General features: G+C 44.2%; 7 protein-coding genes across 16 annotated transcripts in view; 5 read left to right on the forward strand and 2 right to left on the reverse strand.

The window, feature by feature from the left end:
* The first annotated feature begins 1,277 nt into the window (after window positions 1–1,277).
* Window positions 1,278–59,644, forward strand: LOC105693990 (LIM domain only protein 7). 3 transcript variants are annotated; one of them, XM_012414276.3, is made up of 17 exons: window positions 1,278–1,882; window positions 44,382–44,592; window positions 45,732–45,920; window positions 46,130–46,417; window positions 46,953–48,293; window positions 48,565–49,506; window positions 54,669–54,938; window positions 55,230–55,457; window positions 55,552–55,913; window positions 55,997–56,357; window positions 56,442–56,507; window positions 56,615–56,931; window positions 57,178–57,418; window positions 57,526–57,728; window positions 57,895–58,079; window positions 58,189–58,353; window positions 58,601–59,644. In XM_012414276.3, the coding sequence occupies exons 2-17, from the start codon at window positions 44,545–44,547 to the stop codon at window positions 58,621–58,623; spliced, it is 5,229 nt and encodes a 1,742-aa protein (XP_012269699.2). In that variant the 5' UTR covers window positions 1,278–1,882; window positions 44,382–44,544; the 3' UTR covers window positions 58,624–59,644. The 3 variants fall into 3 exon arrangements, with proteins under 3 accessions (XP_012269699.2, XP_012269702.2, XP_012269700.2); XM_012414277.3 differs by lacking the exon at window positions 1,278–1,882 and adding an exon at window positions 43,093–43,359; XM_012414279.3 differs by lacking the exon at window positions 48,565–49,506 and having other exon boundaries at window positions 1,279–1,882.
* On the forward strand, window positions 41,805–42,684 carry LOC125501451. Its single transcript, XM_048657454.1, has 2 exons — window positions 41,805–42,448; window positions 42,524–42,684. Exons 1-2 carry the CDS (start codon window positions 42,119–42,121, stop codon window positions 42,566–42,568), a joined length of 375 nt encoding a protein of 124 aa, XP_048513411.1. The 5' UTR covers window positions 41,805–42,118; the 3' UTR covers window positions 42,569–42,684.
* A 75-nt stretch (window positions 59,645–59,719) lies between the features above and the next one.
* On the reverse strand, window positions 59,720–61,351 carry LOC105693983. Its single transcript, XM_012414270.3, has 2 exons — window positions 61,008–61,351; window positions 59,720–60,928 (listed from the first exon to the last, which is right to left on the reverse strand). The coding sequence occupies exons 1-2, from the start codon at window positions 61,036–61,038 to the stop codon at window positions 60,006–60,008; spliced, it is 954 nt and encodes a 317-aa protein (XP_012269693.2). The 5' UTR covers window positions 61,039–61,351; the 3' UTR covers window positions 59,720–60,005.
* A 4,083-nt stretch (window positions 61,352–65,434) lies between these two features.
* LOC105693984 (photoreceptor-specific nuclear receptor-like) lies at window positions 65,435–80,304 on the reverse strand. Of its 4 annotated transcripts, none has more exons than XM_048657449.1 (8): window positions 79,401–80,304; window positions 78,851–79,052; window positions 75,346–75,724; window positions 72,489–72,592; window positions 70,644–70,797; window positions 67,250–67,383; window positions 66,653–67,150; window positions 65,435–66,551 (listed from the first exon to the last, which is right to left on the reverse strand). In XM_048657449.1, exons 2-8 carry the CDS (start codon window positions 78,972–78,974, stop codon window positions 66,313–66,315), a joined length of 1,632 nt encoding a protein of 543 aa, XP_048513406.1. In that variant the 5' UTR covers window positions 78,975–79,052; window positions 79,401–80,304; the 3' UTR covers window positions 65,435–66,312. The 4 variants fall into 4 exon arrangements, with proteins under 4 accessions (XP_048513406.1, XP_048513407.1, XP_048513408.1 ...); XM_048657450.1 differs by having other exon boundaries at window positions 67,250–67,365; window positions 79,401–80,284; XM_048657451.1 differs by having other exon boundaries at window positions 70,644–70,758; window positions 79,401–80,280.
* Window positions 67,390–70,634, forward strand: LOC125501450 (centrosomal protein of 78 kDa). Its single transcript, XM_048657448.1, has one exon. The coding sequence runs from the start codon at window positions 67,912–67,914 to the stop codon at window positions 69,934–69,936; it is 2,025 nt and encodes a 674-aa protein (XP_048513405.1). The 5' UTR covers window positions 67,390–67,911; the 3' UTR covers window positions 69,937–70,634.
* A 10,176-nt stretch (window positions 80,305–90,480) lies between the features above and the next one.
* On the forward strand, window positions 90,481–97,657 carry LOC105693985 (glutamate receptor ionotropic, kainate 2-like). Of its 2 annotated transcripts, none has more exons than XM_048656632.1 (16): window positions 90,481–90,632; window positions 92,371–92,488; window positions 92,553–92,711; window positions 92,788–92,972; window positions 93,076–93,233; window positions 93,333–93,474; window positions 93,578–93,880; window positions 94,051–94,269; window positions 94,381–94,587; window positions 94,749–94,833; window positions 94,902–95,178; window positions 95,250–95,451; window positions 95,545–95,770; window positions 96,256–96,371; window positions 97,047–97,199; window positions 97,322–97,657. In XM_048656632.1, exons 2-16 carry the CDS (start codon window positions 92,416–92,418, stop codon window positions 97,508–97,510), a joined length of 2,694 nt encoding a protein of 897 aa, XP_048512589.1. In that variant the 5' UTR covers window positions 90,481–90,632; window positions 92,371–92,415; the 3' UTR covers window positions 97,511–97,657. The 2 variants fall into 2 exon arrangements, with proteins under 2 accessions (XP_048512589.1, XP_048512590.1); XM_048656633.1 differs by having other exon boundaries at window positions 90,486–90,627.
* Window positions 97,658–143,325: 45,668 nt separating this feature from the next.
* The window catches only part of LOC105693986, a 4,902-nt gene continuing 4,048 nt past the window's right edge, over window positions 143,326–144,179 (forward strand). The window contains exon 1 of one of the 4 annotated variants that reach the window (XM_048657631.1): window positions 143,326–143,443. Coding sequence is in view for 2 of the 4 variants with exons in the window: in XM_048657632.1 (XP_048513589.1) it covers window positions 143,368–143,443 (76 nt within the window). In the remaining 2 variants the exon portion in view is untranslated. Of the gene's footprint in view, window positions 143,679–144,179 lie in introns of all 4 variants that reach the window. The other 3 variants (XM_048657632.1, XM_048657633.1, XM_012414273.3) reach the window with 3 other exon arrangements.

A 144,179-nucleotide genomic window follows, 5' to 3' on the forward strand; every position in this document is an offset into this window, starting at 1 on the left:
TTAAACGCCCGCCGCCGACTGTGTGAAGAGTTGGAGAAACAAAAATTGTGAAAAATAATCCCGACTGAATAAATGAAAAAAATCTCGTCTCTCCTCCGCCCTTCTAGAAAACTCGGGGAAAGATAAAAAATTCCATGCCTCTCGAGAAGTCGAGGTACAAACTTAACGTATGATAATACAAATATAGACATAGCGTATAATTACATACACGGATACGGTCCTCTGGTCTGTATCAGTGAGTGATAACGATGTTTGGTACCTCGTGATAATAGAAACGAAAAAAAGAAGAAACTTTTTTCGTAAATATTTTCATAAATAAATCTTCCAGAAAAGCGGCGAGCTTTCGGGCGAGAAAAATATTCACAACGATCAAGCCAACGGCGAGCTATCCGGCGCAGCGAGTGACAATTTTAGCGTTGTCTCTCACCCTTTTCTTAATTTTTTTTCTCTCGATTTTTCTCAAACTTTTTACCAATTTTATTTTAACTTCCACGGCAGCGTCGTCCCTTCCGTGTTTTCTTTATTGAGGAAATAGACGCCCGTCGCGCCAGCGTATTTCTCCATGAGATCTGGACCGAGCTTTTGATCTTCGGACTGCAACCGGAGAATTATATTGTTTGAATTGAATCGTTCGCAGTGCTCGTGAATCACCGAACCCACCGCGAAGGGTTTCCGCGGACGAGCTTGAGTGCGACGGTGGTATTCAAACTTTGAAAACTTTTTGCGGAAGCTTTTGAACTTGCGCGACGTTTCGATCAATCTTGGTTTTTTTTTTTTTTTTTATGGTTTCGAGGATCGGGACGACCACATCAATCGGTCTACCGTTCTCGAAAGTGTCCAGCTCCGAAAAAATCACTTAGCGGAGTTAATTGAAATATGGATCCGAAATCTCGCCGTTCCGACTCTAGTGTTTCATCCACGTCGTGGAACGAAGAGTTTCCTCGTCTTCGTCGGGCGGAGTGAAAAAAAAATCGATTCGTACGTTTCATGGAAGTATGAAACGTACGGAGGAGGACAGAGGAACGGAGAGGCGCGTCGGAGTCCGATGTGTGAGTAATCGAGTACATAGGTATTCGCGATATAACGCAAATATAGTACTCGCACGACGACGACCACATGGACAAACACTCGCGTTCGCGGTATCGGTGGAAGTGTGGATGCGATCGTTATCGTAGTGTTGGTGGGGCAGGACACGGCCTCGACCCGAGGCAGCTCATGTAGCCACAACGGAGCTGAAGTAAGGGAAACGGGCGTCCGTCTCCATTGGATTCTGCCCCCGGCTTCAGTCCCTCACCGAAAGCCGGCTCCGCCGTTCGTGCGCGTTTCGCCTCGGTACAACACGAAACTTAAATTTTGAAAGTAGATATTATTCCAGACGGGAAATCAATTGTGTAAAACGATTAACGTCCTCCAAACTGTTTGCCAAACGTTTCACTTCGTATCACCCATCGTATCCCCGAAGATTCGAACACCTGGCCAAGCCGTACGAAAATTTTCTTTCTCAATTCCTTCATTTATTTTTTTCACCAACTTCGATCGTACGCGTTCGTATCGTGGTCATCGACGTTTCTACCGATGGCGAAACATGGTGTAATCAATTGTTTAGGTATACTGTTCGATAAAACGCGATGAGTGACAAGTGCATGATTTGAAAGGGAAAAGAGAAATTTCGAATCGAAGATATCGACTGGGAATATCTCTGAATTATATACCTGCTTTTATGATATATGTGGGTATACTCGTTCGCTATATTGTACACCAAGGGGTGGGACAAGCGCTCGGCGAGTATCGAAATTCCATCTATAATCGGGGAGCGTAAATATTCGTTTGGATTCTTTGGATTACCGCGCGGAAACCACGAGGGAATATCGTCTGAATAAAGGTAGGAATCGACCGCACACGAATTGTCTAGACTAGATAAAATGGCGGTGTGTGTGTATTCGTAATCTAATATCTGAAAATATCGCCGCGCCATAAGGATCTTTCCGATCCGCTGCGGTGCTCCGAAAAACGCAACGCGGCGGACGCTGAGGCCTCGATTTCAGGCCTCGCGGTTCTCGATCTGAAAAATATCTATCACAACGTACGATGATTTTTCAAAGTTTCCAAACTTCGATCGACAAAAAAGCAAACGACAGAGCCAATCCGGTTACGATTGGAAGGTAATCGATACAGTACACGGTTTTATGGAGATCTTATCTAATTGGAATACTGCTGTGTTTCGAACCGTTCGGTTCGACCGTATCGTAATTGACTGTGAAGGACTCGGATCGTTTGAGAGCCAATCGATCACAAGAGAGCTTATTGCCTCTGTGTAAAAAGAAGAAAATTTCTACCGTTCTTTCCTTCACCCTTGAGGTCGACGTGTCTCGGGTCGTTCCGAATGAAAATATCCGTACATTCCTTCGCGACGCTAATCGCGCGACCGATGCGGCACTTTCTTATGTACACGAATTGTCCACGAATGATAAAATTCACCTGACCATATCTCGTCCGATCGTCGGAAATCATTCGTCGGTCGGATGAGAAGGTCAATCCCGAATACGACCGGTAGCGATCTCTTCGTCATCGAACAAACCCGTCCGATCGGTAAAATTTCCGCTGCACCTATTTCAACCAAAACGGATGAAATCACGAACGAACGTCCGTTTCCTCTCTTTTTTTCGTAACCACGGCCATTTAACGGAGTCGATGATTCAATACCCTGGGGTTAAAAATAAATTCCGAAACCCACGCTTAGAGATCGTCGTTGTGGGTACTTTTTAAATACCCACTCGCGTCTTCGGACCTTCAAAAAAAAAAACGTCGACGCCCCCCGTCGATGACACGGCGTAGCCGTAGGAACTACTCCAAGGTCTGAGTCGAATCCGATAAGATTGAAGGCTATCGAACATCTGGAAGCCGAAGCTAATCAAGTTTCAACCTTCGGCTACCGGCTCCTGGAAGAAAAACGTGAATAAAATCAAAAAAAAAAACACAGAGAAATTCCCTTCTCTCGAACGAACCGATACCGTATCACGCCCGATGAAATTCGAGCCACCGAACCAGCCTATGGAATTTCGAAAGCTGAATTTTCACAACTCTGTGGAAGGGAAAGAAAAATCCTCGACGCTCGCAAAAAGGAACGTACGACATTCGCACCCTCGTCCTTCGACTGTCAAAACTACTGTTCACCTGCCTACCTACCTACCTACCTACCTTCTACCCGACCTACCTGCTTTCTCACTAATTGTTTGCTCACGCTAATCTGTTTACCGAATGTTATGTGGATACAGTTTTTGGCGGACAACAACGGGTCTGTTGGACTGTCGGCCAGTAATTTCCTCGTTAATAATGGTCGTAATCGTTTGCTCAACGATTTTTTCGACTTTTACACCACCCCGCGGGCGGTGTTGGGGAATCGGACTTTACGATTAGTCGTTCGAAAGCTAAAATTTGCCTCCCTTGCGCCCGACGCCTCCGTTAGTCTCGGGGCGATTAATCCTGACGCAAGTTTTTGTTCCACGATGTTCCGAGTGTGGGTAAATTTAGTAAGTGCACTCACAAGCCGTTTCTCGTCTGCAATCGCAAACTCTGTTTTGAAACAATTTCGGTTCGGAGTGTGACTCAGAAACACGTTTGGCAGCGTCACCAACTGACTCGCTGACTAAACTGAAAATAGATTAAACCAAAGAGTACGTGGATATCGCGGTATATATCTTTGTACGAACGGAGTTGAAATTCTCGACAATTTAAACGCTGCTGCGAGCTCCGAGATATCGCCGGAAATGGATCTGCGATCCCCCCCGCTCTGCTGTACGCAGAGTATTACAATATCGCCCTGTACTCTCCTTCCATAAATTTTCATAGCGCATAGATTTCCGCGGGCACATGTCCTTTTATAAATTTCTCGCATATGTTACGTATCTTCCCGAGGTATTCCGGTTTCAGGTGGTTTTTTCCGTAGTCACGAAATCGCCGTATTGTTACGAGATGCCAAATACAAAGGACGGTAATATTTCTCCAGGTGCGGGCGTTGGATTTCGCGAGGGGTTCATTTCCGGTCTCCGCGTATCCACCCGCGCGCGCGCGGCTACATTGTTCTCTTATAATAATCCTACACAGTTTTGCATCTTTTCATGAGCTCGTTGAAAAAAAAAAAAAAAAACCCGGTAAACTGATACACTTTTGTCCTCTGCGCTTTTGTGCGAGAGCGCGCGTGTATCGCGTCGCACCTAGGAATCCTCGTCTCGTCGAGTCGCCGTTTTTCGACTACCGCGGTGATACCGATTTTCGGAATCTCCATTGCGTCCCCGTGTGGCGTCGACGATCGTCGAGGAACCGCCATTCTCCGGTTCACGTCGTAGTTGGCCGAGGTTCGAAAAAGGTACCGGGACCGCACCGCCGTGGCTCACGGAGGCGAACCAAGTGCCGGGGTAGGGTATGTACCGTTGTCGAGTGCGTGTCCGTGCGTAACCGGTCGGCAGAACGATCGTCGAGGTAACAGCAAAAGCAGCGGAGTCAGAAACCGGCAGCGACGTTCACTCGGGGAGCCGCTGCTGACCATGCAGAAGTTGTAGCCGGAGTGCCGTTAGGGCGTCCCCGAGTCCCTGGGGGACCTGGAACCACGCGAAATCGTCTCTTTCTTTCGCTGCTTCTCCTCCTCCTCCTCCTCCTCCTCCTTATTCATCCTTTTCGTTTTTCACCTCTTCTTTTTCACTCGACATCTGATTCTCCTCGATCGCTTCCGTGCGCGAAGCGCGCGCGCGCGCTCCGAACGAACGATCGAAAAGACGCGACGAAAACCTAGGGTACCTGGGAAAAAGTTACGGGAAGAGAAAAATCGGTGGAAAATTTCGTCTCTCGCCGCGTTCGCTCCACTCTCGACGGATTAATCGTCGCGGACCACGTGCGAGTGTGATGCAACTCGCTCGCGGGTCAAGCGAATCAGCGGGTTGATTCTTTTTCAGCGTGGTCGGACGTCGAAGAACGAAGAAAATACGAATGAGGAATTAAAAATTTCACCGCACTCCAACTCTGAATGGGATATAAAAACGGCGTTTCGAAGTTAATTTAACGTGGGTATACGGCGTGAATTATGATAATATTACGCGTTGTAAGTTCGCATTGCGGTAGCTGCGTTAACATTGTTTTAAAATCTTAGCCACTTATCTGCAAATTGCCCTTTCGCGCCTGGGTAGAAACTTGGCATGGTTTCAAAGTGTTGCTTTGACGACGCTTCTTTAACGGAAGATATGCACCCCATATATATATATATATATATATATATATATCTATACACACTTACTCCGTATAACCGGCGATCTTATTGTCAGAGTGAAAGTAAGGCGAGCACCGTATCGTCGTGATCGTACACGTATTTCTCTCACGGTGAATTTCTGTACTTCAATGAATATAAAAAATCCGTGGCAAACGGTCGTTGCCGAGTCCTTACGTACCTGTACATAACTACACGGTTATATTTCCTACGCCACGTGTTACACGTTTGACAGTTAACTCGTGTACACGTACGTTACATCGGATTTCATTTTATTTTATCCGGTAGCTCCGGAGCTTCTCTGCTCGGGAAGTAAATCTCTGTACATATATATAATATATATCGGGAATATTTGATACCCTCGCGCGCGGGGTGAAAGTGACACTGGTTCGAAATCACCATCATCATCGTCGTCGTCGTCGTCGTCGTCGTCGTCATTCGATCGATGTAAATTTAGAAAGCAATTCAGTATGCACGATTCTGCTCTATTTTATCTCGGTAACCGATCAACCACCAACGATCTCTACAATGAAACTTTACGTTAATTAAACAAAACTAATTACGCCGCTGCACTCAGGCATGTAATTGTCGCGTATAGCTGCAGCTGTTAGACTATTTATTTTAGACCATGATTCCATTTTATCCATTTTCTTTTCTATTCGTTTATTTTCCTCGATCGATTTACGCTACGATCGTCGTACGATACTTTGAGGTAATTTATTGTAACGGTTTTATTTACAAGGCGCAATAAAATTTATATTCCGGCCGATGGTACAAAGCGTAGTAAACGATTAAAGAACATCGTTACACTCCGCAACGCTCCCAGGTAATTGGGAGATCGGTAGGAAAAAGAAATGTGCCGCTACAAAAGCGTGGTAATTTTTCAAAGATTTCCGGAAGGATGCCTGATCCTCGGTGTCGGGGAAATAAAAATCCGACGTAGCACGGCAGGCTGTAAATCACCGAAAAAGAGTGAATACGTTCGAAACGGAAGTGAGTCATTGCCTTACGTAAAACTTACAGCAAAAGAAACGTTCTTTCTTTCCACATCTTCTTTTTTTTTTTTTTGCTTTTTTTCCCTGAAACTCAGCAGGAAGAAAATTTTCTCCCACTTTTCCATCTGCACAATTCTGATCTTACCGATTACGCGGTTAAGTGGACAGGAATTTCCTCCTCGATTTCATTGCGATCGGGGTAGAATTCGATAAAATTATAACTGAAATTAGGCAATGATTACAGGTGACGATGTGGAAAAAAGTTAATGAAAATTATACCGGTTATTATATAATTAGAAATTAATGATGTGGCACTTCTGCGTGTATTCGAATCCATTCAATTCCGTGATCGTACGGCCATGTGCTCTACGCTAGATAAAACACGAATAAAAAAAAAAAACAAGCGTCTACGTGTGTTGTATAAAATATTATTACGTTGCGGAATTTGATTTTTCAAGTGTTATTTCTCTACGCTTTGCCTCGGGTCCGAGTTATAAGAGAGTTTTGTCTGCGGCGTGGGCGAGGCTCGAGTTGTTGGTTAGTATGTTTAAATCGAGTCACGTTGCGTCACGACTCACGACTCACAACTCACGACTCACGACTCTCAAGACTCAAGACTCAAGGAGAGTCGAGACTTGATTAGGATTGAGAGTAATAATGGGCGCGTTCCACCGACCGGAGTTTCTTTACTTTCATAGTAAATCTCGCGTATCCCCCCGCTCGAAATACCCACGAGTACCCTTGCGTCGAGCGAACTCCGCCGTCGACGAGTGGGTTTTCCGCCGTCGACGTGTAATATTCCGCAAAACCGGCGACTCTCGCCCCGTCTTACTCGCAAAATTTTCGCTGACTTTTCCCTTTCACGTTTTACAATAACCTACCTCAACCCCGTAACCAACCAGACGTGGGGTGAGAACCAGACAGACGACAGCGGCGATCAATAATATCTACCGCTGCACAACCCCGTTGCGCTCGCGAACCCCTACAGGGGATGAAAACTCGACAGCCGTATCTCTTCTTCGAAGCGTAAACCGATCACGTCTCGTGCCTCGAATAATGAATTTCAGGTTTCGCTGGAACGTCGTCGGAAATTTGTTTTCGAAAATAAAATCGGATACGACGCAGAGAACGTAATGCGAAATAATTACAGTGGTCGCATCGCCGTACACCGAACATAGGAGTGAATTGTGTGACGCGGACAAATTACCGTCTGTATGCTAATCGTTTGACTCTCTGAGCTGGCCAGTCCATTTTCGGTCGTAGCTCCGCTAGATTACGCGCATACCTGGTGTACACACACCTACCCGTACGAATGTATCCCCGAGTTACTCGTTATTCGCCGCGAGTTCTATCTTTTTTTCTTTCCATTTTTTTTTTTTGTTTTTTTTTTTTTACCCCTCTTCGGAGAGTGATTCAAATTAATTTTGCTCGTTCAAAAAAATTTCTACCTCGTCGCTCGATTTCATATACACTTTATTCGACGGTTTGACGGAACAGCGTCGAAATTTCACAGTCTTTACGCGACGTTCGGATTGATCGGTGAAATATTTCAACACCAGACGTTACGTGGGTCATGCGGCTAGACGTGGCTGCAGGTAGCTTGATGAGGTTATTTACCGAGCAATATTTAACGCTATATTCTACGAGGGTATCCAACCGCACCTGAGTCGAGCCTTCGGCATATACTAGGAGCAATTGTTTGAATACAAATGTCGGATGGATCGGATCGGTGTGCGTTCGGTCCGCACCTAACTTTTCTCAGACAGAGGCACACCGACTTCACCATCCCTGTGCTCCCCCAGAACTACGTCGTTCGTTTTTCCGGCATATATTAAAAAAAATATACACATCCGTATGAATGCACACACCCTATTCGAATACGGGTTCGTTTCGGACCTTTTCTCTTCCCTGTTTTGTTTTTTTTATTACCGGAAATGCGGTGTCCCCACAACCCTCTGCGGTGGCAACAACGGTGTTCGCGACAATACGGACACACGATTGTGACCAGATGTGGATCTACGAAAATATTAATACGTGTGATTAATTTTTTACTCCTTTATTTTTTTGTCGGCACGATCGCACGTGCAATCAACCGAAATTTGGTTTGTATTCGCTCGTGGCCTCGGTTAATTGAATCGGTGACGTGATTGATGTAGAGAGTCGTTCGAGTTCGATTTCTATTATAGACACATGGGAGCCTCCTCCCTCTCGATTTATTCAACTTTGTAGATCACCAAATTTGGAAAATCTAGGCTAAGCGCGTCTACTTAAAAATATATCATTCCATATACGAATTTTCGTACGACGCGTAACGTGCGGTTGGTCAGCTTAAAATTCATATGTGGTATATTCTATGGACGCACATGCACCTGGTTTCTGACCATATTACAGCCGGAACGTCCTTCAGTTTTTTCACATCTTTTTTTTCATCAACTTTTTTTTTTCGCTTTCTTCGTAATTCAATCTCCGATCCACTTCTGCTCTACTACATGCTCCTCCGTCGTGAAGATCAGGTATGTCGTAATCTCGGTGTACGTTCTACCTGACCAGGTAGAAAAAATTCGGACAAAAGTGAGATCGATCGATCAAGTTTGCGTCGTTTTTACGTAAAATAATTTCGTAGGTTCGCCAGGAAATTTTCCTACGTATAATACATAGAAATGCGAAATGCAAATCGAGTGGTACGTGGGTGTAGTATGGTGTGAAGCGTGGGCGAAGAATAATATACGTTCAAAACTTGAGGACTGTAAAAAAAGTGGACTTTGTTTTTCGTTGTTTTAATTTTTACGCCCCTCTTTCGATCGTCCGTAAGTATTAAGAAGGCGATAAAATGTTGGAACCTCGTGTTCGAATTAGCAGCACGGCGCGTTGATCCCCCCGCAGCGTTGTGCGGGTAATTTTCTTTTTGTTCCATTTTTCACAAAGTGTTTGTTTTTTTTTTTTTTTTCTCAACGTGTTCATAGACGCATACACGGTCATTCGGAGAGACGACCTCGCACTTATGTAGTCCCGGATATAAATTACCAGACTTTCATTTCCTCCTTCTCTTATTTTATTGTATTATAAGCTCCTCGTCGACTCTCGTTGCACATGATTCCGTATTATATTTTACAATATCGCGAACTGGAATTCTCTCAACGTTTGTAATGTGGAATGAATTGTTATAATTCGTTCCGCAATGCGACGAATAAATAATTACGCCAACAGCGACAATCCGATTAACGTTGTATATACGTATCCTCGGTAATTAGCATATCTATTAAGGAACTAAATTGCCACGACAGCCGATCCGATAATTGTTCGTCGCTAAAAAGTGATTAACGTACGTCGTCGTTGTTCTTAATCGAGTTAATTATTTACATACATTTATTATTGCTAGCGTTTTGTTTGTTTTTTTTTTTTTTTCTCCAACTTACGCTAATCATCTCTAGCAGCTCACTTGCCTAATTATACCTAACAGTAGATTTATTTTTTTCGCACACCATCGTGATCTAGGTTGTGCAGTTTTCACGGAGGAGTAATAGGTGTTAAAACACTATTTTACGCAATTTATGTACTTTCGAAACTATTAAAAATAAGCGCGGTTGTGCGGCAAAAGTAAACGCGGGAGTAAAAAACTGTACTGAAACGCAATAAAATGGCAAACTATACATCCTCCACGCAATTTTACTCGAGAAAAGTTGCTCGCTCGGCCCATGCAGCATCGGGCAGCCTGCAATTTTATCTCCATTAGCGCGAACGAATGTATCATTCGTGATACTGACCGGAAGGTTTAGAAAAGTGATTAAATTTTTAAGTGAATATGATTTTTTTAATCCCTCGTTGGATGCTTTCTTTTCTTCCTCCTTCGATGCATCATTTTTTGCGTCCACCGCAGCGAAATTCTAGCTGCGGGACGAGGATGCGGTACGAGGGGTTTTCCAGGTATACTATAGGAGTGTGAGAAAAACGCTCGGCTATTATTCAGCGCAAGCTCGTTTATCGGCCGGCGGTGGAGCATCGCGTACATCGAAGGGTTGAACGATTGATTACACAGAGCGGTAGATATCATTAGCATAATTACAGGTAGGACCGATCGAAGCGTATCCGTCGAGTCGACTTCGAGTCCGACTTTGGACTTGGAACTCTCGGGGTCCGCGAGCGAGTGATCGAGATCGAAGAGATCGGCATGCGATCGCGAAACGGAGATGAACTTCTTCCACGTTGCTTTTATTGTACAATCACGTCGTCTGCTAATTTGCACGATCCACTTATCTCGTACACTATCATATATAAATACCTCGAGCAACGCGCGCTGTTGCACGCGAATAAGACGTTTGCATACCTTATATAACCGCGTACTCCTTTTGTATCAATTTTTTTGTACTCTAGCTACGGGGAGAAGAAAAAGAAAAAAAAAAAAAAGGGAAGAACAAAAACTCGCCACGTTAATTCCGTTATTACCATATGAACCGATTTAATGAATTTTTCAACGAACACCTATACCGCATCCGCGGTGAACAGTACGGAATTTTCGAGCCGCAAGAAATTTCAGAACAAAAAACGTGAATTGAATTATATTATTACAATAATAGTTTAAAGACCGGATGAACGACGATCGAGAAGCGGCCCGCGCTGCGTCGCGCTAGTAGATTCTAAATTACGTCACTTCCGGCGGCTTTCTTTCGGGGCTCACGTTAATCATACTTACTACCTATGCGCGGAGGATCTTTTAAATTGCTCGCGACTCGCCCGATTTTATAACTGTAAATTCGAACGATTGCGCGCGAGTACTCGAGGCACCAAAAAAAAAAAAATACCTCGGTGTACAGAAGCTGGCGAGATATACGTACGTCCAACGTATCATCTCGTACGTTGCACATGACTATACCACCGCGGATGTTCGATGCGAGAATCCTAGAGAGAAAAAAAAAAGAAAAAAAAGGAATAGAAAAAAAAAGGAATAGAAAACAGAAGCTACATTAAGACGGCGCAAGAATCATCGGAATCGTACAGCGAATTATAAAGTATATAATGTTTAAGCGTCGAAGAAGTTATCTTCTCCGCATGATTTCTCGTTATACGAAAGTCCGTGATTTTTTATTTCCTACGTAAGATGGGCGTGCGCCGCGATATATCACATCAGATACATAGGAAATATTAGCGAAGAAATTCCAGGCGAACGTGAGAGTTTATCAATTTGCAATCTCGTCGCCGCGAGTTATCTTCCATTTGTATCGCACGCGATACGGGGGAATCGGTTTTCAAAACGAGCTCGAATCGTCTCGCTATTAGTTTTTTCGCACAAGCGTAAAACCCACGGAAATGTGAATCACCCTCGTCGGCGGCAGGTGCGGCGACTCCATCCCCGTTGAGAGGGTTATCGGTACACGTGAGAGTTACACCCTGATATGCGGTGTCGCCTCTCGAGAAATGCGACTCGACGCGACTCTTGCGTAACTCACGTCCGACGTACGGTGGCGATGTTCGCTACGTGGTGGACAACGAACAATTAACTAATTAAAGTAACGCACAGATGTAGAAATATCACTCGCTGAACACGTAGGCAAACTGCTGAACCGCCGATGTTGCGCCGTTTCGTGGTGCAGCAATTACGTGCAACGGATGGGATCTGCCGCGGAAAACTATGTATGCCTACGTAATAATCGTGTATGGATATAGGTGGAGATTGTACGTGTGCACATATTTGCACAAGATCGTTATGACTCTGAAGGAGAAGAAAAAAAAAAAGAAACACACACAATGCAGCGGTGTACGTTGGTACGTACATACCCATGTATCGGAATACATACAGCCAACCATGTAACCATTATACTAATTGCTCAAGCTATACCTGTATCGTCGGTATTATAATTATTAATATTGTTGTTATTACGCTTGGAAAAACACCAACGCGGCCATTGTACGTATTGTTCTTTATTGTGTTTTACATCTTCCGATGTTAAGATTTCCCAACCCGCGGCAGCGTTTCGATCATTATTAGTCACGTAATTTTCGATGCGCTTCCAACAGCAGGTGTGGAGTATCGTTGCACATTCTACCCTAGTCGTTACACTCACACCGCTCGTCGATCGTTGTTTGCTTTATTTATCGATAAATATTTTTCCATTTATTTAAATATCGTAAAAGCGATTACGTAACAGCGGTGGAAAAATAATAATCGTCGCGAGGATGTACGTAAGGTTTCGTTTAACCGTTAATTGAGCGATCTTCGCATACCTGAGTAGAGCTGTGTGTCGCATACTTGTTGGAATTTCTTTTTTTTTTCCCCCCCGCCATTTTTGCCGCACATTCGTGGCTACCGTTATCATCATTTTTTCGTACGCTTGCTCGAACCACACATCGATCGAGTGTTAGCGAAGCGGTGCATAATTTTATTTCACATTTTTCGAATAGAAAAATCGTCAGCGAAGATCGTCCGAAAAAGCACAAGTTGACGTCGGGTTCGTTCGGTCGGGTGGTCGGGGGCAGGTATAAAAGAAACCTCTGAAGTACGCTGGCGTCTCTAACGACACGCTAGGTTTCGTGTTACGATTTGACCCTAAATACCCGACCTTTGCGTTCAATTGTCAGCCCCTGGTACACGCGGGGGAAGTTTTCTCGAACCACCGATTTGACGAGAATCGATCGCGCGGTCGGGGGAAGAAAATTTATTACGGTGGACCGCGAGCGAGAACGTGAAAAAGCCAGAGCTCTCTCTATACGGTCTGACCTCGTCGAGGTCGACCGAGTCGTGGCCAGCTGTACGACGATTGTTACGCTTATCTCGCCAAACGAAATGTCGTGGTATCGAGAGGTCGTTCTAAAAGGGTACTTCCATCCAGTACGAAATGATCAGGTCCTATTATTACCGCGTACGACTACCGCCGCGAGCCTGCGCCCAGTCCCTGACCTTTTTATTGTAACGTTGTGGCTATTGTCAGCGTTACACAACGCGAGATATTATTATAGCTACGTACGTACGTACCGTAATAACGTATAACCCGGTGAAAAATTTTACCAGAGCGAACCGTTCGCTCTTTGTAATGTATACCGTAGAGTGAAAAAAAAAAAAAAAGTCTCACCGAGACACGTAAAACTTTAGGGACTTTTTAAAAACTTTGTACCGTTACATGATCCATCGGCGCTAATTGAGGTAACCGTATAATTCAAAAGTTATAATGATTTTTATTATTGCTGGACATCGACGCTGTTGTATTAATTGAAATTATCGAATTTACATGCGAGTATCCGCGGCAGTGGAGAATAAAATTTGAAAAAACGCGATCCGTACGTACGGACAATTATTATTCTCGCTTGTTATATTACAGAGACGTCGGATGACAATAAGTACGGTAAAAATTCTAAACCAAGGACACGGTAGACGTCGATCGATCGGCTGCAGCGGAGCTGAGAGGGAATTTTTTCGAAAGGATAAATAGTCGTCGGTAGTGTAGTTGCATTTGAAGAACGTAATATACCGGTGGCGTGTAAATATAGAGTACGTTGTATACCCATACGCGCGTAAATACGTATGTAAATCTCCGGGAGAAATAAAACCGATCATTATTTATACATCCATATCTGTATCGGTATCCTATATCTATGTATATCGCCTCGCTCCAGATACTCGATCCGTCTTACCTGGACGTGTGACGAATCTCTCGTATATCCGATACAAACGGTAACGTTACACACGTGTCTACGCGATACCTGTACTCTCGTCTCCGATTATGCTACGCGTGTAATAAATAAAACACGTCGCATTGGGGTGCTGAAAATATTAAGGGGTAAATCGATCTGCGGAATATCCTCCGCGAGTCTGTTCTCCCGATTCGTTTATTCGTTCACTCATTTTATTTTACATTCCTCATTTTTCTGTCCATGTAGTCGGCGTTTCTCGCTTGAAATTGCCAACAAGCTTCGCGAGTTATTTCGTTCCGAGGTACACCTATCCTCGCTCAATACGTGCGTCGATCTCTTCGACGAGATCCGCAGGATGCAGCGGAGGTTAACATCTGTTCTTGCTCCTATAAAATGGATAACGATCTTCCCCTCCCTCTTTACAATCTTCAAAGTTTCTAATGAAAGAGAACGAAAAATAAAGAACCGGACAGATGTGACGTTGAGTTTTGTAGATTTTGTCGGAAATTATACTCGGTGGGTTTGTATAAGAGAAGAGAGAAAAAGGAAAAAAAAAAAATAATGAATGAATAGTAAAAGAAGTAGAATAGTCCAGAAGCACGTGGGTAATATAAAATAAGTGAAATCCAAGATTCGTAATCTTTTATTCCTCAAACAAACTAGAAAAACATCATTTTTTCCCTACGAGGTCAGAGCTAGATTCTCACGGTATTATATGAACCGCCCAGATAGCGGCAAAAAAATTGAATGAAGGGGTACCCGAAAAAGGAAGAAGAACTTTGTGCTGTCGGGCCTATCATTTAAATCGGTCCTCTTTTCTCTGCGAGATGTTAAATTATACCGCGCGCTCTCCTACACGAAATTCAACGGGGTATACTCGCGTTATTTCCATACCAAAAACGAAGAGATCAAAGAAATAGAAAGAGAAAAAAAAAAAAAATGGCCGTCCAAACTCACGTACACGTATTGTCGTCGATTGGACGGAAAAAAAAACAGAACAGAAAAAATCGATCATCCAACGGGGTAGCGATTTTGTCAGGTACCGCGAGTATTCGCTGGTTGGGTTGTAATATATTTTTGAAAGTGAAAAGTTTCTCCTCGATTTTTTTTCCCGCAACTATAATAGGATTCCCAGGTTGTCTCCGATCGGATTCGCGGCGCGAGTACATCGTAAGCTCGTACTCTTGAATCCGAAGTCGCGACGGAAGATCGAAGATCGCGGTATACCCGTCGTTCTCGTTGGCCTGATTTTCTCCGGCGATTCCTTTTCCCCTTCCGATTTGCACCGGCGGCGATACGTGTTGCGGTGGATCAAAAGTATCGATCTCTACGTCGCGGATCGATTCGATCGGACGGGCTAACCGACCGGCGCGAGGGGATCGTATGGATCAACGCCTAAATCGGTGCGATGCACTTTAAGATCTATATTTATCGCGAAGGTAGATTGACCGACGAGATATGCGATCGATTGACTCGTGCCAACTGCCAACCGCCAACTTTACACACCCCGTTCTATTTCTCTTTTTCTATTTCACCTGAGTTCGACCGGCCTCTCGCCTCCACCGAGGCGTTCGCCCCGCAGACCACCCCCCCACCCCCCCTAAAACTGGACCCTCTTTCGCTCTCTGTTCTCCGAAATTTCGTAAACTCGGAGGATCGTCGCGTAGCGCCGATTTTCTAATTCCTCCTCGACGTTTCACCTGACGCAGCGATACGCAAACGAGGCGTAAAATTCACGCTGTACGCCTACCTCGTAACATTTTCCGTTTGAAATATGTCCAGAAGTTCGGCTAATTAGCGCTTCTATATCACCGCTGCGCGAATTCTCCACCTTTAAACCGTCAGCCATCAGCCAGGAATTATATCCATGGGATGTCTACAAGGCAGCGGGACTAAACGAGCGGTACGTCAATGTCTTCTTTGTCCCCGTATTCTCCCGGTTTTATCCGTATGCGCCTAGGTATTGGGGTGTACTCGTTGTATATGTATATACGTATATTTATATACCTACTTCGGCTTATAACCACCGCACGGATTGCAAATGCCGCGTGCACGCGCATAAGTTTATTTCTAACGTCCCGGACAGTGACGAAACGGGAGCGGCTTAGTTCCTTTGGCTTGAATTACGTATAGCTCGGAAAACGGGCATCGCCCGATCTAAATACCTGACTTATAATACCGCGCTTCCGAATATTTATCGTCGAATGACGTACGAGTCGCATTCGAGTTTCAATACTGCGATCCATTTTGTCAAAAACGCAGCTGTCGCACGCGGCAGCCGCGGAACCCGGAAACGCAACGCTGCGAGGTGCGCTCTTCTTCGTTGTTCGCTGATTTCCTCCGCCGATTCATTCGACGATTTTTCTTAACGCCGTATCCGGATCGATTCGATCCACCGCAGTCTGTGCCACTGCCGAGCTATCTTTTTTCTATCACACTTTTTTTCCAGGTGAATAAAAATTTTTTTTACTCCGCTTACAAACGTACCGGATAAATACCCGTTTGATCCACATCGTTCCCGAGGATTTTCTAACGAATTTAAACCAACAAAAGTCTGTATAAAAATTTAAGAAAGCCAAAAAAACCTCTGACCTATTTTATCCTTTACGTGCGTGACCAACCGCGCTGTACACGACGTTAGAGAATTATAAGGATATCAAACGTTGGAGTACGTTAAACTTTGAACCCGATACGACCTATTTAATATCGAAACGATATTTTTCCATCGCGTTATGCGATGAAAAATCGAAACGGATCGAGGAAAAGCGAAAGAAACGAACAGAATGTTCGAAAAATCTCGATATAACATGGATCGGCGTTGTGTAACGTCGCGTTGTAACGCCGGCAATCTATAGCTGGCTGGATACATGGACTGCGATCGCCGATCGATTGTCTTCCGGGAGAGCCACGCCTTGCATAGGTAGTTTGTTCCTGTAAAGCACTAAAGTCATTATCGATATACGTGCCGAGTGCGGAAATTCATTTCCTTTCAAATACGCCCTAACGGACATTAAAATTTACGGCGAAAATCGATTCAACTCTCCTCATCTACCCGACGAGATCTGATGGGAGATTTTTCATTCCATCGCCGTCAAAAATCTGAATCAGATTCGTCTTCGATAATTAATTGCCAGTCTTCATTCCACTTCGGTAATTGGATCAAATCTTTTGTCTTCGGAGGTAAAATCTTGCTCACGTTCCAGTTTCTCTGCGGTGTTCGTATGTAAAATGAGACTACGCAGGTAGGTATAATATTCTAAATTGATCGCGCGGTGTTATAATAATGGAGATGGCGCACAAGGTGAGAACGGTCGGTGAAAAATAATTAATTAATTAATTAAATGATAGGATGAGTTTATTTATTATAATTGTGCCGCGCGAGATTCTGATGGCACGTAGTCGTAATTATGATTACCTTGCAAATATACGTTTCTAATAAGATTCGGAAGTGGACGATTGCAGTCCCGAGTCAATTAGTAGTATCTGCTTACATGAAAATAGGGTTTTTTTTTTCGCTCTCCGCGTACCGAACGAGAGTGCGTCGTTGGAGTCACGTATCTAACGTGCGCGTACGAATATCTCTCGTGATTTCTCGTAAAAGGTGGAAATTTAAAAAGGTAGCGGTTCATCTGACCCAGCCTGGCTGTCCGGATAGCCTGATTTTCTACGTGCCGTACTATATATCCTTATACACCGTCACGCGATCAGCCAATTAGATAAAATCAAGCTATCGACGTCGAAATGTCCGACTGTAAATGCCGTTTATGCTGCAGCTTTATATGCAACGCTTCGGGTATATCTCTACTCGAGAACCTCGTAGTCTCGATGGTTCCACTTGGAATTCATTCATTTTACGGACGGTGTGTTTATCTCTGAATAGGTTCCTCGAAAATTTGTTGATCGCGAGACCCGAGCTCGCCAACCAACTTTCAACGACCTTGAAACGGTTCTTCGGTGTTGTCAACACATAGCCCGAGTCAACGCGATCGGACGGCCGCGTTTGCCTCGTCTAAATTTTGGTCCGCCAGACGAGGAAAATCGGGATGAACTTGACTCCGGTTCGAAGGTTCGATAAAGTTGCTGATTTTTGTTATCGGAAAACCAGTCGTGTCATTTCTCTAGGACTTGGACGGAAATTTTTCGTGGCTATCCGTGTAATCGCGTCATCGGTGAAACTTGTTGCGAATTTTATTATACACCGGTAATTAAATTACAATACTCGTTCGTTATGAAATTATATCGTAATAATTCATTCGCGAATTATGAATAATATCCTGTTCGCGGGTTTATCATGCAAATTCGGAACATCAATTTTTAGATGTAATTAATTTGAGCGGCGGCAGGTTGAACCGGCTAATTACGCGCGAGCAAATAAATGTATTTACATGAAAACTAGTCGGACTTTTGCGCATGTGTGCATGCAATTTACTCGGCGATGCGGTTAAACGAGATCCGAGGTCTGGCGAAGTCGAGAAAAGATAGGAGACAGTTTTCATACTTTCTCTTAAAGTTTCCGACGCGACGCCGCTGCTGCAGTTGGGTAGCGGACGGCGTTTTCGAACTCGCTTCTTCCCGTCGTACCTGCAGCTCGCTCGCAGCCTCGTAATAAATTACAATAATAAAGGTGCGATGGCAGAAGTGGATAAAATATATTCATCGATGCGTGAACGGGAAACGGGGTCAGGATTTGAAGCGATCGCGCGCCGCGTAGAGAACTTCAAATTTTCGTCCTTGACTCGTTATTCAAAAATTCCACATAACTACTTGATACGAAATATTTATCGCCACGATTTTATAAGCGTGTGCGTATATGAATATGAATAAACGAAAGTAGAATTAACTTCAAATCTCGCGGAGCGATAAATTTTCCGAAAATTTTCTAACCAGATTTATGGTGTACCGTATTAATATGATATTTCCAAGTGTGCGCGGTAGCCAGGGAATTTTTGGTATTTTAAGACCCGGCGTTCTACCGGCGTGGCTATATACGAGGTGTTATACGGCTACCTACACAGGTTATAAAATGATCTGTAATTCAGAGCGGCTTAGTCCTACGAGTCTAGCTTCTGGCATCTATACTGAAACTAGTAAAAGAGCCCGCGAGACGATTTGTCCCCGCCTTTGGGTACCGTTCGAAAATAAACCTTCTAATCCAAAAATAATATCCCGCAAACGTAATCAACGTACCGCAACGAAAACCCGCCTCAATTCTACGGACGATGCTGACGGGGTGAAACTGTATACATATAGGATAATACCAAAGAAGTGCACACGGAACACGGTTTCTCTCTGTTGCATTGCGTATGAATATAATGACAATAATAACGTCGTTCTCAACGATAATCTAGTTGTATACCGGCTAGTTCTCTCGAATCCATGAGGTGGAATTTTCTTGGTAAATAATTATGTATTTTCACGAGATTTCATATGAGAGGAAAAAAGGAAAATGCATCGAGAGGAGGACGCCTACCTCCTCTCGATGCAATGCGGCCGCTCCTAGGCCGATACATCGATCGAAGCCCATATATTCGATACGTGAAAGCGTTCGATGTATAGATCGGCCGTATCTTGAACCAATCAAGGTTCCATATCCCTCCATATGTATAAAATAGTAGCGAGTAAAATCGCGTGTCGAGAGATAAGGATTAAACGTCTGCAAAATGCAGTAATCTCATGACGCGCAACTTATCGCGAAGGAAATCATCGAGCGGATATAATAAATGTATTTTAGGCAGCTACATATTTTTTGCGATCCACGATACAAATGAAGAACACGAAATGTAACTCTCACCCGTCGTGTTTGGAAAAATTACGATTGAAAAGCGACAGGACATGGCGATAACTCCATCGATTTTATAGATGGATCAATTTAACTTGCGAATTCGGATTCCTGAGATTAAAATACATGAGAATCCCATAGGAAACCCTGAATGAAAAAATGTCGATTTTTCACCCTAAAATTCAACAAAATTCAAGATATATCTCTTCGGGTTTTCTCAGTCTTAGGGCAAGAAATCGAAATATTTTTCGTCGCTGTATTCCGATGTATTTCCTAACAGAATAAACGCCAGCAGGATCATCCTTCCTTGCTCGGATGAGAAAGAGAACGTAACAAATAGAATAGTTCGTCGATGTACGCAGAACGCAGAGATATCTGCCGTAGCCTTCTGCTCAATATTTTTTCGTTGTTCACCGGATTCGTAGAATGTAATTCCTATCCTTTGAACCGTTATTATCTCATACATCCGACTGGATAATACGTGCACGCGTGATGATCGTCGTCGCAGGACCGAAGGATCGCGTGACACCGAACGATCGAACAAAAGAAGTTTTGCGCATTGACCCCCGAGCTATGTAAGATCACGCGTACCTCACGAACTCTTTTGAATCGAGGAGTCTCGTAGAACGTAGCATTACACAATAGGAAACCATACCAGGCTCACTTAGAACTTACGGGGAAACACACGGGACGCGTCGTCAAAAATTAGGAATCTACGTGGAATTTCTTTCACCCATCAGGCGTTTCCAAAATTTCCCTCTAGACAATCCTTATCCATACCCTCGCGAAAACGAGATAATCGACGTTGTCCAGTTGTTTTCTCTCGTCTCTGACGTTTTCAATTATTATTCTTACCCTCCGTCCATTTTTGTCTTATTGCGTTCGCGATAGCATAGCAACAGTTGGATTCTCAGCAATTCGCATTTTACGATCATATAATGCCGCTGCAGCGATGTACAGGATACTAGTTTTAATTGCACTCGCGAACGAACAAACTAAGCTGTTAATCGCTCCCTCTGAAGAATACAAAAGAACAAACTGAACCATTTTATTTATATAAAATGCCGTAATCGGTTTGCGTCACGCACCTGTACTTAAAAAATTCTCGTCGACTCGTCCCGCGGTTGTAAGAATTACAGCACGTCCATTTTTTACTCTTTTCATCTTTCTTTTTCCACGGTCGTTCAATTCGATATTTTCCAATCGACTGATTCGAGAATTTTCACCTATCTCTGGCGTCTGTAACTCGGTTGAAAAATTTCGAACTTTCCTACGTTAATATATAATTCACACACTCCTTTTTCATTCGATGGTTATCCGTACAGTTGCGAAACGAATATTTTCCATTAATTTTCAACCGATGCGTTTGTACGCACTTTGAATAATATATCGGAAGAGAGAAGAGAAAAAAAAAATAGAAACTAGTGACGAATAGGGCTTGTAAATCATCATGTCTTCGATAGTTTAGAAATTGGAGAAACGAATGGAACTGCAGCCCGCTAATCCTCCGATTATTATCGCGTTAAACACGATACGAAACCTCGTGCACACCTTCGATTCTTTAACTTTGAACTATTGACGTGGCGATCGGTTATTAGCCCAGAATCTCGATGTACCTCAGCCGCGAAGAAAGCGACGCCGTTTGGATATAAATATACACACGGTCGGATCCCACGGGGAATTTTTCTATCCGCAGGTATTTCCCTCCGACGACACACTTACGGTGAAAAAAAAAATATTTTCACTATCTTCTCACTTTTCTCTACACAATTTTACCTCGTAATCGAATTCCCCACGCCCACTGCGGCTGCAAGAATGATCGCTTCTTTGATTAGATGACGCTAATCAAAAACGGGATCATGAATTGTCTTTTGCTGTAATTTTTCATATCCGTATTTTTCAAAGAATACCTTGTTAAATCGAAGGATATTCCGAATAAAGGACTATAAACTCTTTCTCGTCCGGGAACCACCTACCACGTTCCAAATCAACCGTAATAGATTCGAAGGATGTATCGGAACAACCGTTATAACGTCCAGTAATTGACTAATACGCGTCGCCTCGATATTGAAATTTATGAAATACGCGACTTCAAAGGAGTATTTAATTTATCTGTTGTGTTAAATTAAATATGTAGGACCGCGAAGTCGATCCGGTACGCGTAAATCAATGCCACACAGTAATAAAGTTTCGCGCTCCGATTTCTGCACGTAGTACGGTAGCGAAATGATAAATTTAATTGATTAATTTTCGCCCCGCGTGCACGTACCGCGTGCTTTCCTTCGTACTGCGTACGAATGCATACGTGAGTCGACGGAAAAATACAAATTTTCTAATTAATCTCCTATCCGGCATCTCAGATTCCGATGAACTATACATTTCCAATAGGCGGCTCCTTAGACTCGCGATCCGCAGCATCGGTAAAGAAGCCGCAGATGCAACGAGAACGTCGATCGTAAAACGCGTGAGATAGTCGTCTGTAATGTTATTTTTGTTAAACTGGTACGTGCACACCTTGCACCACAACAAGTGATCGAGCGGGAAGCGCGACGGAGAAACAAGCTGTATGATACAAGGAAGAGCCGATCACCTCCTGGATCGAGATTCGTGCGAGATTATCGGGCCTGAGATCGATAAGCGTTGGATCATTAAACGCGAAAGATTTAATCAAATCGATAACAGCACGCGCTGTATATTATTAAAATTGAATGTAATTACGCCATCGACTTCGGCTAGGAGCAGATGCGGTTCCGACCAGCTCAAATCGTCGATGACGGAGGTAAAGCTTTTCAAAAACGAAACCGAAGCTGAAATTCGACGGCGTACCGCAGGAGGATGATGACGTGTATTTCCAAATTAAATATTTCAGCCACTTTTATTAAGTGTGAATGAAATTTTTTTATTCCTTCCGTCATTTTTTTTCCAACGGCCTCAACACACGAACGTTTTACCGCGTGGTTACGAGGATATGGTTTCGTACACGCGGTACACTCTCGAGGTGATCGCGTCGGTTTTTAACGCTATTTTCTTTCTCGACACGTCTTTAACCCGCAACAAAAATTACCTATACGTACTATTACGAATCTCCGCTGGTTGCGTGCAAAGATCCTAATTTGCTTGGGATATATTAGAGTTTATTGACCCCTCGTAATGTTCGCGGGGTGGTCAACTAAACAAATTACATTTTAACACCGGTTATACGACTCGTACGCAAGGCACTGCCTGCGTAAGTTCATTTGAGAAGTAAGAAGAAGAAAAAAAAAATCACCAACGGTAGCTAAAAAATTAATGCCTCTTAGCTTCTTTTGTACTCGGTTAAAGTCACGGTGATATTCTTCGCCAGAGCAAATTATAACCCGCTAGCTGAACGGACGAAATGCCGTCTCATGGATTTTCGAATTAACGAACCTTTGGATCGGCGGAAAATGATCGAGCCACGCGAGTTGTTCGTTGAAAAAAAAAATTATCTATTCTCAGATTACCGAGCTGCAGCGCATGGTTTTGACGATATTTTTATTGACCGAAGAAATTTCCCACGGTTTTTATAACCCCTGCGAGTCCGTCCGTGAGGTACGGGTACCTGAAACTCGCGAGAGTACGGAGCTTCTAATTGAGGCCCGTGTGCGAGGACGTATTATTTATTAATTAAAAAATCATTACTCCAACTCGGCTGATTTCATGATCGGTTTTTTTTTCATATTTCTGTTACAGGTGAGCGCATACGAACGTCGTGATTCAACACGTGTACTTTCGAAACTAGGAGGCGAAAAGAAAAAAAAAAAAACAGAATATTCCGTAGAAAAGCAGCGAGCACCACGTAGTGGCGAGTAGCCGGAATCTTAGGGTAAAATTGAGACTGTGAGAGAAGAAAAAAAAAAAAAATTAGTACCCACGCAGAGGATGAGGATGATCCTCGACGTCCGTCGCAGGTATAGCGTCTCATCGAGAGGAGAGGAGCCCGCGAGATGTCTAACGTCCAGTATAACGACCTTGAACTCGTCCAAGACGGGGTCAAAAGTTAATAACTCTGCGATACGCATATAGAGGCGTGGAAAAATCTCAAGAGGCGAAGGTCTCTCGCGGATGCAGTATAAACGACCGGGAATCAAGTATTTATTTAACGTTTCTTTTTTTTTTCTTTTTTCTCACATCCGAAGTGTACAAGTTTTCGAAGTTTTGTTCGTTAATTTTATTTTGTTCTTTCGAATTTAAATCAACTCCATGTTCAAGGCTAGCCACCGGAGGCAAAGAACCCGTATTGAGATACGAAAAAAAATAAATGAAATTCCGTAGGTTTTTGGTACATATTCAACACGCAGTTGGACGAGTCCTTTTAAAAAGTCCGAAATTCCGTATCCTTGAAGCCCGAAAATATCATTAAGCAATAATTCTTATGGGTGCGAAAAACGCATTAAAGAGAACCACTCTGCATCTAAAAGTTTGTTGTTTTTTTTCTTTTTCTCTCTTTTTCCTCCGATTCTTTGAGTCAAAGAGAGAGACGATTTATCCCCAAGTTGCGTATAATATATTATTATTACAGCCGTTAAAGCGCGGCTCAATTTCGTCCACTTTGTTCAGCATGGAAATATTTATTTATACATTCATTTCTTAGCGGATCGAAATAAAAGAGAGGAATACCTGCTACGTGTAGGAGAGTACCGATTTCGATCAGCGTATTTTATCATTATTACAACGTTATAAATTACGCGTGAATTCGACTCTTTTTGGGACTCGCTTCTGCTCGTATGATCATCCACCTCACTTATGAATCACCGAACACCTCGTACGCTCGCCGGGAATTCTTTTACACTGGAAATTCTTTTTATAACTCACCCACGGATGTCTCCGCGTATTTCCGAACCTCTTCGGCCTTCCTAGTGTCTTCGGGTACGCGCGCACCGCACGTTCGTCTAGAAAGCCATTCTTATCCTCAAAAAAAAGGAAACCGAAAAATAGCTGAATAAATTTTGGAAAAAAAGAGAAGAATACATTTTCATAATTTATCTCACGTCCAAAATAAATCAACCGGTCGGTCGGAACCTCGCGGCACATATCTCGATGGAGAAAAATCCGGCTTCACACGACGCGCGTTTGGTAGCTCCGCCGCTAATGAATTATCGATAATTTCGTCATGTTCACCGATTACCGGTTTTTTTTTTTCCCCCATTCGCGCAGCGGGTCCGCAGGGTATGCCTTGTTACTCGCTTTTTCCTTCTGATCTCCTTTTTTTTCCCTGTTTCGCTTCAATATCGCAAACACTGATGCACGAGTGATGCGGTGATTCGTCTGGAGATCTAATAAGGCTTCGCTGTAGGTCCTCTGCAAGGCTTCGAATCACTTCAACGCGCCACCGGTGTATTTCCGTCATCTTACTGTGACGTACGGTAGACGAATATCCACACGTTATCTTCTTTTTTTTTTTTTTTCAAGAATATTTCTTCGTCGGACCGGATTAATTTTCAACGTTCGGAGAGCGCGTTGGGTATTCGACTCGCGATTAGAATTGTAAAAAGCGTGGAGCGTCTACCTGCAGTATAAAGTGGCAACAATTAGACTCGTAGCAAAGTAGCAACTGTTAATTGAAGGGTCTCTTTGAACGACGGCATGAAAGTGCGGTGAAAAACCACCATTTTCTAGGTAGTTAGATGCGGTAATGATTCCCGGGGATCCAGAGAACGTGTGTCCGTACGAAGCGCTCTTCCTCCGAATCGTAATTGTCCTTGGGATCGGCGCATCTGCGCACAGGTAAAATTGTTCAGGAAATGTCCCTCCGAACTGCAATTATCGCAGAGCTCATGGCCGCTTGTCTTCAATTTTTTTCTCTCCAATTTTATTCACCTTTCTCCATCCCGATTCGACCGAAGGAAGTATGTGACCATCCGATGTACTGCGTGATTTTGAAAGCAAAAAAAGACAACGAAAAAAAAGAACAGGTGAAATTTCGAATTCTACCGCGAAGTCGAGTGGAAAGTAATTCGACAAATTTTCGTAATTGAGTAATAATTTATTCATCAGTTGATTGATTTTTGCTATTTTATTTTCGCGCCATCTGAATGAGTTCGACTTGTTCTCCTACGGCGTAAATTGAATGCGCGTGTGTTTCACGAATGTACGTGGTACGTTTGCAGCAGAAGCCGAGGCCGATGCTCACAAGTACCTACCTAACTCGGCATCTGTGGAAACTGAGGAGGATAATAATACGCGGAAACCGATGATTTATACGTGAGAAAGATGTGATCTTGTAGCGTGGCACTTGACGTAATAACGGCTAATGGTCAATCCGTGAGAATCCAGTATGGGCGATCTACGATCTACGATCTACAATCGAGGGGAATATCGTGAAACTATATCTATACCTCACGCCAACCTGCACTGTAACGCCCGCCGTGTTGCGCAGCAGGCGCGCGGTGAGGGAAAAATGATTTATCGATCATCGCCGATACGAGGCGTACATCTACACGGACGCGGTACACCCGTCGCTCCCTGTTAGAGTATAAGCGGACGAAGAAGGCGATAAATAGGATTTCAATTCAATCGAGTTTTTCGCCACGAGTCTGCCCGGCATTTCGAACGAACATTTTTATGCGCTCTACGCGAAAGAAAAAAAAGAGAGAGAGAGAAAAAAAAAAATTGCACTAGAATCAACCGTCGAGTTTTCCCGTCTGGACGGATCGACGTATTTCGAAAATTTTTCCCGACCTCCTTCCTCGACGTACACGCTGCCAATAATCCTATGAATGGACTTACAAGGTTTTGAAAGTAACCTGACACAACAGCCTGAGCTGCAGCGTACGCAGCTCTACGTACAGCCGTACGCGCAAGTGTAATTGGCTGATGTTCGCTATTATAGTGCAATAATCTAGTAACTGAATTATTTCCAGTACAGGCGTAGAGACTACTTCTCGCTGAATATGTGCCGAATGCATCGCATTTCATAATTATTCGGCCGCTGCAAAGATAATGACGACGACGACGACGACGACGACGACGACGACGACGACGATGATGATGACGAATGATCGTGTACGAAACGCCTCCGATATCGCGGTAGCGTACAGCGTAGAAATGTGAGAAATTAACTGTACATACCCAACGTATTACACCTGCGATGTTACGCCGACTATTACTACGTACAAATATGTAAGGTCGTACTACACGGATGGGGGGTATGTGTGCCATTGGAAGCGCGATTGTGCACACCTTTATAGTAATATAGAAAGCGTTGCTCGTCGCGTAGCGGCGCTGTGCGCCTATAATTCGGTGTCAAGCGGAAAAAAGAAGGGCTGCTGAAATAATGGAATCGTCAGAAGAGTCCGCGAAAAGTTCCAATTTTTCTCTTTCACAGTTACGACGTTTTATTTGGCAAAGAAAACCCCCCGAGGATAAATGCACGAATGTGGGAGCCGTGCAACGACCGGTCGAAGGGTCGCTGCAGCAACGACCCGCGCTATAGTTCCACGGTATGTGGCAATGCGGTGCAGAAACCGATCACCGATTTCCTCCTCGCTCTCTCCAAACATCCTTGACATCGCTTGACGTCGACGGAAATAGAAAACCTGGACTATTCCGGTCGCTCGCAGCCGTACTATCCGCGCTACGGTATTGCGCTACCCATACCGCACTCCGAGCATCGGGAGAAACTTTTTTTTCATAATCCTATTTTTGTTAAAAAGACAAAAAAGTCGATGCGTTGTGTGCGGGATAATTTTTTGAAACGCTGTAAAAGCTGCGACGTCGCGAAAGGTCGGTTTGCATCCGACCGCCGCTTCATCCCCATAAATTACCCATTGAAGTTCAGGCCCTTGTTGCACCGTGAGCCGGCTTGGGCCAGGCTGTAAAAGCTCCGCGGTTGATGATGCTATAGGTTAATCAAATCTAGCGAAGTCCGATCCTTTCCCTGCGTGCCTATCGGTCCCACATTCATGTACGAGGGCTTCTTTGCAAATGCAATACAGATTCGTACGTACCGGGTGAGATTTAAATCCACTTTGTTCGCCCGACGCGGCTCCGCGAAACGAGGGAGTAAACGCGTCGCGGTACACGTGCGGTATCGTACGAATTACGCAACGGTCACTTTCCTTTTCCGCATTCTATGACTCCGGCAATTTACAACAACGTCGCGGAATCGTTGTCTCGCGTATGACGTACGAATTCAATAATTACCGTCGATCGGTTTCGATGTAAAAAAACATTCGCGGAGGAAATAAAGCGATCCGTGTTGGTAAAAAATTGCGGGATGATCGATGGAATCTTGACTCGGTAAAATTGTATAGATTTTCAGATAACCGTGTACACCGGCGTATGGGATCTCTGCGGGTGATCGATGCTAATTATTGGTTTTAATCGTTATAGATCCGCGATGGATAGCGCCGATTATCAGCGTATGGCCAAAGTCGAAGCCGACGTTGCTCAAAATATCGTCCCGATATTTTCTCAAAACCGTTAGAAGAATTTATTTCCTCTCTCTGTTTCGATATTCCGTTGGCGATCTCTTCCGACATCGCGTTTCTTCGCGTACACACGGTACACGAGATCCTACGCTCGTTATTTAACTCACGTAGCTGGTATATAAACGTAAATATATATAAATGAGTATAAATTGATTGGAGGTAATATGATTTTATACGCGGCGAGCCGAGGCGGTATAGGGCTATATTTAATAATAATGACAGTGTGCGCTATCACGGGCGTTCACCGCACCGTGAAAGACCATTCAAAGGAATCGCGGGGCTGCTGCAGCCGTAGAAACGGATCACGTTAAGATCGTGGCGTATCCAAACGACCGCCGCGTGTAGCTGCCGTTCCTGTCGTTGCGGTTCTGCGAAATTAAAACGTTCCATAAGTCGGATAGATCATCGCGGCATCCGGTTTGTTACTTCGCTACATATAATATCGCGTCTATATTCACCGTACGTTACGTGCAAACCTAGCCGTACAACAGCTATATCTCATTACAGTGCGTTGCAATTGTGCATTGTACGCGGTCGCGAGAAGTGGAGTGAAAAAAAAAAAAAAAACAATCAAAAAAAAACCATCGAAAGATGCATCTGGATCTAACGATTAATTTGCAGTTCGTTGCACATTTTATCAATTGCACAGTCGCCGCCGAATCGTTTCCCGCATCTGGTTTTCTCCTCGGCTTCCTAAGCGAATGATGTCTTGATTTTTTAACGACCCGATGCAGCGAAAAAAAAAAAAAAAAACAAACAGACAAAAATTATCGACATTCATCGATTTCTTATTAGTTCTTATCCGCGAGAGCGCATAGAGCAACGGGAGAGTTCGACGCCCGAAGAGGACACGTATCCTGCGCCGCGAATGCACGGCTCCGCGGCGCTGGGTCGAAAAATAGTTTCTTGCCGCGTGTACCGAGACGTCGTGCAAACTGCAGCAAGGACGACGACGTGAGGCTGCAGTTGGTCGACGTACACATATAATATGCGAACGTGTATAAGAAACTACTCTCCAGAAATACTTTCGTTATCAAAGATAGGAATATATGCTCTCGGGTGTATCGATATAGGTACGGGTACGGGTACGGGGGGGCAGCTTGGAGGTGTGTGTGCGCGGTAGCGTGGAGAAAACTTGTCGGGTGATGTATGGGGAAGAATTAAGAAGAAGAAGAAGAAGAAGAAGAAGAAGAAGAAGAAGAAGAGGTAGAAGTCGAATGCGAGAGAAATATAGGAGTAGAAGTTCTTCTCGTCTATTCCTCCCCCAGCTTCCTTCCATTATCCTCGCCACTATACTCGGCGTGCCAAAGCCATAGCCACAGCCGTAGCCTTTGCAGTATATATGTTATTTATCCCGGCGAGGGCTTTGAGGCTGCACGTTGCACGAAGCTAATACATAAATGCAGCAAAGTTGTATCGCCTCGGGGTAAGTGACCCCAAACAATGCCGAACGGTTGAGTCAACGTCAACATCAACATCAACATCCAGCGTATATCGACGTCGGCTTCGGCATCGCCGTCGCCGTCGGAATACCGCGAGATGAGGTCCTGCCGTTTTTTCAATCGCGTCCCTCCGGATCCCCCGCTATGCAGATCCTCAGGGATAATCGTCGGTATCTCGCCAAGGGGAAAAACGAGGAGTGCGGAAAAATGAGCAACAAAATAAATAAGGTGAATGGAGGAGGAAAGAATGGAACCTTTGGTATTTCGTTGCAAGCTCCGGCGTCGGTAGGGGTCTTACCGCTTAACTGCCGTTTATAGGACGAGGTCGTTTCTCGGGGTATCGCTGAACCGCGAGCGCGCGGTAAAATAGTTATAGGTTCGCCGGAGTTTTCGGAGCGTGAAACCGTGAGGAGACGACGTACGCGGCAGAAAATAGTTTGAGCTTTTTTATTCGTCCGGTCGGGGTGTGAGAAGATCATCACCTCATTTTCGCCGACACCCGATCACGATCGATTCCAGAGTAGGTGTACGCGTACCTCCGAAATCTTCTGCGAACGCGATATTATAACGTTAACTCGGGATGGCGGTGAACCGATGGGGTCTCGCTATTAAAACGTGACTATTTGCCGAACCCCTGGTTACGACGATAATTTATATCGCTACAAAACCCGTGCGAGTGGGTCGTCAAAGTCGAGTGTTCCCCGTACGTTGTACGAGCGTAAATTCATTTCATTATAATTACTCGTTGTCGGTGTAGAAATAAATTTTATTACACGTCTTCCCGATCGCGGACGGTATTCCGAATAGGTCCTACTCCTCAACCTATTCGTAAAGCGTTAGCCTGCGTCGCCGATTTTTTAACGGGCTCTGACGAACAAAAAAAATTATATCACCATTTCATGTATATCGGAGGAATGACATCTCGTCCCGCGATTCGTTTATCGATCGAAAATTACTCAAACAACCTTTGGACACCGAATCTACGGGGAATGTCGCCGCCGGTTCACGTGCAACGTTTCGACTCGCCCTCCTCCCATTTTTCTTTCTTGAGTTTTTTTCTTTTTTGTTCTTCTCAGTCGGACGGTGTTAATTCAACTTTGTTAACGCTCCGCTAAGAACAACGAAGTATTAACAAACGTTATTCCGTTAACCGGCAAAGCGAAAGACAATATAATGAACAAAGGATTTCCTTATTCAAGTATTCCAAAAAAAAAGAAAATAAAAAATGTCTCCGCGCGAACGCCTCGTGTACCCTGTCTGTCTGATAAATTTCCAGAGAATTTGTGCGCCGAATTTCGAGTCTTGAACCGAACAAAGTCGATACAGACCGGGATCCACGACCCGCGAAAATATTTCGCTAATTCAAATTTATACGATACAATAGAATTACGCGGAACAATAACGATAATAACGATGATAATTTCTCGGTTTCGTAACACGTACTCCGTGAGAATAATTCGTTCTTCCCGGGGGGGGAGGTGCCTGCAGTTCGCTTTATTTCATTTTATTTCTACAAATGTATATAAGTGTACGCGGTACATAATGTTTTCTTACGCGTGTTCCGCCACACGTGTGTGTACGTACATGTGAACACATATGTGATGCAAGTGTAACGTGTACCGAGTGTAATTCTTTCGAATTACGATGCCGTAATAAACTCTCTAGAAATTCTCCCATGATGCGGTTTTTCATTCAAATGTTATTTCGTACAATCCATTTGGAAATTGTCGCGCCAATTCGGATGTAAAAAATTCCGACCTGATCAAAATCTTACGTCTTTTACCCCGAAGTTGCTACCTTTTTTCCTCGCGTCGATCTGACACGGATAATCCTCTCGCGGCATCGAATCATTTCCAACGGACGGAACAGCGGCGGAAAATAAAGTATCTTATGGTATATACATAAGCCTACGTATCTCTTTCCGTCATCCTGTCTCTGGCGTTTTCACTCTTGGAAACAGAGCATAACTATTTTACCTGTGTTGTTACACGGAGGTTGTTACGCGTTACAGTGTCGGTGTGCGTTTCGATCTGTTTCACTCCGCTTCTTTACCTTTATAATTTCGACCGCCACCTGCTACCGGAGAGATCAGTTCGGGAATTGTACAAGAAAAATTCATTTCCCTGATATAATCGATTTTTACGAATCACCGTTGTGTGTGTGTGTCACAGAACACGGTTCGTTCGCGGTTTCGTAATCTCGGTGGAAAGAAAAAAAAAAAACAAGGAGAGAAAAATCCAGCAACGAATCGTGTAATACCCGAGGCATGTAATAGCGCCTGTCATACCCTATACGGCGGTCTTTAACGCGACGCTTCATCATCGAACGTACTTTCCCTCCCGGATTTTTACGATTCATTAGTAGATTCTAAAAAAAAAATTTCTTTTCGGGGATAAAAATCGTCGTCACCGTCGAGAGTCACCGTCGTCCCACTCGCTTAATTTACTGAATTTTATAAGCGGGTAAAATAAAAACTCGGTTCAACGGCGGAAAGGATCTGAAAAAATCTGAACACGTCAAGCGTGTCGATCATTTTCGTTCGTTGTGTGTTACGGTTAAATGTACGCGTGTAGACCCGTACGAGAACGTACGTACAAACGGGATTTAATTGTGAGCTGCCACTTTATAAATCATGTACGTACGATTTTTCAACGTTAGAAATTATAAAATATGTGTAATACGCGTACGCTTGTAAATAATAATTGCATAATCGCCGATATGCGAGAGCGGTGCTCTTGTTGCACGCCCTGCAGACGGACGTTCTCTTCGAGATTGCGTTGCCTTTTTTTTTCCAACGCTTTTTCACCATTTTTTTCGCTTTAATTCATTATGCAATTATTCTCCTAGCCGCTGTCCGGCCTTGGCGCACGATGTTGTTGCAATTCCTTTTTTCTTTTTTTTTTTTTCGCTCTTGCTCCTTGGATCGTACAGGACTGTACACGTGACTATTTATAGTAACTCTACGTGACACTGAAAGAAATGATCGATCGATCCTCGGTTTTCATTCTTTGAATTATTTTATTTTTTTTCACACGGCACCGTAAAAGTCAATCTTATCGTACGTCGGTGAGTTCGAGTAATTTTTATTCTCCTTATTCGACGCTGCAATACGATCGAGTTGAACAGGAAATATTAATTTAAATCACTACGTTCGCAAACACGCGAATTGACGTCCGACCGTCAGACACGGCGACATTTTCGATACAGATATCTGAATAATTCATTCCGATTATGAACGCGGCGGATTCGGAGGAGGAAAAAAATTCTGACAATTTCAATTCGGTACGTCAACCTTTTTGTTTCGTTTTTTTTTTTCGTCCTTTTTCCCGTACTACAGATCAATCGATCGATTCGAAGAATGAATTATAAATCGCAGAGTTATCGGTGAGTTTTTTTTTTTTTCTCTCTCTCGGTTAATGCGAGCCAAGAAGAAAGAAGAATTTCAAAGTTTCTGGTTGCCGGTTAATCGCGAGATGAGGGATTTTCTTTTGAAGGCGTCGAGACGTGAGTCGCACGTGTGTTCAAGGTCCGGTATAGATAAAACCGGGATGCAGAATGAAAAACATTAACAGTTTACCGCTGCTACGGTGTAAGTGCGCCATGTGGTATCCACGTGTTTACGTATTTAGGAACTGCAGCATTTCTACCGAAGCGGCATGTGTTTGCGCGGGACCGAAATACACCGCCCAAAAGTCAGATGAGTCGAAACTGTGCGGCGACGATATTTTCGGACTGCCGCGTACGATTATCTCAGCGACTTTCCCGAGCCTTTGCCCGTCCCGAGCGAGTGTAGCCCCGTGTAAATGTCTCGCGATTATATTCTACCCGTTTTTTAAATTTTCAACGACCGTATCCCCACCCGCTCCGCACAATGTCAGGGTTAACGACGCTGAAAATCATCGCCGCGCAATTTTTTTTGCAAACTGGGCACATCACGTTCGGAATCGGTCTGCGTATGCGAAAGATAAATACGTAACGCGTCTAGCGCCGGACTATATGACATGTTCGGGTTGGAAGGAATTTTCATTTTTCCTCTCAACTCGAGGCCGTATGATTTACGTCTCACCCTACACGGATTTACACGGCAGCCTTACTCGGAGATAAATGAGGCGTACATAGCCGTGGTGTGGCACCCCGTCGCGAAAGCTCCGTTCGCACAAAACTATCGAACATATTATGCGTTGTATCAAGTGAGCCTATACCTGTATTTGTACCTACATAGAATAGAAAAAACAAAAGGACTCCGTTGGATGCACCGCAGGCCAGAACTATCACGCGGCGAATGTATAAGTTGAAGGCTTCCTCTATTTTTTTCTGTCTTTTTTGTTTTTTCTGTTTTTTTTTTTGATCAACCGTGAAACCCATAGATTCGATTATAGCATTACCACGCGATACCGGAGGACTGCCGCTTTCCTTCTTTCCTTTTTTCGATTTTTCTTGTCGGTCAGGGTCCGAGAATCTCGTCTTTATCCGAAGAGTCGTCGATACCGGGTATGCGATAATCGAGGGTACACGCGAAATGTGGAATGAACCGATGTACGTAATAATTCACGCGTTACACGTGTAACAGAAAATCGTCCCGCGATATCCTTTGCGGTTCTACCGAATCGTACGACGACCATAAATTACTCTTATGTATTTTATAAACTATAAACACGCCATTACCATCAGGGAGGGGGGGGGGGAATATGTTTTAAACATTCGTTCGCTGCGAAGCGGGAATTACACGTACCCGTGTCATTATAATTATAGATTTCAGTAGTCTCGAAAAATAAAGAAATTGTTTACTCCGAGTGTGGCGTCGCGGAATGCAAGCTCGGTCGCATCCCCCCCCCCCCCCCCAATTTTTCGGAAAATAACCCGCATTTCGATAAACGGTATTTCGTTAATTGCATGCGATTCCGATGGTTGAAGTCCAAATTAGCGCGCGGTACATTATCATAATGAGTTCGTTGACATTTTTAATTATCGATCGAAAGACATTGCGGTTCGAATCACAGATGAATTGAGATCGGAGTTTCGTAAAAAAGGTAGAAAAAAGTCGCGTCGTTATCTCGGTTCACTCGTGAATCTGAATTTAAAAAAGAGCGAACCTTGTGGAATCGGCCTCGCGTGCGGTACGCCTATTTTATACCCGCGAACGGATAACGTGTAGAATCAACCGGCGAAGCTTCGAAACGTAGGCGAATAAAAGGTAGGGAAAAAACTTGGAAAATGAGGAGATACCGAGCGTAGTCGCATCTCATCCCCGCCGAGTGATCCTCGTACACCGTAAAGCGTCATGAGTGACTTCCTCGAAGCCGCTCTGTTGTACGCCCGAGTGATCCTGGCAGCGTCCCGGTTCGACACCGAGACGAGCTGGTTCTATAAGGTGAGTTGAAAATGAGATAGAAAGAAAAGAGAAAAATTGAAAAAGGACGAGGTACGAAAAAGAATCTCGAGATTGAGAAGTGGAAGTGGAAGTGGAAGACCGGAGCGAGGAGCCGATGCTGCTACCGATGCCGATGCCGATGCCGATGCCGATGCCGATGCCGATGCCGATGCTGCCGAGTCCGGCAGGGGACCAAAGTATGAGAGTAACAGCTCATCGTCTTCGAGGGCATCGCCCTGACCGCGACCTAGCCACCGCTTCACCACGAGTCTCCTTCGCTCCGCTGCAAGACACAAACAGCTACGAGTTGCTGCTGCTGCTTTTGCTGCTGCTGCTGCTGCTGCCGTACGACCGCTCGGACTCTTTAACTTCTTATTGTTAGACGCTGCGGCAGACACCTCGACTCCGACGGTTTTAATAACTTCGAAAGAGAAGAAATTGGAGAAAACCCGACCGAGCGTGAACTCGAACAATCGTAGGCACCGCGGGTTAACGGAATCCTTTTTAATCCTGATTTGATGAAAAGTTCGCTGCCGATTCTCCGTCGTACCCGCGACGAGAAATGCGATAGGCGACGCTCGTCGGAGAATTTATTCTCGATAAAGCTTCGCGACGTCGCAATCGATTTTACATCTCCTTTTATTCCGTACACCTCAGAGACCCGCAGATGGTCAAGGGGGGTATCGATTCATCGCCCTAAGATAGACTTCGCGCAGTTGCCTGGCTTCAACTCCCGATGCTCGCGCTTAGCCGTGGCATGTTTTTGTCTCTTGGCTACGTGATTCACGGGGTAGACTACGGATTCAACCTTCTACGCGTCTCTTCTTCTCAAGCAACTCTACTCTCCTCTACCTACCGAAGAAAAGATCAGCCAGAGATCCGGTGAAATATTTTTCCAAAATTTACATCGGAGGGAAGGATCGGCTTCGCGTCTCAGAAGCGTGATTAAAATATCAAAGTAAAACTTTCTTCGCCGAAGTGAGAAGCGTTGGAGATCCGGTGGACACCTGCTCTCGCGTTCCCTGTCTGCGACGCTTTCGTTTCTGAGGTTCTTTGTCCGAACGCAACGACGACTTGATTTTTCGTTCCGTATTGCTGATCACCGACTCTTCTGCGATTGCTACCGACGAAAGAAACGTGAAACGAGAAATAGACGAAGAAAGAGAAAGGCTTCGTTAGATGTTCGAATCGACGATCCGACCTGTTCCCAAAAAAAGTTCAACCCGACGAATCATATTTGTGCACTTTCAAAACTCGTCAAAAACCGACACAGATCATATTGTGAGCGTATGTGACACAATGGAAGTACACTTTTTATGTAAAAATCTTCCGCACGTGACCCACTTGGGAATTTTATCAAGGCAGATTCGTTTCGGTTTCAATAGGATCCGAGGAGAGAAAAGGGGATATTATACGGGGAATTTACATTTTTATTATTACCATTATTATTTTTTTATACGGTACATAAAACCTTCTAGTTTACGGGGGGAGTATTTTATATACGGAATGACAATGAGGTATACGTTGCTCCCGCGCATCGCAGCCGAAGTCAACGAGGGCAGCTACTTAATAAGATTTTTATTTTTACTACCGATCATGAGCGTTAAATCTGGGGGTCAAAGTTCTTAAATAAAAATTACTTCCATTCTTTCTTTTCCTTTCTTTTTTTTTTCTTTTTCTTCTTCTTCATTTATATCGCCGCGTTATACCGTACCCACAGCACGGGGGTATATACCCGTAATATAAACTCTTCTGCTCCGCTCGTAATTTTACGAAGGCATAACTTAACGTTCCATAAAACGTATACGCGGCGTGCCCGTTTTACGATCCTCTCGAACCATCACCTCACCTCTTTGGCATACCCAGTCGAATTTCAGAACGTTAAACTCTCCAAAAATGACGGACACGGACCGAGCCCTTCCGCTGCATTATCAGGGTCAAACTGTGCCGGGAGTTTTCTTCGTTTTTTTTCTTTTTTTCTCTTCTTTTAGTTACTTAAAAAAATGTACACACCGTTCTTTTTTCGATTTCATCCTCCCGCGCGCACGTATCGATCACCGGCGATCATAATTAAGAGGAGAGACGTGAACCGGTTTGAGGTATCGAAAGATGTTTGTTCCTTCTTACTTTTTTTCTCTCAATGTTCCGATCCCAATCTTCCGATATATTACGAGCCCGAAGGTTCGGCGATGGTGAACTTGAGATCAGATTCGTGACCCCGGTCCGAGTAATTTTTCTTCATCTCACTCGGTTAACTTGTACACATAGTTTATGTACGCTCGATTCTTTCCGTTCTTTCTCTCGCATGGGAGATTCAATCGCGTTACGTCACGCCCCTGAGGCGAGCTGATAATACCGCGAGCCGGTATACAATATGTAATAAATTGATTTGCGTGTCAAACGAATAATAGAAATAAAACGAAGCGCGGAGAGAGAAGTAGAAAAAACAAAACGTACGTACGCTCTCGTAGAAAAGAAACGAAAAAAATATTCTGAAAAAATTTGTGCGCGGGCGGGCGTTCGCCGATCGGCGGTCCATCGATTCCTCGTTACATATTTCGTTTGACTGTTCGATTCTTTTTTTTCCCTTCTTCTTTTTTGTCTGAAATTTTTCATGACCGGCGATCAATATCGTGCGAATGCCCTTGAGAGGTACGCGATTCAAAAGTTCAAGACCCCCGCCGGGGCGTTTCCATCTCCTTCGAATTCCCCTGCCCCGCAGCTCGCGCCCATTGCCAGAGTCAAAAGTTGGGAACCTGAGGAAATCATTCTACTACCTCGCGTACAATTATTTTACGCTCAAAAAACTTGGTTTTTTTTTTGCTCGCAGAATGATTCCGAAACGATCAACGCCTCGCACGAGATTAATGCCATGTGTCATGTACAGTCGTTCTTGTTTTCTTTATGTTGTTCTAAAAAGTTGACGAATTAGTGTCGATTTTTCGATTCGAAGAGTGAAAAATCATAGATATCTCGATGAGAAAAAATCGTAGCTCAATTTGACGAATGGATTCGTGTTCCTGAGGTCAAAATACGTGAGAGAGATGATTCTGGCTTTCAGATTTGGATTCCTCAGCTGATTATACGTGAGATTATTCTTGAGGAACCAAGAAAAAAAATTGATTTTTGAGCCAAAAATAAATCATTGTTTTAATCGGGTTCAATATGCTTTTCTCGCGTATTTTGACCTCAGGAATCCGAATCTGGAAGAAAAATTGATCTATCTCTGAAATTGACCGAGTTATCACCAATTTTCAGCTTTTTGGGGTCAAAAATGAAAAATTGATTTTTTAGTCTATCTTGATGTAATTTGAGCTCAGGAATCCGAATCCGGAAGAGAAATTGATCTATCTGCAAAAATGGCCGAGTTATCCCCATTTTTTCGCATTTTTTGGCATAAATTTGAGGATATCTCGAAGGGAAAAAATCGTAGCTCAATTTGGACAACGGATTCGTGTTCCTGAGGTCAAAATACATACGAAAAGTGCCATACGATCAATTTTTGAAAATAAAAATTTTTGGCCAAAAATTGAAAAAATCGTAAGGGGTACCCCTTGGAAAAATCTCAAATTTTGGCCAAAATTTTTTATTTTTTAAAATTGATCGTATGGCACTTTTCTTATGTATTTTGACCTCAGAAACACGAATCCGTTGTCCAAATTCAGCTACGATTTTTTCCCTTCGAGATATCCTCAAATTTATGCCAAAAAATGCGAAAAAATGGGGATAACTCGGTCATTTTTGAAGATGGATCAATTTTTCTTCCAGATTCGGATTCCTGAGTTCAAATTACATGAAGATAGACTAGAAAATCAATTTTTTATTTTTGACCCCAAAAAGCTGAAAATTGGCGATAACTTGGTCAATTTCAGAGATAGATCAATTTTTCTTCCAGATTCGTGTTCCTGGGGTCAAAATACGTAAGAAAAGTGCCATATCATCAATTTTTTTAAATAAAAAATTTTGGTCAAAAATTGAAAATTTTCCAAGGGGTACCCCTTACGATTTTCTCGTAGAGATTCTTATTTCGAAATTGCCTATCGACACTGTCAGCGAGACCGAGTGGGGTGGACGTGGATTACCATCGACGAAGTTGCGGCTCCAGAACTTTGCCGAACATTATGATATTTACACCGAAACGAGGGTTCGCCGTGAACTCCTATTGGTCGATACACCGTACTTATCCTCGCAAACGGATAATATCCCGGCTAAAACGGATAATATCCCGAGCGGTTTGTTGTGAGACGTCACCTCTGCTCAGCCCTGAAGGTGACGCCTCACAACAAACCGCTACGCTGCTGGCTGCGCTGACTCCAGCTAAGCTCGGGTTTGCTGGTGAATCGAAAAATTCGTAGATTGACAAAAGAAAACTCTCAACATGCCTGTAAAATGGAATAATGTGAAAAATTTCAATGACGAACGGAATAAAATGCGGCGCTCGTACAATGCTATAGTGGTTTTATAAAACGGCAACGCAGAAGTGACAATATTTGCTGTGAATTTTAACAGTCGAACGGATGATGACGGATGACGAATTCATTTATTAAGTTTTTTCATTTACAGCTACCGGGATAATTACGGAAAGTTAGAGACGTGGATATTGTACATCTGAAGCTGCACTGTTGTAGCTTAAATTGCAGTTTCTCGCTGACGTTGAACGTGAAATTTTGCGCATAACTGTCGTTTTAGACTGCCTTTGAAGTATATTTACACCATTTTTATTTTTCCGTTTCTCTCCTCTTTTTCATCAGTGGCTACGGCGGCGGGCGAATGGTTTCCTTGAAATCGCTAACTGCTGCAAGCTCTCTAACTGTACAGAGAAAATCTAATTCTGAAAGCTAACGGTAGAGACATATCGAACCGCACTCGTCCCTCTGTTATTCCTCGCCGTTGCGACGAGTATTTCCTTTTTTATTTTCCTATCGTCCAAAATTTGAAGAAATGATTTTTTCTCTCTCGAACACCAACGACACCGATCTCGACTCCACCTCGAGGACCGATCGATCAATTTGAAGAATATTTTTTCTTCGCAGAGCCACGCGTTCGTGTAAATCTTCGTCCTTTTTTCGTCGTGTGGATCATTTAACGGTTAAGAAAACAATTGCGGAAATGCATATAGGTATGCGGTTACGGTATAATCGTCGAGCATATTTTCATCGTAATGGGGTTTGTGTAAAAGATTACCCAGAATTCTACGAGATCCGAAGAATCTTTGATCGGCGAGCATTCCAGAGATCGCTGCAGTTCTGGTTCTAAACTTCGCGTCATTTTACGATGATCGAGTGGTGGGTAGAAACCGCCTCGTGATTCGATCGAAGGAAAAAGCCGAAGCGATGAAATCTGTCGTTCCCAAATTTTTACACGACGCACGCTCAATTTCACCCCGATCCCCAAGCGTATTCGCGTCCAAAACTGGACACTTCACGTGAAACTATCGCATTCGAATAGTCGGTCGAATATCGCTTTGGGGCTACTCAGAGTGTAGGCCGCCCTGTAATTATAGTACCTGTACCCACTCCTTTCGTGAGGAATTAGATTTTCAAGAATATATAACTTCGGAGGTAAGAGGTCATCTCGTTCAACGTGCTATTCACGTCTAGGATCTCTCGAAGATTCAACGTCTTATATAACGTTACGTTAAATAATGCGGAGATTGTTATTTGAGCAAACAACGTGCCGAGTATTAGGAAATTTGGTGAAATAAAAAAGGAGATCGAGTCGCGGTAGCCCGCAAACCTCTCAATTTACTCTGTGTGTGAAGCTTAGCTTTTATTTTTTCGATTTATATGAACTTTTTCTTTCCATAAATTAAAGAAAAATCAGGCATTAACGTATAGACCGTTTCATAGGAACCGGTATACGAACGGTGGTTTGAAGAACCACCGGAGACTGCAGTTTGGATCGACCGCGGCAACTTCTATAATCAAGACTTGTTGTCTTTTCAACTACTTGTAACAAGCCTTAACTGTCAACCCACGTAATCTTCACAACCCCATGATATTACGAGAGACGAATAGCAGGCTGAATTTCACCACGAAGAATTTAAACTCCTGCAAAAAATTTTCAACTCGCGTACGGTAACTTGAATTACAATTCATTTTTTTTTTTTTTGCTCGTTCTCAGGATGGAGGGATGTTATCGTCTCTGGATTACAAGTTGAAGTTGATCGAAGAAATTTGTTTAAAATGATCAGGCGATGCGAAGTTTCGGCACGCGAATGGATTCGGTTTGGTCAGGTGCACGAGTAGGAGAATTAGCTCATGCACCGGCGGCAGCGCGAGTCAAAATCGTAAAATCATGGAGCTTGACAAATTTTTAAAACCTTGAGACGGCGATCATCATTTAAATAACGAAATTACTCGCTCCAGTTACCACCGCTGTACCATATTTACGAGCGGTAATTCACGTCGGACAGTTTCAACAGTTGAATGGGCACTGAAATTGGATTTCCGTTGTTTTCAAATCATGATCGAATTCAAAATTTCTAAAGAATAAAATTACACTTAATTCCGAACAGCCGGAGTTCGGTTAATGAAGAAACTTTGGTACGAATAGGTCCTCGTCTCTTGGAAAATTGAGAAAACATTTTCGTCATGACGAAATGTAGAGAAACATGACTAAAAGCCTGTTGAAAAATTGTGGTCAAAGTAAATATACCGTTGTGTTTGTGGTTATCCTGTTAAATTACAGTTCTACTATATATCCGTGTATATACGTATATACATATATACCTCTGTATTATATACTCGTCTATAATAATAAATACCTAGACGACGTAGAAAATTTTCTGCGGCCTAGACATTTATTCGTTCGTTTTATATAACAGTCGCTACTGAAACTCATCTCCGAACCGACTACGATACCAGAAATACACGAGCCATTCTCGGGCAAATCCATTACCAGGTTGTCTTAATTGTGTTTTCATTTTTCATCGAATTGTTCGACAGATCAATTAATATGAATAGCGACTTCAATTTCCGGTATCGAACCTCGGCCCTGTCCAGAGTTTATAAATAATTTATTGATTTTATTATTCGATTCGAGTCTCTCGAGCCGACGTATGTAGACGATACCCGTTCGTGTTTTTTTAACACTCGAACACCTCCTCCCGTACCATAATCAGCCGAAGAGGAGGAAATTTCTCTATACTGCAGCGTCTGCAGACGTCGTTCCCACGACACACTCCTCGCCTTTCCTCTTAATGACCACTACTACCGGCGCGTTTGTAACACTGAAATTCCCCTTCGTGTTCGACTCGATTCTCCTCTGCTTCGCTCTCGAGACGCCGCGTGCTCCAGCTTATCTTCCTGTCTCAGTTTTATACTCGAGGAGTCTAGGCGAGAAGGGCAATCGACAAAGTGGCGTTGGTCCTCCGCGCGAACGATTTCTTCCACTTCGCGATCAATTTCCACCTTCCTCCGATCCGAGTTTAACGACTGGAAATGTTCGAAGACGTCTTCTCATCTGTTATCCGCTTTTTTCCCTCCTCGAGTCCGACAGCGATCTGGTCGAAATGACGATCCAATCGCGGGGATGAAGGGAGTTTTATTTTTTGACGAAAATTTTCTCATTCACGCTCTTTTTTAATCTTTGAAAAATTCCTCAGGCTCTGCTCCGTTGTCCCCGTGAACCAGAGAGAAATCGGATGTGAACTGTTACGCTTTGAGGTAGCCGGTAATTTGTTTCTTTTTTTTTTTTTTTCTAGCTATTATATCAAGTGAACAATGCTTCTGCGTACAGGTATTTGCGGAACGTGATGGAACTCGAGGTTCGCAGAGGTATGAGTATGCGAGCGTACGTGCAGGCGACGATGAAAAAAAAGAATTTATATTTCTAATAAAAAATATACTGTGTGAAAATTTCACGAGATTAAATATATCTACATGCGCGAATGTCGGTATAGCTTGCGAGACGAGCGACGCCGAACAGTTATAATCTTGACAAGTCGGAGCAAAACCCGTGGACTGGTCTATCATACATAGTTATATATTTATTTAGATATATATATATTATTTTTTGAAAACGTATTTAACCTCCACTCCGATAAGAAATCATACGCTAAACGTTTATACGAGAGATACGAGGAATTGTCGAGTTGCTGGCTGCTGCCGCTGCTGCTCCGCTAGCCATAGAACTAGCACTGATAAGAATTAATCAAATATTGTGCCCTCCAGTCGAAGCAGCTGAGCTCAAGCCGTATACCAGCTAGCTTACCTGTTTTTATATATTCATTACACCAATTGCCGTGGCATTATATCAGTTTGTTAGTAATAAAAGTAGAAAGGATGAAAGAGTCATTGCCTTGACTTAATTTTTTTGATTCACTCTATTTTTATCTACAGCGACAGTGATGGTCGAACAGGTTGATTGCAATCGAGTCAGTTAAAATTTCTGAAGTGGAAAATAATTGATCGGCGAATAAAATTTTCTCATCGAAAAGTGGTGGGTGGAAATATTATTTGTGCATCGGCTGCTTGGATATTTTCCGATGGCTATTTTTTAACGTGAAAAAATGACGTCGTAGTTGCGACATCGAGGCGAGTTGTACGATGCGAACGGTTTGATCTTTGATCAGAACTAGTTTGTCGAATGATGATTATTGCTGTTTCGAGACGTTTCGAGTCTAGCGTTTTTAACGCTATGTAATAATATGTGTCAGAGCATTGTATGGCCGATAATTTGTTGGCGAACAATACTACCGGCGTAAGCGAGGTGGTAATTTTACCGACTCTTCACGCCGCAAACACCAGCCTACTTAGCCTTGGCGACGTTCTTTTTTCGTATCTTTTTGTATTTTACCTTTTACCAATCCCCGAAACGTGAACAAATAAACTCTGAAAGCAAAAATAGACAGAGCACCGGATGCTGGCGCAAATATCATGACCTGCAATAACATTTGTATTTGAATTATTAAAGCTTTAACGCTCGGAATTCTTTTCTCTTTCCATCGTTTCGTTTTTGATCTTTTTTTTTTTTCCCCTCGAACGGATCCACGAAAATATCGCGTGCCGGGGGTGGGAGAGAGGAGTACAATAATATCGCGAATCGGTCGTAAATGCATTTAATTTATAACAAGGCTATATAAATTTTAGTTTTCTTTCGTCAGCACTTTTCTGAAACGTCGACCGGATCATGCGGTGGATCAACTGCAAACCCGTCAATAATTTTCGAAGGAAAATGAATCCGAAAAATTAGATTAATCAATTTACAGGATCATCCCTGCTTTCATTCTCTAGTAAGGTCTCGGCTATCACCGCGATTGCAAATCACATCCGCTTTCGATTCGTCGCAATGTGTTTGTACGCCGTTAAGACCGTCGCCTCGCGGATTCGGGCTAATGTTAACCGCCCATTTGAATTTATGCCGATGTTCAAAAATAGCCGAAAGGTTTCCTCGATCAATCCGATAACGTCGTGTTTCTTTATTTTCAGTGAAATGATGGTTTTTTTCTTTTCGTTTTACAGACACCCAAAAAAAGGTAAAAGATGGACTCGTCGTCGGTGCAGGGAGCGCCACGTTGAAGAAGAAGGGGCTCTCAAAATCGTCGGTTTTCAAAATAATCCCGTGCGAAAAATCGACTAGGAGAGAGTTGGAAATTTCAGAAGGCGCGAAGAGGAAGTCGCAGTGATGCCTGCTTCGCAACCCGCTGCCTCGGAGCGGCGAACCGATAAAATGGTAACGATCATAATTTCGACTAACTCCGACTCGTTCCCCAAAACCGAACAGATGATCCGATGAAAATTAGACCAAATCCGAGCGTTGATCTAATTAGAACTAGGGGAGAGAAACCCCTCAAACTACGCGTGGCCACGAATTTCTTTCGCTTAATTCGAATGTCCAGTTCAGTGCGGTCTATACGTTCGACGATTTTTATTTTTTTACTTTTTATTTCGTCACTCTCGAGGTCACGAATTAACGTTATTCGGACTGTCCGCGATCGCTCACTCGCTCGATCGTATTCATTCAATTCACTCGGTCCGATCGTTATATTTGTGTGAAACAAAAAAATTACTGATGAAAAAATCAAATAGAACAGAGCCTATGATGCCTCCGCAAAGAGAAAAAATCGAACAAATATCCATGTATAAATCGCAGCGATTACAATAGTGCTCGTGGAAATAGCGTGACGTCGCAGATCGAGGCGTAGTTCCGTTTCCGGTTTACATATACGTGCGTTCACAGGTACGTGTTTTATTCAAACGTGTAACAACATATTTATCTAGTAGAAATATTCTTCATTCGCTCGATCCTATTTCTTTTTACAGTTCTAATTTTGCAAAAAATCGCGAATCTCCGTCGCGATGCAGCTGCGCGTCATTATCTCGTTTGATTTTTCTATCGTCAATCAGAATTGATAATGGTAATATTTTGACAATAAGATAAGAGAGAACCTTCAACGTTCTCGTCTCTGTGATACCGACGAAAGAGCCGCGAGTCCCAAGGGTGGAATAACGAATTCTGACGTGGGCGCGATGCCAGTGAAATTTTGATGAGTGAAACAACGAGATAACGATTTTCAGGAGTCGATCGAAAGTAAAGCAGCGCGAGTCGAACGATAATTATTGTAATGATAATTATTAGCGGCGCGTTAAATGTATAATGGATAAAAACAAGACGGAGCGTGAAATTTTATTTGGTTACGGTAAAAATAATATGAGAAACTTATAGGTGAGGCTGCAGCGGGCCTTGAAATTATTCGTGTTATAGCAACGGACTCGTAACATATTTTGTCCGGTTGAATAATATCTTTGAAAGTAATAGAAAAATGGACGTGTTACGAAACGGCTGAACCAATTGTCATTCAAATCTTTCAGACCACGTCGGAACCACCAAAGCTGAAAACAACCCTGAAAACACCTCCGAAGCAAGCCACGAATCCTCTTCAATTTGTCAAAGTCGGACCATGCGCTCTGTACAGAACGGCGCAGGAGCAACTCCAGAAAGTCGAGGAGGTGAAGAAAATAAAACAGGAAGTGCGCGAGGATCCCGAAGACTGGCAATCGGTAAGATCGTGTTCGAGAGAATTTCATGCGAATCATTTCGCTTGGTCATTTTTTTCTTCTTTTTTTTTTTGTCTTTCGTTCGACAAGTTTTCTGGAAAAGTAGTTCCGGTGGTTTTTTTCCGTGTACGTGAACCAAGTTACGGCTGGACCGTAAAAACCGACGCCCAGTCGAACGAACGAACCATAAATCGCTTCCGCGCTCGTTTCAGAACCTAGACAATTGGAAGAGTAGCCGGAGGAAGCGGCAGGAGCACATAATCGAACGCGTGGTTGAGGTGAAGAAACTCGAACTCGAAGAACACGACAGACAACGTCGCCGGAGTAAAACTTTTTCAGAGATGATGGAGGAAAGGGGAAGTAGAGGCAGAAAAATGAGCGTCGGCCTAGCAGTTTATCACGAAGAAGACGCGAACGACTTGAGTGACCTCGGCATCGGGACCAGCAGCGGAAAAAGTTCCGTCAGCGGCGACACTCACGACGACGCCCACAGCGTACTCGTAAGTAACTCGAATCATACCTACACACCTTTTTCATCTCACCGTGGAAAAAAGAAACGACGCGAAGAGGTGGTTTTTTTTTTTTTTTTTTTTTTCTCCCAACGTCGCGAACGCAGTAGGTATAATTGGGGCAGGTAACTGCACACTTCTTATTCGCGAGGGTCACGAACTCCGAGTAGCAAATTCTAGTGCCTACCCATCGTTGTTCGTTACCTACGCAGAGAAAGTCCTCACTTAGCCATTGAATAAAAATTAGAGAAAAAACATTGAGATTCGAATAAAAATAATTCGCACCTGTCGCTAACGTACTTTCTACGAGACAATAGCTCCTCGTCAAACACCTTGTCGTAATAATGATACCCAATTAGGATGTATAAATAAACGTGAACAAGTTAATTTGTGAGAATATAATCTTAATGGTGGTCTCATGTCTCACGTTTGCATCGTTTTGATAATCTTTGAATGGAGTTCTAACGAATGTTCATTTTTTCATCCCTTTTTTTTTTTTCTCTTCTCATTCTCGTTTCATTTGCAGAGCGACAGAGACAGTGAAATAGAAAAAAATCACTCGGACGTAGACAACGCGACGAGCGAAAATGGGAACGGTCACACAAATCCACCTGGATTCGGTAACGGGTTTCACAATAACCACAATCACAATCATCAGGAATATGATTCCGCTACGACGGCAACTGCGAGTTCACCCGAACCTGAGGAATATACGTACGAGGGTGCGATTCGTGGATACGTGTCGAGGGTATCGCAAAATATACCGAGGAGATCGCTTCAGGTTCATCTGGACAATAACAAAGTGGACAATTCAACGGCGAAGGCGAACGGTGCGAAAAACGAAACGACGAACGGGGATAATAAAGGATCGTCGGTTGTCAAGGTGGATATTCTGAAGAGGAGGGAAATATTTGAGAAGGGATCGAATCAGCAGATCTCGGAGGGTAAGGCGAACAGGCTCTCCGGCGATCTGACGAACTCGAAGTCCATAAAAGAGCGACTGTCGAATTTGGAGAAGCAGAAAAGCGAGGCTGAAAATATCGATAAGAGCAACAAAAATCTCAACAGACTGTCGGGCGACATGAGCTCGATCCGCGAGCGATTATCGCACTTGGAAAAAAAGACGACCGAACGTGAAATGAAAAATGCTCAAAAACTCAATACGATTAGTAACGGGGAATTGGACGCCGTACGTCCCCTACGCGAGAGACTTTCGAACCTGGAGAAATACGCCGGCGTTAACGACGAACCCTCGAATCGAGAGACCCGTCAAAGCGGTCAAGATCTGTCGGCGAAATCTATAAAAGATCGTCTCAGCGCACTCGACGTGGCCAGAAACAAGGAAGTCGACAAGCGGACCGTCGCCAAACACACGATTTGTTGCAGAGACAACGAGAACAGAATCGAGACTTCGACGCCGAGCGAGAGAAGTTCATCTCCGGACTCGGAGTACCGCGTTCAAAGGGCGCCGTTTCATCGGAGTCTCGATTCTCTCGACGCCGACGCGTCGAGTGGTCCCGATACTTTTGAACGCGTTCAAAGCCTCGAGGAACTGGATTACACCCGTCGCTATCCGGCTTCGTCTTCGTCAGCTGAACTTCTCAACGATACGGACAGGGAAGACTCTGGAATACACACCGCGGACGTCAGCTGCTCAGTCAGCCAAGCCGACGATAACGTCGACGAAGAAATGGTCCCTGTCAATAGCGCGGCGCTCGGAAAGCGGGGTGCGATCGACGAAAAAACCGAATCACTGCCAAACGACGTCGAAGCTCCGTCGGAAGAGCCGAGAGTCCAGGAAACTCCGACCGAAGCTTCTGGAGAAGATGAGAAAATCGGTAGCGGCCCAGAAACAGCAACGCAAAAGGTAGGGAAATTTAATTTCATACGGTTACCGTGGTTCTGTGGTGGTATATTATCTCATTCACTCGTACACGCACCGCAGTTGATCGGGAGGAATCTCCCGCGGTGATGGATAATTTTATCGAATCGAGACTCGATTCGGCGGGAGCATAGATATAAATATATCTATGGCGGGAGGTTCTCTTTCCTGTACATATATTATATATTTTTAATGCTCTCCTCGGTGTATGGGTTATTAACTTTTCTCTCTATTTCTAAAAATGATTTCTACATAGGAAAGTGCTGATACTCACGGGGAACTGTCGACTAATAAATCTTCTCCTCGGCCAGTGGTAGAAATAATTAACACGGACTCATTGCCGCCTCCGATCCCAAAATCCCCACGTCCCGTAGTTTATCAAAGTCCAAAAGTACCCCCTCGAAAAACACCACCCCAAACGCCCGATCCCAAACCCGAATCGATAGAAATTACTCGTCGCGCGGAACGAACGATTGACTCAAAATCTTCGCCGAACAACGACGCGATCTTGAACAACAATATCGAAGAATCGAAGACCGAACTTTCGGAATCGGAAAACTTGAAATCGGAAGTTTCCAAGACGCTTGAAGTTACTCTGAAAGAAAACGCGTCCGATTCGTCTCAACCGTCATCCCCAACGGATATTCCGCCTCCTTTACCCTTGTCGAAACCACCGACAGTCACGCAACAACCCCCGGTTTTGAGATCGGCGTCCAAAATCCCGACCCCATTGCCGCGAAAAACCGTCAATTTTAAATCAACCCCCAATTGCAGCCCCCCGAATTCTCCGAGCTCACCGATATCCCCCGATTCGGGTGTTACGGAATCTAAATTGCCCACGATAAAAGCTCGCAGCTTTCCCCTGAAATTCGCATCCCCGCATCCCTCGGAATCGGGAAAATCAACGACAAACTCCGACTCGGCTGTCCCGTTTCAATCGACGATCCAAAACGAGAAATCCTCAGCAGCGGAAGTTCAAGATTCGCACCGCGAACTCCAAAAATCTCACATCCCGATTTCGATTCCTCAAGTTCCCGCCACGCTCCCAGCATCGAATCCCCCGAGGCAGGAAACCGCCGGGGACGAAAGACGTCGTACCGTGGTGGAAATATGCGAAAAGGTATCGCATCCGCAGGGTGAAACTCCGGTGACGCCGTTCATCACGATCGCCCGAATCGGAGGCAACGAAAACTACGAGGTTAGAATTGACGAGAAAAATAGTACAGCTTTAAAAAAATGCTAGACGACCACAGAGGAGTCATTGTAACATGTAATATAGTATAAAAATTTTTTGAAATATACATAGAAATCGATGATAAATTATGTAAGCTAGAGCAAATAATATCTCGTGCTAGAAAACCCCGTGTGACGGCAATCAAAAATTTCCTCCCCCTACCCACCCCCCCACGATTCGATCGCTCCAAACGATACATTGGATACAAGTGAGGTCAATATTCTCGAGTGACGAGTCATGGGCAAAAAAAATATTTTGACGGATTCATGCGACATCAACGCTTTGGAATTTTACCAGACGTTTGATTGTTCTTTCAAACATCTACGTTTATTCTCATACGCGAATGTCTATGCAAATCGTATTTGTCGATATTCAGTCCATGATCGTTGTCAAATTTCGCCCAGCCAATATCCCGTAGAATCCTCACCTCGACAGAATCGGGTTTGAAAAAAGGTATTCGGGGTAATGGCGGACGTTGTAAATATATAAAAAAAAAGTGATAAAATAACAATCAAAACGTGCCTATGATACGTGAACGAACGGACGCGAATGAATATTGAAAATTTCGTTTTTTCTATCCAACAATTTTATTTCCTCATTCACATGGACGTTACTTTGAATCGCTTCGGTAGAACCCCCATCGCTTCCACATACCGTAACACCTATATAAATATATTGTTATCTACTGTATCATTTCCTATTTAATTTTATTATTTATTCATCCACACACGTAGAGAGAGAAAGAGGGGGAGTAATAATTAACAATTTGTCGGATTGAATCGATGTACCTTGTCATAATTTTATAAGGCATGTGTGCTAGCTAAGAGTCGCATAATTTCGAAGAAGAGAAAAGTCAATCAGCTAAATAAAAATCGTCTGGAATGTTGGAGTTGATTTAATCAGCACATCGTATACTATAGTGTAACGTAAATTGTTGTCCTAATTTTCTAACGTTCTTCGTAGAATAAAATAAAATAAAATATAACAACAAAAGTAAAGAGCACGAACTCGTTTAACAATAGTCACGTAATTTTCATTACTGTTTCAATTTAATTTTTTCATATAACACACCATCGAACGAATTGTACGATATATCTCTGTACAGATTTTCTTTCTTTTCTTTTTTTGGTTTTTGTATTCTCGTATCGTTCATTGGCTCATCGTCAATTTCACGTGTCAGATGTGTACTGAATTCTGTACTGAAAACTGCAGTACAACGCGAACGAATTCAAGTAAAGACAAAATAGATTTAGATAAATATATGATATACATGTGGGTATGTGTAGACGACGTGTATGTATTAAAGAAAATGGATTCTCGTCGCGACGAATATAAGCGCGATGACGACGACGATGATGTTAATTAGTTTTATTATCCCCGCAGTAAGAAATACGACGTGCTATTCTTCATTTTATTTTCTGTTTTTTCTTTTTTTTTCATTCAACCCAAGCGACAATAAGAACTATATATATATATACACGTAGTCGCCTGTAGAGTGATGTCTCATTCACTTATCATTAACTCGTCATGTGCCAGTTGTTGGTACGGCATAAACAGAGTGATTAAAATTGACACGAAGTGTATCCGATTTTATAGGTATATACGTATACGTATTATACATAAGCGTATGTACGCTACGTGCAAGTGAGATTTTTCTGTACATTAATCGCCGTATTATCGTAATGATAGAAGGCTTTAAATGAGGCCAATAACGAAATATAAAGGTGCAACATTACTACCGCGATCAAAAGATCAAAAAAAAAAATTAACAAAATGTAGTCGGTAATCCGAGCAATATATTAATTAGAGTAGAGAGAGAGAAAAAGTCCTGTCCCCTCGCCCCACCACCCACCCCCGGTGCAGATCAACGGGTTGTTAAATAGTTATAACATCTATTGAATAAAACAGTATATTCTGTCATTGTATTTATAATGAAATTATTGCTACGATAATTATACAATAAATGGGAATCGATAGAAATTGAAATCAAGTCACGATCGTAGTCTATCTCTGGACAGAATTTTTATTTAGATTATTCTCGAATCGTTTTCCACATATACGAGGGTTCTGATTTTTGAAATGATCATCTGGAAAAGAGGAATTCAGAAGATAAAAAAAAAAAAACAATTAAAATTGTCGTCTACATTTTGTCTGTGCCTGTGAAATCCTTCATCGTACACGTATCTATTTCTTTTCTATCTCTAATAATCGTCCGATATTTCTATTTCTTCGGATGTGATCGCGACGATCACGTTTACTCTGTGTACATATCTACCCTATGTCGCATTTAAAGCTTGGGCTCGATCTCCTCAGAGGTAAGGTGATGATAATTTTTCAGTAATATAATCGTGTGCCGCAGTCTCTGATTTTCACCTGAATTTGTTGCCTGAAACATGATAACCCTAATTAACATAATTAACAATGAATTGGCTTGTTAAAATGCATCATTTTCCTTTTTTCTTCCAACTAGACACACGCTTCGAATCGACTAGCATTACGTCGGTTCCCTTGATCTGTAATATCATTTTTCTATAACGATTACTGCATGTGATGGATCATTATTTGCAACGCATTTGTCGATAGCTTCGTCACGTCATTTTCACGACGACACCATTGGGTAAAATAACGTTCAGATAAAGCATCGTTTATCGCACGTAATGTGCACGAACATTTCTAATACACATGCACACATCTTGGCATCGCATTTTCTCCGCTTAGCTTACAGTCGCATATTATCATCATATATACTGTCGCATTTTTATTTCATCTGTTATCAACAATTCTGAATATCTTTTAAGTCGTTGCTGCCGGCAGCGATAACTTTCTCCGCGCAATTTTCCTGACACAGCTGCACGTATCTCGCGGTGCTAAATTCGATTAATTGGATCGGCAAATTTTGGGCGGATCAAACTGCGGATGGTATCGACGTTCTCAATTAACCGGAATACTTTCGGATCATCCAATACGCGTAATCGATTGATTCGATCGAGATTTTTTTCTCCTCCTTTTTTCTCGGTTTACCGAGAGCCGATCTAACGCGATGATTCTACCGAATGAATGGTGAACTTCTGTTCGTAGGTATGCGTCAGATTTTTACGCTCTCGTATACTCGGCAATGACCCACTTCCGGCGATAGGATATCCCTCCGTGGATCCGATCACCTCAACCCAAACCAATCGATGAAATAAACGAGAAACGATACCTAATTGAATCGACGTTCGCTCAGCAGTTTTACGGAAGGGCGAAAAAATCACGATAACGATCTATAGAGAATTGTTAAAAAAAGGAAAAGAGCGTTCAACGAACCGCTCGATTGGGATCTATTCGTGCCTGTGAATCAACGGCGTTGCTCAAGAATTCGATCCAACGGCCTTCCCGTATCTAATCTTCGCGGTGACGTCGTCGATTTTTGAAAACTATAATGAAATCATAAAAAGAAATCACGGCATCGATCGCAGGTTCGACAAAAATATTTACGAAATCATCCCGCGTGATAACGTGATACGACGCTTGAATAATTTTGATAAAATTCCAACGGCGGAACACGGTAGCCCTAAGAACACGAATTTTTTCAATAAAACGACGACGCGCGTCTCCGGTTGTTCCGACGCGATGGAAAGAGAGAGGGAGAGAGAGAGATGGATGGAAGGAAGAAGGAGAGGGGAAAAAACTAGATAGAAAGAAAAAAAAGGAAATGAGGAAAGAAAAAAAAGAATCCGTGAAAAATCTTACTACACGGAGGAGAGAGCGTAGATTTGACCGTGAAGAACCGGCAGGCGAGCCAGCAGCGGGGCCCTGTTCGGGCAGACAGAGCAGGGATTTATAGACGCGCAAGGCCCCTTCTCCGCTGCTCATAGTAACGTAACGAAAGAACGAAATAACGAACATCTGCCTCTCAGAGTCCGTCAGTTCTTCCTGGCGTGTCTTCTTCAGATGTCGGTTCATCTGCTGCACGAACTCTGGGATACATGATCGCAATACACCCGTTACATACGTCCGCATCGGTACTGTTCCGACGAGAAATTATCAAAAGACGCGACGACCCGCCCAAGTTTTACAATTTCGTTGAAATACATGCACGATGATTTTTCTCGCAAGTTACGTTATCAGCTACAACGATTTCGCACCCGATAACGTACTTTTGCTTTTGCGTTTGAATGTTTAACGCACGTGATAATATGATACGGCTCCACGGTGAGTTGTTCAGTTCGGAATAGAATCACGATCCGATATGTCGTGAAGTGAATTCGTATGTTCGAGCCTGATGGTTGGTGCACGTTTTTGAATATCGGTCCTCCAGTTTCGTTGGGTTTTTTTTCTTCTAGGACAAGTAGTAAGATTGGAATTGACTTTTGCCGCGTTGGCTAGGTAGGTCGGAAAAAATGAATTCAATTTTAACGCAGTTACACGACGATGATTTATTATTATGCAACCGCTTGTTCGATTAACGCAATTGCACGTTGAATATAAACATTGCTATCGTATGTATTTTCTTTTTTTTTTTTTTCTCCGCAATGTCGAGCAGACGAATGAATTGCAAAAAGTTTCATGCTTTTTAGTTTGCACGTTTTCAAAATTCCTAGCACATTATTCTTCAAACATATAGCGGTACAGACATCTGCATATTGAACATATATATCTATTGTATGTAGATTGCGGATAGACTCGCAATAACGTTCCCCCATCTTATTCGTGCATGTGTATAGTATAAAATAATATATACATACGTCTGCACGTTTTGTGACATAATTTTACACGTAGATACACTGACGTTCGTTTCGTACTTATCGTGGAATAATTTCACACGGTGGATTTCCTCGAGTAGCTTTATTCCGCAACGAGAGAAAGAAAGGAGAGAGAGAGAAAAAAAAAAAAGTTAAAAATTAAGAAAACATTAAAACACAACGCTAATTAATCAAGTGGCATGCATGCGAACGTACGTTGTACAGAACATGGGGGAGATCCATGGGTATGTGAAACTTTCACGTGTCAAAGAAACGGATATGTAATCACGTGTATATACGTGTATTCGTATTGTTATAAAGGCCGTTATGTACTCGGATTTTAGATGATATTCCATTTTGTTATTATCGTCGTTATTGTGATCGTTTTAATTTTCAACACAGGAAAGCGTCGCGTCGTTGGATACCGTTCAAGAATCGAAGAACGCGCCAATAACGTCAACTGCGATAAAATCCCGGCCCTCGTTCGATCAGAAATTAATACCTGAGGTCGAAACGATCAAGGAACCGACGAGGGTGATCGATAACGAAGGAACGGAGCAGGTAACACCTGCCGAAGAAATACCACGACCTTCGACCTTATCGTTCAGCCAGGTACCGCTCACTTCGGAAGAGATGGAGATCCTCAGTCCGTTATCACCGATGTCGAAACAGGTGAGGCCTCGTTACGCAGATAAAGAACATCGATTTTTATTCCTATTTTTATTTCTCCAGCGATAGATACGAAAATTTTCCATCGCGCAATTGATTTACGATACGAAACTGGTATCGCGACAATTAGATATGACGTAAATTGAACGAAATAATGACGACGATCGTTTCATCATGGGGAGATAATCGTCCTCGCATATACTACAGTAAACTTGTATTGTCGAGCGATGAAATTTATGCAAAAATGAACCGCGGATCGTGTATCCCCTACTCTATTTTTTCTCCGTCATGCAGATTCTGACCTTGAATCTTTCGAGCGACGAGGAAATCGTTACCAGCCTAGCGTTCCCTCTGGGACCACCGACGAGCGTCGAACCACCCAAAGAAAAACCACCACCGCCTCCCGTAGATTTAAGCGACGAGGAGAGTCTTCCGGTCGAACCGCTCCGAAGGTTGAATTCCACGAGACGGATAAAAAAAGAACTGAGATCGAGGAGGTCCGATTTTTTAGGAATCGAAGGGGTAAGTCGATCCCCATGGATCCCCCACTCTTCGCGCCCGTTGCGATGGTTTTCGTAAGAAGTTTCGCTGACAATTTTGCCGATTTCTTTCCAAGGGTAACGAGGATGAAATCGAACAGAAAATGATCCTGACCAAACCGCCGGATATGACGGCGATCCTCGCCGAGGAAAGGAGAGTCGAACAACTTCATCGTCGCTCTTACGATACCGACAGTAATTACGAGCAAGACTCGAGTCACGAGAGAGATTCGGGCGTTGAACTTGGACATGCCGAAGACTGGGCGAAACAAACCGTGAGCCCCGACATGTCGCAGCACAGCAGACAGAGCAGCGAACCCTTCGGCGCCAGCGTGACTTCGTCGGAGGAAGATGAGATCACTAAAAAAGAACGGGAGATAATCGAGGTCCTCGAAAAAGAGGAACAATGGCGGTACGGAAATTCCGGAGAGGTGAACAGGTTGGTTTCTCGACAGATTTCGGTAATTCTTAAGACCCTCCCCCGACGAGATGACCGCTATTTTGTTCGTTCGTTGATTCCAGTGACATCGGCGAAAAACTTGCTCACAAATTGCGGGAACTTGAGGAAGAGAAGATGCAGTTGGAGCGGGAGCGAGCCCAGGAGGTGGAGTTGCGTCGTCGAGAAGAGACCTTGCGAAAGAACGAGGAGAACATTCGTAAACAGGAAGAGATGAGACGTAACCGGGAAGCGGAAATGGCGAGGCAAAAGGAAGCGGCCCTCGCCGAAGCGGAGCGAAGAGCGGCGGAAGTAAGGCGCGCCGAAGAGCAGATTCGAGCCCAGGCGGAACTCGAAGAGAAGGAGAGACTCGCCGCTGAGATGCAACGACGTCAAGATTCCGAAAACAGATTGAGGGCGATCGAAAGTCAGATACGGGAGCAAGAGGTGAATTATTTTTCCATTTCATTCGTTCGAACGGACGATCGTATTTTTTTGTCACGCAATCACAACCGATCCACTGATCCGCAGAACAAGGCGCTGAACGGTGTTGGTTCCACCGACTTGATCAGGCACGACGACGATTACGCTTCCGGGGTAAGGATTCGCGTCTCTTGTTCGCTGAAAAAAAAAAAAAGAAATCCTCCCGTTTCCCTGGAATCGAAATCCCGGATTGTAACTTTTGTTCTCGTTAATTCCCGCAGGAAGTTCTCCGCGTTGAACGTGAGCTGCTTCAATTGGAGCAAGAAGAATTGAAACGTCAACGCAGTAACTTGGCCTACCGAGAACAAAAGCAACAGAAGCTCGCGGAGCAGTTGCAGGAGCAATGGAAATCGATACAAGACGTTGTCCAGGTCCCGGTGAATCCCGCGCCCCAGTTCAAAGCCCTCCCACCGGTGAATTACAGGTCGTCGATGCCGAATCTCCAGGAGGCCCAGAGACGGAAACCACCCCCTCCTCCGATTCCACCCGCGAAACCATTGAGGCTCGTGGAACACAGACAGCGAGACGTCACGATCAGGTAATTGATAGGACACCCGCGAACCTAGAGAAAAATAGAGAAAATAGAAACAAAAAGAACAAAATAAAATAAAAAAAAAATCAACGTCCGACGCGATTCTACGGGCTCAATTTCCGGTGCCGCGGTCGGCGTAACGTAGCACCTCCGACGGCTACGCCCAGTTGTTGCGTAAAGAGTTTTGTCAGTCGGTTTTAAAAGGGTATACGGGCACGTATAACACAATCTTTATTCGTTGAAAATGGATAGGAGCAGCCGCATGCCCTCGGCGGATTCCATTCCTCAACAAGTGGACGCCTCCTTGCGTCACAGTGCCTCGGCGACCGCTCTGTCGAATCACGGTGGGCAGCAAATGACCAGACAAACTCTTCAGGCTCTCAGCGCCGCGCCGAGACCGAGGATCGTTCAGGGAGATCAGTGGGTGCAGAGGAGGAAAAGTGACGTCCCCCGAGGTGCTCACGACTTGAACTACCAGCACTGGCTCATACAGGTGAGTTGAGAACGATCCTTTTCCCCGTCCGTAACGCTCTTATTACTGGCGAATTAAACCGTGGGTTCCTTTTTTTTTTTCATCACTTTTGCCGTCTCTTTCGTCAGGAGGCCGAACAGCGTCGGATAAATGAACAGAATCAGCGATCCCCTCGTAAAGTTCAATCTCACGTAACCGGTACATCGGTTCCTTACGTGACGTCGTCGCCTCGATCGCAGGACAGCAAACCTCTTCCGGATTCGATAATCCAAACGTTGACCCAAAGAGTGCAAAACAGGGCGCAGGAAAAACCTTTGCCTCCGCGACGAAGGTGAGGATAACAAAAAAAATTATTAACGAAACAAAGAGGATCGTTGTTTAAGATCAGAGAGCGTGCAGCTGAGTTACGGTTGTTATATCCTCATGTGGAACTACGGTGCGTTGAGTCGGTAAAATTTATTCCGCTTAAATGAATAATTAATAATTATCCGCATCAGGTTGGAACACAGTTCCTCGCACGAGCATTTATCGGTTCAACATCAGATCCAACAGCAACCTCAACAGCAGCAACAGAAACTGCAACAACAGACGACGGCGGCGACGACGAATAATTCGGAATCACAGGAGAAGATGCTCAGCGTCAGCGGAAAGAAGAAGTGTTCGCACTGCGGGGATGAACTCGGTGAGCGCGATTGGATTTCACTGTCGTTGGATTCGTTTATTGAAAAATTCATCCAATCAATTCATCCGATTGCTTCGATTTAATCTCCTCCGTTCTTCTGATTTTCAAGGTCGAGGTGCAGCGATGATAATCGAAAGTCTTCGGTTATTCTACCACATGGAATGTTTCAAATGTTGCGTATGTCACGTACGTCTCGGCGACGGTCGCATGGGCACCGACGTGAGGGTGCGAAATCACAAACTTCACTGCCACAACTGTTACTCCAGCGACGACGGTATTCAACCATGATAAATTAACGTTATTTGAGAAAAAAAAAAATCGAAAAAAAAAAAAAAAATCATTTCACAAACGACTATCGGTATCACGCATCAAACCCTCGTCATCAATCGTCATTATCACGATCATTGATCAATCGACTTAGTTTTTACAGAAGTTATTCTTCATTCGATTATTATTTCATTCAATTATTATCTTCCTTTCCTTCAAACACTCACGTCGTTTTTCTTCTGTTAAATTTTCAGGTGTCAAATTCAGCTGTGTGTAGAAATTTGGGCTATGGATCTAAGCTGACTAACTTGAATATAGCGTGTTTCGGCTATATTTTATAAGTTGTAGTTCGCAACTCTTTCTCGACAAAGGTGTATAATTTAAAATGCAATATGGGATAACTCTTTGTTACATTGTTTTTTGTTTTTTTTTTTTCTAATTTTATTTTTGTAAATATCAATCATGAAAATTTTGACGCAGCAACTTGAGGAAAAAATTATTTCTTTCTCATTTGATTTTTTATTTTTTTTTTCTAATTTTTTTTTATGCCATTTATTATTTTCTCCCTCTTATCGCTCTTTCCTCTTTCAGCTGAGATCACTGCAGCTATGTTTCAAAAAGTGTGTTTGTCGTACTCCCTAATAACATAGAATATTTGAAAGAAAGAACTCCATTTTTTTTCGATGTAGAGTTTGTACTGTTATAGATTTAACGAGAATAGAAGAGAAACATCAATTTATGATCTTTATTTTGTTAACTAACCAATGTAAATAGACGTGTATTTATGTAATTAGTTTAGAATTAATTAAACGAGTCTGCGTGTTACTTGATAAGGAAAAAGAAAAATTGATAAATGACTAAAGAGCTGCTGAGGACCGACGTGAGGATGCGGCGAAAAAATTAAAATAATGAGAAAACGATTAAGATAAAAAAAACGAAAAAAAAAACGTACCGACGAAAGGGGTGGAAACAAGTGGACCAGGTGTGTGTACATTTTTTTGTAATATAAAATGTGATATTTATCAAAAAAGAATATGAAAGGGGAGAATAAATTTCTTCCTCGTATTATATAGAAGAAAAATCCAACTGAATTTCTGAGTTCGAAATTCGCATCGAAGGAAATTCTGAAAATTGTTGCGAGAGCTGTTGATTAAATTAATTAATTAATTGAAAACGAATTTGATGAATACAATCAATAATCTCAATCGAGAATCTTACAACTTATTACATCGTAGTTTGAGTGTGCCTATAACGATATTTTCTTTAACTAAAATAATTTTGATGAGAGAAAAAAATTTCTAAAACAACCGATCGATCGCAATCGATCCGATCGATTGATTGATAATATTGATTATTAATAATATACTGGTTGCAAATTTTTAACGAAGAAATGTTTCGAACTTCATCTTATTATTCTTCGGGATCAACCGGTTAGGTTTATCGTTACGATTAAAATTATTATTGTATCACTGTAGATCATGATTATTTTTATTTTCTATCATTATTAAAACATAATCGTCATTGTGAAATATTGTAAGATATCTGTTGCATGTTTTATTATTATAATACAGAGCGTGTAATTTTACATTATCGAAGAAAAAAAAATAAATAAATGTTTTATTGTAATCTTGAGGAGAAAAAAAAATCAGCATCAAGACACTAGATGCGATGGATGATTCTATCCAATAATTCGCATATTCGCCTCTTTATTTCCATGCGTTTTTTATGCTGTTCGCAGGCGATATCCATACGAGCTTTGTGTCCCGTTCTGTATATATGGAGAAAATCGCCGAACCACATCGGTTGATCGGACGACCATTTTCGAACAACTGCCTCTTGGTCATTCTTACGACGATTGCTCTCCGACGAAGAGGGTGGTAATATCGCTGCGGATTTTCTATCCTCTTCCGTCCCTCGGACGTCGGGAGCAAAAAGTATTTTGAACTCTTCGTAAAATTCCCATCTTTTTTTACTGTACAGAGGCCTCTTCGAATGATAAATCGTTTTGAATGTACTCTTCAGGTTCCTCCATTTACGATCGCACATGTCCCATGTTATCCCGGTATATCCGTAGTTCTTCCGCAATTTCGAAGCCATCGACTCCCAAACGTCGCGTTGACGCTTCGACGGATTACCGAAGTCGATCATCAGATTTCTGTACTCGTCGACCAGAGCTCTCGTCATCGAACGAGACCACGACAATCTCCCGGGGGGGTGAATCCGAGTGTCGAGGTATGAATCGTCCAATTGTAGATTGTTCGCTGCAATTTTACGATGTTTTTTCAACACTTTGGTGAATGAATCGGGAACATTCTCTCGCGAAATTCGAACCCCTTCCGTTTCAGGGTCATCGAGGATCCTATCCCCCCCTGTTTTCATTTTTCGGTGCCTCGATGTCGGATGGCTTCGAGTCGTCCAGTTTTTGAGATCAGGTTCTTCGACTGTGGCGTTGTCACATTGTTCAGAGATGACGCCAGCTGAGGCGTCCGCGTTACCCGATAAAACAACGACCCCTTCGGTGTTGCACAAATCGATTGGACCCAATTTATAAATCTGAGTTTCGCCGCTTTCGGATACGATGACTGAAAAAAAATCAAGTATTTTAATAGATTTCTTCGACGAGCCAGCCGGAAAATTTCCACGAAGCAATGAAAAATTTACCCGCGTACGTGTCGTCATCTTCGATCTCCATTCAAATATTTTTTCACCCTCGCGCAATTCTTTTAAGTTTTTCAGAATTTTTCCTTCGATCGGGAGTCCATTTGTTATTTCTCAGACACATGGGCTCAGGTGCAGAGGTTTTTTTACTTGGAACAAGGTGCCGACGACACCTTCTGGAGCGAATTTCAACGTCACCCCGTAGATGAAAATTCGATAAAACCTCTGCACAGCCGATCGCTGGAACGTCGCTTTGTTAAACTGCACTTCGTACAACCAAACGTGCTTATCGTCGGTGAGCAAATAAAAATTTGACCAGGAAATGAGTAGACGAGTGAATCAAAACAAAAAAAAAAAAAACAAAAGGAAAAACTTGTTTCGATTATTTTGTGGAATAGAAACAATTTTTCTTTTCGATTAGGTTTGAATTTTCGGAATTTTTCGAAGGGTTTTATAATTTTTAATGTATTTCGGACACGAACCACTCGAGATGATGTAATAAATAAGAAGAGATGATTCTGAATAAATTATAAGCGCTGAGATTTCTTAACGTTAAGTTGGACCGAAACAAAATCGCGAAGACAAAAGCAGCGGGCACGGTATTAGGGGAAACTTCTTTGAAGTACCACATTCCGTATTTCGTTTCGCAGGACTCCTGTAAATTGAGTTTGCCTTTTTAAACAAAGCCTACATCTTTATGGAAATCGTTGTTGCATAAAATCCGGACGTCAAAGAGACGGTAAAATCTTTTTAAAGTCAGTCTGGAAACGAATAAAAGCCCTCCACCGTTTCCTTCCTTTTTTTTCTCGATCCTCCCCGCGCCCGTAACTATACAGGATTTTCTTCCGAGTCGTACATCGCCAAGTTTAAGCCCAGTTCAAAGGCGCCCAACTCTCCTCGTATATTCCAACGCAAACGTAACACCCGCGCAAATAAACCACGCGAAACGTTCGCCACCCCCCTGCCACCCCCTCGCGAACATCCGTCGCGTCGCACCCCCTCAAAGACAATTTTCCACTCGCATTCCGTCAAAATTAAGCGCGTCAAATTTTGTAACAATAATCAAAGAGATCCGGCGAGATTGTTGTAACTTTTCCCTCGAACGTGTACAACGACAATCGACGGGATTTCGTCGGGAGATGATAATACTTTGGATAATTTTGAAATAATATTCGAACGGCGGAGAGACGTGGTCTATATTTGAATCGCGTCATCGACGTGGTGAGCCACGCGTAAAAGATTGACGAGTCTCAGCCACGGGGAAGATAATCGAGCCATCATTGTCCGGATTCACGTCAGATTCACGCCGCCGAAGCAACAACTCCCTGTCGAGATAAATTAAAGTTGATTGTTTATCGAAACGTATTAACCGCACTCACTCGATTAACCCGGCTGAATCCTCCCCGCTTTCTCCTAAATGCACACACCCCTACATCCCTTCGTTGCGGCGTGCCGCCTGCGCCTGTTTGCCTTTGCCATGTACAAACATACGTGCAATCGCCACGGCGTTAGGAGTGGCCAGTTTCCACGAGTCCTCCCTGTCTGCGTGCCTATCGCTACGTGGTACGTCACTCACTCGCACTCGTAGAACGCACACGCGTATCTACCGTACCCCAACTGCAGTCGAATGAATACAAATGCCTTTACAATACGTACGCCCCCCGGTCAGGTTGATCCCGAGTCGTTTCGTTTTCGAGAGCCGGGCGAAAAAATAGTCCAAACGCGCGCTTGGCCGCCGAGGTTACGGCGATAAAGGCGGATCGAGCTTTGTAATTCCAGAACGATCGGAGGAAACCCCGAACCTGCATCAGTTTCGAAATCAATACCTCATCGTCGTTTGTTAGCCGGATGAACAATTGTATCATTTATCGATTATTGGGCGAATTTCGTTCGCCTTTCCCCGTTTATTTCCCTTTGTTACCAAAATTAAAGTTCACTCGTTAGGTATTACATTATGTATGTATACGTGCGTATACCCTTCGCCCGTATAATGGTCTAAAATTGTTAGGGTTTTGACGTGTACACGTTGTGTGTGCAGAGCTGCAGAGAATCGCGAGCAGAAGCGCGTCGTTCCATCTATTGATTTTCGGAAGGGGTGTGCCAGGGAAAGTTGGCAAAGGGTGGGTGACCCGTGCGGATCCGCCTGACCGCTGCAGAGTCCATCCTCCCTTTGGCTGCACCCTCCCCGAGGACGAGGTTCAGGACTCCCTCTGAGGGATGCGAAAACGCCACGGTAGCGAGGGTTGGCTGTGTCTGTTGTTTGTCGATATCCCGGATGAAGTGCGGTCGACGGTGTTGCCGTTGCCGGTGCCCCTCCCGTCCCTCGTCCCTCCTCCCTCCCTCCGGATATACACCGTGAGGAATAGGGAAGAGAAATAAGAGCGAGACGTGTAAATGGGGTAGGGAGGAAAGGGGGGCGCGCTTACCCTCCGCCTCCCCCCTCCCGCATTTGAGGGAACTCGGAAACTGCGGGAGGCAAACGTGACTCTTTAAATATTAGCCTCGGGGTTAACTTCGGATTGAGCGAACCTCCGAGTGACTGACAATAAGAACGAACCTTCAGTGACGCTTCGAAAAGCGATGGAACGCGAAAATTTCTACCCTCGTGCGGGATATGTATCGAGCCGAATATCGACCGCCGAAAAATAGCCATCGCTTAGGCTCACTCTAAAATCTAATTGCGATGAAGATCGCTGAAAATCGGGTATCGGAAATAAAAAATCATTCCACTCATGCGGTACACGGATAGTGGGGTACGAGTGGGAAAAAGATTTTTCTAGTTTTTCTCGGGTGCGACGGAATGATAATTCGATCTTCCGCGCGTTAAAACTCGCGAAATTGTATCGTCGTCACTCGATACGATCGGACGCGTGGATTTACAAGTTGAGAACCTACGCGTCTGCCGAGGGATGAAGAGAGAGAAAGAGAAAGAGAGAGGGTTGCCCTCCTTATCGAGCGCCTCTTCGGTATGATAATGTAATAAAATAAATGGAGGCTGAGGGCTGGTAGTCGTGGCGTTGGCGTCGGTGCCGTCGGTGTTGGTGCTTTTACTCCCAGTTTTCATCCGGGATGGAGGGATGAAATTTTAGACGATGGAAAACGGAGGAAGGTGCACGGGCATTTCCCTGAGCTTTTGTCGCTCGTGTATACAGATACAGATAGCGGGGTAGTAGACATTGACACAGGTGCGCACGTGTACGTGTATACAGCGTACACTCCGTACGTACTCTAGCCTTTGGAACGGGGAATACAACAGGTCCCGGCGCCATTGCTTGGTCACGCTTCGACGGGAGTTTCGGTTCTGGAGTTCTGCTGGCGCGTTGCAGTAGAATTTGTCGGGGGGTAGGGAGGCGCGGCGTTTTGTTCGCGGACGCAGAGGAGAAACGTTGGTAGAAACCAAGGGCGGCAAGAGCAGAAACCCCGCCCTGGTTGTCGCCAGTCGATATCCGAGTTCCCACCCCTGCGTATTCGCGACTAGCCCCGTGAACACCCCGCGATCCCGACGCCGCCACGGACGCCAAACCCTATATATCCCGCGATAACCCGGAGTATATATACCTATACACACAACCGTGGAAACGCATACTTTTATCGCTACAACCCAACAAATTTCCAACTGCCACATCAATCTTTTGATCAACCCTCCTAATTTCTTACGCCACAGGTGAATTCGCCGGATTCGAATCGCCCACGAGAAAAACTCTCGTCGTAGGTACGGGGGGGAGAGGGAGAACAAGCGACGTTGAAAATTCCGAAAAATCCCGATTTTCGGAAAAAGTCAACGTCGAGGTAATTATTTTCCTTTTTGATATTCGTCGATGCGTGGGGGTGAATCCGCTGTTTACCTCGGCGGGTGTTTGTCGACGAGGGTGCGGGGGCCGGAGGTCGGCGGTACGCGTACCGTTTAACTTCCTACTTTGACAAGTTAAGCAGCCCTTAAATCTCGCTCAGCCCAAAGTGTAATTTATACGCCGTTGCCTGTGCCCAGGGGAACGCGGCATTTTGCCAGCTACGCCGGCGCCCACCCTGCAACGCGTTGCTCGCTGCTCCGCTCCGGAGGGGTGGAGGAAACCGTCAGGGATTACATAGCGATAAATATAGAATCGGTGCATTAGTTGACGCGACATTAGAGGTTGATGCGCCCCGCACCCGCACCCGCCGCCGAACTTCCATGTCCCCTTCACCCCCCTTACCTCTCATACGCTAATGGGTCGCAGATTATAATGGTAATGTAATAACGCGTAACAATTGTCGCGTTTACGTATTACGTTCGCAAACGTGACGCGTTACATTCGACATTTCTTACCTATCGATTTCCAGCTTCCGAGATTTCCATGGAATTCAGGAATTGATAATTCCGAGGGTGAGACGAGTTGAAAAAAACAATAAACGTGGTCAATGATTCGATTCCAGATACTTGTTGTATATCTTTTACACTTGTATATATTTCGAATTCTTCTTTTCGATAATTTTTTTTGTTGATTTTTCTTTTTGTTGGTTTTTTTCTTTTTTTTTTTTTATTACAAGGAAAAGACACTGTAGGGTGACACGATATTTGTCACCCATAGCTATACATATTACATGGTTTTACGATAACAATATCACAACACGAAATCTGGGGGGGTGCGCGTTTGCGTTCTCGATCATATTCCCATCGTCGCTATCGGATTTTAATTTTTTTTTCTTCTTCTAATTATACTTTTGAAAATGATCACGTAGTCGTATATGATACACCATAAGCGCACCCCCGCGGTACGTAGATACAATCTTTGTAAATATATTAATATTCATTTAATTAAGACTAATTAATGTTCATTATATATTATCATATAATAATACAGGAGCGAATGATGTGGAATAAATAGTTATAAACAAATACATGAATACCTCCGATATAGTTAATTGTTAATTCCTTGTAGATTAGATGCCATTTTTATACTTTAATATATAATATAAATCTCGTTATTATAGTTCAGAAGTAAGCCAACACGTTAGACTCGTTTAGTCGAATACTTCCAACTATTATTATACACATACCTATTTTATATCGATATTATATAATCGGATTTAAAACGCTGCACAGATCGGCCCGTCGTACGCGAATATTTATAATCCCGCTTATTGTTTGTACAGCCCTTAAAAATTAGCCCGTGAAAATATTTGACACCTTTTCTCGTTCAGAGGGCGAAGATTGTAAAAAAAAAAAAAAAAACAGCTGCAGGACAAGTTTGCGTTGCACGCAAAAAGTTCGATTATCGCGAGCGGGTATCACTGTGAAAAATTTTTATTTTACATAAACATTGCGTATTCAATTCTTGTACATGTCGCAGAGTACTTTTTCCATCGGGGTGTTGCCGATGGTCTTGTGGAAATAAACTAGTTCGACCCTCGTCGCCGGCACGACTCTGAGAAGCGGCAGAAGGAGAAGAAGTCTTCCGAAACGTGCCGGATTCCCGGGGTGTTGACCTCTCGCGTGCTGTCCGAGCATCACCTGAGCCTGATCCTGAAGATTTTCGATCTGACTGGGGTCCTTCAGGCCTCGGGTTTCTGTTGAAAATTATCAGAAGATAGGAAGAAAGAATGAGCCACTATTGCACGGCTTTCGCTGGCGAATAAAAAACGAAGGGTGAACCAGATCTGTTCCTCACCTGGTCTGAACAAAACGACGGCTTTCATGCAAGCGAATTCCGCGGGATCGACCATCATCGCTTTGTATCTGTGGAGGGTGTCGTGAAGATGCCTCACGTCGGCGGCCACTTGATTCGACTTCCCGACACCGGGATAATGTAGCCCGGGGTGAGACTGAAGCGGTTGCGAGATCGTGAGGGCTGTCAATTCGGCCGTGCTGAAAAGCGGCGACGATTCCAGGGGTAGACACCACTGCACGGCGTTCAGAAGAAATAATTCCGACCACGCCTCCTCCAGGAGTATCACCTGATCGCGAAAAGGCAGACTGCCGAACGAGGGGAGATTTTTCGCCCATTTGACGGCCATGAAGAGTAACCTGGCGCTGGTCTCGTAGACGGTTTCGGCTGTCGCCGGCGAATAGAGGGCTGGAAGTACGGGCGGTAACTGGGCGCATCCGCTGCGCTGCGGTACGACCGGTTCCTCGTTCGTTACGTCGATACTGTCCTCGGAACCGTTGCCTTTCGGGGATTCAACAATTTTCGCACGATATAGAGAGCTCCGGAAATCGGCTAGAAATTTCTCGTATCGATGGATAGGGAGAGTCGAAGGGTACTCACCGTCCTCGGGTTCTTGACGGGGTGGCGTCGAGGCGCTCGTCGAATTGGGGGTCGGTGCGATTGACGGGAGTGGTAGGGGCGCCGTGTACCTGGCCATCGCCAGGGATACGGGTGGTCTGAAAGAATTGGTGAAACTTTTCTTTACTGACAAAGTCGTAATATCGAATAACCGAATCGTTGCGACGGGGTTTCGCGGAGTGAACGTATCGGCCGAAAATAATACCAGCCTCGAGCCTCGCTTGTTATTTCACGGTTCTTTTTTATCGCGTCGCATAATTGGGCGTTTCGCGTCGTCGCACGATATACCGTTTCAATTTGCCTTTTTTTGATGTAAAAAAGGTGTGGCGATTTCTTTACAAATGTAACCGTAACGTCAGTTCAAATTTCGGAAAATCAAATACCTTTACACCCGACTTTTAAGTATTACCGGTCGCAATTGATGCAACCTTCGGGAAATAAACGAGCTACCGGGGTCAGAGGTGATTCGGGTAAGCTGTCAGATCGGATGAGCGACGTAGTACGTTAATTATTCTCATCCCTTCGCTCCCGAGATACGTGGAAAATAATTCGGGAATTCCGATATCGAATGAATTGGATTCTGTGTGCGTCGTGTAGGGTACCGGAAGAAGCCTCCGCCTTGGAAACGAGAGTCAACGATCAAAATGGGGGTGCCAACGAGCCAAACGTTCGCCTCGTGCTACATGGATCTCTGCAAACAACAGCGGTTCCGACCGCTTCCCATTATCAGCGTGACCCTACCGCACAGTTTGGACTTTACCACGGATCGCGTGAAGATGGATGACTGGGGACCGATTCTCCAGTCCCTCTCGCTCGATCAAACGCTCAGATCGATCGGTATAAGAAGCAGGTACCAGTGCAGAAAACCTCTCGAAGAAGTCAACTCCGAGGATAAAGCGAGGGCGATCGGAAAGGCTCCGGTCGTCCTCACGAGGTTTTTGCTCGAGTGGTTGTCGCACAGCGTTTCGCAATGCGTGAGAAATTCGCCGGTTCTGACTTCCCTCGAACTCGAAGGGATCCCATTGCCGCCCGACTGCTTGGCGGTCCTCTGCGTCGGTCTGGCCGCCACTGGTACGCTGAAAAATTTTTCCCTCCAAAGATGCCGGATCGGCGACGCTAGCTGCGAGATGATTTGCCGCACCGTCGCGGGTGTCAAGAGCATAAAGTCCCTCAACTTGAGTCAGTGCGATCTGACGTTCAGATGCGGACCGGCGTTGGCCGCCGCTTTGTCCAGACAGAAATTGGAGCTGTACCACGAAACGTGGAAGGACTCCCTGCGATATCGGGAGCCGGACTTCGAAGCCATGCCGGGTCTTCGTCGCTTGACGCTCAACGGTAATCCGCAATTGGGCGATTTCGCTGCCGGGGAAATAATCGAAGCCGTGCGAGACAGTCTCTGGTTGAAAGCGCTCGATCTCCACAACTGCGGTCTCACCGACAAGACAGCTTGTCAATTTTTAGACCTCCTCGGCGCCAACCAGACTCTGAACGTCGTCGACGTCCGTCTCAACCCTGCGATCCGGAGCGAACTCGTCGACGAGATAATCGGTAAATTGGAATCCAGAGTCGACCCCGCCACTTCCGAATACCGCTGGATGTGCCTACCGCAAAAAAGTAAACCCGCCTCGACGAACGCCGACGAAAATCGAGGATTCGCCGCTAAAACGACCCTGGCGAGGTCGAGAAGCGCGCTCGGCAGACAGCCGAAAAGACCCTGTCGTCAAGTCGGACCCCGGAGAGCGTCGACCGCGATCTCCCACAGAGAACGTCGGATGGACGTCAAGACGATTCCGCGACCGCTCGACTTGGCGAAGATTTCGAACGCCATCGAAGACCCCGAAGTCGCGGAGAATCCGCCGAGGATTTCATTGCACGTCGATCTCCGAGCGAAAATCGAGGACGTCGCGGGTCACGACGACGAGGAAAACGTCGCCGACGAGATTCCGCCCTGCGATCCGAAGATCGAAGAATTGGTCTCGCGATTAAACGAGGCGAAAATGCGGCAGGATCAACTTTTGGAGGAAAATAAACGCGGCGATCGTCTACTGGCGGAAGAGAAAGTGCGTCGCGAAACGGCCGAAGCGAAATTGAGATCGGTGAACGAGAATCTCGCCGAACTCGAGGCGGCGTTGAAATCTAAGGAGAAAGAGACCCGTGGATACATTCTGATAAGTCAACAGTCGGTCGACGAAATTTGCGATACCTTCGACCGGCTGTTAGGCATGCTCGACAGCGTAACGCGGAATCCGAGCGCACTCCGCAACGGGAACGCCGGCGACGAAATAGCTGCGAGGGAAACGATAAAACGTCACCTGGCTCATCTCATCCGCAAATCGAAATCCGAGAGTCATTCCAGACTGAACGGAATGCCCGACGCCGCATCTGCGTTACAGCGGGAGAGTTTCGGCACCGGGGGGGTAGTGAGAAAATCCGCAAAGTCGGAAGCCGACATCCGCACGACGACGACGACGAGGGCACCCGGCACGCCGGTCGTTCGCGTCGAAAGAAACATCGGCGACAGTACGGACGTAACGTCGCCGACTCGCGAAATATCGGGAAGAATCGAGGACCGCAAACTGTTCGATTCACCGGGTCAGAGAGCGCGGGCGATATTCGCCCAGATATTGAGGGACGGACCGATTTTAACGATCGGATCCCACGTCGGTTAGAAAAGTGTTGGAAAAGAGGGGGAAAAAAAAACAATGAAGAAAATACGAATGAACAATATGCTAACAATATCGACGGTTGACGCGCGGTTCAAGGGACAGCAGGTTTTTCTTGAAATGTTTGAATAACAGTCGGCGTTCAGCGGGGGGTTCATGCAAACTCGAGTGATGAAAATATCGATGACTCGATAATCATTATCTACGTTCAACTAGTTTTTACAAACACTTTACCGATTCTTTGTTAAGCAAATAATAAATGCTGTTGTTTTTCAAGATAATAATTATAGCGTGAGGCAGAAGCGGTGTTTGCCAAGAGAATCTTCTGTGCCTCGCCTCGAGGTTTACACATTTGACGACATTGGGTTTCGATTATTTCCAGTTCAACGGGCCACACAACGTTAGCCCCGGTCGTACCGTCAACACGGCAACGTTCAAAGGTAATTTTTAACGACTAACGCGTAAAATGATCAAGTCGCGCAAGTTACCTTCGATCACACGTTCAACTATACGACGTAGGCGCGGTGGACACTGTCGCGCGATAGGATCAAAGATGATATCCAATGTCTATATGATACTGCGTCACCTCGTCCGTGACGTGAACGCGATCGATGTCGCACACGCTCCGCGGTACCATATAATTCGCGCAATCGATGGCTGGCGGTGAAGAAAAAACCGTAATCTATATATATGGAAAATGGCAACAGACTCACCCAAAAACTCCGACGGCAACCGCGGCTTCTCGAAGCGCTCGGTCCTGCTCCATTTCAACCAAAGCCTCCGGTCTTATGGTCGCCGTATTACGGGGTTGTCTTTCATTCTGTACGGCTGCAACAAGCGTATTACTGACGTTATTGTCAATAATTACTGGAATAGAGAGACGACAGAGATGCGATTACCCTTGCGATTATTATTAGATAAAACGAAACGAAATTTCATTCATAAAACACTCATGGACAGAAGCGGTACGCGATTGAATTACCGGGGGGGGGGATTGGCTATGCGCGAATTTTCAAATCATTCGAACAAAGTTTGACCTCGTTTATACATCTCTGAGGGTATGTAACGTGGGTTGCGATATGGATACCGAAATTCCTGCCACCCTGGACAGCCCTTTGTTGCGTATCGGAAATCAGAGGCAATAATTTCGAACAATGAAACATAATTCTCTATTCAAGTTGCCTCGAGCGCCGAAACCGCCGAATTTTGCGCGAGCAGCTGCTACTGGCATCGCCGCCGAATCGGGAAGATTAATCGATTGATCGATCTAGTTGAATAACGCGTCTCTTCTATTCGAAATTAGAACATTGCCGTCCTTCACTTAGTTTTTCCTATTGCCCGAAAATAATCGCAATAACCGCGCAATCAGCGACACGTTACACGACGAAAGTCGGTTCCGCGGTATGCGCGAGCCTTTTTCACCCCCTACAACCCTTAAAATGATAAAAATAACCGCGGAGATTTTTTCTTTCTTCCTTTTATTTTCGACACGGTTAAATTCTTTCCGTTTCCCTTTCTTTTTTTTTTTTTTTTTCTCCTCTCCGCTTGTACGCGTAGCACAATTCTTTTCGCACGAGAGATAAACGCCGCTGATTTGCATGAGCTGTTTGTCACAGGAGCGTTACGGGGCGAGCGAGGGACGCCCCGCGGAGTTTTCTCCCGTAAAGTTTGTTTCCTCCAATTAACCCTTCGGGCAACGAGACACGCGACCAACGCTAACGAGTGGATTTTTCAACGCTGCAAAAGGGTGACGCGAAATTCAACTTGCACGGCAATAGCCGATATACGTACGCGCGTCGGCGCTAGGCCACGTATTATTGACCAAACTCGTGGTCGACCCGCGGTCGTGACTAATATAAATTGTTGCGCTTCCCTAATGGTTTTAGCAGTCGTTACACACGAGATGTAACGAACTGACGCAGAGAGACCCGATTTCCGAACAGACGAACGAACGAAATTTCGCACTCGACCGATTTACCCGAGACCGTGTATTCCGCGCTCGAGTTCGATTTTTCGAAAATACCTTATTCCTCTCGCTCCTTTTCGTTCGAAATTTTCGAGTCGAGCGCGAAACACGTAGGCGCGCGAACAGAGGCGCGGTGGTGATTCGGCGTGTCGCCAATTCTACTCTTTGCCCGATTTCCCGATTTCCCAATTCACCCAACGATTCACCTTCTTACCGGAGACTTAAGGGGCCCGAATCCAATTTCTCCTCCCGATACCCAACTTCGGCAATAAAAAAGTTACCGCCATTCGCCGGAGGTATAGCGCGGAATGAAACGAAGGGTGAAGACCGACCGACGAGGGGAGACACGAGACGGCGAAGGAGATGGATAAAATAAAATAGAAAGATCGAAACGAAGAAACGAAAAAGAAAATGCGAACCGGGAGACAATCTCGGAGCCTTTTTTCGCCGGGGCTTGTCTGAATAATGAAACGAGTCGCATGCTGAAAAAAAAAACAAACATATATTTCGTGCGATCGAAAAATCATTTCCGATGGGAGAATAACGATTTTTCGATCCGACACCAAAATGGTTACATGCGTCCTCCACTTACCGTCTTTGTTCATCCCTTTTTGTATGCATTTCTTGAGACGGCAAGCTTGACACTGATTTCTGTGCGCTTTGTCGACTATGCAACTTCCGGTGTTCGCCTGGCATCTGAACACGAATATAAAACAAAAAAGATATTTTTTTTTTCTTTAAAAAAAAAGGAGAAGGAAAAATGGAGAAAATCAATTGTCATCAGTCAGTTGAATTATTTTTATAACCAGTCATCGGATCACTGCGTAAAAATCTAATTCAGGTGTGTCGGTATTAAAACAGCTGTGCTCCGCGGGTGTAATGAGTGTATAATATGTGATAATTATTTTCAAATATACCGATACGACGTAAATAAGTCAGTCGAATCCAACTTGATTATTATCAATTGAAACTAGCTGGAATGCGTGAAAGTATAGAATGAAATTTTCCAACCAAAGAACGGAGGGGCGATTATGACAATCGCACGTAATTGTTCAAAGTCGTACAACACGGTACGTACGGAATATTTAGCGACAGTTTACGCGAAACGATGAAAGTTATCGTGTAATTATTTTATGGAGTGATCGAAAAAACGAGCTACGTTATTCCACCGACGTAAAAGTCTTCGGGAGTCCGATTCGCCGCTGAAATTATCGGTTGTGCGCGCCGCTGACAAACGACGACGAGTCGTCCTGACACTCGGTGAACCGTGCGGAAGAATTGGCGTTAAATTTCATTACTCTCGTTGTTGGGCTAACCTATTTATCCCGGAGCACGGTCGGGGGGTTCGGGGGGTTTCTTTAACCCCGGACAGGGGAACTCGCGAACCCTTGTCCAGGTCCTCGAACAATACCAGAGTAAAATCCGGAGCGCGTTAATTCCACCCATAGAAATCGCGACGTCGATGGAATTCCTTCGTTTTCATCTCTCGTTTTTTCTTTCCTCCCCCGTCGCAGGGATGATTTTTCGATAATTATGCGCGCACGCAGCGAAAGGGGGTGAAATCGTCCGATCGATTGATTTTCGGGGCTCCTCATTAGGGAGATTTCGGCGAACGTCACTCGCAAAGTAGCGAGGAGCCGCGTGATTCACGCCGGGGGTATATCTTGTCCCGAGGCGGATTGCCAGGAACGTAGCTTTTTTTCCACGGAGTACTCGTGGCGTCCTGGCATGGGGCCGGCAAATTGATTTGCGTTCACACCCCAGCGGGGGGGATCCCTTTTCCTCTTCCGCGCGCGCTAACGTACGCGCGCACAGTGCCGTGCAGACCTCACGTTCACGTCTACGAATCTGGTTGAAAACCACCTACCGTCAACTACCCTTCAGAACCACATCATACATTTATTTACGCATCTCCTTGTTCCGCTTTCGTTCCAGACCGTCCCATCCCATTCGATTCCATTCCGTTCCATTCCATCCCGTACGACTCTCCCTGTATTCTATTTCGCCGAGGCGTGCTCATTGTTTGCCGAGTCCGCCCATACGAAAAACACAATGCACGTGCCTTTCTTTGCTTCCTACTACTTCTCTCCGTATAAATACATCGTGTTGCGTATGTAGCGCGATCAATCGCCCCATACGTTAACAATAATCGTCGGCGTTAATTCGATCATTCCATAATTCTTCCACATTTTACGAATCCCGAATCGTACCGCTTGACGTCCTCGACGTCCTCGGACGAGCCTCGCACAGCTGATGCCGCGAAGCGATTATTTCGATCCTATAGGTGGTACGACGCTGCGAATATTTCCCGGGTGCGCCGGATAGTTTGGCGGGTAATCCGGACCAGGGTACCCACCACTGGATACGATGGGTGAGCGTCGCGTAGCGTCGGGACGCATCTGTCGTTCGAATGGGCGCGTACGGTAGGACGTTACACGGTATCCGGTGCACCCTCAAACGTCCCGGTAATTGGTTATCTGTGCGAAGGCTCTTCAGTCCTTAAATCTTTACCGCGGCAACGAACCGTAACGCAATAATACCCACGGACTCTTCACCACGCGACGTTACGAAGCCATCTGACCGCGTCGCCTACGTAAAAACCGAAGAGCTGAATAATATCCAGCGCAAAAATCTGTCGCTCGTAGCGCCTCCGAAATCTACATTCGCGCATCCGATACCAGATGCTCGATGAGGTGGGTCCGTGCACTTCGAGCGCATGAATTCTCCCCAGGGACGTCAAATGCAAGAATAAGGACGCTCTCCGCGCGGCTGAAAGACGCCGAATCCTTCATCCCCCGCGATTCGTTTTCCGGTCACGCGCCTGGCCAGTGTAGAAAATATTCATTTTTCAAACAGCTAGTTTTATTTCATCCCGTTCTCTTCCTTTTCCCTTTTTTTCTTTTTTTTTTCAGCTACACCGAGCGCATAGGGTCGAAGGTCTGGTGTATCAAGTGGTGCACACCGTTGTTCCGTCGAGTCTTCGACGTTCTCCGGATCTCACGTACGTACACGCGAATATTTTCAACGTCTCGTACACGGAGGTGCGGAATGTGTGCGACCGTATAGGCGGACGATCGAATCGACGGTTGAAAGGGATTCGATGGAGATGGATGGCGGTTCCCCGGGGACGGGTTGCCGCTACGTGTCCCGCAGTGTTTCGAGTTTGCCTATACGGTGTAAGTTATATACACGGGATTCGATATGATACCGGGACAGAGATGAGCACCATTGTTGCCGGTATTAGGATGATCCCACTCGACTCTAGGGCCACATGGCTCCGGTTTATACCGACCACCCCATACGCGGCAACGTACCGTTGCAAACCTACCCCCTACGGGGGTAAAGCGAGCCGGACACAAATTTCGCCAGGTCTGTCTGATCTGGCGCGAATTAGTTTTCAATTTTCTCAACGATACCCGGGTAAAAATGAGATTAGACGAATTTCTTACCGGTATATCAACTTCCGTCGTACGCTTCGCTTGAAGAAACCGCTGCACCCGTTGCAGGCCAATATCCCGTAGTGTTTACCGGAGCTCGTGTCGCCGCACACGACGCAAATCAAGCCCAGTGTCCGAGGTGGTTTGCTTCCGTGTTGGGGTTGTTGTTGCACCTGCCCCATGAGATGGGGATGACCGTTGCCGAGTGTCGTCAGATACGGTGATCTCGGCGGTGCGAATTCCGTAGGCATTCCTCGGCAAAGTGGCAACGGACAGTCCTGAACGCCGCGATTCGTGTTGTACGGGTCCAGGCTGGACGCCGATCCCGTTGCACCCAGAGGACTGTAGCGCTCCGGGAGTCCCGGTGAAATTACGCTGCTGTCGGCGGAATCTGGAAACGCAATTTGCGAAAATAGAGAGGAGGAAAATATCCGCACTTCTTCGTTTTCATCTCCTTTTTTTTTTTTTTTTTTTTTCAATATCGCCCGCGCCGATTGTTACGCAACGATAGTCGGTTATTATGACTCTGCCGATCGTTCGACACGTGCCGGAATTACATATTTATGTAATTTAATGTGTGCTCAAGAATTGCAGACGCTCGTATCGTCGTGAAAAAAGTGTGCTGCCAATTATACACGGCGCGAACACGGTGATCGCGGCGATGAGCAAACAGTCGGTAGACCTTCGATTCCTGCTGCCGTTTGTTAGAATTGTTGAGAAATATAATTACAAATGCGAAGAATTGAAACGGTAGCGGGTACAACAGTTGCGTAAACAATTCGAAAGACAGCGTGGTACGGAGACGGTTAGAAAATTTCGATACAACGATCAACGCGGCAGTGATTATTTTTTATATCGCGCGAGGAAAGATTTTCCTCCGGTTCTCGACCAACCGACGTAATACAAGCGATATTTTTGTCTATCCTCTCTTTCGTTTTCCCTTATCGGTGTAGTTTTATTTTTTTTTCTCTCTCTCTCTTTTTCTCCTCTCTTCCTTTCTTTCTTCCGCGTCAATCAAGTTAATCAGTTAAGACCACTCTCGCGAAGCAATTCATTTCCGCTGACCCGATCAGTCTGCCGCGGTGCCCCCTTTTGGCGGGTAATCCCCAAATCTCTTTCTCGTGCTCGTTCAGCGACGTCCTCGGCGTTAGCGAACCCCATTGAAGAGCGGGAGCGAGCGTACACAGGACCTGGCGAACACCCTACCCCCTGCCTCCCCTTTCCCCCGGTTGATTGCATTATAAGGAGTCTATCGTGTAACGCGTACAGCGTACAGTGGTGTATGTACGGCCAAAGTGGGGTGCGAGAACTGAGAAAAGAAGCGAGGGGGTTTTTCGCGCCCCCGAACACCAATTGCATAAGAATTAATTGCATTTATTTGATACACATAAATATTAACCCCTACTACTCCTCTTCCCACCCCCCCCCCCCCCCCCCTAAACCTACCCCGGCACGGTTAGCCTTCCGCACTTTGACTAATATGGTCGTTACGTAGTACCGCGTATTCCGAAGAATTTCAATCGGAATTGTATGCGTTGCGTTTGGATTATTTTTTTTTTTTAAGAAGAAGAAGAAGAAAATCGATGGGAGAAAAAGTGGAGCGATGCATCGCAATTACAAGGGTGATCTCGTCGCGCTCCTCCGGGGATAAACGACGGGACTCCGGAGATTCTTCTTTCGTTTTATCATTTCTTTTTTGATCCCCGAAAGCTCACCAGGATTTCCCGACACTTGTACATAATTTTTTTTACTTTCTCTCCGCGCGGGCAAACAATATTTACATCGCGAAATGGGCTCTTCGAAAAACCTCAAGGAGTGCACGATACGCATAGATATATACAAGTAAGGCTCTCTCCCTCCATGAATATGTAGATTATGGATAACTGTACATATCTGCATAGGTATATATATAGAAGCGTACCGTTGCGGGGCGCGACCCTCGCTCTGAAATTATTCGAATTATTTCGAGACTTCTGAATTGGCGGGCTGCTCACATAGCCGTTCCAACTATATACACCAGAGTTTATTAGACCCGCTGCTGATTGAACTGCGATTTGATGGGATTGTATTCGCGATACGGTGTACGTATTATTCAAGGGGTGGAAAGAAAATTACAAGACTCCGATACCTCGCCGAATTCAATTACCCGCATCGCGTTTTCTTTGTGTTTAATTTGTCTCGAGTCTCGCGACATCCGAATCAGACATACGCCTGGTACTCCGATAATTTCTGTTCCTCGCATGCGTGTTGAATCCTGGTCGTGCGAAGGAGGAGGAGAAAAAATAAAAAAAGAGAAAATTCGGGGTCGCAGGTGGCGTCTATACATCTAAAATGGCTTGCCCCCCCCCCTACTCTCTCTTTCCTGTACGCGTCGAGGCTTTCGGGCGCACACAAGCCACCACCACTATTGATATGCTAATGAAATTTAACGCTTACTCTTAAACCAGATGTGAGTCCTGCAGGCTGACTCCTTTTAAAGTTCGACTCGAAATCACCCGCCGCCGCCGCCGCCGGTCTTTAGATAATGGTACAAGTGCGTCTCGCGTATCGGAGGCGGGAAAATCGTCCCTTGATTCGTTTTAATATCATTTTGTAGAAGCGTTTCATCGAAATCACTTACTTTTTATACTTCGCAAAGTCAACGACGAGGAGATAGACATAGAAACGGAGCTCGGGACGATCAGAATCCTATTTATTCAATGGGGTTCGGTTGACCCTTGGCTCTCTCTCCTCTCGGTCCCCGAATCGCGAATTTCGATTAATAAAAGTCACGCGATACGAATCAATTTTCGCGACGGCTTTTAGTCAACGTTCTCTAACATTCGATGACCTAAATCTGCACGGGGAATTATCGCGCGAATTCAACTCGAGTTGGTGCCTCGCGTAACACCGGTATCTCCGAGGCGTTTGAAAATTATTTTTTTTTTTTTGCCAAATTCGGAAAGCAGCAGGTGTTCCATTCGGGCGATACGTGTGTACATATGTCATATGTACTTTTCTATTGAGGTCTTTGATATACAATGATCGCGTGTACGTACGCGGGTACGTATACACGTATGCGGTACACACCGACGTCCAAGTACAGGCAATGATATTACAGTTATTCTATAATAATCCCTGAAGTTTTTCGTCAACGTGTTACGTATTGGATTTGAGTTGTGTGGTGCGGGTATACGTGATTGTGAGATCACCACTTGGTAAAATATGTAATGTACAATAAATTATGCCTCGCGTGACGACACGTGGCGCAACCCAACCATATGTATACGGTAATATGTTTGTGAACAAGCTAGTTAAGCAAATTTCCAATTATCATTATATTTGAAAAAAATTTCGTACAAAATTTATATGTTTTTTTTCATTCGCTCGGTAACCGGCGTCGTATCTCTTTCAATGTTTCTTTTCAAACAGATCGAATCGTTTCCACGTTCCGACGCTACGTTGATGTCAAAAATCAAAACGCAAAAAACGGACAACCATTTCGTATATCGACAGAGAAATTTTTTTCAATGCTGACCTCGTCGCAAGCTCAACGGACTCCCTGGACTCCGTGGATGTTCGGGGCTGCTGCCGTGATGGAGTTGTTGTACCTGACGGAGATGATCTCCGGCACTCCCGACGGCCGTCGGTCCGTTTTGCATGGCTTATCACGTACGTCCCGCGGTCGGACCGCACTCCGATATTACTACTGCGCTTCTCTCGATTAGCTTAGAGTCTCTCTGTTGAACAGTTTCACGATATTAGAAATAATTGACACATGCAATTTATTAAATCCAGGATTAGCGGGCGATGTGTAATGTGATTGACCAGACCGGTGTCGGGGGAGGGGGATTATTCCGACGTTATAGTGAAAAATCAACGAGTGTAATTAAATTTGGTCCGTCAATCGGTAGACCTTGGCACACCGGTCTATCGAACGTACAGGTATACGTGTTACCGAAGCACGATTCACAAATCAGCTGTAATTAATTCGTGAAAGATTCGACTAATTTCGAAAGCTTTTTTTTCTTCCAAAAAAAAAAGGTGTGTAATTTATTTTTGAATCACCGATCGACTGGAGAACTTACTCGAAATTTTTTGGCCTTAGCTGCAGCGGGAACGAGTCCGAGTCGCACTGATTTTTGAATTCACGGTGTCGCACTTTTTTCAACGGTCGAAAATCCGGGGTCAAAAATGAGTGGAAAAAAGAAAAAAAAAAAAACAACCAATCGACACCGCAAGGACGAGGACGGTCTACCGACGTCGGTGTCTTTCTGATCTGATAACGAACGCCGACTGAGGGTCAGTTATGATGGTAGACGAACGCCGAGAGATGTATCGGAGAAACTGAGGGCGACGTGTACCGCGGATTGGTCCGGGTCTACTTTTGAAGGCGGGATCAGGTGCCACTGTGGGAAAAACAAGAAAAACGGATCCGAGGATTTAACCTATAGCGGCTACGTTTGATGTGGCGTCGGCGGGCGTCTCGACGCCTGCGCTCCGCACGGTTTCGCGGTTCTGGGGGACACAGAAACTGGGGCTCGGTCCAGGGGTAGTAGCCTCCCTCCACCTCGACTTCCTCTCGCTGATATGGCCGGGCAATAATTGTTGATCGTTGCCCGGTGGATGAACGACGGAAGGGGTCGGTGGATCGGAGGGTCGAGGGATTCGGAGGATCGAAAGCACCTATAGCTTTCCACGCTGTACCCTCATAGGGTGATCCTCAAATGTACAACGTACTCGGAATTTTCCCGTCAACGCGATCATCGCGCGAAAGAATAATTCAAGAAACATTGACGATCGTGTTCGATTAAAACCCACACGTCCCCAAGTCACCTTCTTCGCCTTTATAATTCAGCGAGGATTCTTTCAGGGGATGATTACTCTCGCAAAATTTCATCGAGATACGAAGGATGTCGAAGAACCTTTTATTTTTTAGAAACTTTTTGTAGCGGTCTCAGACCAACGTTAATCTACGTTCCCCAGCTCCACCGATATTGCGTTCATCGTCGTTCACTTTGGTAGGCCTCGATTCATGGGTCGTGAACTTTTGACCTCTGGGTACCAATGATACGTCGTTGCCCGAGGGTAGCGGCTTTTCATTAGCTGTGCTTATTTTTCGACCGCACGTTTTGACAGCCTATCCATACTACACGTAGGTACGAAAAAAAATCGGAGAAGATAAAAAGTAAATGATGTTAGAAATGGAAAAATAGAAAAGTCTACGGAACGAGTCCTGCACAAAATGGGAAAAGGATCTCCGCCATGCTGGTTCCTCGAGCTCTGGCAAGGGATCGTCGGATGCGGGGGTGGTAAAACCCCTCCACAACTTTGGGTATCTCATAGCGCCACGCCCCATTTGATAGCGGCTAACCAATGAGGAGAAGGCGTCGCGACGCTACACTCCGCCAATAGGATTACCCTCTGACCCGGCGTTTCGCCAGCTGCTATGACTGCACCACCTCGCGACCGACGATATGTATAGACGACGTACATATACCTTACACATATATACAACGATCTGCACGTATAGAAATTGGAAGACCCGGGCGACTCCTGGAACTTCAGAACCCTGAACTCACCCATTCTTGGTACCTTTATAAGGGTGAATCTCGGTGTCAGTTGCCGCCGACGAATTCACGAAAACGGGCGGAGAATGAAGGATTGATATAAAATTGGGGTGGGGGGGGTAAAAAAATTGGAATCTATAGAAACGATGGATGGTTGAGATAATGGGCGATGCGGTCGGATATTCTGGATAATTGTTCCATGGTCTTAAATGTCCACGTACATAATTAAACGGGATCCTTTCTTTTCGAATGAGAGCCAAATCTGTGTATATTCTCTAGCCTGTGTGTAGATGATTGCGTGGGGTGAAGTAATCCTTGAAATAATTTAACGGAACGGTGAATTGTGAGTCTCACAATTGATACCTGTCGCCTATAATTATCTGCCGATATGCATGAATTCACAATGACAACATTTGCCTCGGTCGGCCGCGTTTATAATTTACCCCGATGATCGTTACGAGTCCTAAATAAAGACGATATCCACTTCGAGTTCATGAATCTCAATTGTAAACTGGGAAAGCGTGAAAGAATTTTCGAAAAAAAAATTTTTCATCCCCCACGCAGATCGACAATATTTATGGAGATTCAAAAAATCTATCTACGTGTAATCGGAACGGATCTGAAAAAAATAATCGCGTAGGTCCTTCGGAAGAAGAATACGATTGAGAGTTTTATCGAGATTTTATTTTTCATCGCAGATAGTTGATAGCTCGACGTGGATGTCGAACGTAGGATTTCACAGTGTGAATCGTATCAACGTCCATTCAACGTTTTTTCGCGCTCAGTAAGTAAAAAGCTCTCGGAATACGTCGACGACACGCAACTACAGTTGGAACTGAAAGTCCTGCGGTTATCCTCAGCTGCTTATTCGTCACGTTGACGCAAGGGACGTTGTCTCGTCCGGCCCGACAAAAATCGATGAATCCGTACTGCGAGTCGGTATACGAGCAAAAGCTCGAATCCGACCGGAGATCACGCAGCATCTGAGTACCCGGAAGGATAACCGAGCAGCGTATCGTAATTGAACGACCGAAGGATGTTCCAATAAATTTTTGTTCCTATCGCGGAACGCCACCCTCCATCCGAAGGCTGCATCTCATGGTCTGCGATTGTCCCGGTACACGGCGTCACCGACTTATTTCGTCCATTGGAGTCTTCAACAGGTTGGGCAGAATTTTTAGATTTTTTTTTTCATCTGGGAAAAGTGGCGAGAAACGATAAGGCAGAGAAATTGTGTTTCCCGTAATTTTGGTTTACGCTATTTCCACCCTAAGATCAATATTTTCGGATTTTTATCGAATTTAAGGGGTGCATTTTTACATTAGTTTTTACAATTATATTATCAGGTTTTTTTACGAAAATCAGATCACAATGATGCGCTGTAGGAATTAACACTGTCTGATGATGATTGATAGCTGTAATTGAGAAGATAAAGCATTTTATTTTCGGAAAAATTAACGAAGAAAGTTGAAATGTTTCAATGTGGGTTTTCCACTTTGCAGAAATGGCAAAATGATCTAGACTTATTGTTAGTTTTGTCAACATATTCTGAAAAAACAAAGAGTTGCTGTGAAACGATATTCGAAAATGGAAATTCCAATCTTAACGTTTTTTGGGAATAGACTTTTTGAATCTTTACTCATGTCCTGCCTCACATTTTGTCGCTCTCCCGTCTAATCCGCTCTACATTTGAACAGCAATAAGCAACAGTCGTACTTTAAAAAATAATTGCATCCCGAAAAACTATGAAAAAACGTCCATTTTTTGATTTTGGGAAATACAAAAGACTATAGTCTTCGCACATTTTTTGGGGAAAACGAAAAAATCCTGGAACTGAGTTACCAAGGCTCATACATTCGAGAATTATTTAAATTTCGTTATTTCAGAGTTATAACCGATGAGCATCGATAGCGACAGTTATAGGTATTATTCCACTTGAAAACCATGACGTATGAGTAACGTATTCCGAATTCCCCACCCCCAAAAACCCATAGTACCCGGAAGACGCCACGCCGTTTGCGGCGTAGTGGACACCTAAGTCTCATGAGGTATCATTCGCTCTCCAGATTCCGAACGAGTTGGTTCGGATCTGCGTAATTCCTAATAATTTAATCGTGGCGAATTATATCGTGCTCATTACTCTGCAATAATCAACTCAATTAATTATTCGATCACTCTATCCAATTTGGATCTGACTAATTACTTAATTAATAACATTGAAAATTATTTTACAATAAACTAAAGTCAGTGCAAGCCAAGAGGTCTCTTCTTCGGAACGATCGACTCTAACTGCGTGCCAGATTTCTACCTGTTCTAGTCGAATATGGTGAGTACTGTGATTTTTATAATTACGTTTAATTTTACTACGTCGCATTTTTGATTCGGTTATGCCTTAGAGTAATTCTTTTCTTTTAAATCGTTGCCTGGAAATTTTCCGACTACTGCGCGGCAGTGATCTTGGTATTCGGGGGCTCTCTTGTATGGGATGTCGAGTAGAGGTCAGACGATTGTTTTTCGACTAGTATACTTCGCATTTGGAATATCAGCGCGTGATTTTATCGTGAATATTATTCTATTACACTACGAATTTCGTCCCATTCTCAGTTAGAAATTTTCTGACTACTGCGCGCGGGCAGTGATCTTGTTATTCGGGAGTTCTTTTGTATTGGATGTCGAGTAGAGGTCAGACGATTGTTTTTCGACTGGTATACTTCGCATTTGGAATATCAGGGTGTGAATCTATCGCGAATATAATCTCATTACACTACACTTTCATCCTATTTTCAATCAGACTTTGATAAATTATATTTATTTGAGTTTATTCTGAATTACAGAATTCAGAGCAACTACGACTGATGTTGGGAGCTTATCCAGCCCATGCTACTTGCTTACATACCATTCAAACGACGATCCGAAAGTGACTTTTAATCGGATCTCAGTTTTGGGGAATAAAACAAAAATGGTGAGTTTGAAATTAAATAATTATCATTAATAAATAAATAAATAATCATGTTAATAAGAGTTAAATGATCATAGTAATTGAATTGAACCAATAGAATTATAATTGCAAAATGATAATAATAAATGATTATTTTATTCGTATCAATATCTCAATGCATTCGATCTTTGCTTTTGAAATAAATTACATAAAATGTTTTTTAATTTGTTACAGGCAAACCTCACCCCTGGCATTGAACCCACCTCTGCCAGATGACCATCGACTACATTCAACGCGATTAAAGTGATGAACTTCGGTAATTACAATTTTTAACACACACTATTCATTGCTCTGATAAAAATTTTCTGGCTCTTCATCAATAACAAATTTTTTTTGTCGTTAATTTTACAGCACCGATCTTCGTGGGAGCATCTCATCGTCTTAACTCCTCATCTCATCTCTTCTCAACATTTCTACACATCTATAGTCATCAGGGAGGCAGAGAACTTCTCAACCTACTACACAGCTTTAGCCATCAGGGAGGCTGAGACTTCCGGGTAAAATCCAAGACCCCTGAGCTTGGGAACCGGCTCAGGTCCGGTCTTGGTACCGGCAACGATGGTGAGCGAAGTTAAAGTTCCTCGATTCCTTTGCCAGCTCACGCGATGGTGTACACTGGCGTTGGAGTCGTTGTATTTTTTAATTTTTCAACATCCCACCTCCCTCTTTGTTACATGGCGTGGCGGTACCCTGTATTGCAATTTTATTAGACCAGGTAATTGTAGGGTCTGTTGTCGTTGAGCATAGCGCACCTGCACCTTGTAGCGTCAAACATATAAAACTCTTCATTGGAATTGATCAGTCAAAAGATCAATGAATTAGGCAGTCGGTCAATTATTAATTCATCAACCGTGAGATCGGTGAAGAAATCAATTAATGATTTGGTCACCTTGTTAATTAATTAATCAGTTATTTGAGTAATCGGTCAACCATTAGTTCAGCATATATGAACTGTTCAAATAAGTCACATCTTTGATAAATTTATGTGCAAGAGTGTGCAGCTCATAGGCAGCGGTAAGGACCGTCGTTCAATCGACTCTCGCGTTTTATAAATTTTCCACAATTTTCGGTGACCGATCTCGTTTGCGTCGATCACCGATCGGTAATAAAATTTTGTCGTGCGAATGATGGTCGTTACCATAGATTGAGCTTTTTCAGGTACATCAGGAATTGACTTGGATAGCTTCCGCGAAAAGTCAGAATTCATTTAGTCTCAATTTAATGATCAGCCATCAGCTGAATCAATTTTGAATTTGATCTCTATATTTGCTTATCTATTTGCACGTTTAAAATTTCAATTCTTTCAACTCAATTTTGATCAAACTTTAACCCGTCTTTAGGTACCGATAAGTAAATTCACTAGAATTATAACAGGATGTCTAATCGTTTCAGGAATTTTCTTCCCTTACACACAATTTTCAGCCCTTAACTTTTTCTAGCTTAATAAATATTATATGAGATTAATTAATCTCATTTTCTTACTGATTATATTTACTCAAGAGTAAATTTGGTAAATTCATTTAAAGATCATTGATGTTTTTTAAATTTCGGCCAAATAACAAACACACCTTTTCTCAAAATTTAAATAAATCACGGCTTCGGCCGGGGCATGGGCAGCCTTTATATTTCTACACACACAACAGGTCAACAGTAAGCTTTTTGAACGAGATACCACGGCAATGAATGTGAGATGTGAGTGAGACGAAATTATCGGTGCGCCGGCGCAAGTATGAATTGGGGTTTTCGTCAGTAAAATCATTTCTTGGATAATTATAGGTGAAAGGCAGGTATAGGTAAATTCATGCATCGCGAGGGCATTTATGAGCAGTGTGTATGCGAACAATAGTTTTAACCGTTGGGTGGGGCGAGGGCTTTTGCGAACGGGGTACGCGAGAATCCGGTAGCGCAACTTTTCTATCCACAGCAATTTCAAGTGACCGATCGATTCACCGATCATTTTTTGCGGGCGATCTATCAGATCCCTATGCTGGGATCTGATGGATCCTTCGCCTTCAAATAATTCACCCACCCCGACTAAACAAATTAAATTCAATCGTTTCTCCTGTTTTCTTCAATTTTTGTGGTCACTTGAAATGAGCAAGACACGTTCGCTTCGCTCTCCGTACCAGCCGTGGTGCATGGAAGTGAGGCGGACGTTGAGCTCGAAGACGTCGCGTCGAAGAGGACCGCCGACCGCCACGCCATGAATTTATATGACATGTTACCCTTTTCCCTACCCCTTCACCCACGCCGATTCGAATCGATAAATGCGATTGAAAATTGCATTTATTTGATTCTGATCGGCTCGTTCCGAGTCGACGCTGCTCGCGCGGGCAAATAAAGCGCGAAGACGAGGAATCGCACGATCTGTTTGTGTTTTATGTACATGTTGTGTGTCGTCCTTATGGGTCTTAAGGATTTTTTAAAACAAACCATTCAGCGTGACTTGCCATCTTGCAAGGCGCTTTAACAATTCTCTGATGTTGGTGGTGGGAACATGTATTGAGAGATTTTCTTTCAGGAAATTAAAGAATCTAGCAATAAGATAAACCAAGTTCCGTTGCTGCACCGGCGCACGGACTTGGTATTTAAATCATACTCTGCCTAACGCTTCATGCGTTTTAAACCAAAAACCGACAATTGTAAGAGAGCAAGTTCTACGCACCTTCTTGTGCCTGGGGCTTGACTTTCACGTGATTATTTTTAAGACGCTAATCAAAAATTTTACTTTTCAGATTCTTAGTTTTTAAGACCCTTAGTTCTTAATGCTAATCAATTTTTTTTTTTTCAGCTCCTAGATTAGTTCTAAGACTCGTACTAATCAGATTTTTATTGCAGGCTGTCTCTGGATACTAATAGATTTAGTCTGCTTTCTGATTTCAGAAATCAAAAATCAAGGGATTGCTGAACAGAGCGAACAGTTTATTTGTAATTGATTAAAGTGCAGTGTTTGGTTTTTCCAACTCTACATTTATCGATCACAAATAAACTATTTGCATCTGCCATTTTTTTTTTTTGCAGTTTTCAGCTCATCTCTCATCTCATTTCATCTTCTCGTACTAATCAGATGTTGTTCACAGGCTGTCTCTGGCTACTAATAGATTTAGTCTGCTTTCTGATTTCAGAAATCCAAATTCAAGGGATTGCTGAACAGAGCGAATAGTTTATTCGTAATTGATTAAAATGCAGTGTTTGATTTTTCCAACTCTACATTTATCGATCACAAATAAACTGTTTGCATCTGTCATTTTTTTTTTTTTTTGCAGTTTTCAGCTCTCAGTTTCTCGTACTAATCAGATTTTTATTGCAGGCTGTCTCTGGCTACTAATAGATTTAGTCTGCTTTCTGATTTCAGAAATCAAAATTTCTGGGATTGCTGAACAGAGCGAACAGTTTATTCGTAATTGATTAAAATGCAATGTTTGGTTTTGCCAACTCTACATTTATCGATCACAAATAAACTGTTTGCATCTGCCATTTCTTTTTTTTTTTGCAGTTTTCAGCTCTCAGTTTCTCGTACTAATCAGATTTTTATTGCAGGCTGTCTCTGGCTACTAATAGATCCAGTCTGCTTTCTGATTTCAGAAATCAAAATTCAAGGGATTGCTGAACAGAGCGGATAGTTTATTCGTAATTGATTAAAATGCAATGTTTGGTTTTGCCAACTCTACATTTATCGATCACAAATAAACTGTTTGCATCTGCCATTTCTTTTTTTTTTTGCAGTTTTCAGCTCTCAGTTTCTCGTACTAATCAGATTTTTATTGCAGGCTGTCTCTGGCTACTAATAGATCCAGTCTGCTTTCTGATTTCAGAAATCAAAATTCAAGGGATTGCTGAACAGAGCGGATAGTTTATTCGTAATTGATTAAAATGCAATGTTTGGTTTTGCCAACTCTACATTTATCGATCACAAATAAACTGTTTGCATCTGCCATTTCTTTTTTTTTTTGCAGTTTTCAGATCTCATCTCTCATAGTCAGCTCATCTCATCTTCTCGTACTAATCAGATGTTATTCACAGGCTGTCTCCGGCTACTAATATCGTTTTCCTTATGTTCCAGGATCTTGCATTGTACATTTTGTATTTAATTTTATTCAGAATGGCGAAATATTATTCAAATGATGGATAAAAAATATGGAATGATGGAAGTTATCCACTTTGTTAAGCTTTGAAATAATTTTCATATCCCCAAAAGCCAGTTAAAAAACAACACTTCGATTATCCTATTCATTGAAATTTTTAAACCAGAAGGTTGTATGGTTTCCTGTATATCCAGAGTGTTCTATTTACGACCCATAGAAATTCGTAACTTATATTCAATTTATGTTTCAGGTACCCATCAGGTCTGATAGTCGACACCGACTGATGAATCCTATTTTTCTTGTTCCTCTTTTGCTTTTTTTTTTACATTCATTCGTTACTCGATATTGTTGCAATGATCATATTTTTTTCTCTGTTCCAGGTTGCATCGTCGGTATTTAAAATTGTAATTTTTATCTGTTCACAGAGATGCAGTATTTCATGATCTCACTGTTTATAATCCTGATATTTCTCGATTTCTTTTTTGTGCCAATTATATCGTTGTGCGATGATAAATCATTACTTGTTCTTCTGTTTCAGATTCAATGATCTACATTCGAATCGACAATTTTTGTTTCTCTTTACAGATATTCCAACAACGCAGTTCACTTTTCTCTTTTTGCTTAGTATTATACACTAATCTTTGTGACGTCCATTTTGTGTTTATAATGATACCGCTATATTCATAAATCGTTGATTATTTATCTGTCCAGATTTATAATGTGTAATTGACAATTGTTTTTTCTATTTACAGGATATTCATCAATGTCGTTAATATTTTTGCATTCTTGAATTCTGTATGTGCATATATATTTGATAATATCTATGATGATTGTCTGTCATAACTGTTTCGTGTTTAATGTTTTGTGTTTCCATGTTCTGTGTATGTTGTGTTGTCAATGTTTTCTGTCAATGTGCGTGTTGTCCTGTGCAAGTTTCATGGTCCATTAATATTTATAAGATGTTATTCCCATGCAATTGAAATTTATGTCTCTATAATCGCTCGTGCTCATTACGGTATACCATGTTATGTATTTCTTTATCTATGTCTATTTTTTTTCTACTTGTATTCTCCATTTTTTTTACAGATCCCGTGCCGCCGGACCAGGGCGGCTGAAGAGATAGTGGTTTGCATAGGGCTCCTGGCGATCGTTCCACTATGTAAAAAAAAAAAAATCGAAGCGAGCCGAAGACGCTACCCCTTGAACGCACGATGCGTTCATGGGTGGTTAAGGAAACGCGTCTTTTCAGCTTCTCATTCATTTGTCCGTTTCCGAAAACAGTGAAATAATATTTTTAATTTTTCAGCTTTTTGACCGATCGCAAAACTATACGACCGCACGTAATGGGAAAATTTGTGTCGTCGTTGAATTCTATCTCCATTTCAACCGCAATCGTATGTGAACTTCCAATTTAAATAATAAATGTTAATTTAATTGATGAATAAATATAGTAAATAGCAAATATCTATTGAAAACATACTTTTAATATACTCATATCCGCCATCTAACTATAGATTTCCCGACGTACGTATTTGTAGTATTTTTTTCTTTTTTTTTACGTCAATTTCCGCGAAAATTCACCCTATATCATTGTACGCCGCTACTCGAGACGTCTAGACGCCCTGACCTACATCACAACGGCCCCCCTTTGTTACCCGGAATTCCGACCCCCTTCTTTAACCCTTCTACTATGGTATTCGTAGTAGAAGGGGTAATCGTAGTAAACGCTGATTGGCTGCTGCTGTTCATTCATAAGTGCATTTGATTCAGCGAGATCTCTCGGTAAAGCAGCACGCATCTCGCGTTCTGCCCACATCTCCCAAGACTGCATCTCGTGGTCTGCGATTCCCCCGGTACATGGCGCCACCGGCTTATCTGGTGCACCGAAGTCGTCGACGCGTTGGGTAGAATTTTTAGGGGCACCGTCCAACGCCTTACCATGCGATGCAATGCAAGCTCCAGGCGTGGGTCGAGCCAAAGCCTAATGTTGGTAATCTGTTCAGGTCTTCGAATCTGTACAAAAAGCTCCATCGATATTGTCTGACATCTAGCGAGGCTGCGATCTATCGCACCTACCTGCAGCATCCCGAGCTTGCGATGCACCGCGATCAGATTCTTCGCTGGCAAATGAATACCTAATTTCTTCGTCAAATAAAAAAAGGCTGAATAAAGAAAAAAAAATTGAGAATCCATTTCATTTTGTTCTCAAAATTATGCAATAAGTTTGCGCTGAGATTTAATTTCGGCTGAAAATATGTTCGATCATTCGAAGCTTTGGATAATTATTTTTTACAATCATATTCGGTCATCGGGTTTTCTTGAGACGCTGAATTTCTCCCTAACTTGACCGATTCGGTACAAGTTGTGCGGGAAAATTCGGAGCGATAGTTCTCTCCGCCAACTTGGCTGCGGGAACAAAACAAGAAATCTAAATTTTGCGGTCCAGTAATTTCTCTCGTCTCAGACAGAGCCACTAACTAGCAGGGAGGCGGAAGAGATTGGACAAAATGAGAACGGAGGGTATTCAGATTGGCAGCCGCACACGAGCGGCACTAGAGGTAAATCCGTGCAGGGGAGAACACCTTCGTCTTCGCTCGTTTGAAAGCCCAACAGTTTTCCCTACGCCGGAAAATAGCTGCCAATTAAATTTCGCCGCTATTAAGTAAGGTGGGATTGCGAAAAATCTTTGAAAGTTTCTTTGTATTATTTGAATAATTTTCTTTTCACGAACGCAACAACTCGCGTAATGCATCATACTAATCCGTCTAACAGTGTGAAGTTGGTTCGTGTTGAAATGCTAATTATCCCAATTAGAGTTCATTAACTTCAATCATCACACCTGCTAAGAGTGGTCAATTTTTCGGACGGATTCGATTTGTCGGAAAATTTTTTAGAACGTGGCTGCGATGAAAAAACTATCGTCTAGTGATCGATTGACCGATTCGCTATCAGCGTTGAAAGTTCAGTGAAGTTTGAGAATAAAATTTTCAACGTACGTACGAAACAATTTTTTTTCAGGTGAACTTTTTTTCTCAGAGTCTCCGATAATTCCGACGGTTTAAAATTACGCGAAAGAAGGATAAGTCAGGTGGCCTATCGCTCGCGAAATTTAAATCACGGGGTTCGCCGAGTAAGATCCTTTGGAAATTTCATCAAATCCACCGAGTTCAGTTGAATCCAGCGAAAATCCTTCGGATTATCTTCGAGACCTTTCAATTTTCGTCAAATATTCTTTACAGATCTTCGAAATCGAATGTCATGTTTTCTCTGAGCAACGTGACGCCGTTAATTTTCTACAGAATGAAAAGGACGAGTCAATTAAATCGACGAAGGGAATTAGAAATTATTCTTGACAATCGAATAAAAATATCCAAAGTAACTCAATCGTTCGAATTCTCACGTGAAATTCCAGAGTGTTGATTTATTCGAAATATTTATCGGGGTGAGGTACGCCGAAAATTAGACCGACAGAACGAAAAACTTTAAAGATATACCAGCTTTCTTGTGTGTCGAGAAAGAAATGAAGTTAGAAAAGCGATCGAGTCTGATAGGTATTTGCCTCGACTTTCTATGGTCTAAAATAAACTTGAACCCCTCAGTTTTGGATGGTGCGATGCAACAAGGCAACCGTGTATACGCTCGTGCGCTACTTGGCCTAGATCAGTCTCTCGCTAAATGTGATTTGAGTGTCGACGATCTAAGATGATTACAAATATCTCATCGATGTAGTAAAACGCGAATGGAATCCAATCATAAAACTCCATCATCTCATCTCCATTTCATACATGCGCTTCCGTGTACCTAAAATACTTCCCGTGTCTTCGGGAACTTTCGAAAAATTCAACTCGTCGCGAGTAGATCGACTAAAAATTTTTCTACCGCTGTCCCGAGGTTCGCGATTCGTGATAAAAATAAAAAAAAAAAAAAAACCGATGATATCGACTCGTTGCGCTTATTACCGAGGGGGAATGATGTAATCGCGAATTCGTTCATCACCGTCGTCTAATAATGAGAATTAGGTACTTAACCCAGAATTAACGCGACAGACTTTACCCAAGAATTATGTCGTCGTCGCGACGCTGCTGGCTATTTATACCCATGGTCGTTGTACTCGCGTAGCTTTAGATTTTACGTTCGGTTTGTACCGGTAATGTAGTCGAGGTCTCGATTCAGCCGCAATTCTAAGTGAATGGACCACATTTCTTGCCGCTACATCACCCCGACCAGCCGACTAAACAAACGCCTCTGCTAATCGCGGAGTGCTCATTTTTTGTCTCCAGTTTACGCGTAACGTGTGACGTTCGAACTAACTCTGCGTTCTTTGATTTTTTCGCATCAATTATAACCGACCAGTGGTCTGACAATTGAGAGAATGAAATTTCTTCTTTTCAAATTTCTCTTTCAGCTCGCGAGGATATGATCAGACGTTGATTATTAGGATGAAAAAAAGATGCTGATCGAAACTCTGTTATTGGCGCTTCTGCCACTGGAGATTCTCGGGTTTGGAAAAACGGTTGTCATAGGTGAGCGAAAATTTTTTTGTAGCGCTATCGACGATCGAAGCACAAAAAATTGCGAAAACCGCAGGTGGATTTTTCGAGGAGAACGAACTGCTCAGAAAGGCGTTCGAACTGTCCACGAGAGCTTTGAACGAGGATAGACACGGCAACGACGAATTGCCCGATCAATTTATCGAGTCGGTGTTGAAAATCGTCGCCAACGATTCGTTCGATATTTCGCGCGATGGTAATTGACACTCGTTACATTCGCTTAGACGTGATGGCTGCGATCGCGAACCAAAGAATTTTATTTTTTTTCGCAGTCTGCGATCTCGCCGATTCCGGGGTTGCGGCTCTATTTGGACCCCAAAATAAAATAACAGCCAGACACGTACAGACCATGTGCGATACCTTGGAAATTCCACACATCGCTGCCAGGCTGGATGTCCAGCAATCCAGAGGGAACGGACTGGTCAACATGTATCCGTACTCCCAGACACTTTCCATGGTAGAGTGATAACGGATCGATGAATTTTATTCTCCAATTGTCGCTGTACGCGGTCAGATTTTTCAATTTTCATTCATCGATTCTATCGCCCGTTGAAATTCAGGTGTACCTGCGACTGGCCGAGGATTATGACTGGAAAACTTATACGATCCTCTACGAGAATAACGAGGGTTTGATCCGGATGCATTTGCTTTTGAAAAAATGGGATCGCAGGGGGAGCACGGTCACCGTAAGACAGTTGCCCGAAGGGCCGAATTACAGGTGAGGATAACGCGAAGTCGCGTTCGGTTTACAGAAAAAAACCTTCACTTCTCATTTATCGACATTTTTGTCAAACGGGAAACGTACGATGTGTCTCAGGCCAGTTTTGCGGACGATAAAATCATCCGGAGATTTTAACATAATTCTGGATTGTTCGGCCGAAATTCTGTCGGAAGTTCTCAAGCAATCGCAACAAATTGGGATCATGTCGGATCGGCACAACTTTATAATAGCTTCATTGGTGAGAGACGAGCCATAAAAGCAAGGCCGATGGTTTTCCAATCGATTTGAGCGCAGTCTTTGATTAAAAAATTAATCTTATTTGTTCGAATGTTTGAGAGCAGGATCTTCAAACAATCGATCTCGAACCGTATCAATACGGGGGAACAAATTTAACGGGCTTCCGCTTGATAAATCCGGAAGATCCTTTCGTTGTCGAAATGTTCGCCAGAGATGAACTCGACTGGGGTCTCGAAAGTATTTCTCAGCTAACGGTGGAAGCGGCCCTGGTTTACGACGGCGTTCAAACGTTCGGAAGAGCTTTGAAACAACTCGACGACGCCATTGTCGCCGACGTCGAAACGTCGCTGTGCGAAAATAGCGAAAGTTGGGAACACGGATCGAGTCTGATGAACTTCATGAGATCGGTAATATCAGGAGGTCCCCGTTCGTCCGGTCTAAGACGATGCGTTTCTTTTTCTCTTTTTCTTTTTTTTCTACTCCGTTCCATATCATATTCTCGGTACGATTCGCACACCTCGTTGGATTTTTCATTCCGGGCAGCGACCGATCGATATAAAAAATCGGTAACTTTCAGACCGAAATGAGGGGGCTTACGGGACTGATAAAATTCGATCCCGCCGGTTATCGCAGCAACTTTGAACTCGACGTGGTCAGCCTCACGGACGAGGGACTGGTGAAAATTGGTATGTGGAATACATCGAACGGAATCGAATATCTTCCGAAAATCAATCCTCTCAGCGATTCGGCTGACATAAGTCTTCGTAACAGAACATTCCGTGTATTAATTTCTTTGGTGAGCTCAGAGTTCTCTGCCTACAATTTAATTTGAGTTTTTACTTCGCAAATCTTGAAATGTAATTTTCACTTTGAAAACTTCTCATCACTGATCGGGCAATCATTTTAGACGCCTCCTTACGGCATGCTGAAAGAATCAGCGACTATGGAGACGGGAAATGACAGATTCGAAGGGTTTGGAATCGATATTATTCAGGAGCTTTCGAAACAACTCGGCTTTAATTACACGTTCGAAGTGCAGACCGATAACGTCTACGGATCCAAGGACCCGGTCACCGGACAATGGAACGGCATGGTTAAGAAAATAATGGAGGACGTCAGTTTGTATTTGAAAATCAATTTACTTCTGCTCATTTTACTTTTGAAAAAATTTTCTCCTCGACGTTCCAATTTCACGATCGAACGAATTACATTTTACAATTACGATCCGCTCGCGTGATCCGTAGTAAAATTAATTCGCTGAAAAAATGATTTCAGAACGCAGATTTGGCGATATGCGATTTGACCATTACGGCCGATCGTCAGGAGGCGGTGGACTTCACTATGCCATTCATGAACTTGGGTACATCGTCGCTCGTTTTATCGATTTAACCGATGAATTTGATCCAGTAACGACCGCGTACGTTTCAGGCATCAGTATCCTCTTCACCAAACCACTTCCGGTCGGTTCGAGCTTGTTGTCATTTCTCATGCCGTTCTCCTACGGAGTCTGGTACTCCCTGATGGTAGCTTACACGTTCGTGTCGTTGATAATCTTCATCGTTGGTCGACTGTGTCCAACGGAATGGAACAATCCCTATCCTTGTATCGAGGAACCGGAGGAACTCGAAAATCAGTTCACCCTGAAAAACTCTTTGTGGTTTACCATAGGAGCCATCATGCAACAAGGTTCCGAAATCGCTCCGATGTGAGTAATCTCCTTTAGAATTCCGAAATTTCGCTCATCCGGGGACTGAATTTCTCTCACTCTGATTCCAGAGGGTTGTCGACTCGCATGGCGGCCAGCGCTTGGTGGTTCTTTTGCATGATAATGGGCGCGTGCTACACGGCTAATTTGGCCGCGTGTCTGGTGGTAGAGTCGAAACAGGTGTTGATCAAAAACGTCGAGGATCTCGCGAACAATCAACACGGTATAAAATATGGAGCCAAGGCGAGCGGTTCCACGATCGATTTCTTCAAAGTGAGCGTTTCACTTTTTTTCCCGCACGATTTGCAGCAACTAATTGTCACCAGAGTGTATCTAGCACTCATCGCGATTTATTTTTCGATTCAGGCCTCGACTAATCCCACGTACAAAAAAATGTACGATTACATGGTAGAGAACAAAGACGAAGTTTTGATGGGTTCGAACGATCTCGGTGTGGCGAAGGTTGTCTCCGACAAGTACGCCTTCTTCATGGAATCTTCGACGATAGCTTACGAAGCCGAGAGAAAATGCGACCTGATGATGCTCGGCTCCCTTCTGGACTCAAAGGGCTACGGCATAGCGATGAAAAAATGTAAGTGAAAAATCGATCGTCGCGCATTATCAGGTGTTCATTATCGAAAGCTTCGGCGAGCGATCATATACCTGTTTTGAATCTCGGTGGAGCCGGTATTCCGGTACCAGTTTTTAAAATTTTCCAACCACTTTTGACGTTGCGCTTGGCCGAGCAAAGTCTCGCCACGTAATTATCGGAGTCCATTATTACATTTATCACCTGTCGAGTCACTTGGCTCCCGCAGGTCGAGTCGGGCGAGTCGAAGCGAGTGCGATTCGAAAAAAAAGGAAAAAAAAAAAAAATCTATTCGAGCTTCCCCTCGTTTATTACCGACTCGTATACTACCTGCATCGCCATTTCTCGCGACGAACGAGGTCAATCAGTTTACGAAGCAAGCTCGCCATTGATCATGAACACAAACTATATTTCTGCTATCCCCGATCACTCATCATCGGTGTTTGTTTCTTTTTTTTTTTTTTGTTGTTCTCTCTACGGCTCTCTAGTTTCGCCTTACCGGAGCGCACTGAGCGCAACGATACTGACTCTCCAGGAAACCGGGGTCCTCAAGGATCTCGAGAGTAAATGGTGGACGCAGAAACGAGGCGGCGGAAGATGCGCGGTAAATACATTTATTTATTTTATTAATACCTACTTCGGCAAGAATAATACCATCGCGTTAACGAACGATAGGGTATATTTATTTTACGCTCCCCACTTTTCCCGCTACACGGGACTCCGCGATCTCATCCAGGACCATTTATAGCGAACACGGCGTCTTTTTGTCGTCTTATCAAACGAGAATAAAAGCGTATGATAAACGGGGCGGCGCGGACATCAAAGGGCGCCGCTCATCGTCGGTACGGTTAATTCCGACCAGTTTCTTCGGTGTTACGGTTTTACCTTCGTACGTACATGAAAATGTTTCACGTCACAGCGGCTTTATGAATTACCGGGTACCGAGGCTCGAATCTACATTCAACTCCCATAAAGCAGGTACTCGAGTATCGCCGAATCGTGTAATCGAAAAACGGAGCGACTCGAATCAAAAGTCTCGTCGTAAATCAAGGGAAAAGGAAACTTCGTGCGGATGCCGGTGAAAATTTCGCTTCCCGTTTCCGTTCGGTTATTAGTATCGGTCGATTGCCAAAGCTACGAACGGAAGTTCGGAAGGGTCCGCGTTCGCTGATAAAACGATCGTCGTCGTCGTCGAATCCGGAGAAGTTTCTCGCCCGAAACCCTCGGGGCGCGGATCGTTATTTGTCACTGATATACACGAATTTCTTTCACATATCAGGAAAAGAAAGGCGGCACCTCAGACGCCAAGGCTTTGGGAACGGATAACGTAGGGGGTGTTTTTCTCGTCCTTATCATCGGAATAGTATTATCCTGTGTATTCTCGGCGTGGGAACTCCTCTGGGAAGTTGGCTGCACCACCATAAAAGAAGGGGTGAATTTTTTCAACTCGGTTTCCTTTTGTCTCTGATTTGTTTTCTTTTTTTTTTTCTCTCTCCTTTCTTTGGCGAGATCAACCGCAGACGCGTCCGCTGAGACGTGAACTTTCGCTTTCAGGTCCCTTTCAAGGAAGAAATCAAGGAGGAATTGAAGTTTATAGTGAAATGCAGCGCGTCCTCGAAGCCGGTGAGACGGAGAAAGCAGAGTTCGAATCGGACCAACGGAGAAGAAGACGAAGATAGCGGAAGGGAATGTTCTCCACCGTACGGTCTCGTGCCCACGGTCATCACTACCCACCCCGAATAGAGGGGTGAAATTAACTTTTGGGTCGATTGTTGATTCGGGTAAAAAATTGCGATGATTTTGCGTGTACTTGGGAGGGGAGTGGGGGAAACTAAAAATTGACAGGATATTTATATCTGTATGGTATTACGTGGCAATGAAGGCGCTGCGGGGCATTACTTTGTGCAAAATTTCTGACCTATAATCCCGGGTGAAAAGCTGTAATAAAATATGTTTTAATAACTTTTCAAGGTAAGTTTTAATAAGGAATATAATAAATAATGGCAGTCGCTCGTAAAGCAGGTCTTACGCCTGTACGGGGGACGTTAATAATGCACTAAAACCGGAATCACTCACTCGTAAATATGAGACTTATACCGTTTCGATATGTTCGAACGCGACCAAAACCCTCGAGATGTACCGCGAGTATGTGAGGTACATAAGTCGTGTTCCCGTCTCGTTCTATTTGTTATTCTCTTTGCCGGTGTACCCATATACCCACGTGTATTACTTTGATCGTAAACTGGTATTAAGTACCTGTATAAAACTTGAACCGATCATCCAGCGATATCTTCGCCTTTCAACGAACATCCGAATGCCCTCCGCTTATGTACGTATCGTTATATCTATGGATCGCCTCTCCTGCCTCCAGACACGCTGTTTGCTTTACAGACTCCGCGGTATTGTCAAGAGAATCAATCTCACATCGTGTAACTCGTGTAGAAAACTCGCCCCTCTATTTAAGTATAACGCGTACGTCCCACGGGAACACCTCACCGCCTAATCGGTCCTCGGGAACGAACGAACAATTCCCGAACCGCTCTTCTTCTTTGCCCGCGTACGCGCCTCGCGACCCGCCTCTTCTACTCCTCGAAAATACGCGACGTGGTATAATTGATCGGCAATTTAACGGGTTGCATTTTTCCCTGTTTTTTTTTTTTTTTTTCTTTTCTTTCTCCTCCCAATCTTTTTATCATCGCACAAGTTTTCGACGACCGCATTTCGAAATGTTTCTCCCTCGCTTTTTGCCCCTCCGAATACATTGAGAATTTTTTGGTGCTTTCAAGGGCCGAAATGTGTCGAGATAAAAATGCCTCCAACGAAGAAGAACCGCACGGGCTTCCAGATCAGTTGCAGGACTCTGTGCTAGACTTTAATCTCTCGGTGTCAGCGTCGCCTGGAGAGAAAAAAAAAAGCAATATCGAAAGTCGAAGCCAATCAGCTTTTAAAAGAATTATTCAATAATACTTAAACTCGTAATTCGAAGACGACCCTTCCTACCCTCATTAGCGAGGCTCCTCGATCACGTGGACTGCAAGGTACCCAATTACGAGAATAATATATACACAGAGTTGGTCTCTCACCTTCGCTTTTCAATTGGCTCTGTATATAATCCGGTAATGAGGTGTGCGGGGGTGGCGAAGGGGTAGAGCAGGGGCACGAGACATTCGTTGTGCGTCCGATAGGCAGCGGGGAGAGCTAGGCAGTCGTTCGAGGCCCCGAGACTCCCGAGGTGTTGGTAATTGCCGTTGACCTTGGTGCCTAGAGGAGTGGATTCAAGGTCAGCAGGGGGTAAAAGGTACCGCGCTTCTCTTTGTCGCGCAAAGTCCTTAACTTAACTTTACACCTCCGTCCTCCGTCCTCTTCTCTTTTTTATTTCATCGTTTTTCGTCCTCCTTCTTATCGTTTCTTTTTTTTTTTTTATTTTTCTTACATTATTCCCATGGTAACTGCATGTAATACGAGTTATAACTAATCTTCCATTAAGCGATTTCGCGAAGCATGTCGAGAGATGAAGCAATTTCAGGCTATGAGATTGGCGTGAAATTTTGCAGCGTGGTTGTAAATGTTGAAAAACATCTTCTAACGCTTCGGCTTAAACTCCAGCTATAGGTGTGGGCATATTACGTCGAGACGCCGCACGTCCCGTCGTCCCCCAACTTGGGTATATTATATCCGTCCGACGGCGTGTAACAACCTCCCACACTCGCGAAGAGTCGGCGGTGCCCGGCACAAGGTGCTTATTAAATTGCAGTATAGTCGGCGATTTTTAAATTTCATCGAAACCGACCGCGGTAACGCGCTACGTACTTCCGATTTCACCCGATGCTCGAAAGCGCAAATCGAAACAGGCTTTCTTTCAACATTCCAATCCGGATTTCCTACGTAGTAGCTGCGGTGATTGAAATGAAGGCAGTTATTTCATTGTCACTGATTTTTCGAAAGTATTTCTCAGACGAATACCAGGGAAAGTATCTTGATTAGGAAAGCAATGGTACCGCGAATTTACGGTCTCCTTTTCGTTGATCAGCCGTTAAGACCCGAGCTGACCGCGATAAAATGGTACTCGGCTCGTTTAATCTCGTAGCGATCAGTCAACAACGTAACGACGGCGAAGGCCTGGTAAATTTTTATTTGTGCATCACCGTTACGCGGACATAAATACATGTATGTGGTATGAAATTAATTCACCTCATCTCCGTTGGCAGGTATTTCAGGGAGTATACGCCTGCAGGGAAACGCCACCGTTTAATCTGGAGAACAATCGTTAGACGAATTCGCGTAGAAACGAGATCGTGCAAAATTATCCGAGCGATTTCGATTGTCTGAAATCGAACGACAGTTTTTTTTTTTCGCCCAATTTATTTTTCCATCTGAAAACGAAGACGCGACACGGTCGGTGCGGGAAATAATAAGTTTTTTTATTCGATACCCACGCAGCTTCGCGTGTACCATTCGGCCGAGGTCTTACAAGGTTTTCTGTAACCACGAAGCTAGAATAAATCACTTGCCTCTCGCTTACCGCTGCCTGACCTTTGACCCGACCCCTATAACTTATTTCCCCGAGGAGAAGAAGACACACTGCGTACACGTATGTGGATTATTTCATCGCCGCGTCATTTCTTTACGCTAACTAAAGCCGGAATTCGCGTGCCCGTCTAACGGTTCCGCAACTGTCCCGTCTTCGAATCACACCGGCAATCGTTGTACCAACGAGTTTTTTGTCGCTACTTTTTCTCAGTCATTTTGTCTCGCAGTTCGGGACAGAAGAGAGAAAAATTTGAAACGCGTGGATTGCAGTGAGGATTTTTTCTCCTCGAATGCGACGGAATAAGTTATTCGATTATGAAGAACCGTTTTTCGCCCACTATCAAGATGAGCACGAGCATGTGCGAATGTAATGTACATGTAAATTTCTTACATAGCCACACACAATACGTGTGAAACTAGTATCATAATCAGGCGTGGATAAATAACGTATAGTGAGAAATAAAAGTTAATTATACCGTACGAGGAGATAAGTTGAACGGAAAGAAATATGGATCCGAGCTTTGAGCGCAATAAATTTAAGGAACAAGCAATGGTTCATTTCATATCTGATTGCGAGTCGCGAATATCTTTCTTAGCGCGTTTATACCGCCGTGAAACAGAAACAGAAACAGAACCAGAAACAGAAACATAATCTTTGTCGGATCCTCGGTGACTGTTCTTTTTATCGTAGAGGTAGTACGTATATTTATTTGCTACACATACAAGACAGTCGCTCTTCTGCCTTCTTCAGCTAACCGTGCGGGTAGCTCGCCATCTTGGAATGTGCGAATTTATTATCTTCTCCTTTTTTAGTTTTATTTATTTATTTATTTATTTTTATTTTTTTTACTTTTTTCGTCCACGTCTTTCGCATCGTTCTCCGTACGTTTCTTATCCGCGCACGGTAGGGATTGACATCGGACAGTAATTGAATCTGTATCAATTGAATAAGGTCCGTCTCCGCGGATTCCCCGTACGCATAACCAACGCTCCACCCTGCGTATACGCCACAAACGAACCTCAACGAATGCTGCCACAATTTCAATTCCCATTTATTTATTATATTCGAAAAGAAACGTAACATTCTCCGACACGTTTTATTATATACCCGTACAAGGTTTCGACGTACCCTGGAAATGTTGTCTCTTAGATCTTCATTAACGAAGTATCCGGACGCGAGAAATATCGCGGGGGAAGGGCTGCGAGGAAAAGCGGCGAAATAATCGAGCGTGGAAAATGAAAATAGAAACGGTGGGAATCGTAGCATCGCATCTTAGAAAATGCTCGCGGGGTACCCACAATAAAAATTCAACGATAATTGTTCCTTCCCCACCCCCCCGTTGCTTGAGTGAAATTTTATATTCAGCACGCTCAAGATGATGAAAATATAGAGCGCATTTTCCCGCCGCGTGACTCCTAATTACGAGACGTGTTATATTTCATTGTAATTAATACGCGTGTGAAAGATTTATGATTAATGCGTATCAGCTTCTTGTACGAAGAATGCGCGCCATTTCGCGTTATACTGTCATATACCCCCCCGGTTCAGGCCAGAGCGTCATCAGCGCGGGTCCGCACCACGTACATCGTATGTTTCCAAGAGATTATTTATAACTTCTGCCGATCTAACGGGCACGTAATACAAGCTGCACTTGTTGCATCGAGGCTAACAGCGTCATACTCTCTCATCTGGCTATACCTTACATGGAATAAATTTCCAATAAAGATCCTTTACACGAGCTTCCGTGTCTGATCCGTACGGCCGCACCTCGTCCTACGCTCGAAAGCGACGCTACAGCCTAGAGCAGAAAAATTGGTAATTGTAACCATCGTTATTTCTTCTTTTTTTCTTCTTTCAAAGAAAATACACGTAATGACAGCCTCACCGATCTGGGACTTTACTCGAGTGTAATGATATTCGCTCGACTTGAAATATTGTATATGGGAGAAATATTCCTGAAGATATTTTTCGGTACACAAAAGTATAATAATAGCTGTGCTTTACATCCATTCCGTGAGGATTTCGTTTGATTGTACGTTTCGTTTGCGGCTATGCCGCGGATTTAAAATGGCTCGAGATACGCCAGAAGTAATTAGGCGAGGATTGTAATGACATGGAATTATTTTGTAAGTCGTAAGGATGCGGAGACGACGTAGAAAATAATTCATTCGCCGTTAATCTCTGTGCAATTTTCTGCCTAACGTAATAATTAAGGAATCCCCAAGATTTTTTGTCCCGAAAATGTGAGGGTTTTTTGAGTGAAAAAAAGAACCTTTTTCATTTCGAAAATCGAAACACTGTACCGCGTACCGTGATATCCACGTATCGCTGGGGTATACGGTGTTAACCGCGTGTTACTCGGCTACCAGCAGCATCTCGACTTGATTACATTCACCCGCATATAGTGTACGTACCTAACTTCGGAGTATCGCCAGAGGCTTAGGGCTCGGGGTCATAAATTTAGATTTTTATTATTGTTTCTGCCGCTGCGGCTGCTGTAGTATCGTTTAGATCTTAGAGAACTACCGCGGGATGCAGAATACGCTGCATTTGCCGTTGCGCCGTTGCCTCTCCCAGACAGTCCACATGTAATCTATATGTAGAAGGGAGTCCGCAGTTCTACTTGATGATCTAAGCAGTTAAAAACTTGTTTTATACTCTTTCTGAACCGTACGACTCGGTCGTTACTATCGTACGATGTATTTTCGCACAGATGAATATCGTGTTTTAAAATTCTGGCGAATCTCTGCGCTGAAATTTGTCAATTACATTCGCGACTCTGTACGCAATTAATACTTGCCAAGTAAATCGAGTTGCTCGGATGATTTATCAAGTAGAATTACCCAGTGAATTTCAACTATCTATTTTGGATGAATTTTCCTCGTTTTTGGATCTCTTTGGAATCAAAATAAAAAAATCCTTCAGACCCACTTTATAACAATCTACTTGCCCATTTTCTTCTCCATCGAGGCATTCATTTTTTTAACGATCATTATTCTCGAATTACACATCGCTTACATCGATAATTTTTTTTTTCCTCTTCATCGCCACCCGATATATAATTGGGCGTGTGATTAATCGTTGTCATTGTCGTCGGTCGGATGAAAATGAATGCAAAAAAAAAAAAATGATTATTGCTCGCATTGTGCTCGTAATATCGCCTGCGATCGTTGCTTATTTCACACTGCGGAACGTTTCATTACAACCCGTGTGATGGATGGTACATTGTCGTCGCCTTTACGATGATAATGTGGAGGAATTTCTCGTTTTTTTTTTCTTTCGGATCGATTAATAGTATCTTCAACGAATCCAAAACAACATTGCACAATAGTTGGTTGAATGAAGATTTTTTTTTCTAATAAAATCGTGAATAAAAAAACCATTAAAATTTCGAATGCCTCCATCGAGCGAAATCATAAAGCGTTCGCAGATACGGTGGTAAACGACGAAGTATATTATGTACATAGGTATGTACGCGTACCTAGTGGGTAGTTGATGTAGTTTGTAGGTACCTAATAGATGCGAGGTATAGTTAAGGAGTTATATTCCCATATCTCTGGTGATTCGTTCTACCGGTTCATTACACATCATATCGTCTTGCGGGCAAGGCCCTCGGTTCGTTTATATTATACAATCTTTTACTATAAATACGCGGGTACGCAAACGTACTTATCTCGCCGGTCGCCGGTGTTGCGGAGTCGCCGGGTACCGCGGTTACCGCGTTCTCCGCGGGAACGGAGGGCGAAGGGATACCCGAGACTTTTAACCCCCGTCGTATAATGTAACGTATTACGTATACGTAAGGTGTGCGCGCATACCTATCTCCACCGTGTGACGACGATGCGGAGTCGCAGTTCGAAGTTGAGGCGAGTCGACGTGCGGTACAATAAGCTGATAATGAAACGGACGAGAAGAAAATTGCCGGGGCAATCTGGTGGAAACGAAAAAGACGAAGAGGAAAAAAAAGGGTAGAGCAACGCGATCAACTCTTATTCACCATGTGATATATACGAACGATTTCGTTTGACCCACCTCTCGGGCATTTGAATATAAATCACGATCGATCGATCTCGATCGATGATCGATGATCGGTATGCAGAGATCGCGCGTAACTCTGTCGAAAGCGACCTAATCAATATCCGCTTGTAAAACGTATACGGAATAAAAATTTGAATGAAAAAAAGTCCGAAAAGAAGCTTGACGAAAATATATCACTTTTTTTTTTTGCTGCTATTGGACCGAATGAGATTTGTTTTTCATCTACAGATGGATCTGATCGTACATACTACAATTCTGATTCGAATGACGGATACGTGTGCAGTTTCGAGACAAAAAAAAAAAAAAGAGAGAAAGAAAAAATTGACACCGCTTCACCCCAGATTTTTCGTAATTTGAAAAATAAAAAAGAGGTGTATAAAATAGTGGGGAGAAGTACCTAGCCAGAATTCCAGGGTAAAACGTTGTCATGAACGCAAACGTGAGTGAAAAATTACAGCACTCTAGTAAATGGGAGAGACGTATAAGTTGTTTCACCCTATAAAAATATTAGCGAAAGCTGGAATGGTATCCGTGGAGGGCCCGGGGGCGAATTCAAAGCGATAAAGCGACACGGACGAATTTTACACCCGAAGCTTTTAGAGAAAACCAAAAGTATGTAGGAAAATATCGAGACTCGGATTTGGAAAAAAAGAAAACAGAAAAACTCATTCCCACTCTCTATTCGTGGACCGGGGAATAAAATTTCAGAGTTTTGAAAATGATGACAAATCTTTGTAACGCAACGTGAAAAATCGTCGAAAATAATTCGACGCCTTTTTCTCCCCCTCATTACGACGCAACGGGTCCGTGAGCCTCGGGTATACCACAATGGGTAGCCTGGTGCAGAAACGAAAAACGACAGAAGAGAGAAATACCTAAAAATAGCAAGTAGTTATACAAGCCTCGAGGTGAATCGAATCTCAACTTTTTGTCATCTAATTGTAAGTATGTACAGATGTTGCCGTCGCGCGAAGCAAGCAAGCTCTTTAAAGACCGGAAATTACGTCATCGTAAAACTCGCGGCGTGGTTTCGATCTTCTCTCTGTCGTTGATCTGTCCAGTGGTAATTTTTTTTACTTTTCGAATACCAATTAAAAGGTGTGCACAAATCACTGTGGCACTTATCGTCCGGTAATTCGATTACTTCGGTCAAAATTTTACGCCAAATTAGATTCGAAAAGAAATTCATTTTTTTCTCCACAATTTTCGACGATCATGTTTCGGCACTAATCGTACCGGTCGAATCATAAAAACGATTACATTATTCTCCATCCTTTCGCCAAGATTGATTTCTGTTTTTCAATTCCTTTATCACTTAGGCAGAGCGTAATTGCGGCAATTGATATACTACACACTACGTATGCGCGGTTCGAAATAAAGCTACAGGAGGCTCGTGTTCTCTAATCGACCGGCATTGTCTGCGGCGAGATAAAAAAAAAAGTTTGGACCATCGGACCTACGGTATAACATGGAAATAGAACGGACTGAAATAAAATGAGAAATAAAAGAATGAATAAATTGTTATAATGAAATACGATTGATTAGACGTTCGTAATAATATCAGGTTTGGATAACGCGCGAGCAATGGATCAGCGATCATCGCAACGGGAGATAAATAATTAAGTAGAATTATAAGCGGGTAGATTATTTTCGCGTTAGTCGGAAATTATGCCCTCTAGGTACGTAAGTACACGGAGAAAATATACATATAGGTTTTTATCGAGAGTACCGTATGGGTATTATCGCGAACAATATATCGTGGTGCCGGTTTGATTAATTTAGATTATACATTCGCGTGCTGAGTATTAAAAAATGAGAATAATAACGAGATGGCAATGATTACGACGACGATGATCATCGTCGTCCGACGAACGATGATAATATTCAATGGAAAAAAAGGAAGAAGAATAATATCATTGCGTTAGCCACCGGAGAATCCCCTGAGCAATAAATGGCAATTAGTGTCAAGATTTTTCTGTCATTACGGCACGGATGATTCAGTCATTCTTAAATTTGCTCGAACCGCCGCACGGTGTCTATTAATATAATGGGGTGTTGGAATCAAAAAAGAACTAATTCTTCTAAAAAATTTGACATCGTCAATCATCGAATCTCGTTTCCTGCTCCTAACGAAGCGTGGAAAGTTCGAATACGGATTCATTACGAGTGTGTAACGTTCCTCTTCTTTTTTTTTGTTTTTTTCTCTCTCCAATAAAAATCTCCACTTTTTTTTTCATTTTCATCTCGTTGTCCCACATACGTAACAAACGAACGGTTTTATATGTACGTCCGTTTGAAATATCATTAATTTCTCCACTCCCTCCGCACTACGTACAACATCTTGGCGTGTGTATAAATAATTAGTCGTCGATCGGCCGCACGCCCTGGGTAAAATACTCGTTAAAATAGATCGTCTATAGATCATTGGGAATTAATCGTTTTTAGAGTACTCGTATTTATTATCAAAAGTGTAACGCGTTACGCGTAGGTAATACGCGCGCATACGAATCGCCGCACTCAATCATTTAACTTCGATTTTATCTCATTAGGTATAATAAAGGTGAACGAAAAAATGATCCCCATTTTCTCCTCCGAACAGCTGTTCCGAATATTACGTAACAATTCCAGCGGAATATATATTGTTTCGCTGATAATTGTTGGACGATGATTGAAAATCCTCTACTCTTTCACGTTTGACGGAAGAAGGTCTTACGTCCCTTTCGCGCTACGAATCCGTCTATCGTCCGCGAGATATCCCCGAGATTAATAACTGTACAATTATCGGATCCGTTGGAATAGTTGCAGCTTCTTGTTATTTCTTCTTTTTCTATCATTTTTCTTCCACTTATTCCGTACGCCGAGTGTATCCTCTGTACGCGTACGTACGTACGTGTGTCGTCGTGTACCAACACCTGCGACCATTGTAGGTATATATGTATGTACACCTAGCTGCAGTAATGTCAGAATTACGAACTCCGCGCACCGTACAATACTATACGGTGTGTCGCTCATACCTCGGGTACTGGAAACCTCTTACAGTACATATATACCCATGTATTTGTACGTGCGTTTATACGTACACGTACGTGTAACCGGGTCTATGTCCGCGACTTGAAATTACGGCGCATATTATCTTCCGTTATCCACTTTCCAGTAATATCTCACACATCGGGTCTTGTACGTAATACCTGCGGAGGTATATACGCTATGCGAGATCTCCTCGTTCCTATCTCACCTTTTGTACGAGTTATTTTGTTTTTCTATTGCGTTCTTTGTCCCGTTCCCGTACAAACGCACCACCTCTGTGTTGTACGTGCATGTGTACGACGAAGCGTGTAACAACGCCGGCTGTCCATCCTGGGTATGTACGAGAAATTATATATTTCTTATCCGCGTAGCCGCCTGATCGTCATAACCGTTCCACCTATTCCTCTCGATCGATCCTTGTGTGTCGGATGGACATCGCGACGCGCCCGGCGGTGCTGAGAATTTTACATTTTTCGAACGGAGCCGCGAGTATTGGGACCGGGGAAAAAATCCACCGCTTGTTCTTTTCCGTTACTTTTATTTATTTATTTATTTATTAAGTTTTTTTCTTTCTTCTTCAATTTTATTGATTCCCTCCGTCGTGTACGCAATTATTTTTATCGACAGCGCGTGTTCGATCACCAGATGACTCGGGGATAAGATTGTAACCCAATATTTTCTGCTTTGTCGTTCCATTCACACTCCCTGCAGTTAATCCAGCTTATAGATTATGTGCCGGGATAGAATATCACGCGATATTCAGCCCGATGCACACCATTTTTATGTCCGAGTATATCTGGTGTTTCTTCATTTTATTTGCCTGATTTTTTTTTTCTTTTTTTTTTTTCTTTTTTCTTTTTTCGTCGGTCACGAGATACTCGACGATTATTCGGATCTTGAAAATGATCGTACCACACAGGCATCGACGTAGACTTCGACGATGCGAGATGACAAAAAAATAACTGAATACCAGACAACCGAGGAGATAAAAAAATAGATTTGCGAACGGGAAATCGTCTTTGTTTTTGGGAAGTACTTGGTTCACGTGAATTTGTTTGAACAATTCGTAGTCGTATTGAAACTCCGTACATGTGAACTTGACAGCTGCCGATAGACGCTATGTACTCACGTTTGTAAATCTGTTTTTTTTATTTATTTTTCTAGATTTATGCCGTACGATCGATTCATCTCACAATCAGTCGTATGGAATCGATGGTTAGAGTCGGTAGACTGCTGTATAATTGTTGTGGCTGTAGGATATTTTCGATCATATCTGTCGATCTGTACAAGAGTAAAGACACCCTGGGTGTACAACGTACACTGTGCAGGACACAAGACGAAAGTGTTGTAGCTTTTGCCCCGAGGGCTGAAGAAACGAAGGGAACGCTGCGCCGAGCTGCATGCTGAGGTGAGCGGGTATCCTGAAAGAACAAATCAGATATTGGCTAATCTTTTTCTTCATTCTATAGGCGAATAGAAATACGTGAGGGAATAGTCGTTCGAACAATTCAGAAAATGATTCTTTTTTCATTCCAAAAATCGCAAAAATAGGATCAGCATGTGACCTTTAATTATTTTTGAATCCTATTCGGCATATCCTTCCGTACATCGAGCGCAGAAATCTGGGTTTTGCTGATCAGATCAAACAACAGCCTTGAAATCAACATTTTTGTTTATCGAGTTTAATAAGCTTTTCTTATGTATTTTCACCTCAGCAATCCGAATCTGAATGAAAAATTGATCTATATCTAAAATTGACCGAGTTATCACCAATTTTCAGCTTTTTAGGGTCAAAAATGAAAAATTGATTTTCCAGTCTATCCAAATGTAATTTGAGCTCAGGAATCCGAATCCGGAAGAGAAATTGATCTATCTGCAAAAATGACCGAGTTATCGCCGAATTATCGCATTTTTTGGCATAAATTTGAAGATATCTCGAAGGGAAAAAATCGTAGCTCAATTTGGACAACGGATTCGTGTTCCTGGGGTCAAAATACATGAGAAAAGTGCCATACGATCAATTTTAAAAAATAAAAATTTTTAGCCAAAATTTGAGATTTTTCCAAGGGGTACCCCTTACGATTTTTTCAAATTTTGACCAAAATTTTTTATTTTTCAAAATTGATCGTATGGCACTTTTCTTATGTATTTTGACCTCAGGAACACGAATCCGTTGTCCAAATTCAGCTACGATTTTTTCCCTTCGAGATATCTCCATTTTTATGGTAAAAAATGCGAAAAATTGGGAATAACTCGGTCAATTTTATAGATAGTTCAATTTTTCTCCCAGATTCGGATTCCTGAGCTCAAATTACATTAAGAAAGAATAAAAAATCAATTTTTAATTTTTGACCCCAAAAAGCTGAAAATTGGTGATAACTCGGTCAATTTCAGAGATAGATCAATTTTTCTTCCAGATTCGTGTTCCTGGGGTCAAAATACGTAAGAAAAGTGCCATATCATCAATTTTTTTAAATAAAAAATTTTGGTCAAAAATTGAAAATTTTCCAAGGGGTACCCCTTACGATTTTCTCGTAGAGATTCTTATTTCGAAATTGCCTATCGACACTGTCAGCGAGACCGAGTGGGGCGGACGTTGATTACCATCGACGAAGTTGCGGCTCCAGAACTTTGCCGAACATTATGATATTTACACCGAAACGAGGGTTCGCCGTGAACTCCTATTGGTCGATACACCGTACGTATCCTCGCAAACGGATAATATCCCAGCTAAAACGGATAATATCCCGAGCGGTTTGTTGTGAGACGTCACCTCTGCTCAGCCCTGAAGGTGACGCCTCAAAACAAACCGCGCGCCCGTGGCTACCTGACTCCAGCCAAGCTTGGGTTTGCTGTTAAATCGAGAAATTCGTTCGAATATTTCGCTCCACACATAAATGCGATGAAGCAAAGTGGGTCTACGACTAAAACCACTCGGAATATCTCAATTTTTCGTCTGATAAACAATATTTGAAAATTTTGATTGAATATCAGTAATTTCACGACAAAAACATTGCGTTGATTATCGTAAGCTCGAAAATGAACGACTGTCGCCTACCCCCTTCTAATGATGTGTAATAATGCAATATACGAGAAAAAAAAAATTTCTGGATTTTTTTTTTTTTTTATGTACACTCGCTGACTCTGATTCTGAACCACAGAGCGGGCTCTAGTATAGCAAAATGCGACAGAATTGATCTTCCTCAGTGTACTCTGAACCTTATATGTGTGACTACTGAATTTTCACATATTTACTTCCTCAAGTGGTTTGCGGTTACATAGAATTCGCAGAAGTGCCGCATAGGGATGCCGCCGATCAGGTGGATGAAAGGGGTAATTCAATTAAGAAGTGTGAACAAGATCTTTATCGGTCTACACAGCCAGTGTGACACCTGCTCTCAATAGGAGCAGGATAGTAAACAAGTACAGTGATTTCACACCTCAAGATGCAAATGAGCAGTGATTTCACACCCCTTTGTCATGTAAAAAGCTATAAATTATTCTAGATTCTCGGCACGTGCCGGCCGTCAATATTCCTAACGCACTTGTATAAGTAGGGTATCGGCACACATGACGCAGGGTCACCCATTTAACAGCAGAGCCTGAGCCCGCTGTGGAGGCACCGATTGCGTTCCGCGTCAATTTACTCGAGTTTCTTTTCGGTAGCGAGAAGACTTGGCGCGAGGCGATAGACGCCGTCGAGTGGTGGGAATACGAACAACGTCAGGATTGCTTGAGCGCGGCGCGCTAAAATATGAAATCTCCACCTACGTAACCTGCCATCACGTTTTTCACTATATCTCGGGAACGAATCATCGGAAGTCTCACAACAAAGCGCTACGCTGCTGGCTACGCTGACTCCAGCAAAGCAAATTGGTTCTACGACTAAAACCAATCGATATGTCTTATAATTTTTCTGTTCCCAACAGCGAATAATTGATGATTACTCGATCGATTGCATGAGTGGATGATTTTTGGCTTTCAGAAAATTGATCTATCCCTGAAATTGACCGAGTTATTGCCAATTCATCGACTCAAAAAGTGAAAAATCGAGGATATTCTAATGGGAAAAAATCGTAGCTCAATTTGACCAACGGATTCGTGTTCCTGAGGTCAAAATACATTGGAGAAGTGCCATACGATCAATTCTTATCCAAATTCCTGGGTACGAATCACATTAAAATAGATGATAAAATGAACTTTTTATTCTTGATCCCGAAGAGCTGAAAATTGGCGATCACTCGGTCAATTTCAGAGATAGATCAATTTCTCTTGCGGAATCGGATTCCTGAGGTCAAAATACATGAGAAGAGTGTCATACGATCAATTCGCAAGAAAAAAAAAAATTTGCCCCAAAAATCCCCGAAGGGATTTGAACCCGCGAATTTTATCGATTTTTGGGTCGAAAATCAACATTTGATTTTCTTGGGTTTTCCATGCTATTCTCATGTATTTCGATCTCAGAAATTCGAATCTCGAAGCCAAATTAATCTATCTCTAAAATTGACCGAGTTATCCCAATTTTTTCGCATTTTTTGGCTTAAATTTGAGGATATCTCGGAGGGAAAAAATCGTAGCTCAATTTGACCAACGGATTCGTGTTCCTGAGGTCAAAATACATTGGAGAAGTGCCATACGATCAATTCTTATCCAAATTCCTGGGTACGAATCACATTAAAATAGATGATAAAATGAACTTTTTATTCTTGATCCCGAAGAGCTGAAAATTGGCGATCACTCGGTCAATTTCAGAGATAGATCAATTTCTCTTGCGGAATCGGATTCCTGAGGTCAAAATACATGAGAAGAGTGTCATACGATCAATTCGCAAGAAAAAAAAAAATTTGCCCCAAAAATCCCGGAAGGGATTTGAACCCGCGCATTTTATCGATTTTTGGGTCGAAAATCAACATTTTATTTTCTTGGGTTTTCCATGCTATTCTCATGTATTTCGATCTCAGAAATTCGAATCTCGAAGCCGAATTAATCTATCTCTAAAATTGACCGAGTTATCCCAATTTTTTCGCATTTTTTGGCTTAAATTTGAGGATATCTCGGAGGGAAAAAATCGTAGCTCAATTTGGACGACGGATTCGTGTTCCTGAGGTCAAAATACATTGGAGAAGTGCCATACGATCAATTCTTATTCGAATTCCTGGGTACGAATCACATTAAAATAGATGATAAAATGAACTTTTTATTCTTGATCCCGAAGAGCTGAAAATTGGCGATCACTCGGTCAATTTCAGAGATAGATCAATTTCTCTTGCGGAATCGGATTCCTGAGGTCAAAATACATGAGAAGAGTGTCATACGATCAATTCGCAAGAAAAAAAAAAATTTGCCCCAAAAATCCCGGAAGGGATTTGAACCCGCGCATTTTATCGATTTTTGGGTCGAAAATCAACATTTTATTTTCTTGGGTTTTCCATGCTATTCTCATGTATTTCGATCTCAGAAATTCGAATCTCGAAGCCGAATTAATCTATCTCTAAAATTGACCGAGTTATCCCAATTTTTTCGCATTTTTTGGCTTAAATTTGAGGATATCTCGGAGGGAAAAAATCGTAGCTCAATTTGGACGACGGATTCGTGTTCCTGAGGTCAAAATACATTGGAGAAGTGCCATACGATCAATTCTTATCCAAATTCCTGGGTACGAATCACATTAAAATAGATGATAAAATGAACTTTTTATTCTTGATCCCGAAGAGCTGAAAATTGGCGATCACTCGGTCAATTTCAGAGATAGATCAATTTCTCTTGCGGAATCGGATTCCTGAGGTCAAAATACATGAGAAGAGTGTCATACGATCAATTCGCAAGAAAAAAAAAAATTTGCCCCAAAAATCCCGGAAGGGATTTGAACCCGCGCATTTTATCGATTTTTGGGTCGAAAATCAACATTTTATTTTCTTGGGTTTTCCATGCTATTCTCATGTATTTCGATCTCAGAAATTCGAATCTCGAAGCCGAATTAATCTATCTCTAAAATTGACCGAGTTATCCCAATTTTTTCGCATTTTTTGGCTTAAATTTGAGGATATCTCGGAGGGAAAAAATCGTAGCTCAATTTGGACGACGGATTCGTGTTCCTGAGGTCAAAATACATTGGAGAAGTGCCATACGATCAATTCTTATCCAAATTCCTGGGTACGAATCACATTAAAATAGATGATAAAATGAACTTTTTATTCTTGATCCCGAAGAGCTGAAAATTGGCGATCACTCGGTCAATTTCAGAGATAGATCAATTTCTCTTGCGGAATCGGATTCCTGAGGTCAAAATACATGAGAAGAGTGTCATACGATCAATTCGCAAGAAAAAAAAAAATTTGCCCCAAAAATCCCGGAAGGGATTTGAACCCGCGCATTTTATCGATTTTTGGGTCGAAAATCAACATTTTATTTTCTTGGTTTTCACATGCTATTCTATAGATATACCACTTCAGCTTGTGGATTCGGAAATTCAGCTCAAGAATATCAAACCGAATCAGCCAATCGAATCGAATCATGGCATCGGAATGGTTAAATTGTTGAGGATTTTCGTCGCATGATTATGTGGAACGAGATGCGCATCGACACAGTCATCGTCAGTTGAAACGGGAATTTTATTATCTCCGCGATGATTTGTCGCGCGTTAATCGACCTGGAACGGTTTGTAAAGCATGAAGACGCGCGACTCTACCATGCCGTAGAGATACAACATCAGCGCGAGTGAGTTGACGCGTCGTGGCATCTTCCAGCTTGTCTGGCGTGTCGTAGTCGGGTGAACCACCACCAAGGCGAAGATACAACGTTACCAGGACGCGTCATACAACACGATGCATGTCCTCAAGTCGCGTGCCACTTCACGGTACGACCGCAAGAATCTATCCGATTTCTAAGCTGCGATCGTGAACCGCGATAACCCCCTAGGAATGACATCGTTAACCGTTGCGGCGGTTGAATTCAGTCAGCGGAAACTACGTACTCGACCAACGGAAAAAAAAAAAAAAAAACGCCGCGGAGAAAAGAACAATGATCGGAGATTCCGTTCTCGGAATATCACAATTTCGGTACCAAATAACCGTGAAGAGTAGTCGCGAATAAGTTCTTTCACAACTTCAAATTCCTCATGTATCCGCAGACTCGCGAAGCTCGTAATTTCCGAATGTGTCTACAATTTTTCACGCTATCCACGTCGTGAGTGTATTTCAACCACACTGTCGAGGTGTCGATATAATCCACGTTCCCGAATGGAATCGTTTCGATCGGATCGTCGTCGAAGCGCGTCCGCACGTATTCATTTTTATCTAATTGCACATCGATACCGAACTAGCCCCCCGTGATTACCGCGCTCAATGAGCTTAATTCCGCCCCCGAACAGATTCTTATCTCGAAATTGCCTATCGACACTGTCAGCGAGACCGAGTGGGGTGGACGTTGATTACCATCGACGAAGTTGTGGCTGCGGAACTTTGCCGCACATTATAATATTTACACCGAGACGAGGGTTCGCCGTGAACTCCTATTGGTCGATACACCGTACGTATCCTCGCAAACGGATAATATCCCGAGCTCACAATTAACTGCCGCTGGAGTAAGACTTTCCTGTTGCAAGAATTCTAGTTAAAGATCAAAAATCTGTTCAACTGATCCCATCGAATTGTTCATCGATACGTCGAAATTTTGCAAACACCGTTCTGTTCTCGGCTCTGAATTTCATTTGTGCAAAGAAAAAAATACTTAACATTTTTCGCACAATTATTTCCTCGATCCGAACGATCGGAAAAATATCGAGAGAGAATCAATTTTGTTCCGAATACAATCAGCACGCGTGGACGCGGAGGTTCAACTCCTACGATTTATCGGCGATCTTTTTTTCTTTTTTTCTCCGATATGTAAAAAAGTTTGGGACGCTTCGTCTCGAGATTCCGCGGATTATTTTATTCGAGCCGAGAAATCCCGTTTTCGGACCAATATTCACGTGGGCAGTCGTGCGTCCGGTATCTCCGGTGTTATTTATAGTCTTCGAGGTAGAAAGAAGTTTTCACCCACACGTTGCGGTTTTAATAGCAACAGGATGCCTCGTTATATTCTCTCGATTCTACTCTTCGTTAAAATCTGACCAAACGATTCTAATAAACTCGGAGATGAAGTTCTCTTGATTCGATACACGTCTTCTCATTCGATCGAAGTAACGAGACGACGTTCAATTCACGAGATTATCAGTTTGCGATGTACTTATTCCGAAGGAAATGCATTTCAAATAGTTTAAAAAGAACTTTGAACATTTTTAAAGACCGTTTCACTACTTTTGAGTTTCACACGCTGAATCGGTCGAGTTTTTTATCGCCAAAAGCAACGCTCGTAAAAAATTCACTTTGCGCAATTCCGTGTCAGGTGAAGAAAAAGAAATCACCCATTTGATCCACTGCGCGATAACAATTTTTACTACCTTTGTCTACGTCTTCGGACTTTCTTCGATATGGTTTATATACACCTTTTGAAGAAAAACTGCAATAAAAAAGAACGCGCCAGACGAATATCATTTTTAATGACACAGTCGAACCGGACGAAGAAAGAGAATAAATAGCGCGCTCTCCTGTCCCGATTTCGATCCGGCCGGTCGTCGAAACGTGTGCGTAATACGTTCCCATAGAAAGATCGAAGGGATTTGACCTCGGGGGGCAGATTCTGTTGGAATAATTAGGCGGGACGCTGTGTTATTTCGTGGGGCGTGCGATTAGAGCCGGAGGTCAATCCGGCGTCGAATCTTCTTCAATCGTTGCAGTACCACAATGTAACAATGAACGAATTTGAGGCAGAGTTCGGAACGATCCTCTCGGTTGCTTTATTACCATTATCATTATCGTGGCCCCCGTCGATCCCGAAAATCCCGAATATACATATCTGCCTCGTAGAATCTAGTCCGCAGCAGCTTTATATTATAGGAGAACGCCAGCGCTCGCGCGCGTAGTCGTCGTGTTGCTCAATGTTCAATTTGTGATCGAAGATACCGATCGGTTTTTAACAATGCGCGGTACCTACAACCTCGGTATTATACGGTACTGTACATTCGGTCCACCTAACAAATATCATTATAGCCGGACATGGAAGCTCCAATTTGGACAAATTACGAGACGCCTCCGGTGTACGTGTATTCCTCGTCGATTTTCCGTTCACCGATCGCCAACAGACGAAATGGATTCGGAATAGTTTGAGAAGAGATTCGAATTTTCTCCGGCTATATTCGAGCGATCGAATGAGTGGAAGGTTTTTAATCTCTCGCCGTATCTCACGTCCGTGAGCTGCGCGATGATTTTCGAGAAAAAGGAAAAAGCGACGAAGGCGGAGTATTTCAATTTGGTGGGGCGCTGGGTGCTCGATCGATCGCGAGTCATTCCCGATTGATCGATGGTGGATTTCAGCACCGTTCCACGACGGCTTAAACGTCTCGGCAAAGTCCTATTCGCTCCATAAATATATATACACACACATGTTTTCAAAAATTATGTGCATGTATTTATTACGTACACTTAACGCGCGCGCGTAACGTCGTACGAAGGAATAACGTACGCTGCTGACTCACCCAGTTTTCCCTATCGGATCTCGGGTATGGTTACGCGTACCTTATACGCGTAAAAGGTACAGTGGTACACCGAACGTGTACAGTAAAACCAACGGCGAAGCGGGGCTATCGACTATCTGCTATCGGCTATGGTTCTCCATACAAATTGAATCGACTTCGGCTAACATGGCCTCACGACGATCGAACAACCGTGCCGTTATAGATGCGCGAACGTTCCGCGTTGCGGTACACGGGAGATACGCTCTCGCCAATTTTTTTTTTTTTTTCCTTTCTTCATACTTCCTCGTCTATTCGTCTCTTTTTTTGATCTCCGGAATCGAAGGATCTCTTCCTTTCGGATTTACCCCCTACCCCGTTGAAAAAATCCTCGGAGCGGATCGTTCGATTCGCGACGTCGAGTCTCCCGATATCGAGTGGATGAAAAAAATGGAAAATTCATCCGTCGTATCGATAGCGTATCATTTCAATTCGCGGGCGTTTTCTGCGAATTACACGGATGCGCCACATATATGTTTATAGTTATTGACGTGCAGCAGCAGCAGCAGCAGCAGCAGCAGCAGCAGCGATTGAATAGCCAATTGAGCGTCGGTATGCAGCTATACCATTGAATATTGTTATTGAACTCCTTATTCGATTCTGATTGCTGTATACCTAGCCGTATAATAATACCTGTAACTATGGAATATCGGGGAATATTATTTCCAATCTACTGCGAAGACGCAGTTCCTCGCTCCACGATTATTGAATACGTCTTTGATTGGGGTATGATCACCGCCGTTTCGGTGCACGACTGCCTAGACCCGCGAGTCCCATTTATTTCCACGACAGAGTTTCCCGAAGCGATTCAAAAATTCACCGGGATTTCATACCTCGTTATCCCCCCGAATTATTCGGCTCGAGAAATTTTCACGGAAAATCTCTCGAGGGGCTTGAATTTATGCGAATCAAAATTGCACGTTATATCTCGCGACGGCTAGAGAAGGGAAAAAAAAAAAACGTGTTTCAAAAAATGTCTCAATTACCGTACGTCGATACCCATTACTCGGTTAGACCGATTGGATTTTTTACTCTCTGTGTACTCTATAAAATATTTGCTAAAATCTAGCGCGCGTAATACGTATAATTTTCTTGGATAGGGTTCGCGTAAAATAGCGGGCATGCAAATTGCCATAAGGGATTCCAGGTTTTCTCGGATCGGAGAGTTGCCAGGAATGATTAACTGGTTCGACGTCGAATCTACGGCCTCCATAAATACGCTCGCCCAAGATACCCCCGGTACTTCTTACGAGCTAAACGCTCGGCTTTACCCGCGCTACGAGATACGATGCGAAAATTAGCAATCCTGTCGCGTCGTCCCGCATATTATACGCAGAGCATAGGTTACATTATAATATACGGAGCGCTCCGCATACTCGTGAGACTCGATGATCGAGCGGTGGCTTCGTATAATGCGACGTGGACGCACCCGATGCCCCGATCTCGTCGACGACGACGCGACGGGGGGGACGACCCGGATTAGCGGTACGCACCGCGCAATTCGCACCTGATCTAAGAAAAGTCGGGGCGACGCCGCCGCGGAAACTGTTAAGATAAATAATGCGCCGCGTATATTCCATAGGTGTAAGTAAGCGCGGGTAGAGTGTACCCGCGCACGGAGATTGTCACTCGGAGAGAGAGAGAGAGAGAGAGAGGAGGTTGACCACTATAAATGCAAAGTATCCGAGGTATACTTTCAACGTTCAATCATCTTCGCTGCCGTTGGAAATACTATTATAGATGTGCCGAGGATATATAGACCGGTGCAGAAATATAACTCGATCGTTGACTCTCCTCTGATGCAACGGCGGTCGGATCGAAGCGAAAGCCCGAAGCATAATACATATCTAACCCTCCTCTCATCCTTCGGGAATTTATCTCCGACTCACTCGCGCTACGTACAGAAGAACCAGTTTCCCCGCTCCGGGTTGATACCGCGTCCACAGAAGATATTGTTCATAAAAATTCGGAGGATAAGCTACTTGTCATATGCCGTAATTGCGAGGATTCATCCTTCTTCTTTTTTTTCATCTTCTCTCTTCTTCGTCCTTGAAATCGATTTTCACCTCCGCTTCTCGAGGCTCGCCTCATGCCGAGTACTTTTTCTCCTCTCTTTTTTCGGGGAGGGTTTTTACGATCCTCGATTTTTTCCCTTTCTCTTTTGAGCGGCCTAATAACGACGACGGCTTTTATCAAACCGCGTTACACGTGGCCCATCTCCGTCGGCGTCGAGCGATACGACTATATCGTTAAAATATATGCAAAGCTGAGAGACGGCGGTCATGTGATGGCTGCAAACATCTTCCCAGAAGACGATCGGAAAGTCGACACCTAGAATTATAGTCTTCCAGTGAAGACGCAACGTGTAGCTAATGCGTATAAACGTCCTACGTGCCGAACCTTTGCACTAGGGGTTATTCAACCGAGCGCCGACCGCGCGACGACGAAGATCGTGCGACTTTTCATCCCCGACGAAAAGTAAAATCGAAATTCAAATTTTCAACGACGTACGGGGGGATTCCCGGCTATCGAGAGGGGACGGGGACCCCCGGTGGTATCGCACATCCCGGAGGAGAGCGAGAGCGATCGCGTGGTCACCGGCGAAGCGGAAGTACGCGCGGTGTACGCGTTCGTCTTGATAACAAGGGTCGGGGTCATGGGTCCCCGGTGCACGTTGCCTTCCCGCGAGGGCTGTACTTTCGCTTTAACGGACGCGGTAGTTGGTCTAGGCTAGATAACTTAAGTGGTGTCTTGTTGCCGGGCAGCGATATAACCGCGAAACGACTTCGTCTAACGGGAAAGTCATCCAGACTGGATGTAATCCGTACTCTTTTATTTATTTTTTTTTTTTCTGGACGTCGCGCGCACCGCACGGTCCATTGTCCATCGGTTTCACTCGCGCGCGATTCGGAACGAAGCCAACGATCGCGACTTCGTTTGCAAAATTTTTTTTTTCGAAAAAAAAAAAACCATCGGTTGCACGAAATCCCGGAATCATCGTCGTCGGTATGGAGATTACGTCCGGAGTTTCTCGCGTATAGCGAACGACCGTGTAGATCGGGGACGACGACGACGCGTACGAAGCGAGTGTTTGCTATCCTCCCGCAATTTTTGCCCCGGTTCTCGTTTACGTCAAGTTTTACGGCTGAGAATGACGTTCCGGTGTAACAATGGCCGATTTGGAACGGAGGTATGCCGGAGCAACGATGAACTGCAATGAGAATGTTTTACGACTTTTCCGCGAGTCGAACCGACGCGATCCGCTGCGCTACGCCGTTCCGCTCCACCTCCATCAATTTTTATCGTCTATCCAGATTCTGCGGGAAGAATAGTTACCTAGCTACCCCTTTTTCCCTTTATGCATACACAGGGCGTTTCGTTAGCCCCTTCGTTATCTCTCTCTCGCTCTCTCTCACCGAAACCAGATCCGCCAGCGGCTTATCTATTTCTTTCCAAAGTCAGAAACGATCGTCGACGCGGTGTTCCTTCCCCAAGAAAAATTGAAGCGCCGGGCGATATCTCGGTCGTCGATTTCGGAATCCGTGCAGAAGTAATGGAAACTTTTTAAAAACTGGAACGGGTCGCGTTCGCACCTAGATTTTCGCCGGCAATCCGAACGTTTAGTACTCGGATCGTTGGCAAGTTTACGGGTCAGTTTATATCCCGCGTTAAATTTCAAGCCTCCGCGAACTCGTACTTGTACAACTTGTCGCGTAACGTACGATAAATCGTTATTTTATAACTCGGACGACGCTTTGTACCGTGAAAATAAAGGAGATCGGTAAAATTTTTCGAACCCGTTACATCATTTTTCCACGTCCTCCGATATCCCCCGTCTAGTTTTCACCCTCAAAAAAAATTCATACCAGGAACTGGGAACCACTGGCCACTAGGAACGCGAGGGTACCGGCTAAGGTCTAGGGGAACGGTGTAATTAGTTGTTTTGAGCTCGGGAGCAAACCACTCCCGGAGCTCGTAGCCTCCGCAGGACGAGGATAGCGCTCGGGACGAGGTGATAGCTATAAGCCTCGTTTCGTTCGAAGCGTTCGTGTAACTGCAGCTAGGGTCACGGAACAAGGTCCGACGTACGAGTAAAGGTGACGCACACACCGATACGGATCCATGTACGCTGTTCGCCGAGGGTATTTTACTATATTTTTGCCCTACGCCAGGCGCAGCTCGGCGATGCACGCCGAACGAGCGAGCCAAACTCGTAAGTATTCCGCGCAAGCCAATCATCTGCGAATCAGGGCAAGATTGATGTTATTGCAGCAGAGCTACGGGTTCTGGATGATGGACCAGCTACGTACCTATTATACATAAGTCATGCCGAGGTTGTAACCGGCTCGTGGATGATACGCCGGTGACTGCGGACGGAAAATACCATCCAGCGGCCTCCGGTTATCCAGACGTACGAGATTGCGTCATGTCGTGTAATAAATATGAAAAGGAATCTAGCTAGCTGGCCAGGTCTTCGAACGAAATTTGATTTTCATTTTACTCCGGGCTCACGTAAACCACCGCCGGTACCGCGTATCTTCTTTCACCTGGGGAGAGAGGACAAAAAAAAAATTTTTACACCGAAGATCGAAGCGACGAGAAATTTTAGAGGTCGCTCGGAAGGCCTTTAAAAGTGTCAATTTCAATTCTCATCTTCTTATTCTCTCCCCGTACACCGAATTTCTGAAGTTGGGCTGTTTTTTTATTTTTTTCAATGTTTTTTTTTCTCATTAGCTTTTTGATGTGCCGTAATTCTAAACCGCACACGTCCCACGAACTGGGGATGAAAATCGCGTTCGGTATTCAAGGCCGAAACTCTCGCCGTCTAAAATCAGTATCAACTTTCGCTCTTTCGAGGGTGTCGAGCCGATACGCGGGGGTGTGCGTTTCGCGGTACGTGTCGATTTTTTTTTCTCTTCGTACTTTCGAAACAGATCTCGGAGATTCGCGGAGCACACGACCCGGACTCTACGGCCGACGCCGTATCCTTCCGCTCTCAATTAAGCTACGATATTAATGGCCAGAGCGATTACGATCCTGAGTCTTTTTTTTATTTTTTATTTTTTCCTTCTTCTCGTGGACGTGATCGTTTATGCGCAGGTGTTCGGAATCACCGATCATCTTGACCGCCCGGCATCGCATGAATTCAATTACTCCTCTGCGTAAGGTTGAAAAACAATTTTTTTTTTTCTTCTCCATTCGCCATTATATTTTCGAGTAGCACGTGGCGGTGAACCGTTAATTGGCTATCTCCGGTAACCTCGGTGTGCCTCGAGCGGCTAGACGGCGACGCACGGGGTAGACCGTGACTCGAGGAAATCGTCGAATTCGATCTCTTCGAAAATATCCAAGCTTCTCACAATCTCACCCTCGGTGTGACCTTACGAACCGTTAACGATGCAAACAATGAATGAACGAACGAACCGATGAATCGACGATAGGCTGATCGAGTTGACACACCCGAGAAAACTCGAAAATTCAACGCGACGAACCGGCAAGACTGAAATTTTGCCTTGACTTCGCCTTCGCAAGGAAACGTGGCGAAGAATATTCTGAAAACTGCGCATCGGCAAAAAATTATTCACGGCGAGGAATTTATCTTTTCCGCTTCATAAACGCTTTAATTGGGTTCTCATAGTTCGTTAAAATCACGATCGCAATGATTCGTTGCAACTCGGCGGTGGTAAAAATTTATTTTATGTACGAATTGCACGCTGCTGCATTCGAACGCGTGGATACCCATTCGGCTTTCCATTCGCTTTATTTTTTCTCGTTTGAGAAAACGAAAGGCTCTCGGGGTACCCTGTAATCCTTTCTTTTATAACCTTGGTACCGCACGTACATCGTAGAGAGATGTATAAAGTGAACCTCCGCTAGGATCATCATCATCATCATCATCATCGTCGTCGTCGTCTTCGTCGTCGTCATCATCATTATCCGCAAAAAGCAACCTCACACACCGCTGCACCGGAGCGGCTAAAATAGCTTGACGAATCTTGCGGTACGGAACCACCATTACATATATATATTCTATACCGTAAAGATATCCTTCTCCGTTAACAACCGGAACGACCTTAACCCCGGCATCGACATGGAAAGAAGGGTGAGCCGGTGGCTCCCGGCCTTCCGTTTAGTCGTTCTTTAACTACGGGGACCACAACTTCCGGCCTCGGGCCATTAATAAGAGTTGGCGAGTTGACGGTAAAATATGCAGGAAAAGTGAAACACGTAAGGATCCTCGGGGAGGGCGAATTATATAACCATGCACGGTTTACACGCGAGCGATTCCTCCGCGAGGATCTCCCACCAAGAATTATATACGACATCTCGCGTGCCGCTGATGCTCGTGATCCTTCGGCTCCGACGCGCCGTTTCAATTGGAATACAGGTGTACGCTGCCTCTTCCCTGTTTTTCAACTTCGAGGATCTTTAAAGCTCCGTACAGGGTGGTACGAAATCACCTGACATTCATCCTCCCGTCTACCTCGACGACGAACGTTGGGATCCTTTTTTCCTCGCGATTTCGAAAATAAGATCCGATCTGCGACAAAAGTTTTCAAGATCGAACGACGAATTTTACGTGGATTCACGTCGAGAGACGATTCGTGTTTTTCTCGCAGTCACCCTGTACGTCACGGTTCTTGCCTAGCTTCTTTTTTCTCATCCGTCCCTTCGGGGGCGGGATCGCCTCACTCAAGAACGGACGCTACAATTACCTGCCTTTGCATCGTATCCCGACCGGCTCTAAAACCTCCAGCTACGAATATACCGGCTAATAAAAATTCGGCGAACATGTGTCCATGGAAATTTCCATGGCGAATCAACAATTTTCTAAACACCAAAAAAATCCTCAATTCCGACGGAATTCTCCCCTCGGCTTGATCCTCGCCCCGGGGTTTTTTTCTCTCACACTCGTCTCGCTCCATCCGGTGCCACGGACCTCTGAGCGAGTGCGAAATCCTCCGTTTCGTCGCGAATTCTGAAACGTGTGCGACCTCCCCCCCGAAGAAAATTCGCCGAAGAATCTCCGCAACGTTCGGAGTGCTTTTATTTCACCCTCTTTGCCGCGATAATCTCGCCTCCTCCGTTTCGCGTCAACGTCATCAACACCGTCGCGTATTCGCGCGAGAACATCAGACGCGCCTCTCCCCTTGAATAGGAGAGTTCCGTCGAACCGCCCCGTTTTAATTACGAGTGGAATTCGAGGACGACGATATCTTCTTATTCGCACCGATCGCGGCATTCTTCGAGTAACATAAAGTGCCGCTAAATTTATTCCCGCGTACGGCGCGTACAGGGGATGTACGATCGCGATCCCGGCTCTCGCATCGCGAAGGCCAATAAAACGGAAAAACGGAAAATATTGTAAAAAAGATTTACAATTTATACGGATGAAGAAATAAATCATTCTTTTCTTGCACGTGATCCGATCGCTCCGACCACACTTCGCTAGACGTGTTTCGCCAACCGTTTGAAATATTGCTGACTGATCGACCGCGAATTTTTGCAGTACCTATCGGGAAGCCCTTCGCGCTGCGTTAAGTTCTGAGAAAAATGAATACCAGGCTGGAATATAAAGACGGTGTTCGATGGGCCGTTGTACGGCCGGTGAATCGGATCAAAAGGAACGTCTGCCAATTGACGAAGGTTCTTATTTTCAGCGAGATATTTTAACGAGCCAGGTTACATCTGGTTGAATTTTCTCTAGGTCCGGCTGATTCGTGTGGATTTCGTAGGAGATTAATCTCGTGGACCGTGACATACATATTAATGAAGTATTTCGTAAAGAGGATTTGCGATTTCCTCGGGTTCGTTTCGCGATGGAAGTGATGCTATAGGTAGCTGCTAATTAGACGTTGTCGTGATTACCGCGGGCAAGACTTTCCCTTTTTTCTTATTCCTTCTCATCGGCGCTCTGCGGGAATTTTTTTTTTTTGTTTTTTCTCTCTTCTCTTCTCTTATCTCCTCTATTTTCTTTCTCGGTAGAGGGTTCTACGAGTTTTCGCGATAATAGTCAATTTCAATCGCGACTAGTTCTTTCCGATAGAAGAGAAAAAAAATATATCTGAATAATCATTAGTTGTTATTATAACGTTTGTTCGGTTCTCTTTTTTATTATCAATTGATCGTTCATTCCACGCTTCTTGTACAGCCAATGGGTCGAATCTAGATATATTCGCATCCTCGAATGAGATTAAAGTACGCGAACTTCAGGATCGCGGGACTCTTCGAAGACGTTGAACATACGCAAACTACACAGACAGTTCGGTCGCTCCCGTTTACCTGTAAAGATTCGTATCTCCGTAATTATTTCGTTTACCTTGTGTACCCGACGGTACACGTATATACCTATAATATATACACGTAGCGCGACTCTTACTTCGCACAGCTTCGCAGAAGAATTCTCTGTCTCCATTAATCTCAATTACTTGCACACCTTATCAACGCTTTGCCATCGGGCCGATCCACCGCGAGAATGAATTTTCTTTCACTTTTTTTTTTTTTTTTTTCTCTTCAAGTTTTCAGTTTTCATTTTATCATGAATGTGCAACACGCATCTTTCCTTCTTCGGTGAGATGAAATATCTTTGGAAAAAAACTATTTGGAGACGAGAGAAAAAACGGAAAGAAAAAAAAAAAGAACGGGCGTCTTGCCGCCGATCTGCGCGTACGCGTTACGGTCGAAGGTGCGTAAGGTGGTTCGGTAAAATTTTAGTGTCAGAGGAATTCGTCTCACGTGTTATTCTCGGAGAGAGAGAGAGAGAGAGAGAGGGAGAGGGAGAGAGCGGCGTGCGTAACTCGAACGTGATTCTCTTTTATAAAGAGCTTTACTTTTTCCTTCGACGAGGCCAAAAAGCGGATCGAAACGGATCAGTTCGTTGTTTATTTCAAGGCAAAACCTGAACGGGAAGAAGTTATTTATAAAACACGCGCGGCGATCGTCTAGCTGCAATCGTATTTATTTGAAACGCATAGCCGCGGTTACACAGGTATTCCGGTCGGGTTGACAAATCGCATAATAAAACGGGACAATTAACGTTCACCGTCAATTAATTGAAAATAATCCGAGTCGGTATCGGAGCCTCCTTTCTTTCCCTCTTGCCGTTTTCCTTTTTTTTTCCCTTGCGAATTTTTAGACAATTTTACATCTCGAACGGCGGAAAATGTAGATCATTCGTACGGCGGTACGAATGTATAAATTTCGCGAATGTACAACGCAGAATAATTGGGTTCAATTTATCGGAAAAATAAATTACCCGAACCCGCTGCAGCATGTGTACTACTGAACGTACATTATTATACCGAACCTGCAGCGTATAGTTCGTACGTTTTATTCATTCTGCATGTATAAATTTAATTATTCGGCCATGGCGTATGTATAAGGGAATTACATAAACACGAGGCTGTATAATGTATAAGTTACGAACAAGAGAGCGAACTGCAGCGGTGCAGTTTATATACCTCATTCAATTAGTTTCGCCCGGCAAGTGTTGCGAACAATTAGCCTCGTGAGAGATTGATTTTTTTTGTTCAACGCTCGGTTTCTTCCCAAAGATAATAAGAAATGAGAACAAAACGAATCGACCCTAAAATCAAATTAGCGGTTAACCACCTTGTTTTTTCCTCTCTCAATTTTTCTCCGACAATTCCAAACTCGCGGTGAGTAAGGATGTAAATCTGCAAAGTGAAGGATGGGATGAAACGATTAAAAAGCTCGAACGGTGGACGATATTCGGGCCATAATTGTAATCCGTACCCAAAGGTCACCGGACCGTGGATATAATGACTCCCGTGCATCGAGCAAAACAGACTTCCCAAAAAGATTGTACGAAATAAGAAGGAAAAAAATAAAAATAAAAATAAACCAAAGGAGAGACGAAGTCGTCGGGTGAGAAACCTTCGGTGTTCGGGACCAAAAAGCTCGTCGTACCTGCTACAAGCGGCGAGCCATCCTCGGTATTTTGGGTACATTACACGCGAACATTTTTAAAATGACACAATGAGCCTGATGCAGACATCAAATTAATTCCACACGCACCTCGCACCGCGGGACCCTTTTTATTTTATTCAACTCGCCGTCGCTCTTTTCTTCCTTTTTTTTTTTTTTTTTTTCTCATTCGCTTTTGACGGGCTCCCGAATCCAATCTTCCTCTCGAAGTGCAGTCCACCGTCGTAAAACTTATTCAGGTGTAATAATTACGGTACTAAAAAATAAAATGCTGATGCACCGCGCCGGTATCAGCTGTTTTCTACCACTGCAGTTGCTGCACGGTGCACCAGTTTTTCGCCCACTTTGTCGCGATTTTTTTATCCTTTTAATTTTTATAATCGAAAGAAGGAAAAAAGAGAACGAGAAACTCTCGGGAGTCGTTGACTCTTGCTCATTAACTCTCTCTCGTCTCATCCACTTTATTTTCATAGTCGGTTCTACACGTAATATTACATATGTATGTATGTATGTATGTACGTATGTAGAGTCTTAATCTGCAAAAAGTGAAGAATTTCCAGCATCACACGTAGATGGGTGAAGAGCAGCCGAGGCACCGTGTGCGCGGCGGGGCTACGTACGGGGCTTTCGCTCTCGCGCGCAGGAAGTAAACCGAGAACCCCTCTAGTTTCTGCTGGAATTCCTAGTGATCTAAAATCGAGATAATCTAGCAAGACGACTCCTATATATACCCAGCCGGGTGGAAGGTCTTCCGATTCCCGCGGGTAGAACCTCCCTCCGCATCCCGTACCGGCGTATCCGATCTGACCTCAACTTATACGGTAAACTAGGTAGGTACCTACTCGAATCAAACGAATATAATGCCACGAGGTTCAAACTCCCGTGCACGATCAAAACTTCCCGCTATTCGCCGCTGCTTCCTCGACGTCCCGAGAATAAGAGAGTAGAAAAAAGAAAAAAAAAAAAAAAAAAAAAATGGTAATCAAAGCAGAAACAAAAAGTATCGCGAATACGAAAAGGCATGCGATCGGATTCGATAAGCACGAAAGTTTTCATCGTATTGATGCCATTTTCATTGCTGTTCGAACCCCGAATACCCTATCTTTCAGAGACGCTCGGACTATTGTGCAATCCACGAATCGAACGTCGTAGCTTTCGTCTTTTTTATTTAAAAAATATCATCTTTTTTTTTCCTCCATCTGGTGCCATTTAATATTTAACACGGATCTCGGAGTGGCGTAGCAATAACGGAAACCGTTCGCAATTAGAGGTACTGAAAACTGTCCGCTCGGTGAGCAGCAAAGACGGTTATATAGCCACTTTTTGCGCTTTGCACTCGACAGTTTTTGCCGTTAGCGGCAGTTCTTCACGATTCTTATTAAACGAAAGGAAACGGTTTTTGATTTCTATATTTTTGTACGGCGGTGTTTCAAAGATTCCAAAGTCTGGCCGCGCCCCGAATCTTTCTAAAATCTAGCTGCGGTGAATTTTTTCTCCTTTCATCCACGTTAGTTTTCCCATGAGCTTATTATAATAATTCCGTTGTTCTCGAACGAGAAATTCTCGTCTCATTTCTTCGCCTGAAAAGGAAACTTGCGCACTTTGGTCGCCACCAGGTTGAAAGTATTTTGAAAAAAACACCTGCGACGTGCACTATTGTGCTATCTTTTCCGATGCCCACCTATTATACCCGCGAATGTGGGAAGAGTTGGTAACAAAATGTCGGAATATTAATGGGAAGACCTCACCCCCGAGATTTTGTTCTCTCGACGAGTTCGCTCGGAGCCGCGCGGTGGATATAATATCTGTATAAAAAACACGAGAGTGTTGCGCAACGTCCGCAATATCAAACGTTGAAAATACAAACGTGAGGAAGCTAGCGAGCGAGCGAGGCGAGCTAAGCATCGATACCCTATATGTCCCGTTTTCAAGCTCAAAACCAGCTGCTCTTTTCTACACTCTTTTAAGAGCCGATGCAGCGGCCGCGCGAGATATTCCAGATATCGGTCTACATACGGGTTTTGTTACTCGATCGCGGGTCCCCACGTCCGCCTGTATATATCCGTAACTGTGTACCACACGAGCGTACGGGATATACACCTGTGTGTACGTGGACGTATAACTAGGTACCGCTTTGCCAAAGTGAGGCACGGCTAAGTGCGCAATAAACTGTCTCTCCTTTAACCGCCCTACGACATTGAAATATATTTATCATCGGAATTTAGATTAGCTTTCAAACAACTGTACAACGCTTCGAGGAATTCGAGAAGACGTTCGCTGCAGCATCTGCTTTTTTACCGCCACTGATTCAAGAAAAAAAAAAAACTTTACAATTCACCACGCTCGATATTTTCTCAAGCTATCGTACGTCGTCGATATTCGTTCGAGGGATCGTGTCCGACGACCCGTAGATTCTATGATCCGAATAAGAAAATTTGGAAATGCATATGATTAGGAGGGACGCGGTCGGGGCTTCATTTATAATATGGCATTTGGTCTCGTGACGCGACTACAAAGAGCGCACGTGCAGCTGCGTCGGGCATGCGGTGTATCGAAGAGTAAGTTGAATCGTACCGCGCGTATCATGTCATGCATTTAATTCCATTGTGCATCCGAGCGTATCCGAGGTCACTGGATCGTCGTTGGTCGTGCATTTGAAATATAACAATAAGAATTCCGTACACGACGAGGAGGTTGAGAAGCCAGCGGAACCCGAGGCGCTGGCTTTATGCAGCGTTTCAGTCTCGTCAGTTCGAAGTTTAATGCGCGCGCGACGTTGTTGTTATGACCTCTTATGCTGGCAACTGTTTTTCATAATCGTGATCGGAATCGAGACGATCCCCCCCTTTTTACGCTATAACATAATATTCTCGGAGGAGAATAGAATAACGGTTGACGACCGTCACTCAAGTTTCACCCGTAAAATTAATACGCTCCGAAAAAATTTTTCACCATTTTTTTTTTTCTGTTTTTTTTTCTTTTCACCACGTAATCGGGTCAGAGCGAACTCCCGACAACCTTTAGCCGCTGCACGGTTCGTCAGTCGCGGCGGTTTCAATCTTCGGAATCCCCGACAACCGGACGTCCTTCGCTTACGAAGCGACGACGACGGTTCGGTGCGGAGCTGCTCGTTCGTTAAATTGATTTATCAAGGCTAATAGGGATATATCGGAGAGTATTGATTAACGCGTGTACCCGTATACTACAGTGGTCTACGCCAGCAGCTGAATCGGCGTACGAGAGATCGGCCGAGCCACTTGAGTGAACTCGGGGTTCAAGTTCTGGACAAGATCTCACGATGTCCGAAGCCGACCGAGGCTCGATCTTCTCGGCTTCGCGGAGTCGTTATTTATTCATCAGATACCGATCTGATACCCCGGACCATTGACCACCGACCACCGCCGTAACGCCGCGCTCGCTCTCTCCGAGATTGTAATTGGACCGGGGATCCGCGGACTCCGACTCGGAAGGAGGGGTGAAAAAATAATTATCACCTTTCCCCGAAATGCACATTTCGCGCGTAACCGATCACGATATTTTCACAGACGATGGATCGAATGGCCGAGCCACCAAAAAAAAAAAAAAAAAAGATTACAGAGGAGAGAAAATTGGATTTCTATCCTACCAATTTTCTCGATTGCGTTGCGCTTTACTGTGACGACGATGATTGTTGATTCCGTAACCGGAAATCCCAAAGAATTCAAGGCATGATTACCACCGTAATTATATCCGCATGTTTCGAACTTACACGGCCTACGATCGATCGGACGTGTGTACGGGGTAACTAGCCGCACACCTTTTCGACGCTCGTTTTCAAATCTCCGGCAAAGATCACGGATGATTGAGATGATGATGATGACGACGACGACGACGACCACGTATTTTATAAGTGACGATTCAATCAAATTCTTACAAGCGAGTCAGGCTCGTTTCTATAATTATGCAGCGGATGGGCATATCATACGTGTCTGTACGGCTGGAAAGGTGTTCTGGGTAATTTCCTCACGTTGGACTAGCTCGCACGTAGTTCATCTATCTTTACGTGAGGTTGAATGCCGTCAAAAAGGCGGAACCTTCGAAACTTTTTCTTCCCTTTCCCCCCAGCGCACCAAAATCATGTCGGATTAAACGTTGAGTTCGATTTTCCGAGCAGATAAACCTGACCGGATTCGGAACGGGGTATCAAAATCTCGCGGAGATCAACGACTGCTGATGAGATTTAAGACGACAAAAAAAAAATTGATGTCGCGACCCGTTCGACGTGTCTTCGTTCCGACGAGGAAACGAGATTTCTCATCTCGCGTTATTCACCTTGAGTTAAATTCTTCGTCTTCACTTCCCAACTCCGACCAACTACTGGTCGTAGTCGTTAGTTTCACCGCTGTGAATATTCTCGGGGAAACCGTCAATGGTATTTCGGGTACGTCAGAATCGGGCGTGACTAACGGATTATTAATTATCCGAATGACACCGTCCAGAGGAGACGGAATCGAACGGTAAATGGCATCGCTAATGCATTTCCGGTGTCGAGGGGGAACGCGACCCGCAAAGATTTCCTATGCTTCTCGCGAACCGATCACTTTTCTCCCCCCCACCCCCCAACCAGCGAAGGGAAAAGCTTAATACTTACATTTCACGCTTGTGCTTTCCGCTGAAATATCCCCGAAAAATTCACGCCGCCGGAGCTTCGTGAGAAAAATTTCTTCGCAAACTCCCGCGACACGCACAGAGGCGTGTTCCGAAAAAGAACAAGTTCTTTCCCCTCCGAGGAGCGAAAAAAGGAAAAAGTTATAAAGATAAAAGAGGTCGAAAGGAAAGTCAGCCTTCTGACCCCAACTTACTTTCGAATAGGATCAAGTACTCGAATGAGAATGCAGAAAAGAGATGCCTCGTGATGGTTTTATTTATTTATTTATTTATTTTTTATTAAATGCAAGCTAGGTAATTGTTTGAGAATCTCGCAAGTGTGAAATGAGAAAATATCCTAGGCTCCTTGATACGAAGCGTACTTCATTCGTATAATAATTCCACTTCACCGGGGCCCTCGACGGTGGGTTACGATCACATTCGCTCCTCGAGGAATAACGAGAGTTCCCTGACTCCGGTTCCAAGAGAGTTACCGGCGCAGAGATAAGTGCGGAGCGTTTCAAAATGCGGTCACGAAAGTTTAGCATATCTCGAAGCGGCGAACGCCGCGGAACGTCCGTCCCCTACATCGCGGCATACGCGAAGCGGCTCGCTCGCTCTCGGCAACGGAGGAGAGGAGAATCCGAGAGATGCGCGTCGACGGTTTGAAACGTGCTAGACAAAAGGATCACGTGACGTCTAACACTTGAATCTTCGAGAGGAAATATACGCCGGCTTGTCCTACAGTTCCATGTACACATTCGGTATACCCGACACATTCTATAGCTGATAAATTTACATTAACATGGTGAGCGAGACCACGTCATCCCATGGCGAAATACAGCGGTCCCGCCGCATGTACCGCAATTCGAACTAATCGAATTCCTTTTTTGACGAACGTATCTTTTTTTTTTTTTTTTTCTTTTTTTTTGTTCATCCGATAGAATATCCGGAAATTCACGACGTCTTGGGATTATGGAATCTGAGGAATGCAACCTCCGAAATCTGCGCTGGTAATTTATTTGATCATGTAAAAAAAATCGGAGACACACGAGGTGAAAAATGGATCACCTATTCAATGGTTGCAGGGAAAAATCGTTTGGCGACGAAACGTTTTTTGAATCGAATCGCCGTTCTGAAACAAACGAGATAGCGGGCTCGTACGGTTTCTTGCATAGAAATTCCCGATGCCCAATCTTGGTGCACAACGGATGAGAGTATAAAGAAGGCTGCTCATTATCGATTGATTAGCAAAACAGGTTACCTTGTTAGCCAGAGTCAACTAGTTAGTTCCTGTTACTCGGATTGTGATACTGGAGCGGATCGACCGGACGTGTGACACCGTGATCGATGCGAGCTATTGCAGTATTAGGTGTAAAACTAGCAGTTCGATGCACGTGCAGTCCAAAATCTGAGCGGATTCGCTTGTGAAATTTGAGAATAATATCGCTGCGCATCGTTTCGTCACATTTAATATTCGATAAATCTTAGAGGCTTACGTACAATTGGTACAAAAGTTACATACGTCATCAGCTATTGAGAAGAAGACGAACGGGCGGAAAGACAAAAAATGAAGAGAAAAACCGTCGTGCGTCGTTCTTCGTGAGGCGAACGACAAACGATAATTCATCGACTCTGCGGCAAATTTCACGACAGTTGAACATTTTATTATAATACGCGAGCCCATTACAATCATTACGCAACGTCCGAAGTAATTTTCTGTATCGTTGAGTTCTTTTATTCATTTATTCGGGTGTTTTATATTTTTTTTTTCTTTTTCCATCTTTTTTCGTTACATTCGGTTTTAGCGTGAGAATCGGAAACGTCGTTACCGTTGCGGCACTTGGTTGAATTCAGTCTTTAGCGACGTCCGTCGTTAACTTTTATGTACATCGGACAAAAATTTCTGACCATCGGTATACGGCTATTAAGTCGGGCCGCCGATTCGTTCACCTTTGGAATGAATTCTGAATGGGATGAATAATCGCGAGCTTTTTCATTGCCGAGGATACGAATCACCCCGGAAATCGTGGCTGATTTTTTCCCCCTTTTTTTTCCGGACTAGAAAAATGGGTGAAAATGAATTATAATTGAGGGAAAAAAAGGTGGAATTTGACGGGCGAGGAAAAGGTCTGGTCGAAGGTTCGAGTTCCATGAGAATCGCGAACCTCGAGTTAGTCCGCGTGTTATGCGAGGTGACGTACGTGTTAAAACAGACGACCGCGAGCGTGTTTAATTATGCTAATTGAACGGATGTGCGCTCATAGTTGAACGGCGATAGCAAATTGTACGTTACCTACAACCGTAAGTGTGATCTTATGTACCCGCGGTATAAATTTGAACGCACACGTACGCGAAACGAGAATTGGAAATGAAGCAAATAAGACTTCGTCTATTACACATTCGACGGAGGTGATAACTACCTGCTCCGGTACAGGGTGACCTGTGAAACAATTCCTTACCCGAACCGCGAATGCAGCCGCCGAATTAACCGAAACGTTTGCATTTTTTTTCCCCTCTTCTCGTCCGAGTCGTCGCGACCGATAATTCGCCGAGGTGGTACGACGTGTGCGACGCAGAGTCGAAGGATAGGTACATACGTGTGGTCGGGACGAGACGTGTAAAATTAAAAATTTGAAACGTGGAACGTGGGACATGCAATTACGGTAAATGCGGCTGTTTGCAATCACCTCGGCACCCGAGGGATTTGTCATCTGGCGCGAGAAATAAGACGGGAGGTTTTTAGCTTCCGTACCTAGGTTGTAGACCGCATAGTAAACTACAATTCTGTATTACAAATGGCAACGCGAGTTACTCGCTCTTCGCCGTGTACCAAGTTCAGAGCTGGAACCCCTTCGCGTTATATCTCTTCTCCTCCCCCCTTCGAGACGAACGTCGTACCTTTAATACCGCTGCAGTACGGAGTGGTACCCGCTCATTAAGTTTTAATGTATTCTCCTCCGTCCTTGATGACGAAGGTTTTACCTCCTCCGCGAGCGATTACTTTTTACTTAGGAAACGACATAGACCGACGTTATATTCGAAAACAGCTCGGTGTTATTACAATTGACCGAAGAGTCGCCGAGGCGGCGGTACCTCACAATTCGCGCTGGAAAAAGTCATTCTTCATTAACGTTCGCGTGATCTTCGCTACGACAACCGTTGATCATCGAGCAATTTTTCTACCGACCATCGAGTTACGTCTCGCCGCGAGTTTCCATTTCATTTTTTATCCCAATTTCGTGTTCCAAAGATCAAACGATTTCCTTCGAAAAACCGTTTCACCGGGTGCGCATCTGACCGGCTTTTCGAAGGCAGCTATCGCGTCGGGTCGTTCGCGTATCTCCTGGACATCCGGACGTACAAATGTATGTAAAATAATAAAGCGGCGTATGCAGACGTCAGCTCGTTAAGCATCGGCCACCGTGGTAGCCGGGTATTTCCTCGGAGCATCGAAATAGCTTAATCAGGCTTGGAGTTCTTGCGAAAGCTATTGATGCGACCCTATTAGGACAGTCGGTGAATGTTTCCTACGCTCCGCGGGTCTCCGCGGAGGTTCCTCCTCGGCTCCCTCAGGGTTAGCCGTCTGGATCGTTCCGCGACGCACTTCCCTAGGCAGGGCCACGCGCTACGAGGAGGGGAACGAGGAATCGTCGTGCAAAAATTGACGATTCGAGTTCAATTAAAATAGCTCCACGTTCCGCGAGTTTCTCGACTTTCAGACGCTGCTAGTTTGAGAGATCGCTTTAAAGTAACTTCTGCTGTTTAGCGGACTGCTGCGCAGCGTCGAATCGAAGAGAGGAGCGCGCGAGCATCAGCAGCAGCAGCAGCAGCAGCAGCTGCCGATGCTGCCGTTGATGTTGCCTATCGGCGGAATCGACTGCAAGAAGGAAATAAGTAGGTAATTAATGCGATTGCCAACGGACTCCGATACACTCCTAACTACCTACAGAGGAGAGGATCGTTCGATCTCGAGCCTGTATCGACGAGGATCTTTAGCTGGAATTCCCTCAAACCACCCTGATTGTAAATTGCGCCATTTAAAAACTCCGGACGATCGATTATCCGACCGACGGAGTTCCTTCTCCAGGTGACCTTGAACGCGACTAGTCTTGAATATTGCCAACTCGCGAATAAGCGTTACTCGAATCCTGTTTTCTTTGTTCGCTGAAATTGGTTTGCGAAAATCCTTTCTATTCGTGAATTTCGATCCGTCGAGGGTGCAGGGTGTTTTCGGGTGTATTCTCGTCGAACGACGTACCAGAAGTTTCTCTCCTGTTTTTCCACGGCATGAGGAGAAAACCACATCCTAGAAGGTCGCGATACGGCGAGAATATATGTGCATAACTTTAACGTACCGCGTTGAATAATGCTTCCACATCATAAATTTCAACCGAGTTTCCAAACCTCGACATTCTGTTGGGGATAATATTTGGGATTGGAATGGTGATTCTCTACACCCCCCTAGCTATCCGTCCGGATCTCACTCCGATTTTCCATCTTTCTCTCGCTTCGCTCCAACCGACTCCGGGTTTTCAAGTTTCCATTAGATTCCGAACTACAACGAATTTTTTTTACAGAAAAATCAGATTTCAATTATTTCCATAATGAGATACAAAATTGAAAAATGAGCGATAAACGAAGCGAGATGAAACCGAGTGAAGAAAAAAAAAACAGAAGTTGATCGAGAAAATGAACAAAATTGTTGCCACGCGAGCCCGCCGACCCGCTTCATCTTCCGAGTACGTAATAACCGCGCATGAGACGTAATTGATCGACGATCTCCTCTCGGAGTTGGTAACTAACTGCTAAGATTTCACTCCCTGAATTGACCGCTGTGCATCGTTATGTCTATACCGATTCATACGGTAATTAAAGATGACGTAACCATCTTCACAGCGTGCCCGATGTATTCGAAGAATCCGAACGATGTCCCAATCCGGATAGAAATGCATCTTGAAAAAATAACCCACGGGGATACGAGAAAACAGGTTCACATCTGATTCGTCAGCAATAAAAAAAAAAACCGCGGAGATCGACAAAATCACTCTGTACGGAATGAGATGGGATTTTCGAAATGAAATTTACTGGAAATTTTTGTCTATCGACGAGCTATCGCTGCGTTACGTACGGTAACGGAGGAGCGAGTCGATCGGCTGGAGAAATTATTTAATTTTTTTTCAACAAAATTTATAGCCGCGATAATTTGTTGAACTGGAACACACCGTGCATTCGAATCAGTCGTTGAAGCAACGATTGGCGTGTTAAGGTCATGTCGTGATTTCTTTCGCGTAGCCTGGCGCCTGAGGCTGCAAATTGTTTTGCTACCTTCTGCAACCGATGTATAAAACTTGATCACCGATGACGTTTGAGTTCATAAATAGTACAGTTAATTAATTAATATTGATACTTTTTTCACCCCGGTATAATCTACCGGGTGGTCGTAACTCTCATTGTTGTCTCTTTCAGCGGCGGCGGAGGGACCGCAGATCGTTGGAATCTCCGATGACGAACCGATCGGTCCAGTTTCTTATTTCCGAGTGAATTCCACGGGGTGGAATCGATCGCCTCGATTCCGATGCTTCCAACTATTTTGCGAGTTAATTTTAAACGACGACAGAATCCGGACTGATAAGTTCGCATGCGTGTACATCGGCACCGCGAGGCTCGTACCAAAGAAATTGCACGTCGCGAAGAGATCTCTCGGATCTCCGACATTCCCTTCGATTCCATCTCTGTTTTCTCTTTCGACTGTTATACCTTCTATTATTTATTGCGGTCATTTTTTTTTTTTCGCGGATCTTCCACCATTTCGAACATTCGATGTTCCACCCCATCGGTTCATCATCATCATCATCATCTTCATCGTCCTCGTCCTCGTCACGTGGTGATAATCACGGTCCTCGAAAAACCGGTCTTGAACAAAGTTGAGTCATTATCCCGCATCAATCAACCGATTCGCCGGTGTCTGTTCCATTTTTTTTTATTTTTTTTTTGTTTTTCTCAAATTACAAAACAATGCGATTCATCGATGAAAAAAGAATGATTTTATCATATCGTGATATTCTCGTTTGGAGTTGATTGAATTTTGGTAACCGAGGAGCTCCGATGGACTCGAATCAAATTTGTTTTCGGGTCGAGAATTTTCTGTCGATTAATTATGAAAATTTAACGAGAAATTTTATGCGTTACGTTTCGATCCGCGGGTGGTCCCGTAGAGGCGACTCGATCTCGACGCCGGATGAATTTATACGTATGGACCCGTATACCTGTAGTAAGCGATGAGGAGGTAAACATCTCGCCGTTCGGCGAGCGTGAGGAGCGTGAAATCTAGCGCGATAGTAAAGAAACAGTTCTGCTTCGTAAACCATGACGAATAAAATGCTCCTCTCCTCATTGCAGGGATCGGAAAGTCATTAAAACACCATCTATAGAAATATAATATTATACCTCGATCCCGCCAGACTGTACGTACGCCAAGAGTTTCGAACAATTTTACAGTCTTCTTCTTTTCTCCGTTTTTTTTTTTTTTTTTAATTTTTTCTACGCGCACGAATTCGCCTCCGAGGATTTTCGACGTTCGTTTTACCGTTTTCGATACTTTTTTAGTTATTTGCCACGCTATTACGCTACGGGTAACATAATGAGTCAATTTTCCGGTATGTTAATAACGTGTTTAATGATTCTATTTCGTTTCTCCGATCGACCCGCGAACGCGTACGCACGTCGAATTTCGTCGATTTTATTACCTCGGGAATTAAAATATCTCTCCGATCGTTTCGGTGGAATTGAATTCACAAGAAGTTGAAAAATTGTTTCAATTACCGCGTTTGTATTAACTAAACAGGGACAGAAAATGAGAGTCGATCGAACGGTTCGATCCACCCATAGATTACGTTATTATATTTCTGATCACCTCGATCCTCGTGTACACTTCGCGTGTTTATTACCACGATTTAATTATCAGTAACTCGAAATGTCAATAACTTTATTTATGAATCGATAAATTCATCTTCCCTGCCGTACCCCGTGCATCGAGATGTTCATCTTCAACCGGTTTTTCCCAATCTTTCCTTATAGACCTCCGACTCGACGCACCATATAATTTCCTGCGTACGGCCACTTTTATCAAATCCGACGCAATGACTCCATTAAGGGATGGTATCGCGGGACGGGGAAAAATCTCATCGACGTACGTTCGTTCGATCTTCCGTTTCAGAGATCGCGAGATTCCAGCGGAAGTGCGTCGTACGCGAGGTCGTGGAAAAAAAACTTTCGAACGGTGGAAAATTCAATTCGCAGCCGTTTACGCGTCTTCCGACGAGCTGCGGGGTGATCAACTATCGACGATTTTTCAATCCACCGGACATTCGATTACCACACCGCTAGCGGCCGGTTTCCCCCCCGAGGATTATTTACGAGCAAACATATCGACTCCCACTTATCAAAGTAGCAGCAGCGGCGGCGAACCACCTCTACCGGGGTGATTCGCGCGCGAGCGCGCGCGCGGGGGAAAATCAATTAAAAATTCGACCGGCGACGATAAGAAATTTTCACCGGTAACATCCGGACCGTCGAAAGAGCGGCAACGGGCGCGGATCTTTGTTCGGGAAATTATGATCTGTAAACACATTGCACCGTTCGCGCCAGATGAGGCGAGCGATCCGCATCGCTCTTTTCTCATCACCGTCCCGCGGCGGCGCATGTTCATTTAATTATGGTCAGCTGGAATAATAATCGTGCATAGTAATACGTACGGCGATGTTGCGGGCGCTGTACACGTATAAGCGAGGTAGGTACGAGGCGCAAGGTGAGGTTGGTTGAGATAGGCGGCAATTACTTCTTGCTTTTGCCCGTTGAAATTATGGTACTGGCTGCGGTCTACGCGCGACATTTATTTGCCCGGCGTTGGAATAAAACTGGTTGCGGGATATGTATATTCAAAGATTTTACGGCGTCCGTTTCATTTATATGGTCGTAGCGGACGTCGGGACTCGCTCACGTGACATTCCGTGAACTCGTTTCGGACATTTCAAAGATTCTCGTCTCGCACCCCGGCTGTTTGTCGCCCCGCGGAGGTAACTTATCCACGCGTTAAGTCTCGTCATCGGACCGCGTGGATATAAATCGGACTCTGCGAGGTACGAACGTTACAATAGCCCGCGCGCTCCGCTGAAAGAGGACGATATCGGGGGGGGTTGCGACGAGCGATATTTACGAGAATCCGCTAGAATATTTTCCGCGCTCGCGGTGTTTACAACTAGTCGGCAGCTACACCGGGTCCGCTGTAATGCGACGTACGTTCACAAAAGGTGTATGCAGAAGCGGATGCCGACCCGATATCGTCACGGTTTTACATCCGCACGTATCGGTGGAACGATCGGGAATCTCCACCGCTCCCCACTCGAGGAATTTCACAGTCCATACGGAATTTTATTCCAGATTTCCACATATCGCCGAAGCAGCCAACCACGCGCACCGTAGTAGTTTTTGACCCGGCTGGTCCTCCGACGTTTTTTTTTTTCCACTTCACCGCCGATGAGCTCGAGGAGTTTGAAATAAATATCGCACTCGGAAACGCCGTGGAATCATGTTGGAGGGAAAAAAGAAGGTGGTCGCTTGATGCGTTTCTCATGCGATCTTACCCCTTATCTGAACGACCCTCGGACGATCTTTTCTCGTCATGGCAACGCTCGCTGCGCTGTCTATGCAAATCAAAGTCGTTCAACTCCGAGATGCACGCGCAGTGATAAGGATGACCAGGTAGACCGGGGTACGCGCGTCATGAGATATAAAAATTATACGTACGCGCGTACATTTATATTCGCATCGTACGTGCCTCTTTCTCGTCGCCACCTTACCGTCCAAACGATATTCACGTTCGCAGCCGATCTCGTAAAACGGCGCTGGGAAAAAAAAAAAATAAACGAAACGAAACGAGAGGAGAGGAGGGAGAGAACGGTTGAATCGAAACGGAAAGTGACCTCTGCGGTTTCGCGGACAGGTAGGCGAGAGATAGGACTGACGTGACTGCGGACGCGCGTTGAAACCTCGGGGTGGTTAAACCGCAGAAAAGCAAATGCCTCGGACGTCTTGCCGTAGGAGACGACGCGTATCCGACGTACACCTTTATTTCGCAGAGGAAGAAACTGCCTCGACGTACAACAGTACGTACGACGTATCGGTTGCGTTTACCAGTATTTCGATTAAGTCATACGCGAGGAAACGACATTTGCGGCGAGTCAAAGTTGCGCCCTATAGGAATACCCGTTGACTCGGAACGCTCTCTTGTCCTTTCCGTCTTATTATGCCGGACCGCCGACTTTATGTACTTCCCTCTGAAACGAAACGTTGGAAAGGAGATCCAGCGGGCAGCTTTACCTCGCTCTAACGACTAGCTGTCACAGAAAACTCGGCCATATTTGTCGCTAAGGGTATTCCCATGCCTTGATTGCGACTGAAACAGACGTACGTACGTACGTTCGAGGCGCGTAGCATCGTTCGCGGGCGTAAGGACGATCGTCCTCGGTCCCCCCCTCTTCGTTTCTTCGATGATCCGAAAGGACGAGGGAACTCTCTTTTTTTCGCTCCGCTTTTGCACCTCGAGAAATCGCTCAATTTACATCGCGTGAAACGAGCTCCGGTGCGTGGCTACCGGACCGCAGGATATTTCTCGGTGGGTGCGGGTACGCAAGGTAGGGAAGGGACTGCGGGCTTCGCGCGACCTTCGTCTATATTTAAGTCCGCTCCTGCGGAGACCTCTATTTCTCAACGCGTGTTACGCTCGCGCCCCAGGAATATAAAGCCTATTAATCGACCCGCTCAACGTCCTCCGGCTCCGTCGGCGAGCTTGACATTTATTTCTGGATCTCGTCAAGGTCGCCGTTAACCACCGGGGAAGACCAGGATGCACTCGAAAAAAATGGCAGTTCGCAAATCTCTGCTCTCCCGGGTTTCGAAGGAGATCGTTGAAAAGTCGAGTACCGTCCGCCGCATGATTGATGTTCCCGTTAACGTCCGTCGCGCGATATATTCGTACGACGGCTTTTGGAATCGACGTGACACAGCGGGGGCTTTTCAGATCTCAGTCGCATCGTTCGGAACCGCGGAGTGTGCATGTGTAACGCTTTTTGCGGTGGCCGATGCCAATTTTCTTTTGATTTTTTGTTCGTTCGTTCGTTTTTTTTTCCATCGTTATTTCAACATCGCTTATTATAACGATGTAATATTTTTCTGCAATTGCATCGCTGGGCGGTTCGGAGCGGATGCGCGCGGCATCATTAGACGCGGTATTACAAATGACGTTGCGTACGATCAAGAACGGAAAGTCGGTTCGATCGCGGTGAGGTTTGACCGGGTCGTTGCGTTAGGGGAGGCCCTCGGTTTTCTCCGCACCGCAGCGAAGGTATAAAGAGAGAAATACGCGCAAGAAGAAACGCCGACTTTGCACTACAGCTCGCAACCGCAAAAAGTGGCTTCATCGGGACTCACGAACATTTATATTTACCAGTTTCTTACCGAGTAATGATAAGTTTGGAGCATTGATCCTACACGAGCACTTTTTAGTTTCTTGCCATTTTTCTTATTACGTGTACTACGCTACGCGTCATCCCCGCCTTGTGTACGCTACAACGTCTGGTTTTTTTTCGGAGCCGAGATCCAAGAGGATCTAGAAATCCCGCGGTTCGTTTTCACGTCGCGGAATTATGAAGGGGTGAAATTTTTCGCCGGTGCGAAGATTCCGTTTCAAAAATCGCACGGTTTTTCGCCGGCAAATTTTGGCCCGAGTACCATTTTTTCGTTGACTCCGCAATTAATTCGGGAAGCGCCGTTCCGACATTTTCGCCTATTTCCCGACCCGAACTCCACCGATTCTACTTTCCGCGAGTTCTATGACAAACGAGCGGTCGGGTGAAAAATAAAACGGAAGAAAATAAGGAGAAAAACGAAGAACCGCTACGAGACCAGCAGAACTCCCCGGGGAGCGGGTGCGTCCGGAAGCGCCCCGCATTTGACCCGGTCCGCTGGTAGCGCTGCGGGGACGAATATCTTCTAGCGGTGAATTTTTCCACGCGAAGTTCAGAATCCGCGGGTCGCATAGTCAAGTTCACGGAAGCTGGAGCAATAAGCGACGCTCATACGTTCTATTCCATCGGTATACGCGTTACAGGATCGCATATGGGGCAATAAATTGTCCGGGTCGATGGTGTGTACGAAGCACGAGGAACCTCGTACGTTACGCCGTGGGACGCCAAAAGTACTCGGGCACTTTTTCCCCTCCTCGGATACAACGTTGGCCTCGGGTCGTCCGCGTACTTTGAAAAGTCCGGGGAGAATATTTATACCCACTTTGACGCGGACACGGTCTTGCTTCGTTCCCGTTGACCGAGACTCGAACCATTAATTGCAATTTAGCGAATAACACGCGACGCTATTCACACCTCGAGACAGAGGACACCGTACCGACCACCGCCATTAATCAGCGTCATCTTATTCACCGGCCGCAATAGCCGCGTTCTCATCCGAAAATCGCCTCCGTTCTCCGGCTTCGGAAAAAACGAACGTACGAATCCTCCGAAGGGACATCTTCGGAGCGGAGTAGGCGGTTGAGCGCACTTCCACTTCTCTCGCCGTTCTAATATCTGGACTTGTTCGTTATTTTTATTCCAGCGGACTGCAGGCGTGCAGCAGAACGAAACGGGCGTACAGAGCTCGTAGGCTTCTCCGTTGTAGAAGGTGTAGAGGAAGGTGGGTAGGAAAGTGGCGGCGGCAGAGGTAGAGGTAGAGGTAGAGGTAGAGGTAGAGGTAAGAGGGTACGGAATGGGAAGACCTCGGCCTTGGCGGCAGTTTGCCTTCGACTCTCGCGCAAGCCGGACTATACGTCAACCCCGCGAAAGTGAGTAAAACCACGTGCGGGTCCAGTAATGAGCCATGTAAACAAACTCCCGGCGCCTGCAGCACCGCGTGCCCTCTTCGCCACCCCCGGAGCCAGCGATTCCACCCCCCGGTCAGCCCCCTCGACGATCCACCCGCGGCACAACTAGAGGTCGTTTCATGTCCCGCGATGAGGTGCCCGTTCCACAGGAGAATCTCATCGCCCTCGAAAGCGGATGAATTCGGAAAGAAAAAATGTACGAATTAATCGCAAGTTGAACGACGACGTTCTCGTTCGCGACGAGTGCGGAAGTCGACGTTATAGGATCGCTCTTGACTCGTGGGGGGGGTTCTCTATCCACGGGGAACGGTAGGATCTAAATTTTCGCGAGTAGAAACGATAAAAAAAAAAAGAAAGAAAGAAAGAAACAGAAAATTCAACTTTCTTCGAAGACGGGAACCTCCGGATTTCCTCGTGACGCGATTGGCTATAAATAAATCATGAGCAGAAAATATGATTACGGGAGTATAACAGATTCCGTATGCGGGAATCGTCACCCGGCCATTTATGGTGTCGGAGAATCGGCGCGAACGTTGCGCAAAGTTTGATACACACTCGTAGGATGTACGTACGTACGTTCGTTCGCGTGGGCGATGGACAAGAGGAAGAAAGAGAGAGAGAAGGAAAAAGACGCATATACATATGAATTTAAATCGTGTGGGCATTTTGTACAGTTGCACCGTAACTCGGTCCCACT

The sequence above is a fragment of the Athalia rosae genome, chromosome 6 (genome assembly GCF_917208135.1).
Source record: "Athalia rosae chromosome 6, iyAthRosa1.1, whole genome shotgun sequence".
NCBI classification, from domain to species: Eukaryota; Metazoa; Arthropoda; class Insecta; order Hymenoptera; family Athaliidae; genus Athalia; species Athalia rosae.

Excerpts from the sequence above, each read along its gene's own strand:
- LOC105693983 (XM_012414270.3), bottom strand. The coding sequence starts at position 61,038 with ATGGAGATCGAAGATGACGACACGTACGCGG. Across the intron at positions 60,929-61,007 it reads AGATGACGACACGTACGCGG|TCATCGTATCCGAAAGCGGC; the intron begins GTAAATTTTTCA and ends ATTTTTTTTCAG.
- LOC105693990 (XM_012414276.3), top strand. The coding sequence starts at position 44,545 with ATGCCTGCTTCGCAACCCGCTGCCTCGGAGCGGCGAACCGATAAAATG. Across the intron at positions 55,914-55,996 it reads AATTCCGGAGAGGTGAACAG|TGACATCGGCGAAAAACTTG; the intron begins GTTGGTTTCTCG and ends CGTTGATTCCAG. Across the intron at positions 57,729-57,894 it reads CCTTTGCCTCCGCGACGAAG|GTTGGAACACAGTTCCTCGC; the intron begins GTGAGGATAACA and ends TATCCGCATCAG.
- LOC125501450 (XM_048657448.1), top strand. The coding sequence starts at position 67,912 with ATGGGGGTGCCAACGAGCCAAACGTTCGCCTCGTGCTACATGGATCTC.
- LOC105693985 (XM_048656632.1), top strand. The coding sequence starts at position 92,416 with ATGCTGATCGAAACTCTGTTATTGGCGCTTCTGCCACTGGAGATTCTC. Across the intron at positions 94,270-94,380 it reads TCCGTGTATTAATTTCTTTG|ACGCCTCCTTACGGCATGCT; the intron begins GTGAGCTCAGAG and ends CAATCATTTTAG. Across the intron at positions 96,372-97,046 it reads GAGGCGGCGGAAGATGCGCG|GAAAAGAAAGGCGGCACCTC; the intron begins GTAAATACATTT and ends TTCACATATCAG.
- LOC125501451 (XM_048657454.1), top strand. The coding sequence starts at position 42,119 with ATGACCACTACTACCGGCGCGTTTGTAACACTGAAATTCCCCTTCGTG. Across the intron at positions 42,449-42,523 it reads AAATGACGATCCAATCGCGG|GCTCTGCTCCGTTGTCCCCG; the intron begins GGATGAAGGGAG and ends AAAATTCCTCAG.
- LOC105693984 (XM_048657449.1), bottom strand. The coding sequence starts at position 78,974 with ATGCAAAACGGACCGACGGCCGTCGGGAGTGCCGGAGATCATCTCCGT. Across the intron at positions 67,151-67,249 it reads CCGTCAAGAACCCGAGGACG|GCAACGGTTCCGAGGACAGT; the intron begins GTGAGTACCCTT and ends AATCCCCGAAAG. Across the intron at positions 66,552-66,652 it reads CGTCGTTTTGTTCAGACCAG|AAACCCGAGGCCTGAAGGAC; the intron begins GTGAGGAACAGA and ends AATTTTCAACAG.